At 40.9% G+C, this 144179-nt stretch overlaps 1 protein-coding gene and 2 pseudogenes across 3 annotated transcripts; 1 reads left to right on the top strand and 2 right to left on the bottom strand.

Moving 5' to 3' along the window:
* Nucleotides 1–28564: 28564 nt before the first annotated feature.
* On the bottom strand, nt 28565–29580 carry LOC139455813 (uncharacterized; annotated as a pseudogene).
* Nucleotides 29581–41629: 12049 nt separating this feature from the next.
* Nucleotides 41630–129151, top strand: LOC139478087 (5'-deoxynucleotidase HDDC2-like). Of its 3 annotated transcripts, XM_071260413.1 has the most exons (6): nt 41630–41786; nt 63765–63898; nt 66438–66540; nt 69350–69418; nt 107376–107514; nt 128852–129151. In XM_071260413.1, exons 1-6 carry the CDS (start codon nt 41730–41732, stop codon nt 128926–128928), a joined length of 579 nt encoding a protein of 192 aa, XP_071116514.1. In that variant the 5' UTR covers nt 41630–41729; the 3' UTR covers nt 128929–129151. The 3 variants fall into 3 exon arrangements, with proteins under 3 accessions (XP_071116514.1, XP_071116516.1, XP_071116521.1); XM_071260415.1 differs by lacking the exon at nt 69350–69418; XM_071260420.1 differs by lacking the exon at nt 107376–107514.
* Nucleotides 129152–137397: 8246 nt separating this feature from the next.
* On the bottom strand, nt 137398–137777 carry LOC139470538 (uncharacterized; annotated as a pseudogene).
* Between the last annotated feature and the right edge of the window lie 6402 nt (nt 137778–144179).

Raw genomic sequence — 144179 nt, 5'->3', positions numbered from 1 at the left:
TTGATGGAAATCAGTTAATTAGATTTCAGTTTCAGGCTGTGCTAACAAAATCTGTCTCACTCTTAGGTATTCATCACAAGAAGTATACTTCTCATTCATTTAGAATTGGCGCCGCAACTACAGCAGCCATGAACGGTGTAGACGCAGATACCATAAAACAATATGGCCGCTGGTCTTCAAACTGTTTCACTAATTAAGTTAGATACTAGGTAGGCCACCATTTCCGATTTCTGGCTTGTTTACACAATTTCAGGTGCCATCTGCGTCATCGGCGACAGTTATCTGTCCAGAACGAGGCGCCACCTGACAGCCCTGCTGTCTGCTGTTGGTCCGTTGCGTTGGAAAGTCCAGGTGGGGGTGGACTTGGGAGAAATTCAGACCGGCGCTGCAAGATCACCTCGTCGCCAGAAGCCCTCCCAAGTACCTTCTTATTCACCTCGGCTCCAACGACTTGGGTAAAATAAAAGGCCACATGCTCTATGGGGACGCTCTATGCAAGACTGGTACTGCCTGACACCACCCTAATCTGGTCCTGGGCCGAGGCAACTGGCGCCGAGTACGTAACGTAAAAAAGTTGGAGCTGTCCAGAAAAAACCTGAACAGGTGCGTTGCGAAGCGCGTCGCGGAACTACAGGGACTAGTTGTGCGACATGACCACGTGGACCCAAGCGTACCAGGGCATTACGAGGACGATGGAGTCCACTTGCGGGGCAATGCATGGCACCACTTCGTGCTTAACATTTTTTCAGTTTTCAGGTATTTTTAAACTTCGGTAGGAGCAGGGGAGAGGTACACACTACATCACAATCATTTAATAACATTAACTTCTTTGCCATATAGTTTATTTAATTTCATTCATTAGATCTTATTTCCTTGTTTCTTTCTCAGTTTGATTTGGGTAAGGTGTGGATGACGTAGCAGCTTTGGTGCTCGGTGGCAAGGTTTGGACGGGCGCTGGACCGATAAGGTTTTGCTCGTATGCTCGATTGCCTACTTGTACAGTGGGAGCCCATTTCAGCCCTCATGTTTCCGTGGGTGGACACAAATGCATATAGCTCGTCTGCTGTACAGTAGAGAGCACATGGTTTTGCTGCTCGGAGTTATCTCCCTTCGCTCGGTCTAGCGCCCGTCTCCGCCTTCCACACCTGGCCTTTTATTTCCAAACATTCTCTTCTGTTATTATTCAGTTCCATAGTCCATAAGAGGTCGGCCGATAACTTGTGTACGTACATAACGCCCGCAAGATGGAGCACAACTTCTTCACGTACAAAACGCATGTCGAGATTGAGCACAACTTGTGCACATCCACAAACCATGGATGTCGAGATGGAATAACTTGTGTATCTACATAACACATGTCAAGATGGAGCGGAACTTGTGTACGTACATAATGCATGTCGAGATGGAGCGCAAGTTTTGTACGTACATAATGCATTTTGAGATGGAGCGAAACTATTGTACATACAGAGTGCATGTTGAGATGGAGCACAACTTGTCTACGTACATAACATGTCGAGATGGAGCCCAACTTTCGTATGAATATAATGCATGTCGAGATGGAGCACAGCTTGTGCACATCCACAAACCATGGATGTCGAGATGGAATAACTTGTGTACGTACATAACGTATATCGAGATGGAGCGCAACTTGTGTATGTACATAATGCATGTCAAGATGGAGCACAACTTGTGCACGTACAAAACGCATATCAAGATGGAGCGCAACTTGTGTATGTACAAAACGCATGTCACGATGGAGCGCAACTTGTGTATGTACATAATGCATGTCGAGATGGAGCACAACTTGTGTATGTACATAATGCATGTCAAGATGGAGCGCAACTTGTGTATGGACATAATGCATGTCGAGATGGAGTACAACTTTTGTACGTACATAATGCATGTCAAGATGGAGCACAAGTTTTGCACGTACATAATGCATGTCGAGATGGAGCACAACTTTTGTACGTACATAACGCATTTTAAGATGGAGCACAACTTGTGCATGTACATAAGGCATGTCAAGATGGAGCACAACTTGTGTACGTACATTGTGCATGTTGAGATTGAGCTCAACTTGTGTACGTACAGAATGCATGTCGAGATGGAGCGAAACTATTGTGCGTACACAATGCATGTCGAGATGGAGCCAAACTTTTGTACATACATTATGCGTGTTGAGATGAAGCACAACTTGTGCATGAATATAATGCATGTTGAGATGGAGCACAGCTTGTGCACATCCACAAACCATGGATGTCGAGATGGAATAACTTGTGTATGTACATAACGTATATCGAGATGGAGCGCAACTTGTGTATCTACATAACGCATGTCAAGATGGAGCACAACTTGTGCACGTACAAAACGCATGTCGAGATGAAGCGCAACTTGTGCACATCCACAAACTATGGATTTCGAGATGGAATAACTTGTGTATGTACATAACGCATGTCAAGATGGAGCGCAACTTGTGTACATACAAAATGCAAGATGGAGCGCAACTTGTGTACGTACATAATGCATGTTGAGATGGAGCGCAACTTGTGTATGTACATAATGCATGTCAAGATGGAGCCAAACTTTTGTACATACATTATGCGTGTTGAGATGAAGCACAACTTGTGCATGAATATAATGCATGTTGAGATGGAGCGCAACTTGCGTATGTTCATATCGCAAGTTGAGATGAAGCACAACTTGTGTACATACACAAACCAAACATGGAGCACAACTTGTGTATGTACGCATGTCAAGATGGAGCACAACTTGTGCACGTACAAAACGCATGTCGAGATGAAGCGCAACTTGTGCACATCCACAAACCATGGATGTCGAGATGGAATAACTTGTGTATGTACATAACGCATGTCAAGATGGAGCGCAACTTGTGTATGTACATAATGCATGTTGAGATGGAGCGCAAGTATTGTACGTACATAGTGCATGTCGAGATGGAGCACAACTTGTGTACGTACATAATGCATGTTGAGATGGAGCGCAAGTATTGTACGTACATAATGCATGTAGAGATGGAGCACAACTTGTGTATGTACATAACGCATGTCAAGATGGAGCGCAACTTGTGTACGTACATAATGCATGTCGAGATGGAGCGCAACTTCTGTACGTACATAATGCATGTCGAGAAGGAGCTCATCTTGTGTACATACACAAACCATGCATGTTGAGATGGAATAACTTGTGTATGTACATATCGCATGTCAAGGTGGAGCACAACTTGTGCATGTACACAACGCATGTCGAGATGGAGCGCAACTTGTGTAAGTACATAACGCAGGTCAAGATGGAGCACAACTTGTGCATGTACATAATGCATGTCGAGATGGAGCGCAACTTCTGTACGTACATAATGCATGTCGAGATGGAGCACAACTTTTGTACGTACATAATGCATGTTGAGATGGAGCTCATCTTGTGTACATACACAAACCATGCATGTTGGGATGGAATAACTTGTGTATGTACATATCACATGTCAAGGTGGAGCACAACTTGTGCATGTACATAATGCATGTCAAGATGGAGCACAACTTGTGTACATACACAAACCATGCATGTTGAGATGGAATAACTTGTGTATGTACATATCGCATGTCAAGGTGGAGCACAACTTGTGCATGTAAATAACGCATGTCGAGATGGAGCGCAACTTGTGCATGTACATAACGTATGTCAAAACGGAGCTCAACTTGTGCATGTACATAATGCATGTCGAGATGGAGCGCAACTTCTGTACATACATAATCCATGTCGAGATGGAGCACAACTTTTGTACGTACATAATGCATGTTGAGATGGAGCACAACTTGTGTACGTACATAATGCATTTCGAGATGAGCACAACTTTTGTACGTACATAATGCATGTCGAGATGGAGCGCAACTTCTGTACGTACATAATGCATGTCGAGATGGAGCACAACTTGTGTATGTACATAACGCATGTCAAGATGGAGCGCAACTTGTGTACATACAAAATGCAAGATGGAGCGCAACTTGTGTACGTACATAATGCATGTTGAGATGGAGCGCAACTTGTGTATGTACATAATGCATGTCAAGATGGAGCCAAACTTTTGTACATACATTATGCGTGTTGAGATGAAGCACAACTTGTGCATGAATATAATGCATGTTGAGATGGAGCGCAACTTGCGTATGTTCATATCGCAAGTTGAGATGAAGCACAACTTGTGTACATACACAAACCAAACATGGAGCACAACTTGTGTATGTACACATGTCAAGATGGAGCACAACTTGTGCACGTACAAAACGCATGTCGAGATGAAGCGCAACTTGTGCACATCCACAAACCATGGATGTCGAGATGGAATAACTTGTGTATGTACATAACGCATGTCAAGATGGAGCGCAACTTGTGTACGTACATAATGCATGTTGAGATGGAGCGCAAGTATTGTACGTACATAGTGCATGTCGAGATGGAGCACAACTTGTGTATGTACATAACGCATGTCAAGATGGAGCACAACTTGTGTACGTACATAATGCATGTCGAGATGGAGCGCAACTTCTGTACGTACATAATGCATGTCGAGAAGGAGCTCATCTTGTATACATACACAAACCATGCATGTTGAGATGGAATAACTTGTGTATGTACATATCGCATGTCAAGGTGGAGCACAACTTGTGCATGTACATAACGCATGTCGAGATGGAGTGCAACTTGTGCATGTACATAACGTATGTCAAGACGGAGCGCAACTTGTGTACGTACATAACGCAGGTCAAGATGGAGCACAACTTGTGCATGTACATAATGCATGTCGAGATGGAGCGCAACTTCTGTATGTACATAATGCATGTCGAGATGGAGCACAACTTTTGTACGTACATAATGCATGTTGAGATGGAGCTCATCTTGTGTACATACACAAACCATGCATGTTGGGATGGAATAACTTGTGTATGTACATATCGCATGTCAAGGTGGAGCACAACTTGTGCATGTAAATAACGCATGTCGAGATGGAGCGCAACTTGTGCATGTACATAACGTATGTCAAAACGGAGCACAACTTGTGCATGTACATAATGCATGTCGAGATGGAGCGCAACTTCTGTACATACATAATCCATGTCGAGATGGAGCACAACTTTTGTACGTACATAATGCATGTTGAGATGGAGCACAACTTGTGTACGTACATAATGCATTTCGAGATGAGCACAACTTTTGTACGTACATAATGCATGTCGAGATGGAGCGCAACTTCTGTACGTACATAATGCATGTCAGGGTGGAGCACTACTTGTGTATGTACATAATGCATGTTGAGATTGAGCACATGTGTACGTACACCATGTATGAAGAGATTTGTTGGCGAATTTGTAGGTACATGCGTTTGAGTGTTCATTTATGTGCATTCATGCCTTTTGAGCATGCATCCTTTTGAATGTTGACTTCTGTTCGTTCATGCGTGTTTTTGCCTGTGCGCGTGCATGCATTTGTTAGTGAGTTTTGTTTGTGTACATTTATGTTCGAGCTTGCATACTTTTGTGCGTTTGTGTGTAAGTGCATGGTGCGTTTTCACTTGTGTACTTTTTTACACGAGTTTTTTTGTTTGTTCGTGTGTGCCTTTAGGTGTTTGTAGGTGAGTGCGAGGAATCATGTGTATACATATCGTGATGCTAGACGAACTAAAGCCATGAATAATTTCGCTTCGGTCTGTCTTCTGTGTGGTCAAATGGATAGAGTATCCAAATTTATGTATGTGAAACTCGAACCAAGTTCTCAGTACTCAAACCAAGTATCACTTTGAGCCTACCATTGGTGCTTGCAGCCATATTTATTATATTTTTTACTTTTTATAAAACAAACTCACTTGATAATAATCACATGACCCCCCAAAATTGGATAATAACACTTGTAAAATCCTAGATATTTTTTACATTTGTATACTTATCCTGCATTACTCCTTAATGAATATTACTTGCTTGTTCTTGACAGAGAAAAGAGCTGTGTGAGAGGTCTTTGCTTGAAGAAGTTGTTCCAAGCAGCTGAGAGGCCAACCCTATCACACAGCTCCCACGTGACCAAAGGAAGTGACATCACGGATCCTCACATTACTCTTGTCACTTGAGTGAAGACCTGTTTTTGCTGTAGCATAAACTGATTCAAACTCTAACGTGTTTGCTCTTTGAGTTAATGTTTATTGTCTTTGTGTTCCTTCGGTTTGTATTTTGTACATGCAGTTAATGAACTGGCTTGCATTCTATATTCTTTTTGCTTGGTGCCCGACGATTGGCATATCCTCGCAAGCATTGTTTGTTTTTGTTGTATGTTGTCTTACGTTTGTCGTAATATTTGTTTCATAATACCACAAGGTGGGATAAAAAAATTATAGCATACATATTCGGATGGGACGCATTGTGATTTTACACTGCTTCATTGTAGATGTCATGCCCTCCTGCTCAAAGTGCCGGCGTAATATACTAAACAACAAAAGTTCCTGTGACACTGAATAAGATTTAATGCAAAGTTATATTTTTTACCAAATCTGAAACAATTTCGGTTTGCAACAGATAAAAGACTCCTGTAAGTGTTCAAATGGTTTAATTTGCCATACTGACAAAATACTGCCATACTGCGTGATTTCATAAAAAACCCATGAACATGCCAAAATGTCAATTTACAAATCAATAGCGTGTGTGTCCACCTCTGGCTGGGATGCAAGCAACACATCTTCATCTATTGGAATGGACCAGGTGTCACACAAAGTGGGATATCTGTCCATATTTGCTGGAACATGTTTCGAAAGTTCCTTGAGTGTCTCTGGAATGTGTGGTTGATGGCGAAGGCGCCGATCCATCTCATCCCACATGTGCTCGATTGGTAAGAGATTACCTTGATGTCGGACCCCACGGTCGCAGTCTCCACCAAGAGCACTCTGACGACCACTACAGCGTCCATCTTTACGGTGGCCGGAATGGCGCTTACTTACCAGACGGCACATTTACTAACCCCCGGATAGACACTCAGTCTCCCACAGGCGCCCCTGTCTACCGCAGAGACTCCTACGGCACAGACGCCCATGATAGACACCTCTCTCCTTCAGTACATTCAGTTCTTACAGTCCAGACAGCCGTTGATGCCTGCGCCTTTACAGACGCCTCTACCAGCGCCTCCGCAGACGCCTCTTTGAAAGCGCTCTTTCAGGCAACGCCAATATACAGATACAGATGCCCGCGCCTCTGCCTCTGCCTCGTCAGTTGACCATACAGACTCCGTCTACCTCTCATCACTCCGTGGACTCGGCTTCCCCAAGTTTGTCTTCATGTCAGACTGACAGCAGATCTTATCATCAGGGTCATAGATCTAGGAGCCGCTCCCCAGTTTGCAGATGCTCAAATGGCTATCGGTACGACTCCTGAGGGAGCCTTCATCCCTTGTTATGACGACATCCCCATGGACGGCGAGTCCAACCTGGGTTTAGACCAAGTCGCAGACTGGCGGGCAGACAGATTGGAGGCAATCGCTCCCTCGCCTGGCCTAGAGGTCGATAGCAAGACAGACATACGTGTGGACCCCATCTCGATCCCTTCTGACCCACTGATCAGAGACATGATCTCAGCCTTGGACGAGGACTTCAGTAAACTGTCACTTCAGGCCCCCACGTTATAGACGAGATGGCTTCCCAGTCCACTCTCTTCATGTCGTGAACCGCGCTCATACCCTAGGGAGGACATGCACCGCATGAAGGGATCGAACCGCTCCACCTCTCTCACTTATGGCATAGTCCTCCAGAGCCATACTGCAGGACTTTTCGGAGGATAACCCCCACAGGATTAATGACAAGTGGAACAACAAGTGGAACAGATGCGCTCTCATATGCGTGCTGCTCTGATTGAGCTCACAACCAGACGTCTTGGGTACCTTGCCTTGTGGAATTGGGACCCAGAATTTGAAAGAGACCTTTTGCGCCAACCTTGGTCCGGCTCTGACCTCTTTAATGGACAGATATCCAGCCTTCGCCCATGATGAGATGGCTCTCAAGGCCCTGGCCAGGGTGTCACAGCCAGGCTTTGCTAAGGCGTCAGTCTGTCTCCTACCAGCCACGACGCAACTGGGGGCGGGGCTCCTCCTCAGCCTCTCGAGGCAGAGGCAAAGGGAAAGAAAAGTCCTTGTGCACATACCAGTCCCGCCGCGGCCACACCAGGGGAGGTAACGCCGACTGCAGGGACCTCAAGTGAATTGCCAGACAGGCACAACTGGGACCTTCCACCCCCAGCCGTCCAAGTTGTCGACACCCCAGTAGGTGGGAGTCGCTTCTGGCAGAATTGGGTGATCCTGGGGGACCCATACGTCATCAACATCATCTGACACGGGTACAAGCTGGCGCTTATAGACGACCCGCCCTTCACGTCGTCCCCGATAGTGGACACATAACAACCCCCTACTCTACAGCAACTACTGCGCCGGAACATCACGCAAGAAAGCCATAGAGATTGTACATGCCCCAGCCATAACACCGGGCTTGTCTTCCTGGTCCCCAAGAAGGACTCGGACAAACACAGGATGATCCACAACCTCGCCGCTTTCAACAAACGCTACCTGGCCCGTCCACCTTATTTCAGGATGACCCCACACATGCTACTGTGTTCCCCTATCCAGGCACAGGATGTGCTCATCAGCCTGGATATTGAGGATGCCAACCCACATGTCTCTATACACCGGAAATACCTCCGCTTCATCTTCATGGGAGTCCATTATCAATGGGCGGTCCTCCCATTTGGAATGTCTTTGGCCCTGTGGCTATTCACATGGCTTACCAAGCCGATAGCCTTGTACCTCCATCACGGGGACATTCAGTTTGAGGCGTACACAGACGCCTACTGAATCATGGGGTCACTCTTTTCCGCCACAGGGACTTTACATGCTTTGACACACTCAAATCGCCTTCAGTTCATCGGGGGCCTCTTCCAGAGACTCCAGAGACCGAATCGAATGTCTTAGACAGTGTCGCCTTGACAAGGCTTACAACCTCTCTGCGCCTTTTCGTAGACGGTTCCCTGCATGGATGGGGCGCCCAGCTGGAGGGACAGGTCGCCTCGGGGATGTGGTCTGCCGATCAGCACCTATGGCACATCAACAACCTTGAACTGGAGGCGCTCATCTTGGCCATCCCTCATGGGAAGCAGGCCCTCAAAAACCCGGCTCTCCATCTGGACGGACAACATAACCGTTGTATGGTGTTTACGGAACCATGGAACGACTCATTCGACCTTGCTCCTGCAGCAGACGTTCCAATTATTTCACCTGGTGGAACATCTGGGGATTCAGTTCCAGGTCCAACACATTCTGGGCTGCCCAAACATCCTAGCGGATGCTCCATCTCGGCCAGACAAAGTCGCTCCCACAATGTGGAAGCTTCACATAGACACCTTCACTTTTGTTTGTTGAGAACACGGTCTCCCTAACATAGACCTATTCGCCACCAGCCAGAACTACCAGATTCCGACCTACATATCACTGGTCCCGGATCCAATGGCTTGGGCAGTCGACACTTTCAGCGTCTCCTGGGAAGGAATAAAATCATATGCTTTTCCGCCACCTGGAGTCCTCCCCAAAGATGTCCAGAAGATCAGATTGACGCAGAACCTCGATCTGACTTTGGTCGCGCCATGGTGGCCAGCGAGGGCTTGGTTCGTCGACCTCAGAAAGCTGTCCGACGCCAACCCACTGCCAGATTGGCCAAATCTGCTGATCAACCCTCACAGCAGGCAGCCACACCCAGGACCTGACAAGCTGTGTCTTCACGTCTGGTTCATTTACAGAGAGCACTTAACGCCAAGGGCCAGAGCGGCTAGGGAAAATCCTGAAACTCCAGCCTCAACTCCGCTCTTTCAGGCTGGAAGACCAAAAGGCGAAATTCCATCCACCAGCTTGGGACTTGAACATGATTCTCACATCGCTGAAAGATGTGCCTTTCACTTTCAAGCCACTCGAAACGACATCATTCTATAATCTGAACAAAAGAACGGTCTTCCTACTGGCGCTTACCAGCCACGGGTCAGCTTTGAGTTTGGAGCACACGGAGCCGTGGATCTGGGCATGTGCTGGGACTTCATTGCAAAGAATCAGCTCCCAGGACAGCCCGGTACATCGTTTCTCATCACCCCCTGGCACAGAAGACGAACAAGAGCTCTGTCTATGTCCGGTTAGAGCGCTCCGTTGCTACATCAGATGATCCAAGGATCATTCTTCAGGCCTATGAGGCCGCGGCATTGGACCCTCCGTACCCCAACAACCCACACGAGATCCGGGCGGTCGCCTCCATGGCGCCACACAGCAACTGCTCTCTACACGCCATCATGGAGGGGTGTTTCGCCAGTCACTACATGCGAGACGTTGCATTTGAGGATGTGCAAGGCACGCACAGATTTGGTCCGTTAGTAGTGGCCGAACAGGTCACCACTACTACACGTCACTGACCTCGCCTTAAAGTCCAGGGCCGGCGTTTCGGCCTCCCCTGGCATATGCCCTGGACTAGAAGGTGCATATGACTCGGTGCTCTAGTCTCACCTAACCGAGAGTTACTGTCAGGCTACGTAATACCAGCACGTAACACATACCTGACTCTTCCCTTCCATGTAATGGTCATCCAGACCATACAGCCGAAGACAGGCTGAGGGAAACGGCGTTTTCCCATACATGGAGTGGTCACCTAAAGCTGACCACACAGCCAAGGCTGGTTAGGGAACTGAGTCTGGAAATAAAAGATGAAAGCCCACATCTGAAGGTATGCACTCCACGATTCCGTCCCATAAAGATGCATTAAGGAGTAAATGCAGGATAAGTAAAAAATCTAGTAAAATCCTAGATATTTTTTAATATTTGTATACTTATCATGCATTATTGCGTTTAAAGGGACCCACCCATCGTAGATCTACCTCCCCACGATGCCTTCCGATGTTTTCGACGCCAGAATAATGTGAAGATCCGTGACGTCACTTCCTTTGGTCCTTTTGGTTCCTTTGGGAGCTTGTGATAGGGTTGGCCTCTCAGCTGGTTGGAACAACTTCTTCAAGCAAAGACCTCTCACACAGCTCTTTTCTCTGTCAAGAACAAGCACCTAATATGCATTAAGGAGTAATGCAGGATAAGTTTACAAATATAAAATATATCTAGGATTTTACAAGTGTTATTACCAAATTTTGTGGGGTCATGTGATTATTATCAAGTGAGTTGGTTTTATGCTGCTTTTAGCAATATCATGGCGGGGACACCAGAAATGTCACACATTGTACCCATGTGGGGAATCGAAGCAAGGTCTTCGGAGGACAAGCGAACGCTTTAACCACTAGACTTCCCTGTTGCCCTGATTATTATTAAGACAGAGAGACACTAATAAGCATGCTTGTCCTCTCAACCATGGGGTCAGGTGTGTTACATTGGTATTTCGGGTATCTTTATCACCAGCTCTTATATTATGTGGAGGCCAAAGAAGGGTCTGAAGCATTTTAATGACAATTTACATTGAAATAAACAACATAAATTCAGTAGTGGTAGGTATAAGCCAGGCTACTGTTTTTAAAAAAAAATATGTTCAACTAAATAGTGATACTGTGTATACAGTTGTCATTGAATTGGGTCAGGTGATACAAGAAATAAACAAGATGTGGCTAAAGCATGAGAACACTTCATTGAAGAAATTTTATACACAATTTATTCCAACTGCTTACATATAACTGCCAATGCTAGTATATCACTATTACAGTAAAAGCTTTGACATCAAGATAAAGTTGTATTAGCATCTGTTCGCCGCAGCCCCTTCAGTACTGAATCTGCTTCCTGCAGAGTTAGGTGTTTGTCTGAGCCCAAGAAGGCAGATGTCATCTCCAGGTCCCTCAACTGCAGCTTGACTGCCACACCTCGATGGTACTTTCTGTAAATAAATAATCATGGTGTGGAAAAACTTTTTTTTAATTTCATAGTTTCATGACTAAAATGTATACTAGAGAATTTGAAACATTTTATTTTTGAATGGACTTCTGAGGGGAAACTGCTCAAATGTTCATAAATGAAGCCAATTGGCCCGCTTGTTAAAGAGACAAGCCCCTATGATGGACCCTTTTGTAACATTACCCCAAACTCCATTCCTTTTGCCCCTTAATCTAAATACCAAACTACGGTTGAATTCACTGTGAAAATGGAGACTTGTAGAGCTTTTGAGCACACACTGACAAAGAAACAAACCTATGGAACAACTAGCACCAAGGCAATGTAGCAATGTAACATTTCAGACGCATATGTGCACTACTTACAAAAACCATAAGCAGTCCAATGATTGAATTTTCTTTTCAGTTGGTTCTCTACTTGTACAAAATGCTTCTTGCACCTACTAAAGGCATGTTTGTCACATTCAAAATAAACTAGAAATGTGTTTGAAAGTACCTGCAAATACAGAAACTGCCCATTCACCACAAATTCTACCACACGGGCCCCAGAAATCTATACATGCAACCTTTGGTTTGGGGAAATACATGCCTACTACAACCTTAAATCAGACTAAAGTAGCATGCCTCCAGCTAAGACATAGAGTTACAGAGATGCATATACTGTAAATCTTGAAATTAATGTGAACGTGAATTAAATGCGAAAAATGCAAGTGGTCTTTGCTTGCATTATTAAAAAACGCATTTATATCAACAATAAGACATTTTGGATAGCAGAAATACCAACTTAGACATGCGCTGAAAACAAACAACTACGAGGGGTGTTCATTCAAGATTTTCCCTAAACCACTTAGGGTTATCATATGTGGTTGAAATTTCACGTGTAATGATACATGTATCTATGGGTTATGTCTGAATTTGCAGCACCGAACAGGTGTTATGATTGAGTAGGATGTGACAATGGAGCCAGTAGAATACCGAGCAGTGATTAGGTTTTTATATTTGAAAGGTTGCACATCAAAAGAAACTTTCGATGAAATGAAAACAACTTATGGGGAAGATGCCCCATCATATGACGTTGTTAAACACTGGCATCGCCAGTTCAAGTGTGGTTGGACATCTGTGGAAACAGCTGCCATTCCTGGTCGCCTCCTTTCAGCCATTGATGAGGACACTATCCATCAAGTGGAGACCGCCATTTTGGCAGACCGACATATAACTGTTCGCCAGTTAGCATAAGATGTCAAGAGGAGTGTAGGGTCTGTGGAAAAAATCATCCGATGCTAAACATCAAGCGATTGTTTGTTGACAATGTGCAGCTGGTTCATGACTATCGTATCTCCAGCTCATCGAAAGCTCTGGAGTTCATCCCGATTCCGACCCTGACTATCACATCAACAAAGTTTGTAGAGTGATGAGGTGTTTGCTGATCCACATTTCACTCTTGTAACTCCCCTTAACCTCTCAGTTTGTCAACCATTGCAGAGGTTACCAATCCCTATCCTAACTATATCTCCGCCGATCCTCAGATTCTATGATCTATAAGAAGTTTGCCGATCCAGATACTGGCTGTCGAACCTTCTCGATTTTTCCAATTTCATTGATCGATGCGGTGAATGTAGACTCTGTCACGATCCTGAGAATCATAACTATCCTCCTGGTTCGACACAAGAGACAATCAATGATTCCCTGTCCATCCATGGGTAAGTCTTACATAGAATGTGGGTCCTGTGAAGAAAGGTTCTCTTGCACTTATCACACACTTTCTGTTACTTGCAATCCATGTTAAAGGGCAAGTATCCTCAACATAGCAACTTAGCAGATTTTAAACCTTTAGGGCATACTTCACAAGTGTTTAACCAAAAGTAAATTTGAAAATCGAAAATAGTGTGAAAGAGACGATTAAAACACGACGCCCGAAATCGTCCCCCAAACAAAAAATATCATCAAGGACTGGTGCTTTATTAGGGGGTCTTCCTACTTGTGCTGCACCTATTTTTAAGGGTACAATTTCACCTGAGCGTGGTGATGGGCAAGACAATAGGGGATTAAGTGGGGCATGTCACATAAAAACAAGTAATTGGTGAATATTTCACAAAATATAAAGACTATTCATTCTACTGAATGAAATCGTTTAAAATATATAATAATGAGTGAATGAACATAAGCATTTGCTATAATTTGAGCTGTAAAAGGAATTACAGACAAGAAACAATATTCCATTGTGGCAAATGCGCAGGCTGATTTACAGTATATTCCCAATTCTAAGAGGGATCAGCACTTAGTTCTTGTCTGGTTCAAGTTCACAATTAAGACCAGACATCAAACTTCCATTCATTGGAAATGTTCCCAAAGATGATGCTCAGCCACCATTAACACCAAAGATGACCATGTCATGAAGCACAATTATATGTCTGAGCAGTGGGACGAGGCCACAAATCATTTCGAGGGGTGGCATGCAAATTTATTGAGATACTGCATAATACAGCAATCACATACCAAGTAGTTTGATGCCTCTCAAGAAGAGTGAGTGAGTTGGGTTTAACACCGCTTTTAACATTATTCCAGTCATGTCACGGCATGTCAGCTTAATGTGGAAGAGGTGCAAATCTCAGACGTTTACCACTTCGGTGAAACCCACGAGCACGGGTAGGGTGCTGACAAACCTAGAAACACATTCGAAATGAACCAGTTCGAATCCACAATCATAGGTTTCCAGCATTCCCAAGGGATGTAACTCTGCACAGTGAATTACGGCGCCTTAGACGACTGGGCTACCCGTGCCCCCAACTCAAGAAGAAGTATTGAAACCTAGACTATGCCCTTGAGAGGGAAAAGAGACAGCTTGCCAACTAGAAAACAGTGAATGATTATCATAATCCTGTTTCACACCTGGAAATATGTAAACGTTGAAAGTGAAAATTGACAAATAAGACAGCACTCACTCTTTTTATCAATTGTTTGTAATATATTTTGAAGGAAACAAATGCTAGATGTATATTGCTTGAACAAACACAACAGGGATAATGCCTTGGCCAGCTGTAGGACAAGTAGGAAGTCACTGTTTATGGTACCCAAACAGGATGTTAGTTGTAAAAAGCTTGTAACAGACATGAATTGTTATGTTAATTATTCCCAATGTCAAGATCAATGGTTGTTTCACACACTCAGCAATGTAGGCAATGTTATTTATGAAGGATAAACAGAAACACTAACACTTTTAGACTGACTGCTTCCTTACGTATCCATATGGCTGCCAAGCATCACAAGTCAGCCAACACTATCAGCGAATGAAAACCTTTGTCACGCATCGCTGCAGTTACATGTTAGCTTAAGGCCACACCCCAAATACTTTTGGTTTGGAATCCAACATTGGAGCGTGTGATTTCATTACTTTTACTTTGAAATTGAAATACTTTCTACAAATATTATATTTTTTCTCTTGGAAACTGACTTAATATATTTGACAATTATATATTCGCAACAAAATCAGTCATTCTTTTTCACTTTACTTGCCCTTTAAATCCACTTTTAGATGAATTTATTCAGAAAAAAATATTTTTATTTCTCCTCTCAACAAAAATGTCGCCATACCAGGAGCAATAAGAAAGAATGAGTAAGCTGGGTACGGCATGTGTTCATGTGTTTCTCAAACTACTTGGTTTTTATGGCTACGATTGGGATGTGTTTGGGTGAGGTGTTCTTTGAAGCTGGAAACATGTTCTTGGATCGTTTCCACACCAGATTTGAGTGAGTGAGTATGGTTTTACGCCGCTTTTAGCAATATTCCAGCAATATCACGGCGGGGGACACCAGAAATGGGCTTCACACATTGTTCCCATGTTGGGAATCGAACCCAGGTATTCGGCGTGACGAGCGAACGCTTTAACCACTAGGCTACCCGACCGCCCCCACCAGATTTGAAGGAGAAAGATGAAATGTATAGTGTGAGACAGGATAAGTTCTACGTTGGTAATATGGTAAACATCGAATTTTGAGTATTCCAGAAATATGGACCAAATGACAACAACTTAAAATAATATTAACACATTCAGTAGATTTGGTGGTGTTGGGGTGAAATGAGGTTTAACATTATGTTATATATATTTGTTCAACAAATTATGCAACTTACATCGCAACATGCATGATGTGTGTGTGCGTTTCAGCTTGTTCTACTCCAGTCTAATGCTGGTTTTATAGTGCTAGCCCCCTAATTAAACACAGTGCCATGGGACCTACCACAAATAAATAGGACTCATTTGCCTTGTGATCATCACATGTTTACCTTTCTGCACATGCATAGATTTACTTTAAATTGATCAGAGAGGGAATCCATAGACTAAAGGGTAACCTACCCTAACTCATTTGTGACTAACTCAGACAAGTCAAAGGGAGACTGGTGCCACTCCAAAACAATTCCATATCGGCGCATGTACAAGAAAACTAATTTAAACAAGTTTCTATAAAGATATGTCGGTGCTACTGCAGTTCTCGCTTATTCCTGTTGTAAAAGTTTTGAACCCCTATGTATGTATAGTTAACATGCAAGTCAACTCTTTTATTCTATTTTGTTTGTTTGAAAAACTAATTATTCTTTTAATAAAAATAATTCTGGATAACCTATGTTGACTTCCAAAGCTTGTCAAAATTTAAGGCATTAAATTAAAACAATATAAAATTACAATCTAATACAACACAAACCCACAACTAATGTAAGACATGTAACTGCATACAATCTATAAAATACTTCAGCTTTGGTAAAGACTATAGTTGGAATTAAACTGAATAAATTGTGTGGGATATAATAGCAAGCAAGAATAAAAAATTTGTCACTACAAGATAAATGATATATGTACAAACACAGTCACTCAGATTCTTCAGCAAAAAACCCTTATTATATAAATTTAGTAAAATCTAAATATTTTTTACATTTGTATACTTATCCTGCATTATTCCATATTGCATTTACTGCTGTCTTTGACAGAGAGATGAACTGTGTGAGATCCAGCTGCTGAAGAAAGTTGTCCCAACCAGTACAGGAAGCAGCGCCCTCTCACAGTCAGCATGTGACCCGGAAGTCATGACGTCACATCAAAACACATAACTGCTTTAAACATAACATCTGAAACTACGTGGGGAGGCAGCGTAGCGAAGGGAGGGAACTTAGACTTCGTAATGCAGGATAAGTAAACAAATGTAAAAAATATTAGATTTTACTAAATTTTATCTTATCCTGCATTACTCCGTACAGACGGCATAGCCAGTGGGCATACCTTTAGATGTGATCCATAATAAACCCTTGTCAAGGTTCGATGAATCCGCACCGCGACCGCGACCGGAACATCTTCAGGAAACAAGAGTCGATGCAAAAAGGAAACACCTGAACAGGTAACCCAAATAGAATGAGACGGGTAGCCAAATACTAGAACTTACCTAAGAGCGTAAGCGAAATGCAGTAGAGCCCTTTAATTTTAGGTGATAAAACACCAGAGAGTTCGACGTGCCCCCTCGAGGTATCGAAGAATCAGCGGCGTCGGTGGCAATATCTACGACCATTCCCAAAAGCGAATGCAGAACACAGGAGAACCCTCTTGCCTGGAGGTGAGGAACACCGGAGAGGTCGACGGGCACCGCTCGGGGTATCGGAGAATCAGCGGCGTTGGCATTGGCTTCAACATCTACTACCATTCCTGTCTTCAGGAAACGAGAATTGATGCAAAAAGTAAAATCCGGATAGGTGACAGAAATAGAATGAGGCGGGTAGCCAAAAACTAAAACTGACCTAAGAGCGAATGCGGAACGCAAGAGAGCCATCTTGTCTGGGGTGATAAACCCCAGAGAGTTCGACGGGCCCCGCTCAGGGTATTGGAGAATCAGTGACGTCGGTGATAGGTGACCCGTTGGGCTACAACCAGGGACCAAAACTTTGAACGCCGAGGCTACATCACAGAGGTAGTGGTTGGCAAAGGGGGTGTCCGATGGCCAAGAACAGGCTTACATGAGCGACTGAATGGAACAGTTATACTGTGAAGAGCCATGGTAAATGCAATTGCCCTGATTTCATGTGGAATGATAGCCTTAGGGGGAGGGTTCAATCCGGAGGGTTCAATCCGGCGGCTTTATAAACTTGAAGGATGACCGCCCGGAGCCGCAGGGAAAAGTATTCCAGCTGACCAATGACTGCGACTAAGGGCAGACCGGCAGAAAAAAGGTGTTTCCTATACTTGCGCCAGGCTTTAGATCGTCGTAGAAAACCTTCACTGGGCAAACTGGGCATAACGCTCCTCCTCATCCTTGGGAACCCACAATGGATGAAGGGGGAGGGATAATGAATGATCTATCAGGTTGTCCTGGGAGTTGATTCTTTAAGATGAAATCCCAGCACAGTCCATGATGAACGGCGCCCTGAGTACTGCGTTCGAACGGGACACGGGAGACGTCGAGGGCGTGGAGCTCGTTGACCCCGAGCGGCAGTAGCCGAAACCAGTAGAAACACTGTCTTCTTCCTTAGGTCGTAGAAGGAAGACGTGTGGAGTGGTTCGAAGGGAGCCGTCCGAAGAACGTTTAAGACCACATTCAGATCCAACGCAGCCGGTCTGAACTTGGCCTAACGGTTTTCAAGACTGAACGAGCGCAGCCAGGCCTGTAGATCAAGCTGGCAAGAATGGAGTTGATGGCTAGAGCCTTTCAACCGACAGGTGCTGCACAAGTACAGAAGGAACAGAGCCAGGAACTACGGTGATGCTGTCATCGGATCCTGATGTTTGTCTTGATAGAATACCTCGAATGAGGACCATTTATCATCACACCGTCCCAATTGTAGATGGATGGTGGGCTGAAGCAATAGCCTTGGACGCTTTGGCCGAATAGCCCTTGGCTCATGGGGCTTTCTGCAGATGTGCAAGGCGTGCAGACGAAACTGTTTGGGTTTTAGGGTGTGGCAACCGACTGTGTGGATGGAGCAGAAGGTTTGACCACACCGGAAGTTCCAGGGGTTGTTTCGGCGATGTTTTGGAGGTCGATAAACCAACTTCCGGCCACCAAGACACCACCAAAATCAGTGTCCGATGCCGAGTGGCTTGGATCTTTGAAGAACCATGGGAGAGTGAACCTGACGCAGAAAAGTGTACCTGTGTAATCCTGCCCAGGAAAAACTGAAGGCATCGACTGCCACAGCAGCGGGATTTCGTCACCGGTGAAATGTAAGGCGACAGCTGGCAGTTCAGAGATGTGGCGACCAGAACGATGATGGTGTCTCGATCGAAAGCGTACCTGTGTAATCCTTCCCAGGAAAAACTGAAGGCGTCGACTGCCACAGCAGCGGGATCCGGCACCACTGAAATGTAAGGCGACAGCTGGCAGTTCAGAGATGTGGCGACCAGAACGATGTTTGGTGTGTTGATCGTTTGACATAGTCTGGCGAAGACCTCTGGGTGGAGCTTCCATTCAGTTGGAGCCACCTAGTCAGGCCTGGACAGAACCTGTGCCAGAACAAGCTCCTGTGCCAAGCTCCTTTTTCGTAAAGTACAGGTCCAGGCTGACCACCAAGTCGAGGAAGCAGAGGGTCTGGTTTAGCAGGGATGGAGAGTGGAGAGCAAACACCACACTATGCTGATGTTGTCAATGGACATGATCAACAGGGCGTGACCAAGGAATTCTCTGCTAGCAAGTGACGTCCTGGATAAGCGCTTTTATCTCGAGGATGTTGCTGTGCCAATGGTGTTGATCTCCAGATCACAGTCGGTCATAACGTGGGCTGGTGTGGGCAATCCCAGAACACTAGCCACTGACAAGGTGGAAGTGGCAGTGGAAGAGCGGGAAGTCATGGTAAATGAGGTTGTCTACAAGACTGCAAAGTTGAAAAGTTAGCAACAGGGGTCTCCGATCGTGTACCATGGGGATGATATGTAGAGAGGTGTGTTCGCCTGTGAACTAAACCCCATGTAGACGATTAAACCAGCTCCACAATCGACCGCCGAGGCATCGACGTAACCGGGTAGTTGAGGCAAGATATAAGAGAATAAGGAAATCTGTAAAACTGGGGTTCGGGTAGATCGCACCCTATAGCACGAAGTAATGTGATCGTTTCCATCCACTGAGTGTCGTATTGCAAATCTGTAGAAATACATTGCACCGCACGCCATGGTCAGTTGACCTAATTCCGGTCAGAGTTGTTGACAGTCGGAGTACTTGACACGTGACATATAAATCACTGTGCGCAGTAGCCAAGAAAGCGCATTGGAGCCGGAAATGAGGTGCAATCTCCACACACAGACAATTTTCAATTAACTGTGTGGTAGACAAACAAGTGGTGTACCCAACTTTTGCGGAAAAAAACCCGGGAGCAGCAGGGGGCACCGTGGAAAACCCGGGGAGCGGCGAGGAAGAGTCTCTTTGAGGAACGCTGGCACTGAGGCAGGGTAGAGGAGCGTTGGTATCGGCGATGTTGACGAAGAAGACAGTGGATGTCGTCGTCAAATGGCAGGGCCGGTGCAGGGGGATATGATACACTGTGATATGCGAGACCAGTCAACTATGATCCCAGGAAGTGGGTACCCGGAAGCCTATGACGACCCTAAGGGTCAAACAAGCTTGATAAGCCTGAACAGTGATGATTTGCCAGTTCTGATACAGACGCTGTCCATCAGAAGTTCTGTTTCAATGGAAACTCACAGATCATCTCTCTGAAAGCACGGCGCTTTAAACGACGGGGTTAAGGAGAACATTGATGAATCAGACCAAATGTCTATTGGTTGAAAGATTCCTTCCAGGAAGTTGAACGATAGTCACGATCCCGAAGACGTACGGTAGAGTAGCAACAGGAGCAGCAACAATTGAAAGACGTGGTTTCACCTTGCTTGGCTGTGTGACGATTTATGAGATGTCAGTAATATAAGCTGATGTCAGTGGCGCCGGATAGGCAAATGCCAATGGCTCCCCTTATGCCGAAGCAGAAGATCGGTTGAGATACTCAGCTTGTTGAGCTGGGCTCCGTAGAGCTTGAGGTGCCGGGAGCACTGTTTGTGTTTGTAATGCCAGAGGCGCTTGGAAGCTGAGCTGAGATACTTGCCGGGAGCGCCGCCGCCACCGCCGCTGCTGTCAACGTAGATGGTCAACACACAGTAAGTCTGGAATTTAAGTTTTAGAAGCCAGCAAACCCGTCATCGGCAAAATGTCTGTTCGTTGCCGCCACAGTTGCAGATGGATGGTTCTGAAAATGTTGTTATATCATGCTAGTATAGACATGAGATGGAGTAGAAATAGTTCTTTGATAGTTTTTGCATTGAATACACTGTCGTTGATGCCTAAGTACAAAGTAATTTTATCAGAATGGTATTTTAGCGGGCTACGTAAGTGTTTTAGTGGAACGCAGAGTGAGTCTATGTAGGGAGTAATGTCCCTTGGCTGTCGGCCACAGCGGAAGTAAACAAACTCGATGTCCCGTTCAATGTAAGTTAACGGAAGGTTAAGATTTGATCAATAGCTACTACTAAGTGTAGAATCCCTACAATTTATGCCTAACTATGGTACAAGTGGTTTGATCAGGATATTTTTGTAGATTTATGCGTTTTGCATTATGAAGTGAATAAGAAAGTTTTCCCACGTTTCACGTTTTTATAAAAGTATTCATTTGTCCAATGTTGACAAATGTGTTTGTGCAGTAGTCTCTTTGTAAATACATGTATAAGGGTTACAGCATTGTTATAGAGTAATTGTGAGGTTAAGAAATAATTATCTTTGCAAAGGAATAACAGTTGCATTCCGAATAAGGGGTGATAATTCTGTGTTGTCTCTAAACAATCAGTTGTCAGTTGAGGATGTTCTTTCAGTTTGTGTTCAAACAAGCACAGGGTTCTGTATCTTGTGTATGATAGCGTTATTAGTATTTCTCTGAGATCAAGATTGATAAGTTTGATAAATTTGAAATCAAGTTTGATAAAACATTTTGAGAATTTGTATGCATTTTATCATGTAAACGGGGATAACTGATCAGTGATTATTGTCAGTTGTCAGACATGGAGTTTAGTCAAGGATTGCCATTATTGGTACAGTTTTATGGAAATGTAACAACTGTAGTTAAGCATTAACTTCAGAGTAATATGTGTCATAGAAATTATCATAGATGAGTTTATTCATAATGTCATTAATGTCGAAAGTAAGTCTGTTTCCATGTGTATTAAGGTTCATCTTATCTATTGGAACAGACAAATTCAGACAACACATTGGTCAGTCATCTTTGAATATGAAGAGGATTATCAGTCAGTACCAGTTAATGTTGTCGCAGCATTACATGCTACAAATGCTGATGTTACCCAAGACACATTGGTTGAAGTCACCTACAAAGGATTTGTCCAGATTTCATCCAAATCTTTGACTACAAAGAGGATGATGTCCTTCCACAAAATGAAAAGGATCGTCAAAAGATTCTTATAGAAGCCAATACTTTTGAAATTGATGAAGGCATCCTATACAGATTCGTTTCACAAAGACAGAAAGGCCATGCAGACAAGTTCATTAAACAGCTGGCAGTCCCAAGAACCCTCAGGAATCAAGTCCTCCAATCCTACCATGACTCAGAGTTTGGCGGTTGCCACCATGGGAAAGAAAGGATGCACAATACCATGAGACCAAAATACTACTGGCCCAAAATGTACAGCGATATTGCTACTTATGTCCGGACATGTGAGGTATGCCAACAGACCAAGAGGCACTACCATGGCAAGAAGGCACCACTTCGTCCACTACCTGTAGAAGAAGTCTTCACCCGATGGCACGTTGACATTCTCGGTACCCTGCCAACAACACCAGACAAGTACAAGTACATTTTGGTCATCACAGATGCATCATCCAGATGATGTGAAGCCTTACCACTTCGGACCCAAGAAGCCAAAGAAGTAGCAGATGTTCTCGTTAGACAAATATTTTGTCGGTATGGCGCTCCAAGGACCTTAATTTCAGACAGAGGTCAGAACTTCATGTCCAAACTCATCAAAGCAATTTGTGAACTTTTGGCAATTAAATTTACCCATACCAGCCCATACCATCCTCAGACAAACAGCTGTGTAGAAAGGCTCAATTCCTATATCAATCAGTCACTAAGAGCCTATTGTAACAATTCTCAAAGTGATTGGACCCGTTTTATTCCTGGCATCATGATGGCCTACCGAATGGCCCCAAATTCATCAACACAAAAATCCCCATACGTCATGCTTGTTGGCCGAGAAATGAGAGCTCCACAAGATGTAGCACTAATTTCAAAGAAAATTTAGGCCACAATAACAAAAGTTACCTTTCAGATTTGCTTGAGGAGCTTGAAATCACTAGAACAATTGCAGCTGAAAACACTGCTCGAGCTAAGGAGTTGTATTCAGAACAATATAATCGAAAGGCTAAAGAACCAGAATTCGCCCCAGGTCAAAGAGTTTGGCTTTACTGTCATAAAGTTGAAAAAGGCCTTTCCAACAAATTAACCAAAAAGTGGTATGGTAGCTATTATATCATCCATACAGGTCCAAATTATACCTACAAACTATGCCGAAGTTCTGACGACAAAATACACAAACCACTGGTCCATGCCAACCGTCTGAAGCCATATTTGGATCCTGCTGATCGTCCACAGTATCCTCCAGAACCATACCTCAATGACACAAGTAACATAGATTCAGGAGTCATGGATGACAACGAGGAACCAGTCAATGATACTCAGCTTGACAGCAACAATTCCCCATCAACAAGTTCAACTTACTAGGCTACTGATCAATCACCTCCACAACAGAAAGGTAAGAAGGTCAATTCAAAAACAAAGACAGGTACTTCCAGCAACAAGAGTCCAAAGCAAAAGACCCCAACAAAGAAGAAAAACCCTGCTCCAAATACAGCAGAAAAACCTGCCAGTCCCAGTACAACAATGACGAAGGAAAATCATGCTCCAACCAAGCTAAATGAAAAAGTAAACAAAGGGAAAAGAGGAGTGAATAGAGGAAACACATGGGAGTATGGCAGCAGCATTCCAGACTCCATTCGGAGAGAATTTCACCCCAAAAGAAGTATGTCAGGAAAACGACGAAAACGTCCACTGAAGAATCATAAGTTTTTCGACCAAAAGGAATCGGCACAAGACAATAAATCAGTCAATGTTCTGTCAGGGAATACAATGTCAGGGAATGTTGAGCAAGGGAACACCAAACCATGCATAGAATTAGATATCAAACCATATCCGTTTATTCCAAAACACCTACAAAAAGTACAGGGTCATTTAATAAAGAGAGTTATGGGCATTGAAATTATTCAAGGAGACTGCTATGTCAAGACCTCACATACCAGCAACAAAGATAATCATGATTACCAAACACACTATTTTGATCCAGATGAACTACCAATTTATAAATCCAAAAGGGTTATTTTTCTACATAAAGACTTGGGAAACATCAACACCTTTTACTACCGTGCTACAACCACATACCATAGGCCCCATCTACCATACCAGGATCAACTCGCCATATATACCTGTAGATGCCAAATGAAAATGTTCTTGACCAAAAGAAAAAATCTCCTGAATAAACGGTGCAAAACACAAAACAGCTATTAGCTGTATCTTGTTATGTCTATTTATGTCAAGTCTTTTCACTTTGGGTCACCAGTTTCTCCAGTTGGGAACAAATGGCATCAGCCTGATCATCTGAGTTATTTGTATCACAACAAATTTTGAGCATTGACCTGATCAACCAATCTCAAAAGCAAAGTGAAACAAACCAAACCAAAGAAAACCTTATCGCGAATCGAAATGAAAACTAAAAGCGAATCAAACCGAATTGAAACAAACCGTATCGCGAATTGAAATGAAATGAACCAAACCTAAGCAGCCCATACTGCCAATTGTACCGAAGCAAATCAAACTATATAGCAAACCAAATGAAACCGAGCCGTATCGCATTGAACCAAATTAAACCGAAAGAAAATCGAAGCGAAATGATGCAAACGAAACAAACCAAATTGAAATAAAGCAAACCTAACAACTGAGATGAACCAAAACAAAGAAAAGGCAAACCAAAAAGTTATGAAAACTAACAAATAATTCTAAAAAGGATATACATAACTTCTAACACTTTAGTAATTGTATACCTTATTAGTGTAATTAGTCACTGCACTTGTTATATGCACATGCACATATATGTATAAAGCATCTAATGATAGTATCCAAAAATAGGATATTTTTTCCATGATACACTTTTGTAATTTGCCGCCAATACATTCTTCCTGGTCATGACACCATTTAGTAATAATTATGTACTGATCTTTTACATCATAATTATCATATTTGTTTTATTTTCTAGTTATTTGAGACAAATGGAGGAAGTATTTATATATGACATATTATTTGAACATGCTAACTCTCTTTTCTTTGTTTCCATGTAAAACCTCTAATGGCCACAGCCAACTATCCTAAAAAATCCAGGATGTGGAACTCAAGGCCTCATACATTACCCATAAAACCACCAGTACAACGTGCCAGACAAGCCAGCTCCACATCTAGATTCCCTGATGACAGCAGAAAGAACTTTTACATTATGTTTCCTTATATCAAAGAGACTCTAAAATAATTGTTATTTACTATACTGCCAGTTTAACTTAAAACATTGTCCATCCATTATTTTAATTTTTACACGTTTGGGGTCCAAACTTTTTCAGATGGAGGGGAAGTTATCATGGTATAACATTTATACTAAGTTATCCTATAATAATGAGATCTACATCAAGTGCTTTTATGAGTTATCATGATGTAATATTTATACATCATTTCATATAATTATAGTTAAGCAAGTAATACTTATCATCAGGTAAAAATGCATATATAAAATATCAGTAGTTTCAGTTATAGCTTTTTAGATAGATGCTAGCCTAAGGTAATGGGAGCGCATCTACTAGACATACTATTCAATAAGACAAGTGTTACGTCTACATAGTTTAATAGATTTGAAGCTTTTAGATAAATGCTAGCCTAAGGTGTTAAGATCCCATCTCCCAGATAAAAGATTACCTTGAACTATTTTATTTAAGTAAATCTGTCATCACCTATATTAGAATAACATTCAGGAATAAGACTCATTAAGGATTAGCCCCCATACAAGCTCGTCTATAGTGCATTAAGGATTAGCCCCCATACAAGCTCGTTTATAGTGCATTAAGGATTAGCCCCAACACAAGCTCGTCTAGTGTCACCATAAACTCTTTCAAAGCATCCAGTAAATATGTCAACAAGATTAGTGCCAGTCCAACAGGATTAACAGGATTAAGTATTCCTCTCTGTCTAGCCATCCATTTAGCATAGGGCACAACCAATCGTGTATCAACCAATCCTATTCCTTTTTATTGTTCAAATTTTTGTTACATACATACTGTAGCCAGGTTTTAGGCAGAGAGAAGGGGTTTGACTCTCTTACCAAGCAGACCTCTCTCCCACAGCCCAGAGTGTTGTACCGACTCTCTGTGGCACCCTCAGTTATTTTCTAAGTATATTGTAAATTGTTAATTGTTCTTGTAAATAAAATTGTGATTAGTCTCCTGTGACTCCGGCTCTTTGCTGACTAATTCCTCAAGAAAACCAGCACGCCATTTGGAAGGTATTGTTCACCCAGAACAGTTCCATGATATTAGAAATCTAAACATCAGTTTGTGCAGTAACAACAAAACAATAGGATTCATGAAAATATTTATAATAACATTAGCAATATATTAGGGGCTACTCGGTTGCTACATAAAAAGACATTCCCTGCGAGTATGAATGAAAAAACCCTGCGGGTATGTATGAAGAGGTAAGGGCCGTGCCGACCTGATTGAACGAATGCTAGTTACCCGGCGGGTAATGAACAAGTCCTGAGACCGTGCCGGCCCTGGACTGTAAATTTGGAAGAAAGGTACTTTGGGGGCCACAACCATTCCTATATAGTATGCAGGGCATGGAATGACTTGTGAAGCCCTTACGAATAAATAAATATATGAAACCGAATAGCCCAAAGGTGGAGACAGGGGTTGGACGGAGGGTATCGCTGCAGCTGGTATAAACAATGACAGAAATAGGTAAACGATATCGAGGCTGTTGGGGTTAATATAAGAAAACATTGTGACATCATGTCCGTAGTTCTGGGCATGAGCAGAGATGAAAATGGTGCATTGTGGGATAGCTAAAATGTAACATGATACAGATTATGTTTAAAGTGAGGGGTGTTAGAAGTGAGCTGGGAATTACTATGGAGAATAAGTGATATGTATATGTAAGTGGATATTGAGCAAATATATTTATGGCAGGACATGGCAGGGGATGTTGTGAGGCTAGGAACATGGGGAAATGAAGAAAATATATGTATATCACTGCACAAACAAAAATATAGAATTTACATTTTGTGTAGTAACAACAAAACAATAGGATTCATGAAAATATTTATTAATAATATTGGCAATATATTAGGGGCCACTCTGTAGAGATAAGGGTCGTGACGACCTGATTGAACGAATGCTAGTTACCCTGTGGATAATGAACAAGTCCTGAGACCGTGCCGGCCCTGGACTGTAAATTAGGAAGAAAGGTACTTTGGGGGCCACACGCCATTCCTATACAATATGCAGGGCATGGAATGACTTGTGAAGCCCAAATGAGGTTGTGTGCAACCGAGAGCCCCCAAAGGATGAATTTGGAGAAGATTAAAATCTACACATGGAATGGAGAAAAAAAAATAAATAGGAAGAACTCATGTTCAAACACAAATAAAAGAAGAATTTAATAAGTCCCATGAATTTAATCAACAGTTATACGCTGATGATCGAGAGAAAAAATGACCAAATGGGTCTAAACACACCAGGGTAAGTCCCGCACAGTCCTAGGTGTGATGAAGGGTCTCAACGTACACAGTCTTGTAAAGACTGCACGAGGGATATAGGCCAAAGCCCGCACCTGATCATCACAGAGTTATAAACATAATGTCCAGCATAGAATAGACTACAGTCAAAGTATAAACACAAGAGAGTCACCATGGTACACAAACATAAGGCGTGACACATAGTCCTTAAAATTTGTGGAATGCTGACTCCTATACTTTAAGGGACAGTAGGCTATCAACGGATTGCATAATGTAACACAGTAACACAAGAGTCCGTAGTAACCACAAGTCTACATTCTATACAAAGATCTCTGGGCTTGGCTCAGAGTGGCTTCCGGAGTCCGTATACATCGAGTAAAACAATCTGAACTCCAACGGCCCATCGTCTTGTGAGGTGGTCTTCGATGTGCGCACTGGCAGCCGCAGTAGCTGCACCAATTCTGAAAGAATGTCCGGAGTACTCTTTAGAATCAAGACCTGTACTAGCTAAGGCTATGCTCAGCCAAAACAGGAAAGAAGCTCTGCTGATGGGTGCAAGGTTGCATTTGACCAACAATGGATCTGAAGGCTTGGTTTGCCACTGTGTGCGAATGTGATGAAGTCTCTTCAAGCAAGTATAAGGACAAATACCAGTACTGTTGCCAAACAGGGAAATGGGTCCTTCATTTCGGAAGGGATTGGTCTTAGAAGCTTTCAGCATTAGGACACATTTTCTCTTATAATGATCAAAATCAATGTCGCTCATACTAATTTGAACTCGGTGATCGAACATAGTAGAGCAGGTAGTTCTGCACATCGAAGAAAGACGAAGAAGGCTGTTACACACATGCATTCCATCACAAAGTCATCATAAGGTCCGAAGATACCTGCACAGAGTTGGTTCACGATCTTACTTAATAAAGGATAGGTGATAGGAAGGCGTTTCCTGGAAGAAGTTGTCTGCAGTTTCTTGTATCCCCTCATCAAGGCTTGTAGTCTGTTTAAGGCTCCAGAACTGGCCTCGTCGAATAGAGTTGTCACTCCAGCTTGCAGGTAACTGAAACGTATGCCTGCTAGATATGTTCTGACTGTATCATGTTGCAGTTGCAGCACACCAAAACAATGAGCAATGAAATACTGAAGATAGCTCTCGTTAACTGGGGGCAATATTGATCTTGATAGGGTGCAGAAAAGACCAAACTTCAGGAGGAAGTTCATGTTGCAGTTGAAGCCAGTATTGTAAGCAGACCTGGTACCTTGGCTGATGGCTGCTGACCACAGGTGATTGAGGTAGTAGTTTAAGTCCACATGACCTGAGAGCTGGGTGGGCACTGGGGTGGCGATACGTGGAACCAGGGCTTGAAATCACTTGAACTGCAACCGAGAGAGGGAATCTGCTATGTCATTATGAACACCCGGTACATGTTTAGCCAAGACAACAAAATTGTGAACTGCTGCTGTCCATGTAAGTGTCCGCATGAGAGACATGATCTTGGTGCACTTGGTAATAATTAACACTGTAGCCTGGTTGTCACAATTGAACATAACTCGCTTTCTAGACCAAAGATGACCCCAGAGGAGAGTAGACAACACTATGGGATAAAGTTCCATGAATGCCATAGATGCCAGTGGCTAAAAAGTCAATCACACTCTCAGGCCACTTCTCAGCAAACCAAGCACCTTGAAAGTAGCCTCCATGTCTAACTGTGGCTGCCGCATCTACCTTGTCATGGAAAAAGAGAAATACCATTCCAGCTTGTGGGATACTTGTTCCACATGGTGAGATTGGTCTGACATTCCTTTGATAAGCTGACATGCTGGTGGAACTTAGTCACTGTTGTGGAGAGGTGGATGAGGTATGACAAATGACCTCCCAGGCAGAATAACACGGCAGGCATAATTCAAATGTCCCAATAGCGACAACAGTTCTCTCTTGGTACTCTTTCTTCATCTGGAGAATGTTAGCAATATCTCGGCAATTCTAGTCACTTTCTTCTCTGGAAGGCATGCAGTCATAGTGTCAGAACCTAATATGATGCCCAAATATTCGACGATAGTAGCAGGTCCTTGGGTCTTATGAGCTGCTAGTGGAATATTTAATTTGTGGAACACCTTCAGGATGGTCTGCATAGTTTGATTAGCATCGTATCCCTGTGGGTCAAGAGTCAGGAAGTCGTCGAGCAGGTGTAGTACATGTTGGATCCCGTAGTTGTGCTCCAGTATCCAGCATAAGGCTTGCGACAAGGTGTCAAAAATCTTGGGGCTTGATCAACATCCGAATGGTGTAAAAATAATACTGTTCATTGGAGCAGAAACCGAAAAAGGGCCAATAGTCTGGGTTCAGTGGGATTTGCTTAAATGCGTCAGTAATGTCTGTTTTGCACATCTGGGTACCCCTATCAAGCTGTAAGATCAGTGAGATGGCATGATCTACTGTCACATAGGATAATGAACAGGACTCCTTATCTATAAGTCCATTAATACTAGAAATGTCTACATTGTCATGAGGGGCTGACAAGTCCAATATCAGGCGCTTCTTTTTCGAATACTTGCCCTCGGCAAGACCAAGAGGGCTGACCCTATAGATGGGGTAAGGTGATACATCAAAAGCGCTGACAACGTACCCCTGATCAACTTCCTTCTGAACAGCCTCGGACACGGATAAAGGTTCCTTCCTAGCACTGAGATTATTTCGGCACTCAACAGTCTCCTGCGGGATGATCCGATCATGGGATTGAAACTGTGCTTTAAACCTTGCGTCAGGTAGGTTGCAAATGACTGGTCAGGATGTAGTTGCAGTTCACGATTCAGCGCTTCAACATTGACAGGCGTAAGGTTTAATTGATAGGGGGAAATGATCCCATACTTCTTAACTCGTGGTCTGCCCCTGAAGTCCATGCCGCCATCAGCGGCCGCCTGTCGTATATGATAATCTGTTCCTGCTTTATGAGTGGTTTCCGATAGGAATTCTCGACAATGTTGGGACAGAGTTCTGTTCTATAAGTGATACTGTGACACACAGCTCATGCTCGAGAGCGCAGTCCTGAAGAACACAAACTGTACAGGCGTTGGTCACGCATATCCTTAAATATTCCAAGGGCCTGAATAAATTCTCCCAAAGTGAGTGATGTGTTAGTCCTGAGGTCATCTTTTAGTTGGTAAACATTCCCATCAAATTCCGACACCCTGGCTTCTACAGCATCTTGGGTAGGTAGAAGTAACTATGCTGAGTTGCAGTATTTACCTTCTTGAATCTTCTTCTTAACTGCTGGTGCCACTGTGTTGATATGTGGCAGGGAATCCGTGGGCACATCTATCCTGGGGGATTGGTGATAGGATTAATGCCTGTAAAGTTGCAACTTTCTGTCTGGTCGACTTGTGAATGACTTGTGGTTTGTTGACAGCGTCCATACACCTATGGCATAGGTTCTCAAAGCAACTGCAGCAAAAATCGTCTGTTCCATGATGCCGGCACATGAACTCCTTGTCTGGCCAATAACCCCTGTAAATCAGCAGTTATGCGATAAGGTTCACTTCGGTTGACACGATTCCGTATAGGTCGGCTGCCATCTTGATCGGGTTGAGAGGTCAAACCATTGTTGTTAACTCTATTGGGGGTTGCTGAACTTGATCTCGTGATCCGGCCTTTGTTGGATCGTTTATAAGCCATGATGAGGTGTCAAAGCCACATGCAAGCATGCGTAGCTGACGGATGGTGTCTGATAAGAATGGATTGCGTGGGATTGTCAAGGATTATCGCTGCAGCTCGTATAAACAATAACAGAAATAAGTAAACGATATCGAGGCTGTTGGGGTTAATATAAGAAAACATTGTGACATCATGTCCGTAGTTCTGGGCATGAGCAGAGATTAAAATGGTGCATTGTGGGATAGCTAAAATGTAACATGATACAGAGTAAAGTGAGGGGAGTTGGAAGTGAGCTGGGAATTACTATGGAGAATAAGTGATATGTATATGTAAGTGGATATTGAGCAAATATATTTATGGCAAGTAATGGCAGGGGACGTCGTGAAGCTAGGAACATGGGGAAATGTAAAAAATATATGTTATCACTGCGCAAACAAAAATATAGAATTTACATGTATTTAGTCGAATAGCATATTAGTGATCATGGGAATCTTGATTTCACCAAATCACCAATAATTCTATAACGTCGCTGATACACCTAGAATCATTTAAAATGTTTTGGAAAATATGCAAACATGAACGCTGAAGTGCACTTTCCGCCATATTGGATAGTGTTTACAAAGTCACGTTTCACATATGCCAGTTATGAGGTGCCTATCAGATCACATACATTTCAAACTGCGATACACACATCCCTGAATTCCTCATACATTTTAGAATCAAATGACAAATGGTTGTTGTCACCAATACAAATTATCTAGATGAAATCAAACCAAATAAATTAGGCGTGGAAGCCAAGGATGTGCTCGGAAAACTGTACTTGTTGAAGTGTAAACAAAGCAAACTTCAGATTTTAGGCCTTCACTAAAGTATTTTCTTCTATTTTGAGAGATCCATTCATTTAATTGTTGCACACATTGGCTGACACGTTTGAAAATATTCATGGGAACAGTCTCAGCATGAATTATGGAATTAAAAATATATACATTACAATGATCAGGTAAATTCAACAGAAATCATAAAAGTTTCCATCCTGTGTGACGCCATGACTGACGCAAAGTCAAGCAGAACGACGACTGTAGTTATCTGTATTCCTGACTAATTCTCTTGGTTACATTGGAAAACATCAAACAAATAACAGTACGCAATTGTTTCTGATTACTTATATTACAAATTTATCTATCAACAAAAATCCTCCTCTGAAAATTCCATGTACTGCTGTCAGTGAACATGCCATTTCGTAAATGTCGGTCACCGGTAGTGATGTCTTACGGAAGTAAACATTGATGTACATATTTGGTAATTTCTTTGAGGTGAACATTTTTAACTCGGAATCCAGCGGGTAATTTGCCCTGTTCACGTTTTCATTATCATCATCGCCTTGATAATCCACAGATATGGTGGAAACCTAGTAAAATCCTAGATATTTTTTAATATTTGTATACTTATCCTGCATTACTCCTTAATGCATATTACTGCTTGTTCTTGACAGAGAAAAGAGCTGTGTGAAGGTCTTTGCTTGAAGAAGTTGTTTCAACTAGCTGAGAGGCCAACCCTATCACACAGCTCCCACGTGACCAAAGGAAGTGACGTCACGGATACTCACATTACTCTGCAGTCCGGACATCGGAAGGCATCGTGGGGAGGCAGCTCTGTGATGGGTGGGTCCCTTTAGACACAGTCATGCAGGATAAGTATACAAATGTAAAACATATCTAGGATTTTACTCCTTAATGTATCTTTATCGGACGGAATCGCTGGAGGACATACCTTCAGATGTGGGCTTTCATCTTTTATTTCCAGACTCTGTTCCAGTCCTTGGCTGTGTGGTCCGCTTCAGGTGACCACTCCATGTATGTTTCCCTCAGCCAGTCTTCGGCCTGGATGACCATTACATGGAAGGGAAGGGTCAGGTATGTGTTGTGTCCTGGTACTGCGCAGCCTGACATTAACCCTCAGTTAGGTCGAGACTGGAGTACCGAGCCTTATGCAAGTGGGGCATGAACCTTCTAGTCCAGGGCATACACCAGGAGAGGTCGTAAGCCCTGTGAAGGTGACGCTGCCTAAGATATTTGATTCCACCGTCCACCACTGGAGATGCTGTTTGAGGTGATCCGGGGGGCGATGGATACTGAAGGGTCCTGGCGTCTGATGTAGGGAGCCAGGAACATCTGAACTGGGCGCAGTTGGAGCCTTCCTCTGTAGGTCAAGTCCTGCGCTGAGGTTAGGAGGCCCAGGTGGACTTGCCATAGGCGCAGAGTGGGTGGTGGGTTGAGAGCTGGAGGTGCGACTGCATGCGCTCCCACCGGCCCTGGGTACAGAGAGGAGATCGAGGTGCGTCTGGAAGAGGCCCTCCATGAAGTGAAGCTGATTTGAGGGCGCCAGCTCTGACCTCCTGAGCCAGGGGATGAAGTCCCTGTGGCGAAGTAGAGTGACGGTGTCCCAATGAGACAGTAAATGAGAAAGTAAATGAGACAGTAAATTAGACAGTCAATGAGACAGTCGTCTATGAATGCCTCGAACTGAATGTCCCTGAGATGGAGGTACGAGGCTATCGGCTTGGTAGCCACGTGTGAGTAGCCACAGGGCTGAGGAAAATCCAAATGGGGGAACCGCCCATGGCCCCAGTTGTTGGGATGTATAGGGACATGTCGATAGGCGTCCTCAATATCCAGGCTGATGAATACATCCTGTGACTGGATCCGGGATTGCAGAGCCAGAGCATGGTCGTCATCCTGAAATAAGGTGGACGTGCCAGGTAGCGTTTGTTGAAAGCAGAGATGTTGTGAGTGATCCTGTGTTTGTGCAAGTCCTTCTTGGGGACAAGGGAGACAGGTCAATAGATACTGGGGTGCGTATAACCTCGATCGCTTTCTTGTCCAGCAGCGCTGAGATGTTCAGCTGCTGTTGAGTCAGGGGAAAGGTGTCCGCTATGGGCGACAACGTGAGCGGCAGGTCATCTAAGCACCAGATTGTACCTGTGTCAGATAATGTTGGTGACATATGGGTCCCCCAGGAGCTCACAATTCTGCCAGAATCTACCCAGTCACCAACCTACTGGAGTGCCGACAACTTGGACGGCTGGTTATAAGAAGTCCCAGTCGTGCTTGTCTGGCTAGTCACTTGAAGTCCCTGCGGTCAGCGTTACCTCCCTTGGAGTGGCCGCAGTGGGACTGGTATACGCCCAATGACTTGCCTTTTCCTCTGCCCCGAGAGGTGGAGGTGGCGCCCTGCCCCTGGGACTGGAGTGTGTTGCATCGAGGCTGGTATGAACCAGACTGGAACGCCTTAGCGAAGGCTGGCTATGACACCCTAGCCAGGGCCTTGATGTACAGTGACAGGCGTCTGGTCGAGTGGTTGCAGTGTAACACAAAAGCGATCATGCAAGCCAGTCTGTACAAATACACTGCATGGATTCCATTACATCAGTTGACCGGATTACGGATTATGACATGTAATTCATCCTGCGCTGTAAACTGTAACCCCGGGTGCTGAGTCAACTAGTTCAAGCTCCACACACAGCCAATCCCCTGTGAACCCTGTGGTTGACAGACCAGTGGTGTGTCCGAATTCTGAGTAGGAACTGTGATGTGCCGGTCCACAGAACCATGACGATGAGGTTAGGCGCTTCCAGGATCTTTGGAAGTGCTGGAGTGCCGTTGTATGGACGCCAATCAAGTGTCCAGTGACCGCTCTGGTCTCAGTAGGTGGTTGACCCTAAGGGTCTGACGATCTAATTGGCCTGTAGAATGAGAGTACATAGCCACAAGGACATCGTGGTATGGCTAATCGTCTGTCTGTGCGGTTGTTCTGGGTGTGTGCCTGTATAGGCGCATTTAAGAGAGGCGCAAGGATAGGCGCAATCAGAGACGCTAGGATAGACGCCACTATGGACGCAGTAGACGTCGCCTGTAAAGTCGTCTGCAGAGGCCATGTGGGTGGTGCCTGTAGAGGCGTCTGTATAGGCGCTGGGGCAATAGGCGTCGGCGTCTGTTGCATGGCCTGCAATTACTGGATGTACTGGAGGAAAGGGGCGTCCATCATAGGCGTCTGGACCGTAGGCTGGGCACCTGCTGGGCACCTGCTGGGCGCCATGCGTCTGTCCGCTGGACTGGACAGGCGCTGTTAAGATAGACGCAGTAGTGGTCATCAGGGAGCTCTGGGTAGAGGCTGAAACCATGGCGCCCGACATCATGGAGGTGGGGGAGTTGTTGTCCGAGATAAGCAATCAAGTAGTGGGCAAATTCTCAAATAAGTCAGACATCTTGCGCCGGAGTTTCCTAGCCTGTTGCGTTCTCCGTTTCTTGGACACACGGAGGAACCATCTGAAAGCGGAGACAGTCTGTACATCTATGACCCTGGAGGCATTTAGATGTACAATTAAGGCACAGGGGGTGGGGATCCCATGCCGACATATTAACTCAAGAAGCAAAACACGTAAGGGTTTGAACAAGTTAATGCTACAGATCAAAAACAGGTCTTCACTCAGCAAGTGACAAGAGTAATGTGAGGATCTGTGATGTCAATTCCTTTGGTCAAGTGGGAGCTGCATGAGAGGGTTGGCCTCTGAGCTTGTTGGAACAACTTCTTCAAGCAAAGACCTTCACACAGCTCTTTTCTCTGTCAAGAACAAGCAGTAATATGCATTAAGGAGTAATGCGGGATAAATAAAAAATACATTATTTATTAGTACTAAGCAGTACGTCATAAAACAGCACTCATGACTGTTGTGTTTTGTATTAATGCGCCACCGGATCATGAGAACAGACAAAACACATCAATTTGACACTAAAAAGGTGAGATTTTAATTGGTGTAAGGAACAGAAACAAATTGTTTCAAAGCGTATCTAACTTGCTTATGCTCGATGGGTATGTTTTGAAACAACTTCTTGTAAGAGAAATTATGTTTGACAGGCACTTGTGTAGAAATCTCTATCATGTAGTTGACCTATTTTCTATCACGAAAAGTGAGACTACTTAATTTCATTTGTCCTCCATTCTCATTAATCTGACATAATCATATACAACCAACCATGTCAGATTAACGGGACTTGACTGTATATAATTATCGGACCCAAATCACTGTACACCTTGTAATCACCAAGCTCTCACAGCAATAGCCCGTTCGCAGAGCTCTCTTATACTATTGCTGCAACCAGTCAAAGCTCTCCGCTGTGATGGGAGGTGGGTGATTTTCCATTAATCTGCAATCTCGAACCAATCTGAATAAACACACAAAAAGGTAAATTCATCTGGGCAATCTTATCAGTGGCATTCCCCAAAACATAATCAAATGTTTAAACATTACTACATTTGGGGTTACAGGGCAAATTTCAAGATTCTTGTAATGGCTGTGACCACTCTGGTGGAAGCGATGTTACCGAGAGTGCAACGAAGGTGTCACGCGCTGGTATGAAGCTTGAGTAATCACAAGGCAAGGGAGATAACACACGGTGTATTTTCAAAATTGCGCTGATATTACAGCGCTAGAAAACTATCAGACATATTTTCTCTGTTAAATGCAATAAACTTTAAAGTGCAAAATGGAAAGTGTTCCACTTTCATCTCTTATATTATTTCATGCGTAAAAACTTCTCTAATTTAAAAAATTCATGGAACTTCAAAGTTTGAATATGGCACCTGTCGACCTGATTCACTTGAGAGGTAATGATTTGATTGGTTTATCTGAATTCTCTGATGACATGTTACAATGAATTGTAATCTAAGTTTGCTGAGAACAAAACTTTACAGAATTATGTGGCGTATTGTTCCAAGCCTATGGCAAACCGTAATGATACAGGAGAGTAGGGCTTCAACGAGTACTCGGGGCCGGGTCAGTTTTAGTGGGACTCGAGTCCGTTATCAAGGACTCGAGTACTCGATAAGGGGGGATCACTCTGTTTCAATGTTCAATTGGTCATCAATATATTGATTAAAGCTTAAAAAAATATTGTTTGAATAATGTCTTCTTTGTAGACAGTAGATGTACATTAGAACAATTGAGAATGTGACATAAAATAGACATAATTATTGTTTTTCCTTCCCGACTTTGAGAAATTGAATGTATCAAGGCGATTATTGCTTCTTTGCTCTGACTCAAATGCCAAGTGTATTCCCTTACACAGATTAACAACTGATTAGCTGGTATATATGTGCTATTTCAGTGCTTACAAATCAAGTGACAGGTCGACAGTTTGGTACAGTTTGAAAACGTGACCAACTCATGAATGAATGAACTTATAGTACTACATTTCCATATTTAGTGGCCTTAGTCTTGCAGCCCAGCAGCTGTGTAAACGTGTATGTCACGTGATGCACATTATCGATTTTCTTCCTGCGAATTATTGTTCGTGCTTGTTGACAGGTGTTGAATGAAACGCTGATCGTCAGAAAAAAACTTGGTTTGTGTTCAATATGTATTGCAGTATTTGTAGACGTGATGTAATGTTTTTGAAGGTCGTGATTAAGATTAGTGCAGTTACAAGCAAACATTAACACTGAACACTTCCATACACTTTGACAGATAAACAAGTTCCGTGGACGCTTTCTATTTACATTTCAGTGCAGTTTAATTATACTTATAACATGTTTTAATACTTTTAGATGGCAATTTTGATCTAATGAACCAATATTCTTAAAGGACGTCCTATTTTCGGGTACTCGAGTACGAGTCGAGTTTCATCCCTCTGGTACTCGAGTCCAAAAATTTGGACTCGTGGAAGCCCTACAGGAGAGTAGTGGTCAATATGACAAATTTACACTTTATGTAGTATTATATCTTATATCACGTGTTGACAATATCGGCCCATGTACCACCAAACATTGTGATAGTAGCTGACTCAGCTAATTTCTCGATAACAGGCCACAGAAAGTCTGGGCATACCACATACATGATCAGACCACTGGTCAGTTGTCACATGATACAGCATGTTAATGTTTTCTGACATTCTTCTCGCATGCAAGACATCGAAAGGCCATAGTGAATAATTGTGATCTGACATCACCATGTTAGGCCTCTAAATACAGTTTCAGCTTGACATCTAGTTAAACTGAGCAAAGGTACTTAACCCCCTGGATGCCACAGGGACATATATGTCCCTCCTCTACAACCTCCACTTTGAAGTCAAATAAAATTCAAAATACATCAGCCACACAAATACACTTCACAGTTTTGAATAAGGTGGGAAATTTCCTGTTCTGTGATATCATCCACTGGCATTTTAGGCCAAGCAAAAGTACTGAAAATGACCTCTGAAAATTAGGTACATGGTAAATGTCGCCATTTTTTACACATTGCTAAATCACCACTCACAGCGTTGTTTACAGCATGTTTTGAATTCTAAATTTCGGATATTTACTCGGAGAAATGAATTTCCAAAATAGAATATTAGTAATCACGGGTATCTGTCTTTTATGAAATCACCAATGATCATTCCAAAACGTCTCCGATAACCCTACAATCGTTTCGAATGTTTTAGAAAATATGCAAACATGAACGCCGATGTGAACTTTCCGCCATATTGCATAGTGTTTACAAAATCACGTTTCAGGTACACCGGTTTTGAGGCGCCTGTAACATCACGTATATTTCAAACTTAGCTGCGATACATACATCCTTAAATTCCTCATACATTTTCGAATCAAATGGCCGATGGTGTTTGTCACCAATACAAAGTGCCTAGATGAAATCAAGCAAAATAAATTAGGAGTGAAAATTAATGCTGTGCTCGAAAAACTGTACTTGTTTGAAATGTAAACAATGCAAAATTCAAATTTTACACAGTGTAGAATTTTCTCCTATTTTGAGCTATCCATTCGTCTATTCGTTCAAGATATTGGCTCAACATTTTCAGAATATGCATGGAAAGAGAATTGTAGGAAGATTTAGTTAAATTAAAAACAGATACATTGCAATGATATGATATTTTCAACAGAAATTGTCAAAGTTACCACCCTGTGCGACACCATGACTAACGCAAAAACACGCACAACGAGAACGTACATATTTCAAGGATATTTGGCAATTTCTTTGATGTGAAGGTCCTGGAATATAATCAATGGATTCATTCTTTTTTTCAATATTGTGATCACAGGATATTAAACTGTTTACTTTATTTTCCAGGAATTGTAAAAAGTATAAAAAATAAAACCCATGCCAGGTACCCCGTTGGTTCAACCTTATACGATTATCCTGATAATTCTGTACCAATAGGACTTTCTTCGCATCTTTTATTGTGTAATTCTGAGACGAGGTGAAGAGAAATAATAACTTAATAATGAACAAATATATGTCCAATATTGAATATAATTTTGGTTGTTTTGAAATTTTCTTTTGTGTATTTCATGTAGTAAATTGATGCCAAACAGGTGCGTGTCTTGTCTCATTAAGATACACAATAAACTATCTAATTGTTTACATATTCAAAACATTATTTACTTGGTCAAAGCTGTCATTTTATGTTGTGTCGAATTCCGTTTTAGACATCGAGATTTTCCATACCATGATCGAAATTTATTGGAGATATATATTAATCAAAATACCAGTGTTGTCTTTCTCCGACGTTATCAAAGACATAAAGCCAGCCATGACGTCAAAAGGAATGGTGTTATTTTTGGGGTATTTCATTACATTTGATGATAAGGCTAGTGCTCCATTAATAATGGTGCAACATTAGTGAAATTACGCTTACACAATCAGGAGAATGTTGGAATCTAAGGACTAAGTTTTAGGTTAGATAGGGCCATCCATTTCAATATTACCTCTTTTTTTATGAAGTACAATTTCATCATTTCTTATGGTTTTTTTAATAACTAAACGTATACAGTTTCAATATGGATATTTGTTTTGGAATAGATTGGTTCCTCGTGAACAAAACATCACAAAAATAAATTGTCCTTACCCACAGTTTATTCTCACCAATTGACCTGAGCTACAATAAACTAGTGCTAAGCATAGCGGAGTTATGCCCCCTTTTCTTTGTACGTGTGTAACCTCTCTGTCGCCTTTTGACGTCATAGTGAAAAATCAGTTTTCTCAATTACGGCATGCTATTTTTGGCATTGAATGTATGTTGTTATACATACGCATATAACTCCATTTGATGTATAGTTATGTTGTTCAGATATTAGGCAGTATTTTGTTTGCTCACAGTTTCCGTAAATATTCTAAATAAAAAAATCGCTGCACAGTACTTTTATCGGTGTACGATAAAAAGCGGTGTTAACTTTACACCATCACATAGGAAATTTAATATTCTCCGGTAATTTTATAGCCAGAATTAGATCCAGTGCCGCATGAGCTCAATTCTCGCAAAACCATCACTTTTCCGATCTTAGGAAAATGTGCGTCAGAAAAAAAACTTGGCATCCAGAGGGTTAAACTTCAAAGCGTATAGTGTTTTCACAATAAGTTAGCTGCGCCTCCCAATCAGAGTTGGCGAGTAAATTGGCGTAGGGGACTAATTTCTAAGGTAAACTTGTTTTAACATTTCACAATTATTTGTGTTTGTAAGAGACATTGTGAGTTTAATTTCATTTCTTTTACTTCAAAGAATGTTATGTTTTCGCTCGGTGCCGTTTTAGCTCTAACCCCAGGCAAGATCAATGATACGGCAGTCAATAGTAGCTGCAGGAAGGCAACTGCAGTTTCCCTAATAAAAACAAGTAACAATTTAACAAATATCTTCTTACCCTGGTTTCAACTTTGGCTTTTCGCACACGCAATGAAATTTGCATCCAAAGTCAATGTACAAATCATTCCCAACTGTCTCCATTATTGTTCCTGCAACAACACGAGTGAATGGATCCCCAATTTGCATCAACTTGGACCACCGTAGAATTGAAGCAAATGTTTTGTCTTGGATATTTATTTCATCATGTCGTTCATCATTAATTGAGACGGGTTCTTTTCTTAATATTTCCATAGCTCGTGCAAAACCATACAATGCTTTCTCCCCCGCCAATGGACCTTCAAAATCCATGGAAGTTGAACCAGACATTTTCCCCATTGAAGATTCATTATCACCATTATTGATTACTTCTTCAATCGTAATAGTTGTTTTTCTTTCACTCCCTGAACTGAAACGAGATTTCGTCAATGTCAACACCGATGTTTTGCGGAGAGCATGGACATACAACATGGAAGCGGCCATGTTTGATATGGTAACCAATGAAAATGTCGGTACTATAATAACTTCCGGGATGGATAATTGGTTCGGATGAAAACTTCCTCCGAACACATCGAATTGCCGACGAAAACTGTCCAGAATAATAGTGACCATGAGTGAAAACTTTACTAAGATGCTTGAATTTATGTCTTTGGTCGGACATTTAAAGGTTAGATCTATACGTGAAAAATTAACAGTAGTGTCTAGATCTATGTATATGACTAATGCTAGAACGCACTCAATATTTGGCGTTTGACTAGGCCCAAGATAGAGTACCGTATTTCACAATTATCGTGTGCCTTGAGTCATTTTGCGATATATAAGCAGTGCAGGGAAGAAAAGTAGATAATAAGTCAAATCATCAAAACTAGGTGTTCATTACTGTACAACATTTTACTGACACTTATAGCTGTAAGCTATAAATTACTGAAAGCATCGTATAACAAATAGGTAGCTTTGCACTCTAATTACATTATATTCTAATTGGTAACATTAGCAATGACTTATCACAATACACACTAACATATTAAGACTTCGAAGAATAAATAATATATTTACAACATTAATTGCATATCATGTGGATGATACTGCAAATTATACTCTATACCAGATATGCAATTAAAATGATTGAAGTATATTTAAAGGGGCACTGATCTAACGCCATTCCCCGGACTGGTTGTTGCCTTTGTTATTGTTTTTTCCCCCGTGAGTACCCGGATGATACGCAACGCAACTGAGCGTGACCAGAGACTGGGCTACCGTCTGCAAGTACAGCTAAATAAACTTGGAGGCAATATTTGTTTTACGCATTTTTGCATAAACACTGATTGGTTAACTGTGATCTATAAAGATTCGACAAAGGGCGCATGTTAAAAAATTTCTTCAGCCTAAACAAACAGACAAAAAGAACGGCGGAGCTCATCGGAAGTCGTCATTTGGAAAAAACCCAGATGGTTATAGTTTAATACTAAAAAAAGTATCCATGCAGTGAAAGCATTTTCGGATTTCGGATTGTGTAATACGATTACTACTCCCTTGTTGTCATCCACGTTTTCTCGTATAACCCTACACTTGTGTATTTGTCGTCATTCACTTGATGCTCAGTTAATGAATTTATTACAGGTACAATTAGTGGTAGCACCACTTAGATTACCTGACAAAGGTTCTCATTTGGCATTTATTGTGTCTGGGGTAATTATTCAATCTAAATCCAGGTTTGAAGTGAGGTTATGTAATATGCACGTGGCAGCCCAGCAAGGGATGAATGATCAGTTGATTTACTTTTTTTTGTAAATCAACGGATCGTTCCTAGTCATCAAAGGATTAACAGAAAATACGTTGATTGATTAATCACTGTTATCTTGCACAGTGGATATGTCAAAAGTGAGTGTTTACATGTCTAGGTTTACTAAAACAAAGGGAATACACTCATATCATGGCGTGAAGTGCCGATGTAAAAACAACATACAATTTGTTCAAAGGGTTAACTAATAATACGTTGATTGGTTGCTCATTGTTATCAAACTCAATGGATTTTTTAGGAACCGTGGACGTAATGAAAATAGTTGTCACGTGGCCTTTCTCAGCCGACCCTTGAGACTTGACACCCGAAACGATATATATCTTTTAGAATATTTGATAGTTACAAAGACACGTGACATTGAATAAGTTATTTTGTATAGCTGCAGACGAGTGGGATATTATTCTGTCCAGATTGATTAAGACGATCAAAAGGGCCTACAAACATCACAACAGATTATTATGTAGGATTAGAAGCCAAACAACATAGAAATGTACTTTCAACGTAACATTTTCAGTCTCTTGGTGATGACATTAAACATCAAAATGTTTGGAATTCGTTATCATAATAATACAGATGGAAATGTTTTTCAGTCACTTTGTAAAATAACTGAATATTTAGACGTTTAATAAATATGTTACACATTTTGACAGTAAAAAAATATACACTCTATAAAAAAAGCAATGCTCAGGTGAAATATTTACTTTGCGTTGCAAGTCAAAATAGTGTAAACGAAAATCGCAAAATTACCAAGCAAGTGACTTATCAAAACTTCGTCACGATTACCGATGCTACCCACTAAGATGCCTACATTTCCTTATTATCTCGAAAACTGTATTACATTTTGTTGATCAATGTGACCATACGCTCTTATTACTACCGGTATCCATAAAAGTGACTAATGCGCTTACGAATGGCGCAACAGAGGTCGCGAGCTAGTCTAGATTTCTGCTCTACATCCGGGTACTCACTGGGAAAAAACAATAACAAAGGCAACAACCAGTCCCGGGGAATTGCGTTAGATCAGTGCCCCTTTAACAAGTCTAAAATACCAGATCCTTACCTCCTCATGATAAATATAAATACTAAATAAGTCTAAGTTAACTTACCCCAATCAGTGCAGTGGTGTTAATCATGCTGTGACCTGAGAAGAGAAATATTGAAGTGTTTAAGTGTTTTAACAATAGAATAGGCAATCACTGGCCAAGCTGTGGCTTGACCATCTCACAAAAGACCTTGCATTACTACTTGACCTAAGGTTTAGTAGAGAGTACTCAGATGAGTTAAAAGAGCTACTACCATACTGTACTCAATTATTTACTAAAGTTTAAAATACGTAAGTTAAAATACACAATATTTACATGCTGATACATACACAATAAAACATAATAATAGTAAACAATGCAAAATATTCTTTCAAGACTATTTCATAGGTTCCCAGTCTCCCACTTAATTATCCTTTTCAAGACATTATTTTGTACTTCATAGTTCTCATTTGGAGTCAAACAGATAGAACATTCGTCAAATTAGGTGTGCTTTTCTTTACCTATGTGGGAGTGAGTGAGTATGGTTTTACGCCGCTTTTAGCAATATTCCAGCAATATCACGGCGGGGGACACCAGAAATGGGCTTCACACATTGTACCCATGTCGGGGAATCGAACCTGGGTCTTTGGCGTGACGAGCGAACTCTTTAACCACGAGGCTACCCAATCACCCCTTTACCTTTGAAATACATTTCACAACCAGTGCAGTCCTCGTTCAGACATGTGTATAATATATTCAACGTGGACAGTGTTTTATGATTATGGCAGATGTGTTACTTTTTTCCGTGATGTAAGATTTGTTTATGAAGATACAGTTACTAATAGATCAGGTATCTGGTAGCATAAATTTTTGAATGTAAATCATATTATTTATTTTATTTAAAAAAAATTTATCCTGCATTACTCCTTAATGCATTTACTGCTGTTTTTTTACAGAAAAACGAATTGTGTGAGCTCAAGCTGCTAAAGAATAGTTCCAACCAGTAACTGTGAGCACACTCACTCAGTCGGCACGTGACCCGGAAGCGATGACGTCACATAAGAACACATTACTGCTTTGTGGGTGCGAATCCTGATTATGTTTTTAGGTTTGTTAGCACCGTACCCATGCTCTTGGGTTTCACAGAAGTGGTAAACATCTGAGACCTGCATCACTTCAGGCTTTCCTCCCACATTAAAGGGGCACTGATCTAACGCCATTCCCCGGACTGGTTGTTGCCTTTGTTATTGTTTTTTCCCCCGTGAGTACCCGGAGGATACACAACGCAACTGAGCGTGACCAGAGACTGGGCTACCGTCTGCAAGGACAGCTAAATAAACTTGGAGGCTGGAGGCAATATTTGTTTTACGCATTTTTGCATAAACACTGATTGGTTAACTGTGATCTATAAAGATTCGACAAAGGGCGCATGTCAATTAATTTCTTCAGCCTAAACAAACACACAAAGAGAACGGCGGAGCTCATCGGAAGTCGTCATTTGGAAATACCCCAGATGGTTATAGTTTAATACTAAAAAAAGTATCCATGCAGTGAAAGCATTTTCTGATTTCGGATTGCGTCGATAATACGATTACTACTCCCTTGTTGTCATCCACGTTTTCTCGTATAACCCTACACTTGTGTATTTGTCGTCATTCACTTGATGCTCAGTTAATGAATTTATTACAGGTACAATTAGTGGTAGCGCCACTTAGATTACCTGACAAAGGTTCTCATTTGGCATTTATTGTGTCTGGGGCAATTATTCAATCTAAATCCAGGTTTGAAGTGAGGTGAAATGTGCGTTATGTAATATGCACGTGGCAGCCCAGCAAGAGATGAACGATCAGTTGATTTACTTTTTTTGGTAAATCAACGGATCGTTCCTAGTCATCAAATGATTAACAGAAAATACGTTGATTGATTAATCACTGTTATCTTGCACAGTTGATATGTCAAAAGTGAGTGTTTACATGTCTAGGTTTACTAAAACAAAGGGAATACACTCATATCATGGCGTGAAGTGCCGATGTAAAAACAACATACTTTGTTCAAAGGGTTAACTAATAATACGTTGATTGGTTGCTCATTGTTATCAAACTCAATGGATTTTTTAGGAACCGTGGACGTAATGAAAATAGTTGTCACGTGGCCTTTCTCAGCCAACCCTTGAGACTTGACACCTATGTGAAACACCTGAAACAATCCAAGTGATCAGTTGAGAAACGAACACTGGTTATAATATCCCGAAACGATATATATCTTTTAGAATATTTGATAGTTACAGAGACACGTGACATCGAATAAGTTATTTTGTATAGCTGCAGACGAGTGGGATATTATTCCTTTGTGTGGATATTCACGGATACATTCCTCGAACAAGGAAGCTGCCTATTTATACACATAAATTTGGTAAGTTGTAATTATGGTATTTGCATTTTGTTTTCCTTCATTTGAACCGATTCGTTCTTGTTTCTCTACGTCTTGGTTGGGAAATTCTTCAATGCGCGATAGACGTTGTTTTCACAGGTCATATCCTTTGTAAGCGTGTATAGATTACCGTCAATTTGTAAAATGTGATTCTCTCAGGCAATTTATAAAATGTGTAAATATTTCAGGCATTTTTACTAAAAAAATCTGTCCAGATTGATTAAGACGATCAAAAGGGCCTACAAACATCACAACAGATTGTTATGTAGGATTAGAAGCCAAACAACATAGAAATGTACTTTTCAACGTAACATTTTCAGTCTCTTGGTGATGACATTAAACATCAAAATGTTTGGAATTCGATATCATAATAATACAGATGGAAATGTGTTTCAGTCACTTTGTAAAATAACTGAATATTTAGACGTTTAATAAATATGTTACACATTTTGACAGTAAAAAAATATATACACACTATAAAAAAAGCAATGCTCAGGTGAAATATTTACTTTGTGTTGCAAGTCAAAATAGTGTAAACGAAAATCGCAAAATTACCAAGCAAGTGACTTATCAAAACTTCGTCACCATTACCGATGCTACCCACAAAGACACCTACATTTCCTTATTATCTCGAAAACTGTATTTCATTTTGTTGATCAATGTGACCATACGCTCTTATTACTACCGGTATCCATAAAAGTGACTAATGCGCTTACGAATGGCGCAACAGAGGTCGCGAGCTAGTCTAGATTTCTGCTCTACATCCGGGTACTCACTGGGAAAAAACAATAACAAAGGCAACAACCAGTCCCGGGGAATTGCGTTAGATCAGTGCCCCTTTAAGCTGACATGCCGTGATATAACTGGAATTCTGTTAAAAGCGGTGTTAAAACCAGTCGCTCACCCACTCACAACTGTGAAAATAAAGCTTATTGTTTGCTAGCATACATTGCTTGTTCTTTACGTCATCATTAACTCATATATTGTCTTCTGGTTAATGGTTTGTGCTCTTTATGGTCTTTCCATACATACTTTATAACATTTTATCGCTTGTTGTTCTATCCTCCATTTGAATACGCAATGTGGCCACTTTTTTTAGTCTTGCGTTCTGAATTCATTTATTTGACTTGGATAATCCAATTTTCTGTTTTACCTCATGTTTGTGAGTAATTGTTTGCTCGCATAAACTTTTAAAAAGGAAAAGTTTTTGAATTACATTATGCCTCCCGTTTCCTATTGTGTGTTTGCCACATCACTATGAAAGAAAATTACCGAATTTATGCATTGTTGTACCTTCTGCTGCATGAAGAAATCTGGTCAGGACCCAGTCCTCTCTGCCCTGATTGTTTGATACCCTGTTCTCTATCCTCGCAGTGACAACACAGAGACTCCCTTCCCCATCGAGACTGATGCTCTGTTGCGGTCTCCTACGCCATCCTTGCTGTCACATTTAGGGATGATCTCATCCCCACCTATGATGAAACCCTTTGCCCGGGCTTGCCACTACACCATCTCTGCCTTCTACGGCACTCCTCTACCCTGACTTGGAATCAGTAGTACCTCTGGCGCCTCCGATATCTTCAGCACCTGCATATCTCATCTCTTCCACGGCTCCTCCAGCGCCTGCCCTCCTCTCCTTGTCTGTGGCACCCCTGGTGCCTGGGTATCTCAACATTCCCTTGGCGTCCCCTTTGCCTCCACTCCTCTAATCATCTTTGGCTCTGTCGCCCCCTGCGTCTTTTTCAGGGTCCCTGATCATCATTAACTTTCTGATCGACGTCTCAACAGTACATTCTCCCATCCTTCCTTCCTGCAGTCCTTGTTTCAACAGACTGTGGCGCCTGCGGTGCCTCCCAAAACAGCACCTCTGGCACCAGCCACAGCGGTGCTGGCAGTGTCTCCTGCTATGCTGGCCCCACTAGAGGCCTCTGTGACTACTCACCTTACGGCTCCTCTCTTGTTGGTTCCGGTGCCTCTCCTACTCCGTCGTTCCCTTCCCGGGTACTGATGTCAACCCGAAATTCACGATTTGGTTCAACCCAACTTCTTTTCCACCCGACCACATGTTGACTGGCCTTCTTGCAGCTTTAGATGAGGACTTCGCAAAGCTCTCTCTCACTCTGTCATTCAAGGCACCTCGTTTTTGTCGAGATGACATACTAGTCCACTCTTTCAACATAGCTAATGGAGCTCACCTTGATGACCTGCATCGTCCAGATCTACCACAATTTGCATGCCAGATACCCGTCTTGCCTTTGTGGATTCGGAGCTCCGTTCATCACTCAAACCTCTCTTGACACTCACTTCCTCCTTCAGAGCTATCGACCAGTCCCAATGAATCAACCACCTGCAAACTGTAATGTCTTTCAAGCTCTGACAGATCAACCTTTTTGCAGAACCACTTCCAGGCCACTCTGGCGGGAATAACTGCTACCAGATGTCTTGGGTACTCTTGGGAATGGGATTCCTAATTCAAGAAATCTATCCTGCAACAATCATGGACCTCCCACCTCCGTCATTCCGTTCACCAGTACGCACAAAGGCGGGAAACTGGGCCGGTTTGGTCAAAACTGGATCATCCTAGAGGACCCGTTTGTTACCAACGTCTTCTGTCAGGAGTACTGTCTGCAGTTGTTACTACATTCACCTCTGACGTCTTCCCCACCGACAGTTGCATACTCCCCATATCAACATCAGTTTTTGTGTGATAGCGTCAACACCCAGTTTCGCAAGGAGGCTATAGAGGTTGTCCGCAAACCGGTCCAGACTCTACTCCCCCTTGTTTCTTGTCTCAAAGAAGGGCTCCAACAAATTAATGCATGATCCACAACCTCTCTATCTTCAATTGGCGATACCTGGAATGTCCTCCCTAGTCCCGGATGACAACACTGAGACTGCTCAAGGACAACAATCAACACAGACGATTCCCTGATCAGCCTTGACATACAGGATGCCTACCTGCATGTGCCCAGCGACAGGCGGTTCGTCAGGTTCTTTTTCAATGATATCCCATGACCATTATCGTTGGCTTTTCACACAGATCACCAAGCCTGTGGCCGCCTACCTGCACCTTGGGAACGCCAACTTCAAGTCCTACATAGACAACTGTCTCCCGAACCATTTGCCACAGGGATTTTGCCCTCCAACACTTCCATTAGCTGGGATGGATCGTCTACCAGATCAATTCGGAGCTGACTCTGTCCTTCTGTCTGCAGTTCATTGGCAGACTTTTTCTCACCCACCTGCGTCCTGCCCTGCATCAGCCTTGGAACTCTTTGCCAATGGCAGGTGCTCTGAGGTCTTCTCACCTCAGCTCCATACCCTGACTGCCAACTACTACTCCCACTGAGTGGCAGCTCCACCCTGACAAGTTCAGCATGATCTGCCAACACATGACTCCCCAACATTGAAAAGATTGACTCCCCCAACATCGATCTGTTCGCCACGTCCCAGAACTGCCAGCAGAACGACATCTCACCGGTGCCTGATCCGTTGGCAGTAGCAGTCGACGCCCTCAGTGTTCCCTGGGAAGGATTAAGCTCATAAGCTTTTCCGCCTCTAGGGTTCTTCAAAAGATCCATGCCACTCGGTACCTGACACTGACTTTGTTCATTGGCTGGAGAGAAGTTGGTTTGTCAACCTCCCAGACCTCACCAGAGACAACCCGGAAAGCTGCTTTTGGCGATCCGACATTGTCTCCACCAGCCACTACCTCCTTGACGTAGTCTTGAAAGAAATCACTAGCATCTACAGCTTTGGCCCCCTGGTGGTAGCCAAACAGGTCACCAATCCCCAACGCTGCTGATTCTCCGATACCCCAATCCAGGCCCATTGAACTCTCTGGTGTTTATCACCCCAGATAAGAGGGCTCTACTGTGTTCTGCATTCGCGGTTTTAGTTTTTGGCTACCTGACTCATTCTATTTCTGACACCTGTTCAGGTTCTCCTGTTGCATTTCTGCTCTCATATCCTTCTGACAGCAATGGTCTTGAATTTTCCGGTCATCACTTGGATGAGGTGCTGATTCATCATTGACCAGGGATTATTAAGGATCACATCTGAAGGTATGCCCATCTGCCATACCGTCGGATAAAGATGCATTAAGGAGTAATGCAGGATAAGTTAAAAAGTTTAGTAAAATATAAATATTTTTTTACATTTGTATATTTATCCTGCATAACTACATCTGAGGGCCCTCCCTTCGCTGCCTCCCCCCGAAGTTCAGGTTCAGCTGAAAATGAAGTTGTTCCAACCTGTTGTAAGGCAGACACATCACACAGCACCCACATGACCACGGCAGTGATGACGTCACATATCTGCACATCACTGCTTGTCACCTGGATGATAGCTAATTGTGTTTTTGGTTGTTCATTATTTGATGTGTTATTTGTGATTGTCTACCTTCTTCTGGTTGGTGTGTTCTCATTCTACTCATTTTGCGATAGCATTAATATTTTGCACATGTTAGTGTTTTTTTACCACAGTAATTTTACATGTGCTTTGTTGTTCCAATCTGCCATCTTGAATCTTTTACATGGTCATGTTCCTAGTTCATGTTCTTGGTAATTGTTTCTATTACCTTCTATCAACCAATTATTGGTTATGAAGGTGGATTTTTTAACTTTATTGTATAAAATATAATATCATAATCACAGTAAATGTTGGTTTTAAATCAGTATATTATCCCTTTGTTGGGTACATGTTGTGATTGCAACTTTAACATAAATACAGATTTATGCTCGCTCATTGCTCTGATTGTCAGGCAACTGTAGATGAAGGATCCACACCCCTGTAGTGTTTAGCCTTTTGTTTAGCGGTATGTTTACTAGCAGTATTACCGAGGTTATGTCCCTTGTACAATATTATGGGATAGCAAGTAAACGATCAAGCATGGTTACCGCTGTGTTGCGTTTTCTTCAACACGTTGTTCCATCTAACATCGAGTCCATCGACTCATATTAATTACATACAAGTTTACCAACTTGTAAACATCATATTGGCGACGAGCGATGGCAGATAATCAAGATGGTGAGGTTCGTCAACCGCCTGCGCCCGCGAGACCGGTGACTGTATCGTTACCAAGTTATCCTCCGTTTGACTGCAAGTCGGATGGGAAGTTAGTGAGGTGGAATAAGTGGCGCTCCCGATTGGAAAACAATGTGTTTGTCGGATATAACATCACAGATGACAGGCAAAAGAAAGCGTTGCTATTATCGTTTGCTGGGGACGATTTGAATGACATCCTTGATGCGATACCGGCAGGTGAATTAACCCCTATTGACAATGAGACACATTTTGGAAAGCTTGTCACGGCAATAACGAATCACTTCAATCCACAAGTTAATCTGGAATTCCAGAGATATTGCTTTCGTCAATTAAAACAGAATTCGGATTCAATTGATGAGTTTTATCATGAACTGAGACAGCATGCAAGCACATGTGATTTTGGTGATAGAATTGAAGAGGAGGTAAAATCTCAACTCATAGCTGGTTGCAAGTCGAACAAAGTTTGTGAGAAAGGCCTGAGTACCCCAGGCATGACATTGGCTGATTTGTTAACTCATGCCAGAACTCTAGAACTTACACATGAACACTCCAAACAAATTCAGTCATCCACTCAATCCCCAAATGTGAACACTCACCAGGCAAACGCCATGACCCATAAACACCATAAAAGAAAGCCACAGAAAACTTCTGATAACCATGATAACCATGAGAAGTCACAGAAACAGCAAACTTGTTTTAATTGTGGAAGTGCTTGGCCTCATAGTGGGGGTCAGAGAAACTGTCCTGCTTTTGGAAAAAAGTGTGTGAAATGTGGAAAATCAAATCATTTTGCCAATGCGTGTAAAGATGGACATACAAATGCACCACGTGGTCGAGGGCATTTGAAGAATGTTCGCATGGTTGATGACTGCGGGGAAGAGACTTCTGATGAAGATGAGTTTGTCTTTCTGTCACAAGGTGAGAAAACCAAATCTCCAAAGTTCACCATGAAGATTAATGGACAACCTGTTATCATGTTAGCAGATTCAGGTGCATCTATCAACACAATTTCAAAAACTGTGTACCAGTCCCTCCGACCTAAACCCAATCTACAAGAATGCAGAACAAAGGTGTTTCCTTATGGAAAGAAGGAACCAGTGCATGTGCTAGGACGTTTCACAGCCACAATTGCATCGAAGACCGCATCTGCTGAAGCGAAAATATGTGTCGTGTCTGACGTTGATGAGTGTTTGTTGAGTTGGCAAATGGCACAGGAACTTCATCTGCTAAAAATACATGAATCCGTGTATTCTTGCAAATCTGAAGATCTGATAACAGAATACAGTGATTTGTTCACGGGACTCGGCAAGCTGAAAGATGTGAAAGTACAGTTGCATATCGACAAAGATGTTCAACCAGTGGCTCAACAGTACAGACGTGTACCATTTCATGTCAGGAAGGACATAGAAACCCAGATCAAATCTGATTTGGAACGTGACGTCATTGAACGAGCTTCAGGTCCAACACCCTGGGTGTCTTCTTTAGTGGTAGTCCCTAAACCAAGTAGTCCTGGCAAGGTGAGAGTTTGTGTTGACATGAGATGTCCAAATACAGCCATAAAGCGAGAAAGACACAACTCACCAACACTGGAAGAACTCACAACTATTCTCACAGGGGCTAAAGTTTTTAGCAAACTTGACCTTAATCAGGGTTATAACCAGCTTGAATTGGTCGAAGAATCACCACTTTTGCCACACACCTTGGATTATTCAGGTACAAACGCTTGAATTTTGGAATCAACAGTGCTGCTGAAGTATTCCAAGAAACCATTAGACAAGCTGTCAGTGGTTTGAATGGTGTCATCAATATCAGTGACGACATTCTGGTCCATGGGGGTGATCAACAGTCACATGACACAAATCTTCATGCCTTGTTTGAACGTCTCCGTGAAATGGGACTAACTTTAAACAGTGACAAGTGTGTTTTCAACAAGCATTCCATTGAGTTTCTTGGACATGTGTTCGGTGCTGACGGCATAACACCAAGCCAGGCAAAACTGTCTGCAATACTAGATATGCCATCACCCAAGAATGTTTCGGAAGTGAGGAGCATGCTTGGAATGATGAACTTCTGTGGTGCTCGTCATGTTCCAAATTATGCGACACTCACATATGAACTCCGCCAGCTGACTCGCAAGGATGCTCAGTGGGACTGGACAGAGAAACACCAAACAGCCCTTGACAACCTGAAATCTGAACTGTGTAAAGCGACAACACTGAGTTTCTTTGATCCACAAAAACATACAGAGCTGTATGTTGACGCAAGCCCTGTTGGTTTGTGTGCAGTGCTTACTCAACCAGATTCAGATGGAAAACCCAAAGTGATTCAGTTTGCAAGCAGATCGCTCACACCCACAGAACAGAGGTACTCTCAAACTGAACGGGAAGCTTTGGCTGTCACTTGGTCTTGTGAACATTTTCACATATATGTGTTTGGATCAGTGTTTACCATATTCACCGATCATAAGCCATTAACTACACTGTTCGGGAACCCAAAGGCATTGTTACCTCCCAGAATTGAAAGATGGGTGATGAGGATTCAGCAATATCAATTCAAGATTGTCTACAGACCAGGAGCAGATAATCCGGCAGATTATCTAAGTAGACATCCAGTCCAGCAATCTGCAAGTCATAGAGAAGAGAAAATTGCTGAAGAATACATTAACTGTGTTGTTACCACAGCAATCCCTAAAACCATGACGACAGACCATGTTGCTAAGGCAACAAGGAATGACCCAGTATTACAAGCTGTTATTCAGGCCTTGAACACAGGCAACTGGAAGTCAAGCAATAATGTAGACAAGGTGTATGACTCTTTGTACAAGTGTCGTAATGAACTGTCTGTCGCCATGAACAATCAAATACTGTTGAAAGGTGCTCAAATTGTGTTGCCACCAAGCTTACACAGACAAGCTGTTGATCTAGCTCATGCTGGTCACCAGGGCATCGTGAAAACAGTTTCCCTGCTTCGTGAGAAGATATGGTTTCGTGGATTGCACAATATGGTGGAACATGTGGTTAAAAACTGCATGACATGTCAAATCAGAACTGATTTGCCAGCACGTGAACCCCTCAAAATGTCAGAATTGCCAGATGGACCATGGCAAGAGCTTAGTGCTGATTTCGGTCAGATATCAACTGGTGAATATCTGCTGGTGGTGCAAGATGAATATTCACGTTATGTCATTGTAGACATACTTAAGGGCATCTCTGGTCGCAATGTAATTCCAAGACTTGAGAAAATCTTTTCAGAGTTTGGGATACCACATCAGCTCAAGACGGACAACGGCCCACCATTTAATGGCTACGAGTTCAGTACATATGCAGAACACACTGGATTCAAACATCGGAAAATAACTCCATTATGGCCGCAAGCCAATGCAGAAACTGAACGCTTCGTGCGTACCATCAAAAAGTGCATTAAAGGTGCTATTGCACAAGGACAAAACTGGAAACAGGAATTGTGTCGATTCCTGTTGTCTTACCGGACAACACCACACATGTCAACAGGTGTTCCTCCAGCAACCGCCATGTTTAACAGAAATCTGCGAAATCGTCTGCCTAGTTTGTCCAAGTCATCAAAATCCAGAAACAGGAAAATGAGACAGAGAGACATGGCAGCTAAACATGCAATGAAGCAGTATGCTGACAGAAAGGCTTATGTCAAGCCACACAGTTTCAAGGAAGGGGATGCAGTTCTCCTGAAAGACACGTCAATGAGGAAGTCCAACACCCCATATGAGCCTGTGCCTTTAACAGTAACATCCACAAAAGGCTCGATGATCAGTGCAGAGTGTGGGGGGAGGAAGGTAACAAGAAACAGCAGTTTCTTTAAGAAGTCACCCCAACATCCTACTCACTCCAATATTCAGGACACAGTTGACACACCTGAATGTGATGGTCAACAAGTTCCAGTCAGTGACAATGAAGATCAAGCAGTGATTGATCCTATTGAACATGTTGAACCAAATGAACCTATGCGCAGATATCCAATAAGAGATCGAAGACCTCCGAGTAAATACAAGGACTTTTTCTTGTAAAGTGCAATGTGCAAATGTGTGCACATGTGAACTGAAGCCTGAACTGTGTTTGAAATTATGTGTTCAGTTAATTCATTAATTGAAAGCTGGATTATGTTTTAAGATCTAGTCAATAGTTATCAGTATTAGTACTTTCAGCAAAGAGACTATATTTGCAATAATGTGAAGATTTTCACAGGTATATTTTGTCTTGGCAATTTCATGTTGTCACAAGTTCTTGAAGTTAACTCATAGGTTAAACTAAGTCGTTTAGCCAGTCTAATTATTGATCCCTCAATAAGTATCCAAGGAGGGGAGAGGTTGTAGTGTTTAGCCTTTTGTTTAGTGGTATGTTTACTAGCAGTATTACCGAGGTTATGTCCCTTGTACAATATTATGGGATAGCAAGTAAACGATCAAGCATGGTTACCGCTGTGTTGCGTTTTCTTCAACACGTTGTTCCATCGAACATCGAGTCCATCGACTCATATTAATTACATACAAGTTTACCAACTTGTAAACATCATAACCCCTTGTGCTAAGACTGTACTAACTTGTGCTCAGCAGAGAGAAAGTGTTCTTTTTGCTCCCCCTTATCACTGCCGAGTTTCAACAAGTACCAGCAGGTGTCCTGAAAACATGTTGTCAGAATGTTGGGACTCTCAGGATTCCACTGAACTGAAGACCCCTGCTACCCACTAGAGATCCACCTTGGCTGGAAAGCCGATCACACTCACTCTACTGACTACTATGTCCCCTGTGCTGTCCTCAAGACCGAGATCCATAATGTCATGGATTCTCAGCACCTCCTGGTTTCCAGCAGATGCCTCTTCAGTCCCTGCCTACACCGTTTATGGAGCCTGCCTGGACACATGTTTTTATGCAGTCAATGCTTCAGCTGACATGGCTCCTCAGATCTACCCATAGTTTGCGCCTCAGATCTACCCGTAGGTTGCGCCTACACTTCAGCCAGCACCTACACTTCAGCCAGCGCCTACACTTCAGCCAGCGCCTACAGCTGTCCCAAAGGTCTGCTGTGCCTCCTGCACTTCTGATATATCCTCCAATACCTTAGCGAGGTCATGGGTCGGCGTCACATCAACATCCAGTTGTCCCAGAAGGCCATCGAGATTGTGCATGACCCGGGCATAACACCACGCTTCTACTCACCAATCTTCCTCGTCCTCAAGAAGGACACAGACAAGTTGACACAGAGGATGATACACAATCTTGCCATCTACACCGATCGATACCTAGAACGCCTGACATATTTCTGCATGACCATTTGAGACTGCTCAGGGCCAGAATCAATGCCAACCATTCCCTGATCAGTCTCAACCTGCAGGATGCGTACCTGTATGTACCGTATATGACCGCGTAGATAAGCCGAGGTGTTAACTTGACCATTGAAATACGAAAGAAAATTATATGACTCGCAGTTCAGCCGAACCAGGAAGTGAAAAGCAAAAAACACTGCTAAGTCGGACTGCAAGACATGAGCCGGTACTAGTAGATATTCAAAAATATAAGATGAAAAACGTAATTATATTGAAAAAGTCATTATTATTTCTAATAAAGATTTAACAAACCAGTCATCCACTTTCATAATGTGGGAAGCTGTTTCTCTTGTCTTTTTTTAATCTCATAATGATTGTTATATGTTGCCATCAACAACGAAGCGCCATTTTGTGAATCGGTGTATATAGAATTATGAACCCGTGATAAAATATATCAGCTAGAGCGAAGACTCGCAGTTTATGTTCAGCATCGAAAGCATGGAGTTTTCGTTTCAAACTCATGATGAGAATGTCAGTCAGTAAAAATATACCAACTTTTATACCCCCCTTTATACCACTATTATATGTTAATCCAATTGAATAAAATAAACTATGAACACATTGAATGGCCATCACTTACTCACAGGCTTCTCCAGTTTATTAAACCAATCTCTCGGAAACAAAGGAATTAAGCCCCTACTACCAACACGAACGCTATGCACCCACATCTTGAAAATGTTTGTGTAAACAACATGACAATATCAATTGGCCCGTTATTATCAGTATGTACTTATCCATCCCAGCAATTGCCGGTTCTTCAGATACAAATTCAGTGCTGTCCAACGTGGTCTAACGTGTAGTGCACATGGCACATAAACCACCTGGAGTTGGAGGTGCTCATCCTGTCAATATCACACTGGCAGGAGCACCTCTGGAACACCCAACTTGCCATCTCCACCGACAACATCATGGTGGTTTGGTGTCTACGAAACATGGTGAAAACACCCTCTCGCTCCTTGCTACGGAAGATGTTCCGATTTTTCTATCTGGTGGATCACGTGGGCCTGCAGTTCCTGGTTCAGCATATATCATGGTGTCAGAACATCTAAGCAGATGCTCTATCCAGGCAAGACACACCAGAACTTCCAGGTCCAGAACTTTCTACCTCCTGTACTTCTTCCCCCAGGGTGATACAGAAGATCAGGGCAACCAAGAGCGCCGCTCTGATTTTGATCGCGCCTTGCTGGCTGGACTGAAGATAGTTTGTGGACCTATAAATCTTGCAGAAAGAGATCCACTGAAACTACCAGAGTGTCTGAACCTCCTGATACATCCGCGCAGCCGGTTGCAACACACAGCACCAGGAAGGTTTTTGTGCATATCAAAAGAGCTTTAAGTGCTAAGGGTTATTCAGCAAGGGCAGCGGCAGTTTTGTGCCTAAGCATTGGCTTGGTAAGTCAGTTTTTAGACCTTAGCGTACACTTTTTCTATTGCTGGTCCTTTACCTTGGACTTAATAGGTTTTTGGGTTCCCAATCTTCGGTAATAGCTGTGCCTGCAGGGATATATTTGAGGGTTTTATGGATTACATCTTTAGGTATACCAACCTCCGTACCGTCCTATATGGATGCAGGATAATGCAGGATATCTAAATCTAAATATTTTTACATATGTATAATGATCCTGCATGACTGTCTAAAAGCCCACCCGTCGCAAAGCTGCCTCCCCACGATGTCTTCAGATGTTGCGGTCATCACTTCTGTGGTCATGTGGGTGCTGTGTTTTTCTTTTTCAGTTAGACCTCACACAGCTTCTGTTTTTCTTTCTAAAGATAGCAGTAAATGCATGGAGGAGTAATGCAGGATAAGTGTACAGACGTAAAAAATATACTGAACCAAATTAAAAACTTCACAATCCTAAAATTTTAACATTTTGACCAGTTATCATTGTGGGCCCGTATTGTGTATTTAGACAGTAATGGCCACGTATTGTCTTCCGATAACACCCGTTTTTGTGCAGGTGAATCGATCAAAATCATGTGCACAGCAGTGACAGCACTACAGTGGCAAAAGTGTTTTTTTACGTGCAACTGGTCATGTGGCCATAATACTGCACATGTTTTCAGCCATACTTGTTAGCACTCATTAACAAAAAAGAATAACACAAGAAAACAAAAGTCTTTACGGCCATTTGTCATGCCATGTCTTTCAAATGTGCAACATGAACGTGCCATTGGCTTGTTGCAGACGGGAACGTCCGTCCCTGAAGTTGCAGGGACGATGGGTTGTAGTTGACGGACTGTTTATGATTTACAGACACGTCTACAGCAAACGGGTACCACCACAGTAACTGATTTTTGACGGCTACATCAACCAGAAATGAACTGTTTAGGGGTAGACTGAGTGCGCAAACTGTTCGAAACCGCCTGAGAACTGCTCACCTTCAAGCACGACGGCCATACTGCGGGCCTATTCTGACGTCAAGGTCTCCCGACCTCAGTCCCATCGAACACGTCTGGGATGCTCTTGGCAGAAGTCTGCGCACTCTCCAGAACCAACCACAAAATTTGCAAGATCTTGGCACCATTTTGCAGCAACAATGGCGTTGTCTTCCTTATCATGTGTTCACAAGCATCACAAGGTCAATGCGGAAGCATTTTTGTGGCAGTTGTCAACGCACATGGTGGCCATACACATGGTTACCACTGTTAATTAAAATCCTTTTTGGGACATTAATGATTAAAAATTACCTTCTCTGATACATTTGTCCGTTGTATATCATATATGGGATTTCTTTTAAAAATGTGAAGTTTTTAATTTGACACAGTATATTTAGATTTTACTAATTCCTTGGGTGTTTTTTGGTCATATTCACTGTCACACTAGCTTGCTGCATACGACCATAAATTCTTCTATAACCTAAATCACAATGTCACAAATTTATCAGTAGTTGCTTCCAAAACCATGATAACAAGTCATTACATTATTTTGTTTACTTTTATCCAGTACTGGAAATAAAAATGTCAAAATGTAGACCCCACACTAATTTCGAACACTGAATTATCATTATTTTGGTTATATTGAACTGTGTCAGGAGTTATACGTTAATGTTTTATTGAACATGTCTCTTTCACTTGCCAGCAATGTCAATGAAAATTTACTTGCCTGAATGTTGGACACCATCTGTGAGTATGCTGAAGCTGCTGGCTGGAAGCCAGGCCAAGAAAGAAGACCACAACCCTGTTGAACAGCAGGGGCAGGCACAGAAGGAGGTGCCAACGCTGATATCAAAGATGTCAGAGGTGCCTGGGACAGCGGAGAAAGTGGAGGTGAAAGAAGGTGCTCAGCACCTTGGTAGGCAGAGGAGGCAGTGGAATACAGGCGAAGTTCCAAGTCCTCTAGATCCAAGCGCCTATCAAGGAGCCACTCACCTGTCCATTGTTCATACGGTTATCACTCATCAGTGGGACTGTGTATGTACCTCATTATGAGATGTCACCTGAGAGGGACAGACATCTGAGCTTCTCTCAGATACCTGACTGGATGGCCGACCAAATTGCTGCGGTAGTGCCTTCTTCAGGTGCGAGAGTTGACAAGAACGACACCATATGGTCACAGCCCACCTCCATTCCTCCAGATCCTATGCTCAAGGATACAGTCACTGCGCTGGCTCTGCTCTCACTCATTGCAGGTTCAAGAAGAAGGACTGCCCCATCCATGCCTTTGAGGTGGCAGACATTGCTCTTGATTTGGACAAGGACCTACTTTGAATGATGGGGTCCTCGAAGCTGACCACTCAGGTCAGATCACCGATACCCGGATGGCGTTCAGTGAGACAGAGACAGAGACAGTTCTGATCTTCCTTCCACAGATATATTATTATATATATATATATTATATAATATTGGTATGATATCATATTTTATGATTGTCTATGTTTGCAATATGTTTTGAATGTTTGATGTAAAAAGAGTGGATTTTGATTTGTATAATTGTTGAAATGTTACACATTGTATTTTATTTGAAATGTGAATACAGATTTAAATAATAAAAAAATAAATTTTCAACAATCATTATCCAGAGCCTCTGCCATTCTTCTGATTGAAAACCTTGAGACTGCTCAGGACCATAATCAATGCCAATGATTCCCTGATCAGTATTGAGCTGCAGGATGCGTACCTGCATGTACCTATCCATCCCAGCGATCACCGATTCCTCAGATTCCAATTCAGTGCTGTCCACTACCAATGGGTGATCCTCCCATTTGGCACTTCAGAGCGACCCTGTGGCTATTTACCCGCATTACCAAGCCAGTGGCCACCTGCCTCCACCTGAGGAACATTCGGTTCGAATCCTACATAGATGAGTGTCTTCTGAAAAAAACGGATTCATTAACCTTGCTCCTTTACTGGGATTTTACCAGGCACTTCTGTTGGAATGGATGGTCAACGAGTTGAAGTCACCCCATTATTCAGACTTCCAAGTCTTTTTGGGGCAGCAGGTCGCTGCTACTAAGCACCATTGATGCCTCCACATATTCAGAGCCGGCCTTGCGACCCCTCTGGTGTCACCTATGACAAGGAGGCTACATGCTACAGGCATAGTCTCGGTACGTCAGTTTTAGATTTTTATCTCTAAAATATCTCTATCTTCTATGACTGCATCGATACCTGGATTTCACGCATACCTAACTCCCTCTCTCCCTGTCAACAGGAACAGTCGTTGAACGCTGGACTTCGCCTTCACTGATTGGCTGAGGGTTTTTGGAGAGTTTTTTTTATTGAAGATCACTTCTGAAGATATGCCTTCCACCAATCCGTCGGATTCAGATGCAGGATAAGTTTAAAAATCTAGTAAACTCCTAGATATTTTTTATATTTGTATGCTTATCCTGCATCACATCTAAAGTGGCCCACTCTTAGCAGAGCTGCCTCTGGACAATGCCTTCACACAATGCCTTCAGATGTTCCGGTTTTAGCAGTAATGTGCTGATCCATGACATCATCACGTCCGTGGTCACTTTGGAGCTGTGTGATGGGGTTGGTCTCTCAGCTTGTTGAAACAACCTCTTCTTCAACAAGACCTCACACTCTCTTCCTCTCTGTCAGAGATGGCAGGTGCATTAAGGAGTAATACAGGATAAGTAGACAAATATTAAAATATCCAGAAAGTTCCAGTAAGTTCCAGTAATGAAAAAATTGGTGTTGGTCAATGGTAATGTAACACTGTTGCTCTATGAAACATGTACAGGAATGTTCTTTACTAGGTTATGCAGGTGTGTGGTTCTGGTGTACAGTATAGAGACCAAAAGATCAAACATCGCAAAGAAACATCAAGTCAGAAGTTGCTGAACTGCAAGATCAGAAACTTCTGACTTGACGTTGATCAGAAGTTGCCGAATTGCAAGGTCAGATACCTGTGAAGATTCAGGGTAGAATAGGTCTTCATGCTTGCCGTAAAAGGTGACTATGCTTGTTGTAATAGGCGACTAACAGGATCGGGTGGTCTGGCTCGCTGACTTTGTTGATGCATGTCATCGATCCAAATTGTGTGGATCGATGCTTATGATGTCATTCACTAGATTGTCTGGTCCAGACTCAATTATTTACAGACCGCCATCATGTAGCTGGAATATTGCTGAGTGTGGCATTAAACAAACAAACAGACAGGTGCAAGATGAGATGTAACACTAAATTATGGAAAGGATCACTCAATGACATTTTACTATGTTGTGCAAGACATGGAGAAACAGGCCAATAAATGACCTTAATTCATTCTGAGGGAAGAAATGAATGGTGTTATACATGACTGTGTATACTATATAATTGTCAAAAGACTGCAGACTGTGAATTTCGTCAATTCTGGACCAGAGACCCATTCCACAAAGCAATCATAAGGTGAAGACAATTGTTACTCCCATCCTTTAACAAAGATTTATGACAGCAGTTGTACAGCTGTGATCACGTTGTGGAACGGGGCCCATATGATGAGAAGTCAGGTTTATATTTGTGGCTGTGATGCTTAAAAAGATCCAAGTATTCTGAACCATTAATATGTTCAGCTTAATCATCATTCAGTGAAGATTGCTGAACATGATTTCTTACAAAGATATTGACTTGAATTAGAGTTAGAAACAATTACACCTATTTTTTATGATTTGTGTATTCCAAAATACCTGCCAATAAAGCCAAGGTAGATAAATGTGGTAAACCAACATTTCATATTTTACACTTGTCAGTTGGACCAAATCTGTTTTTAGATGACTGGTCCAGAATAATGTTTCTTGACTTCTGTCTTATGAACTAGTGTACTTACTGAACCGTCAGTTGGACCAAATCTGTTTTTAGATGACTGGTCCAGAATAATGTTTCTTGACTTCTGTCTTATGAACTAGTGTACTTACTGAACCCTGATAATTGATGCAAGCACAAGAAATGGGGATATTACAACAAGTAATTCAATTGATGTAGAAATAACTGCCCATGCCATTGATAAAGTTTATTTATTTGGTAAACATCTTTTTTGTCTAGACAATATTGACCTGTATGAAATCAAAATCTGGTATTATATCTTCATTATGCATTGTTATGATAAAGTGTCATGTGCATTGTCAGTTCATTATCCTTGCTGATACCAGAAATCTTCAAAAACATGTAAATTCTGCTTTTTTTTACCAACAAAAGCTTTAGATTTATTGAGTAATTTTATCCAAAGGTTGTGATTACTCAGAAAATAATAAAGATTCTTGGCATTATTTCCCAAATGCTGAGCTGCATGCGTAGTCATTTGTATCGGCATCAATCAACTGAATTCATTTGAAAGTGATCCTCATTGTACGTGTTTGATGATTAAATGTTGAGCATTGACCAAACAGCACTGATTCACAGCCTATGAACCTTTGAATAGAAACACAAAGATGAAAGTGGGTGGTAAGTGAAAACTTACCATGGCTTAAGAATGGGATATGGCAGGTTTGATCATGTAATTTCATGCTGTCAGGCACAGTATAATGGGTCTTCACCTTCATGCAAACGCATCTATATTTTTTTCCAGCATGTACGTCGTACTGGCTGGGTACAGAAAAAAGTTGCTGTTGGAGGGGGTCCTGAGAGTGTTGCTGACCACATGTACAGAATGGCTGTGCTGTCTTTCCTTGTAGACCCTGGGGCAGGATTAGATAAACACAGGTTACATCACTTTAATATCATTTGACAACAGTAAGAAGTTTATAATTATTTATCATCCTACAGTTTGAAATGATAAGCGTGTAACTAATCATGCTGATTAGGTCAGTGATCATGATCTGTACTTATGTGTTTTCAGATTTGCGGCTCTTACTGAGAATTTGATGCCCAGACATTTCATTTGTGATCATAAGCCGTACATTTTAAATGTTACTAGTTTCAATAACACATGTAAATATGAATACAAATTATGTTTATCAATTATACAATGGTAACCTGTCATTTACAGTAACACGCACATTCTTTCTCTGTGTCCTAAAACAGCTGTGAGACATGTTTGTCACACTTTGGAGTACAATGGATTTCATGTCAATTAAAACTGTCTGGTTAGCAGAATGCAGTAAAGCATAAACAAAAAGTGTTTTGGTGCAGAATAATTCAAACTTAATTTAAAAAAGAATATCATATTCATACTGGATGCCAAACTCCATGGTTTAGGCTCACCTGACTGAAAATAAAATAAACTTCTTTTAAGTCATGCGATGTCATTGATGACGTTAGAAACCACTGGAACAATGAAGTTGAAACTTCATGTGCATGTTCCCAACAATGCTGACTAACATGTTCCATTTTAGGCATTTTTCAAATTTTTCATTCCTTTGTTCTTTGTGCTGACCATGCACTTGAATTCTTTCAAAATGCATTTTCTTGTTAAGACGGGACTAACGGGATCGGGTGGTCAGGCCTGCTGACTTGGTTGATGCATGTCATCATATCTCAATTGTGTGGATCGATGCTCATGATGCCAGTCTGAGGATTGTGTGGTCTAGGCTCGATTATTTACAGACAGTCGTCATAATAGCTGGAATATTTATGAGTGTAGTATTTAACAACAAACAAAAAGCATTTCCTTGTTCTGTAAGCATCATCTACTCAAGAACCAATGAAGGTGGTACCTGAAATGATACCTGAATTTGTTGAAATTTGTTGAGTTCAATTATTTCATATTGCCTCCATGACAGCCACATTGCAAAACCTATTGAGGGGCATAACTAAGCAAATTTTGTTCAAAATGTACTGAAAATTGGTGTTTGAGACTCAACACAAGTGTTTGTCTTTTGACCATTCTTTCAAATTCACTCAAACACATTTTTGGCTCTATAAGCATTAACAGGAACTGTATTTTCTTCTTTTGATGGGCATCTTATTTTGTTCAAATCTATAGAATTTTGCAGAAAATACTTGACTGCTGACAGCAACATTTGTTAAGTGTTTTTCTTTGTTGACATTTATAACTACAGACTATTTATCCAGCTCTGTTTTTCATGATGTTTGAATCTAAGTTTTAATACTTAATCACCGTCAGCCATATTGAAAATATTTTCACCTTTGGATCAATTCCCTCACATTGTCTCATAAATGTACTTCCTTACATTGTAAACTTCATTTACTCAGAAACCAATGAAGCTGAAACTTCACATGCTTGTTCCCAACACTGATGACTCCTTAATTCTTTAAAGACGTTTGAATCTGATTTTCAGTGTGCACCATCATGACTCATATTTAAAATAGCTATTTTGAGATATTACTGCAATTTGGTACATATGTAGTTAGTACATATAAATTCCTTTTTTTACAATACTTTGCATTTTGACGTTTGCACTTTGATCATACTGAAAGCAAAACCTTCTTATGACCATTACTCAGCCATTTTCTATCAAAATGTAATTAAATTTGTGTGTATATGTGTGTTTGATAGTGGGGTTCAACAAATATGTTCTGTTTTGGTGATATTTTAAATATTGACCTTCAATGTATATTTGACCCATGCAGTTTGAATATGCTGCTAAATTGAGACTGAGGAATGGTTCTCCTTATGATGGCATCATATTTTGTTCTAATCATTAGGACTTTACTGCCTTTGTGAAACAGTTGTAATATGCTGCTATGGCACTATTTTGTTTAAATATAGCATAGTGATATAAATACAGTTTTTTGGCTGTTTTTGTCAACTTATATGTTTATCGCATTATGTGACGTGGCAAAGGTAATGTTTCCTTGAATGATGCGCCCATGAGTGTTTCTTTGACAGGTCAGGAGATATGTTAAGCGTGTTATTTGACAGGGAAAGCCAAATGCATTATTTACTAACTGTTCAAAGTCTGAAAACTAGTGTTTCATTGTGGCAAACTGAAAGTATTTCCAACTGTAAGTATTATGGGAAAATTATTTTACTGTAAATTGTATTTGACAAACACAGAGTTTGCCGCCGTCTTGATGCCTGGCATCAAATTTTTTTGTAATCCATTAAATGCAAGATTTTTGTACAAATCAGGCTCATTGCAACACACAATGGACACTTGTTTTGTAATTTCAATTTGTTCTGAGGAGGATACAGTGAATAGATTTGTTTCAGACATGGTTATGGATGTTAAGTAGTAGATAAAATATATGGTTGAAAAACAGATTTCATTTAATTCAGAATTTTCACACTTTGTTAATTTATTTACATAGATTTACATGATATTAACTTCTTATGTAGGTGTATGAAGATTGCTCTAGTTCACGACATGGCTGAGTGTATTGTGGGTGATATTACACCACAGGATGGCATCAGCAAGGAGAACAAACATCAGAAGGAGAAGGTAAGCTACAACATACAAATGACAGTTTGGGGGGGACTTTTCAGGGGGCATTATACAGCGGAGATGAAGAGATATACCATAAACGTGTTCGCAGACAGGAGAAGAAGGGGAATACAGTGAATATGGATGTCACGAACACGGATCGAGCAAACAAATGGATACAACGAACTGTTACAAAATCCCCAATTTATCTCCTCTATATTATCATATGAAATGTACATATATAATGAACTCTCAACAGTGAACTAACATATATGGCGAACTGATATCTGATCCCTGACAAGCCAAAATGCCACTAATTAGTAATGTGTATACGGAACTGAGAAATCTCACTCAGTATCAAGTGTCACTGACAATTGGCTATATGCAATCAGCACCATATCAACACAATCAGCGATGACAATTCAACCTCGTTAAACTTGCTTTATTTTAATCTTACCTGTAATTGGACCAATCTTGTCTGTAAAACAAATTTCACAAGATTATGTCAAAGTGTTAGTTCACTTGCACTTGCACACTTGTAACACTGTGTGGATCAACCGTTTTAAGCAGAGGCAGGGATCGTAGCCAAATCTGCGCATGACGATTGCGCAGCAGTTGACACAAACATTGTCAACAATTGATTGACCTCTCAAATTCCAGGTTTTCTTGAAACACATGAGCCAGAAAACGTTTTCAATGCTGATGAACCTGGCCTTTTCTATAAACTGACACCCTAGAGAACTCTTCATCTTAATTCTGAGAAATGTAGTGGGGGAAAAAATCTAAGGACAGAATACCTCTGTTAGTAGCAGCAAATATGACGGGCACATACAAACCGAAATTGCTTGTTGTTGGTAAATCTCAGAAACCTTGTTGTTTTAAGAATGTTAGAAGTATGCCAGTCATCTCCCATGCCAACACAAAAGCTTGGATGACGGGTGAAATATTCACTGATTGGATTCCATATCTATATGAGAGCATGGCCAAACACAAGCGTAAGATTGTTTTGTTTGTTGACAACTGCATACTGTGTCGAATATCATGAACATTAACTTGTTATTGCCACCCAACACAACATCAAAGATCCCACTGAAGGACCAGGGGGTTATCGCCAATCTCAAACAACATTAAAAACGTCAGACAACATTCCCTTATCAGACTTGAGGGATATTTGGACTGAGTTGAAGAAGGTGTCAGACATTCCAACTGAAGAGACTCTCCAAGAGCAGATAGACGCAGTTCAGTCAAGCAGATTCCGATGATGAAAACACGCAAGACGGGATCGACTGTGTGGAACCAGCAACACACTATTTTACGATGCCAGTAAGGCTCTTGAAACACTAAAGATTTTCCTGAGTGCACAAAAGTCAACTGAGATGAAATCATTTGAAACTTTGGCTGAACTCAACGAGGCAATTTCACAAATGAAACACACCAACTACACGTCTTCCCATATGTAAGTGAAATGCTTTACATATATGATGAACAATGTTCTATAAATGTTATGTATTTGATGGTATTAAAGGAATATTATGAAATGTTATTAATTGAATGCTATGAAGTGATCACTGCTAATACAAATCAGTGCTGCAATAACATATTTTGTGTTTTATTTTATCCAAGATGGCAGACGTTTCTGAGCAAAACTGTATATGACAAACAATGTACATAATGAACTGATTTCTCCAGTCCCTTGTAGTTCATTATATCCATGTTCTACTGTTCTCCAAAAAGGTGTCACATGGAGAATTTGGGTAAGAACTGGTCCATAGCAACCTTTGTCATACAGAGGCTCAGTGACTTGGTTGATGGTGAATAGTTGTTCATTATGAAGATCAATTAATGGATTGTCTTGTCCAGACTATTTCCATCATTAAGTTGGAATATTGCCCAGTTTCTTCTCATGCATCTCATACAGCAAATACTTCAGAACATCCCGGAGCTGCTGACAAGAAGCATTCTGTTGCAGCCCATCACAGGTCTACAGTTCTTCAACAGAAGACTACACTCCATCTATGAAGAGATCCTCCGGACTACAAATGATATTTTCCAGAATTCTACCATCAGCCTGGCCTCGACGATACAGAAACATTCAGCCATTGGCCCAATTATCAAGTTCAGCGAGATCCTCGCTCCGTTCGTGCCCCAGGCTGGAAAGACAGATCAGCATGTCCCAAGGCTAACATGACTTATATCAAGATCAGCATATTTCTCCAAATCCTGTTGACCTTGCTTTTCTGACGGACATTGTTTGCAGACGACTGGTTTTCAACACAACGCCAACCTCAAAGCCAGTAGGGGGCGTATGATTCTCTACGCTGAAAATTCATAGTCTATCACGGACTATGGCTGGCTGCTCAAAGTTGTAAAAAGAGGCTACAAGCTCCATTTACTTCAACGTCCATCCCGCAGAGCACCTTTTTTCCTTTTTTTAGTGATCGTGAAAATAATATATGACATTCAACAATCAAATAACAACAACTACATGTATGACTTTTTATGAGTCAAATATGCCATTCCCGAGGTATGTAATCATTCCCTTACAACTAAGGATCGTTAGGCATCACTAGTGGTTATCTGATCGTGGTTGCTTTAGATAAGGCTTAAAATAATAAAACAATTTGTTATTAGGCAATGACTTGAAAAAAAGTGCAGGCAGGCAGTGTTTTGTTTCTTTTGCTTGTTCAAACTAGTATGTAACCAAATAAACAGTTGTGTACCATCAACCTGGGAAAGGGCCTCCCTACTTAAACAAGCATATAAACTCTTTTTGCCGCCATAAACATAACCCTGGAGACCTTCGATTTACATTGTAATTGCATTTCAGACAGCCATGAAACACATATGCAGTCTGGTGGAAGAGAGTGTTGGGCAAGAGATCTACAGTCTGTGGCAGGTATTTTACAAGCCGGTGGGAGTGCATGCCATTCATGTCACCAATCATTACAATGGGAACAGTGGGGTAGCCAAGTGTGGCGAGTGGTGTGTAATCACACTCATTTATGTTGTTTTAAAATTGAATGCAAGGACATAATATTTCTTTATCAGAATGTTAAAATATTAAAATACATCAACAAAGAATGTCATTCTCTCCAATATAAATGTTTAACTTATCCTATCCCACACGATACAGTTCATCCTTCTTCAATCCTGGTCTGGAATCGATCCTAAAACAAGTTTCCAGCTTCATGAAAACACCAAACCCAACACCTTAAGCAATGGATTAAAACACTACCTGAATCCTGTGCAACCTGATCACATGGTGTCCCCAGCATACTCATTCTCTTTCTAATCACCTTGGTGTAGAGACAAGTTTGATTTGAAGAGAATTATATTTTTGTTTTTAGTCTGTCTCAACAAAGTCAGCTGCAAAGGTTATTATGGATAAGCAAGTATGTCCTACATGAGACAATGGTAAACTCACATTTTCTGCATATGACGTTCACTTGTTAGAAAATCACCAAGGGCTCGACATGGTTCTACCAATTGCCCTAAATACCCCTCTCGTAGGGATTGACATCGACAGGGATCGCCTGATCGACATGATTCCACCAATCAACATTGATACCCTCTCATGGGGATCAACCTATTGACAGGGTTCTACCATTTGACATCCATATTAGGGATCGATATCAACTTGGATTTAACATTCGACATCGATTCCCCTCTCCTAAAGATCGGCATCGACATGGATCGACTGATCAACCCCACAGACCTCGCAGAAAACGATTTACCCAAGGAGTCAACATTTTTTCAAGGAGGCAAATAGTTACATTTGCATTTGGAATGTGATATTTGGTTTCACAAAGTAATAAAACACTAGTATAAGTTGAGACAAAATTAATTTGTCAAAAGTCATCGGACTGCAGTTATATAAAAAAAACCAAAGAAATGTCAAGGTGAAGCATTTCTGCAAAGTAGCCAACTGGTAAAGGCATTCCTCAAGCCAATGTTTACGTTCTTATCAGCATCGTCAGCGGTCTTCTTTGCAGGATTGTAATTATTAGGATTATTATTATCTTCATCAAGTTGCTGCAATGTTGTCTTCTGTACCTTTGTGAAGATCAAAAATTCCCTTGGCTCCAATAAATTTGCTGCTGTTTTTTCCTGAAGACAACCTATACGCATATGTGGTAACTAACCTCTTTGCACCACTGAAACATGCACAGAAAATAGTGGACAAGTGCTTCCTTATATCCGTGTTTAGATACATGCACATTAACGGTAACTAGGAAGCGAAAAGTTACCATTCGCTAGCATAATACATGTATACATTTTAGCAAGATTTGTGTGATCTCAAATGTGCTTTGTTCTTAACTTAATTTAGGGTGGTCAGGTAGCCTCGTGGTTAAAGCGTTTGCTCGTCACTCCGAAGACCTGGGTTCGATTCCCAACATGGGTACAATGTGTGAAGCCCATTTGTGGTGTCCACCGCCGTGATATTGCTGGAATATTGCAGTTTTAAACAAAGCGCTGATAGGCGACTGACACAAATATATCTTTTGGAAAATACAAAATTGATTTCTCCATGGTGACCAAATTTGCCACTGCCCTATGAACCTGGGTGTGTTTTACTGATTTAGAAACTTGTCTTCCGGATTTCATTCAAACGCAGCTCCGAGGAGACGTCTTTTCTCCTTTTCCCAATATTACTATGATGACAGACTCACACAATATTTACGCTGACATAGTCCCAGTACTTGGAATCCGTATATGTGATGTCTGTTTCTGTAAATCCTTCTAAGTCGTCATATGCTTGTCATAAGAGGTGGTGATGAGTGTGATCGGGTGGTCAGGTTGCGTTTTATTAGTTCCGTTTTGATTAAGAATACGCCTAAGGCCTTGAAGTTTTCTAGTTTATTTTGTGGGTTTAGTATTGCTTCTAGAGTGAGAGCCTTGTTTAGATTGAGGGTGGTTTGTAATGCAGTTCGATGTGTTAGGTAGTGTGTGCAGTGGATGAGTGCGTGTTCTGGGGTTTCTAGTTGTTTGCAGTGTGGGCAGTTACCAGTAGTGTGTTTTTTAATTTTTTTAGGTTGTTATTTAGGTTGGTGTGTCCTGTTTGGAGTTTAGTGATTACTCTGTCAATTTTTTTTGATGGATGGAGAATTTTTGGTTTGGTTAGTGGTTTGCTGAGCACTTTATTTGATTTGTCTATTTGAGTTTAGATATAGGTTATGCCATTTTTTTGTTATTTTTTGCTTGTTTACACTTTTAATTTCTGATTTTGAGATGGGTAAGTTTAAGCTTATATCTGGGATTTTGAGGGACAGTTTAGCTGCTTTATCGGCGTTTTCATTACCGTATATTCCTACGTGGGCGGGTATCCACAACAAGGTTATTTGTTTGCCTGCCTTAGGTCGTTGGAGCTTTTAAGTATTTGATTTATTAATTTAGGTCGGTTTTTGGTATTTTTGTTTTGGAGGGCTTGTAGTCCACTTAGGGAGTCGGTAAGTATTAGGATTTTTTTGTGGTTTTTGGATTCTTTATTATGAAGGGCTGAGGCCATGCCCATTAGGATTGTGTGGTTTTAGTTGGTTGTGTGGTATGGACTCCAAAACCTGTGTGTTTGGAGGTCGGATCTGAGGATCCGCCTGTGTAAATGTGACACCAATTTGGCCAATTTTCGTGTATGTATGATAGTGTGGTAGTTTTAGCTATGTTTGGGTTTGTTTGTTTATTTATTTTGCTAGCTAGTGTTGTGTCTATTTTGGGTATTTCAAGTTTAGGGGTGAAGATATTTGGTTGTTTGCAGTTTTGTTTAAGATTTTTAATTTGGTGTTCATTTAGGTAGTTTGTTATTCTTTGGGATATTGGGGTAAGTAAGGGGTGTTTACGAGCTAGAGCTTGGTTTTTGGGTCTGATGTTTTGGTTTATTAAGTTTTGGATGAGAGGGTTTGATTGGGTTGCGGCCCAAAAATTTAAGCTTAGCTGTTCCCTGCGTAGACTTAGTGACATTTCTCCTGTTAAGGCCTGAAGTGAGGTGTAGGAGGTGCCATGTTGGGTGCGTGTAATTAGTTTGAGAGCCTGATGTTGTATTGAGTCAAGTTTTTTAGATAGAGAGTTGTTTAGGGTGTTGTATATGGCGCAGGCATAGTCTAGTTTCTATCTAATTAGTGATATGTAGAGAGAGAGGAGGGTATCTTTGGAGGCTCCCCAGTTAGAACCAGTTAGGCATCTTAGAGTGTTTAGGTCTTTACTGCATTTAGTTGTTAGGTTTTGGATGTGTGCATCCCAGGTGAGATGTTCATCGAAAATAAGTCCTAAGAATTTGGTTTGTTTTTGAAATTTGATTGTTTGATTGTTTAGCTGGAGGAAAAGGGGGTCGGGTTTCATGTTTTTATGTTTGAATACTATTCCAGTTGTTTTTTCTGAGTTAAGGGAGAAGCCCCATTTGTCAGCCCATTATTGTATTTTAATAAGAGATTTTTGGAGTAAATTTTGGGCCATTTTCATGCTTTTGGTGCGGATCCAGATGACTCCATCATCCGCGAATTTTGATGTGTTTACTTTAGGGGATAGGCCCTCGAATAGATCGTTTATCATTATATTGAAGAGGGTGGGACTTAGGATACTGCCCTGTGGAGTGCCATTTTCTAGGGGACATTGGTCCGATATAGTTTGGTCTATACCCACGGTTATTTTATGATTGTTTAGGAAGTCCTGGATGTAGTTTATTATCTGACCTTTGAGTCCTATTTTTTTAAGTTTTTGTATTAGCCCATCGTGCCATACCATGTTGAAAGCTTTAGAGAAGTCTAAGAAGATGCCTGTGGTATATTGTTTATTTAGTTGTCCTGTCTTAATATCTTGTTCTAGTCGGGCGAGGTTATCTAGGGTTGAGCAGCCAGGAGTGAAACCGCTTTGATCTGGGTTTATGATGTTATTTTGGGTTAAGTAATGTTGTAATCTATTTTTAGCCATTGATTCCATTACTTTACATAAGTTTGAAGTTAGGGATATTGGTCTATATGAGTTAGCTTGATTAGCTGGTTTATTAGGTTTAGGGATTGGAATGACTAGAGTCTGTTTCCAGGGAGTAGGAACCTGTCCGTTTAGGTAGATGAGATTGTATAGTTTGACTAGTGCCTGGAGTAGTTTTAGGGGGAGTTTTTTAATTATTTGGTAAGAAGTTAGGTCTAATCCTGGGGCTGTGCCCTTTTTCCTGTTTTGGATTACGTAGAGGAGCTCCTCCATTGTGTAGGGTTGATTTATTTCTAGATTGTTATTGTTTGGTTCTTTTGTGGGTTTGTTTTCTGTTTTAAGTTTATCTTGGAATTTTTGACTGAAGTTGGTGTTACTGCTAACGGCCGAAAAGTGGTTGGCGAGATTATTTGCTTTTTGGGCGGGGTTGGTTGAGTTGTCAATGTTAGGGGTTTTGTTATGTCGTTTTAAGCCTCTAATAACGTGCATTTTGCACCAGACCATTCTGGCATCTGTACGGTTATTTATACCTTCGCAGAATTTTTTCCAGTCTCTACTTTTGGCTATTTGGACTAGTTTTTGAACCTGGTGGTTTAGTTCGTGGGCTATGTTTAAATATTTGTAGTCGCGTTTTGCTTTATTGAAGGCTGATTTACGTTTTCGTCTAGTCTGTTCTATTTCCTCATTCCACCATGGTACCGTCGGTTTGCCTGTCTTAGATGTTTTGAAGGGGATGGAAGTTTTGGCTGCTTTTATTATATATAGTCTGTTAGGTTTTTACAATAGGTTTCTGGATCATTATTTTCTATTTCGTTTAAGTTAGCTTCGTTGCAGATATTTTGGAATTGGTCCCAGTTAGCTTTATTGTAATGGAATTTTGGTTCTTGGTTTTCTGTTTGGATTGGTACGTTTGTATTTCCTATGGTTATGTTTATGGGGAAGTGGTCACTACCTAGCGGGACGTCGTGCACTTCCCATTGAGTACTTTGGGCTAGATCTGCGGTGCATATGGTTAGGTCGATAGCCGACATTTTTTGGTTTATCTTATCGTACCTCGTTGGTTGGTTGCTATTAAGGAGGACTAGGTCGTTTGTTTCTATCCATTCGGAGATTAATTTGCCATGATTATCTATTTATTATCTATGCTCCATGTAGGATGGTGAGCGTTAAAGTCTCCTAGGAATATAGTAGATTAATCGCTTATTTGGAGTAGTTTGTTTTGATCCTCAGGTTGGACTTTTTGTTCCGCCCAGTGGTAAATATTTATGATGTTTATGTTTCGGTTATTTAGTGTGATTTTAATGCCGTTGGCTTCTAGGTTTGGCGTGTCTATTTTTATTTCTTCGTAATTCATATCTTCCCTGATAAATATCATTAGTCCTCCTGGAATTGACATAATACTTCCCTTTAAATACGGTACCCTATGTGAAGCTACATCTATTAGTTCTGAAGGTTATTTAATCCAATTCAAAAGGAAATGACCGCCATGTTGTGACACCAATATGCTGTGTGTATTCAGTTTGGCAGGTGAGTTTAACAGTCTTGCCTCTAATTGGATTATTTGTAATTAAGAACATGAGATTGGCTTGTGGTTCACGCATGTAGTGCATTTCACAGATCAAAGGATATTTAGTGTGACATGTTAACTCAATCAACAATCATATCACAATCATGTCACGGTTGTTTATTAGGACTCTATTCAGCAATAAACTGTAGATTATGCAATGAGAACCATTACATACAAATGAAAAGTGAACGATACAATCATGTTGTGTGTAAAACTTGAGTTTGATAAAAATGTACGTAAATATCTGAAGTCATACATTACCTCATGCTGTAACCGATAAGCACTATATTGATGGCGTAATAGCAAGGTAACAGTCTATCTGAGACTTGGGCTCATTTTAGGGGATAAAGAAAACATTTTGTTTGTTACGGGCATAAATTCAAGGACTGCAAATTGTTTATACACCAGTGTTTATAAAGAAGAAATGAATTCTACAGTGATACCAAGTCTCCATTATTCATATATGCGATAGCAGTAGTATAGGTAATAGGGGTTCTGGACCACTTCCACTGGAGCCGGATTTATTACCTATACTGCTACTACAGATGGCATTTTTTATGCCAAAATGACTATGCGATTCAACGATAGTCATGAGTTGTATTAAACGTAACATCAATATTAATTAATAATGAATAAAATTTACTATAGTCCACGAGGATATTGGAAAGGTATAGGAGCAATAAAAAAATTAGCCACCGCGGCTAAGGTATCTAAAGATGTGGCCAAGGATTGGTTAAAGAAACAAGCGTTGTGGCAAATATATTTACCCGCACCGCGTTATATACCGAGGAAGAAGTTTGATATTTTTACAACGAATGAAGTTCATCAGGCTGACCTCTTGTTTCTTCCCCACGATAAGGTAAAACGCAAAACGTATAAATACGCTTTAACAGTAGTGGATGTGGCTAGTCGATACAAAGAGGCTGAGCCATTAACCTCGAAAGATTCAACAGAAGTAGCTAATGCACTGAACCGCATATATAAACGCGGACCACAAAAATGGCCTAAGCTATTTCAAGTAGATCCCGGTCGCAAGTTTATGGGATCGATAACTAAACTGTTAACAAAGCACAATGTCGAAATCGTCCGTGGTGAAAGAGAGGCCCACCGCAGTCAAGCTATCGTCGAAAGATTTAACAGGACATTAGTGGAACGTTTGTTTGGCTATCAGTATGGGATAGAAATTAAATCTGAGCGATTGAGATCAACCGAATGGGTGACACGATTATCAGCCGTTGTATCAGCGCTGAATAATGAAGTGATGAGATTAATAGGGAAGAAACCATCTGATGCTATTAAAATGAAATCCGTGACTTCCGAATCTTCAGGACCGAGGAGAGGCAAAGAACGAAAACTTCCGGATAGAGTAAGGGTAAGAAATTTATACCAGGCCGGTGAACTCGAAGGAGGCCTACGTCGCGCAACCGATCCCATATGGTCCCTTAAGACGTATAACATTAGTCGATTGGTTACGAAAGAAGGAGAGCCTATTCTTTATTATCTTCAAGATGGACTGGGTAGGGCATTTGTACGAGAAGAGTTGTTCATAGTTCCTGACGGTACGGTATTACCACCATAACCATAAGCATAGGTAGTTACACCATCATTATCAATCCATCTCTTTGTATCTAAGGGGGATAATGATGTCTTGTTCATTCTTAATCCATATATCCTATGATTGTAACTTCTTAAAGAGTTCATCTCGTGTTTGAACGATCTACCATTGAATAATGATTCTTTATACTGTTCGTGTTTGATATGCTTTTTTACAACATACTTCTTAACGCCCTTGGCTTTTCTTATCTCTCCATTATCGGACTTTTTTATAGAATACATCTTAGGTCTTAATCCTACATACTCCGCTATAGGGGTCCCAGCACATTCATCCTTCATCTTACCTAATACCTTTTTATTTACTACGCTGTGCAGTGGATTATCTTTAGGGTAATCGCTCGTGTCGTACATATCTATTTTTTCTGCCATATCTTTATACACATCCTCGATTTGTATTTCCATCAACAAAGAATCTGTGTCGGTATATAACACCTCGCATCTATATCCGTATTGCTTCTTAAGTTCGTTGTAATGAAAGTCATACATTAAGTGTTTTGACAAGTCGAGAATACTCATACCGATGTACACTGGTCTGTTGAATTTTGTATTACTCTTCTCCATATGCAACGCGGCTAAGTCGTTATCGAATATCTTGCTTCTGTTAAAAGCCGGACTGGCTATAAGTTTCCTGAGTCTTTCTTCCTCATTAGATCTGACTAGTTTAACATCAACACGCTTCCTTAGATTCTCCATAGTTTTACCAAATACTGAGTTATTCATGAGCTTATACAGATTCTTTTCGAAATCGCTGGTAGCTATCTTTCATAAATCTGTGTTCAGCCTTATATAGGGCTCCATCCAAGGACTTTGATCAAACTTAAGAACTTTGTGTATTTTCTTAAGTTTCTTAAGTTGGTCTTTATGTAACGAACTTGGATATTCCAAGTCAACTTCTACTATGTACCCTTTATTCGCATCATTATTATGGATATTATGGATATCATTCACTTCGATATTATCGACCAACTCAAAACCACCCGTGGGTAAAGGTTGACTCATAGCCCATCCGTACAAATTGTTAGCGTCGAGATATAATATTTGCGTGTCAGGTTTACTCGGATCGTATCCTTCCACTAATTTATTATTAGCCTTAGAATACCTTTTCGCTGCCATCGATATACCACCTCTTAATCCTTTCTCAATAAACAAGTGCATATCCTAATCTGTGAGTAGTTTTAGTTCTACGCCGGTCTTCTTCAACAATGCATCCCACGATAGTCCAGGACTGGAATAGTACCATGCCGGGTCCAAGCCGTATTGTTTTAAACATGTCTTTCTAAATATCTCAAATATATCGGCGAGTAACAGTACATCGGTTTTCAAGTACAGATCGTGATAATCACCTAAATTCTTACAACGTAATTTATCCCAGACCGTCAGAGCGTGTTCATAATCGGCATCTGTTATTTTAGATTCTGTTAAGTTACTATAGAATGATTCGAGGGGTGGTAATTCAGTTTCTTCGAATCTAGACCAATCATCCATATATTCATAAGGATATACACCTTTTCTCAGCAACAAATGACGAGTTGTCTTATCGGTATATTGATTTGTTAGCGCAAAGTCATCGGGATTGTTTGCATTAGCTAAATTGTCCAGGGAAGATAACAGAAACTGTACGGAGTCTGTGAATCTAAGCCCATTACTTTGCTTTATTCTAGATTTCCCATCCTTGTCCCTATAATGTATAGGTTTAGTCAACGAGAACGATATGTATTTTTCCATATTGTTAGGAATGCACGTTAAACCGCCGTCGGTCTTTGAGATAGCTTGCATAATGAAATGTGAATCGTATCCCCGAAGGTTATGAAACACAACGGGGATGGGTATTGTTTGAGAATTCATTTTGAGTTTCAAGTTACACTTGTTATGAGCGTCTCCCTGATAATTACCCGTGACGTGGCAATGATCTCTTACGGAATCCCCATCCAGGCATTTATCACAAACGTGACAACTCTTTGACTTCTTATGGCCCTCCAATCATCCCTCGTCATACGTATGGGTTTCTTACACGATAATTTTTCCCTGATTATTCTCTCTTCGTTTTGTAGATATTCTAGGAACTTTCCCGCTGCATTGGGACCTCTGTAAATCACGGGCTGGTTTGTTTTCCCATCATACCTTACAACTACATATCCACAAGGAATATGTTCTTGAGTTTTGTACGTAAAACTACTATCAGTATTGCGTTCAGTATTTTCTATGGGCTTGATAAGCGCTTCGAAGTCGGCGTAAATTACGTACGGTACTGGCATTTGATTACAATAATGTTCAAATTTTAATATATTTTTTCCCTCTTTAGGCATATCGATCCTGATAGCGGTTTGTCCAACTCCTCTGCAGTCTCTTTATGTTATTCTAATAGATCTTGTCTGCTGTACCCATGTAGGCATCTTTCGCAGAAATATTTCTTTCCCTTATATTTAGTTTAATCGTATAATAGCCTGTTTAAACTCTTTATCCACGTATAATGATATTTTCCATCTTTTTCGATCAAAAATGAATTGATTCTGGGAATATGTTCCGGAGCGGAGCTTATCCTGTGTACAACAATTCCTTTAGAATGTCTGAAAACATTTATAGCTAAATTATTTTGCTTTTCCACCTTATCAATTTGTGATATTGGTGTAGGTTCGTCTATACCATCGAAGTTGAGTCCATCGTTTTGGGGATAGCTAGAAGGTCTATCCGGATGCTTGTCTACGGGGAACAATGCAGATCTTATCATCATTCTTAAACAGTCATCTGATTTATTTTTTACGTTAATTATGGCTTTTTTCTTCTTATAATACGGGGGTAAATCTATATAAGATCCACCTTTGAAAGGCATATAATTTGCTATATCTAAACATAAACTATCGATTACGAACCTCTATTAGTCCAGCGTTCTAAAGTTTCCTGTATCCTCTGAATTGATGTATCTAATGATGCGTTTATAGTATCGGATTCAGTTATAACTTCTTGATTGCTATGGAAATATGGTTCGGTATATTCGGTGCTATCGTCTGTGTTACTTTTACTCAATAACATTTTAATTGTCAGCTGGTATTTTATACTATGTAAATCATCTAACTCCTCGTTAATTTTACTCGATATGATGGGCTTAATATCGTTAACATCCATGTTGGAATTAATATCCATCTTCCAACCTCTTAGATATTTACAAACGCCGACGGATATGGGTACAAATATTAATTCTTGTTGTTTATCATCATCATTATCAATATCAACATTATTATCATCATCTTTATTATCTAGTAAAGCAATCAATTCAGCTCTTCTCATTCGAGAATAACCTCTCAGCCCACTGTTTCTCGCTCGAGCTTTGAGTTCTCTAACAGTCTGGGGGTTGTTGTATTCCAAACCTAGTAAGGTAATCAATTCAGCTTTTCTCATTCGAGAATATCCATGTAGACCACGTTGCTTTGCCATAGCTTTTAACTCTCTGACAAAAACCATTGTGGTTGAATGGTATATGCCAAATGAGTCAAATGTCTAATTGGTTGTTTTTCATATATTTAAATACGTATTCTCCCCAACCTATTCCTCTCATTGATGTAATCTCTCTTCCTAGCATAAATAATCTGGTTCCTGACCCTATCAGCACCGTGTTCCTTACATAAACAATAACGACCTTTGACCCCTATCCCGCATACAGAACACGTATAGTTTATGTTTCCGCGCCTGATGTAATAATGGTGTATGCCGCAGTAAATATCAACACAGGGTCGGTTACATAGAGTCTTCTTACCCATGAGTGTAAATTTGCAATTATTCATGGTTATACATCTATCATATCATTTGTCTAAATGCAAATCACATCTACACTGGTGAGATATTGATTAGGCTATTTATAGATTAGCTAACTAGGTCATGGTTTATGCATAGCCACAGCTGTGGTTATTTATGCGTAATTATATAGCTGAAAATCAATACAGCAGTCAATCCCATAATCACAAATGTGACCTCGCGGTTCTTTTGTTCCTCTGACGGTGTATAAAACTGACTCATTGTAGGTCACGGTATTGGGTCCAGTTTTTTCCCATAAACGAGGAAGTATTCGTGCATGGCAGATTCGACATCCTTAAACGTTTGAATTGAATGTCCTTCCTTAAGCAGTTTTTCATGAATAAAGTCTAATCTCTTCATTCTCCGCTGTGTATATTGTGACTGAGCTGCTTGGAGTTGTTCCATTGCTTCGTTATGTCATTTACGCTCCTCTTCAACTTCTTTAGCGTTTGATTCCCTCATACTAGAAAATAAATAATTACTCCCCGAAAAAGCTAGAGCATTAACAATAGCTCCACCGACCATCATCGCAATTGTTGCCATGGTTTATATGACTATAAGATATTCAAATGTTTAATTACTTCATTATGTCTTCCGGGTTAAGCCCTTGTTTGACGAGCATATCCTTCGTTGCCAGAGCCAATCCAATATCCAGAACCATCATACCGATGTCAAAACTATTAAAATCTAGCTTGGGAGGTGTGGCTTTAGTAATCATTTTAGCCATACGAGCATAGCCAATGGCCAAGCCGGTGACCACCGCTGAATGATATGTTGCGTTTACCAACATTTTACCGTCTGTAACTGGAGTAGTCATGCTTCTTATAGCATTATATGGGGGCTAACCTCTAATTGAACTTGTTGTATTGGGGGTGACGTTTTCTCTTCTCCGGTCTTATAAAAGAACCATACAGCCGCTATACCAGCAACTCCTACTAGTGTCCATGTTTTAATCGGATTAATATTTGAATTATTTATTAATTTCGCTTTGCGCGCCAGTCCTCCCTTCCTTCCTGCAGCTATTTTCAAATGATTCTTTGTCACTCTGGCTGGTTTTTGTGTTTGTGGTGCATTCACATGTTGTGTTTTCTCATTCACTGGTGGTGGTTCCTCATTCACTCGTTGTTCCGCAATCTGTTGTGGTTGTGCAGTTACTTCCTCGTTCACTTGTTGCGTTTTCACAATCTGTTGAGTCTCCATTTATATTATTAAGTGGGCACGTATGTTTAAATTGACAATACCTAGCCGTTATTAAAGCTGTGGTGAACGGAGCTAAAAACATTCCGTATCTATGATAAAACTCACAGCTCACTGCGCTTATAGCGTGTTCGATGAATGGGTCTTTCTCTAGAGATTCGCATAAATACATGCGATGCTCTGCCGGGATAGGAAGAAACGTACTAGCTACGACTGTGTATAGTTGTAACATAGCCGAACCTATCGTTTTTGTCATGGTAGCTCCCAGTCTAGACTCGTAACGCGCGTACAGTTTTTTAATCTCTTTGTCGGTCATGTTATCAATTTTTTCGATGGCATAATTTTCTCCCAAATATTGGGAACATTTTTCACCGGCTACCAAAGCGGCGAGTCTTTCTCTATGTTTATCTAAAGATTTATCTACATTTTGATCAGGCTCAGATTCTTTGAGCATTTGTTCGATGAGTTCGTCGCATTCCATAATGTAATACCTAAGGAGATATTTAAGTCTAACATAATATAATATGACATATCCAATACAACCCATAATAATGAACTGTTGCGAAAGAATGATGATTTCGAGCCACATTTTATGTCATATTAACCGCTAATGTTCAATTTGCCACATTTTGCTACATTTTGCTACATTTTGCTAAGCAATTGCATAAGCAGCTGGTTGATCGGTTTTTAATTCGAGTTTACAGTGCTTCGTTGCCGATAACAGTTCTCTGACTTTATCTCGTTCGAGCTTGGTATAAATGACATCATTTTCGCGTAAACATTCCTCGAAAGAATCTCGATCTTTGCAATGAAACAGTGCTACCCATTTGGTCTGCTCTCTGAGATCTTTCAGGACAGAGTTGTATTTTTGAGTAAGTACCCAAACGCTATGTTGAGTATGCCGACCGGAGAATGCTAAATACGAAAGCATATCTTTCTTTTTTGTGAGTTCTTTACTAGCGCAGCAGTCGTCGAGTTGATTCTCCTTTGTATTTTTCGTGACATACTCGGAGACAGTCTTGTAAACAATCGCCCGGATCGACTCTGTGTACCCCGGCGTCATTCATTACCCAATCTCTCGATAAGTATGTTTTATTAACGCTTATAGTCGGACACATAATAATAATATAATCGAAAACGTCTCGATAATGACTTTGTAAAATATCTAGAATAAAAGCTGTTTTTCCACAGCCCGTTTGCATATGATAGCGCAGTGCGGATCTTTTGGTAAAAGATTATTAATAGATTGCTTGCACGAATCTCCCATTCTGTATATTAAGTTGCGCATCCATAATCACGTACAAATATATGTTTAATTTACCAGCCGATTCCTGGAGCTTCGTTATCTGTATGGTGGCACCCTCGCTAGCATTTTCTACTCTCCTCCCACTGCCGTGTAGTTGGTCATCGTCCGTTGTTTGCATGTCGAGCCTTAGCACGTACTTCGTGGTGAGGTATTCACCCATCGATACACTCCCGAGAGACAGATCTTTCACGACCGCGTTAACTTCCGGAGAACGTTTTATAGAAGGAAGTTTTTTAATCTCATCCCACTGGTGATACGCTAGCATTCCTTGGCTATATAGTTGATTAGGAACGCCCTCGATAGTCAATTCTACTTATGTAATCTTGGGATTGTAGAACTTCTCGGTATTTCTTTTAAACACATCGGAGGGGTCCTCGAACAACATTAAAATACCCTTCAACGACCTCGTGGGGACGTTTAGATTGATATTCCACATCGTATCTTTTCTGTCCCTCGTGATCTTTCGGTGTCACAACACGCAATCGTACAAAATGGCTACACTTTCCGGTATAATGGTTACGAATTTGTCTGGCTAATTCGGGATCAGTTGTCATATCGTACTCGAGCGAGATATTGTCAATGGAATAGCTAGCATCTTCAGCAGCTCTGATTACTCTACCGAAGTCATTAAAAGTGATTTCGTATTCTAACCTATCGCCTAGGGATGCTTGATAAAAGGGCATGTGGGAATCTAGTAATTCTAAGTCTAGGGGAACATAGAATCGGTTACCTAATGCGTCGGCAACGGCCTTATCTTTTTCGTTGGTATCAACATCATTTTCAGCGCCCACGTCTCAATGTGTTCTTATTACAAATACCTTGGTACTGTAAGTTTTCCCGCTCTGTATCCGTTCTCCAGAGATCCATGTAACAATAGTATGCATCGCTATTGTTGATACTCAAAACCTCATTACCGCTAATTTTAATGGCGATTTTCTTAACGATAGCACAACCTATGTTCTGAACGGGCTCCCTGTTAACGTCGGCAGAAGTCAAATTAATTGTAAATGCTATTTGTACAGTTCCCGGAACTAACACATCGTGTGCGCCGAGATTAGCAAAGCGAACCAGAAGCGTTTGATTCTGATCGATGGTACTAGGGTTATTAGTTATAGTTACAGACTGACGAATTGCCTTGACCCCTTATGGATCTTGAAGTCTACGTTGTGGGTTTAACTTGCGTCCGTATTGCGAAGACATTGTTATATTGAAAACATGTACCCTATGTTTAATATAAAAATGACTGATTTTGATCTAGATACCTTTGATGACTTTGATAACCAGAATCCAATCGAAGATACTGATGAAACCAGCTTTATGAATTTTAACGATGAAATTTTGAACCCAACCGTAAATGATGAACTTGTGAAACCAGCCGTTGATGATTATTATGATAACTTTAAAGATACCCCTATTGGTCGTGACTATTCAAAGTTTACGATAGATAGTAAAGGAATATTGCGATTGCGTGGCGAACCGGATATTGATCTTATGCATTCTCGTACTCATAAGCCCCTAGCCTTGCCTACGATAGCCGGTAAACATGGTATCGGCACTTTTCGTGATGAATTAGGTTTTGTAGACTACTCACGACTTTCCCCGAAGACTACTAAGGTTCTTAGGACTGTGCAGGAAGAATTCAGTAACACAGATAATTTGGAGGCTTCCTCGATGGTGGCCTCGAACGGATCTTAGATACCTATTATGATAATTCCACGGCCAGTGTACCATTCTCGGAGTTTAGTATTAGGGAATTACGAGGTCTTGACAAGGCATTACGAACAATGCGGGGAGAACTGATAAATAATATAGCCAAGATATCCGAAATCGACAAGCATATAGCTCAAGAGAAAACAAAACTTGAACACGCGGACGATGAGTTCAGTAGACGCCGCGTAGCGGAAAGATTGCGTAACTTAGAAGACGAAAGATCGACCCGTCTCGATGAAGCTTCCAGTAATAGAAAGGCACTTCGTTCGCAAATCAGTCGAATTCGAAAAACTATCGATCAAGTCCTCAACGATGACACTACACTGGCCGATAAAATTAAAACATTGTTCAGAGAACAGGGAATAACAATTGCCAGTATTTTAACCGCGTTGGGATTTATCATATCGACTTTGACTCTCTCGTTAACCGGTGGCACAGGTGGTGGTACACCGCCCACACCCCCTAGTAATAGGGGTGGTATAAAAGAGTGGATAAAAAAGCATTAAAAAGCATTAGACTCAGCACTGGGAAAGCTCGCTGAGAAAGCAGCGGCCTCACTTCCCAGTATCATAGGGAGTGTTGTTTCCTAGCTATTGAATTTATTAGCTAAGACAACCACTTGGCTTAGTCAAAACTTGTGGGGGCTGATCGTAGCAATCGCAGGGCTGTTGTACGTATCCGCTAAGAACTATTTAACCAAATCATGAGTAAACCAGCCGCGACTCCACCTACTATAAGTGCTGTTTTTTCATCAATATGTTGTTGATTTTTAGCCGCAATATGCGGTGGTACTTGTGCGTCAGTAGATGTGTTTGTAGGAGCGTCAGTAGATATCTGTGGCTTGACTATTCCCGTTTCGCCCGTGATCGTTTGCGTTATTAATTTGACGTTAATATCTGAATTTATACCTGGTTTTTGTTGATCGGTAGCAATAACAATTTTACTATTATAGCCTATCACTTGACCGATCTTAAGTTCCATATTACTCGGAGATATGTATAGCCCCGGTGCATAAACGTAGTCCACTTTGGATTGAGCGTACTGTAATACATCTTGAAAACGTTTTATAGACGATGGTATGTCAACTGGTGAATTAATGGCATCCTCCACGTTTGCGACAAACTGTTTTTGTGCATCGAGCGCCGTCCCAGAATAATGGACGTTCGTGTTTGCGATTGTGCTCCGAGAATTGCCCATACATAAGTTCTTATCGATTCATTAACTCTTACAAATCCTGGGTTAGTAAAATTATTTTCCGTTTTATCATTAAGAAATTCATTCCAAGCGTTTGCGGTATCGTTCATTTGTATAAATTTTTGTAACAATATAAATTAAACCACTCTTAAAACTCATAATATCCCCTCTCCAATCGTTTCTATAAAGTTCCCAGCCTTTATAGTAATCACCGGTTTTTAGACGATGATCATATATTCTTGCGTAAAGTTTGCTGGTACTATACAACTTAACAAAATTAACTGGAAATTTATTAAGTACTTTATATACATAATCGCTTTCTTCTTTGACGGATATTTTTTCCTCTGTGTAAGGAACACCTAGACCATGGTTTGCTCGTTTACTCGTAGAAATATTTAATTCCTGACAAATACGCTCATACGCGGACCTATCATAATTATTATTTGTGGAATTCCACGCTCGATCCTGCGGTAATGGAGCACTAAGTTCTTTAAGTATACGTCTAATCTGATAGTACACGTGAAATGTTATAACAGACTTATATAGTTCAAATCCTGGAGCATAAAGAGATACGCCACATCCCGTTGTGGCACACCATACAGCAAAGTATAACTGATTCTGCCAAAATTGCATCGGATTGTGAAACCAATCGTGCACCATTTTATCGCTAGTTGCCGTGACCCTGTACTTTTCAAAGATATCGGGGAATTTAACGAAAAATTCAGCACCAGAGGCAGTTACTATAATCGATTGATTAGTAATGTAAGTCGATTTCATATTTAAGTTATGATATACTATCATTGTATATTTAATATGTATGTTACACTCCCGGGAATAACAAATGGCCAGTCTATTCAACTGCTTCGTACTATCGATAACTCGGATGGACAACTCGAAGTCGCTCTATGCGATGTAACGTATTACCCACAGTGGACCAATATAAATGCTGCGAGGGGTTATAATAATGAGACAGAAATAAATGGTAAAAAATACATTATACCTGATGGGTATTACAGCGTATGCTCACTCGATGAATTTTTTAAGCCTAATGGAATTAGTCTAACACAAAATGAGTTGAAGGGGTTACTGATTTTAAACGCTGGAAAAAAGGATGTAAAGCTTTACGAGAACTTAGCATACACACTTGAATGGAGAGGAGAAATAACAGTACTCAAGACATCAGATCAGGGACTCGATTTACCCGATTTAGTTCCCTATAAAGAAATGTGCATCCATCTTGATCAAATCAGTACGACGGATAATATTCAACAAGAAAGTCCTTCAACTCTAATCAGAAGTGTTCCAGTCAAAGATGAAAAATACAATAGCAGTAGAACGGAATCTTTCTCAACATTACAATATAAAAAATTAAAGCGGGGTATTATTTCAGACCTCAAAATTTCTGTATTAGATGTAAAACACCAACCTGTACAGGTTAAGGATACTTAAGTGTAACACTCCATATTATAAATAATGGTTGATTCCATATTTAAGTTATGATATAGTATCATTGTATATTTGATATGTATGTTACACTCCTGGGAATAACAAATAGTCAGTCTATTCAACTGCTTCGTACTATCGATAACTCGGATGGACAACTCGAAGTCGCTCTATGCGATGTAACGTATTACCCGAGGTGGACCAATATAAGTGCTGCAAAAGATAATAATAGGATAATGCTATTATATTCATTTGGTACTAGCAAATCCATTACTATACCTGATGGGTATTACAGCGTAAGCTCACTCAATGATGAAATTTTTAAGCCTAATGGAATTAGTCTTACACAAAATGAGGCGACTGGGACAGTGAAATTCGACAATGAAGAAACAAACATGCTTTTATTGGACCCATCAGCTACACTTGGATTTACAAGCTTAATTGGCACAATACACAAGTTACCAGATCAGGAGATTAAATTACCTGATTTAGTTCCCTATAAAGAGTTGTTCATCCATCTTGATCAAATAAGCACGATGGATAATATTCAACTAGAAAGTCCTTCAACTCTACTCAGAAGTGTTCCAGTGAAAGATGAAAAATACAATAGCGGTAGAACGGAATCTTTCTCAACATTACAATATAAAAAATTAAAGCGGGGTATTATTTCAGACCTTAAAATTTCTGTATTAGATGTAAAACACCAACCTGTACATATAGGATACTTAAGTGTAACACTCCATATTATAAATAATGGTTGATGCATCAGGCCCTGGAACGATAAGACAATGTAATACAATTGCGCTTTCCGATCTCAGAGACACAGAAGGATTCGGTAAACCCGGTAACAATGGTAAGTTATACTCTTTACATTTACACGATAATGTATACAAGCGGAAAGAAGTTACATTTCCGGAAAATCTAGGAGATTTAAGCGATGTCGATGTTAGTAGACTCCTTAAAAACACTTCGTACAATATTATTCTCAACGGTGAGAATAAATGGACTATGGTCGAAGCAAACATCGAGTGGCTACTGAATATCGTCATAACTCCACCTTATGTGATGATGGGTAAGGGACATAATTTAACTAAGATAATAAATAGTGGTATCGTACTCGCGGCTTATATCCCGTCAAAACGAAAAAGTGTGTTAGTCACTCCCTTGCCAGAAAAACCAGGTCATATGTTATATAGTCGTCCGGCAGTCAAAAATGTTAGTTTAAATTTGGTTGCTGAATTCGATGATATTAAAGTTAACTTGAGTGCAATACCTAATATTTCTACGCTTATTATTGAAGTCTTGTTCGGAGATGTACCGGTAGATGCCTTGGAAATATTACCAGGTCTATCAATTAAATGGCTCAAGAAACACAAGCGTCAACGTTGCAGTATTATTCATATCGGAGCATCGCCCGTTGCAACCCTCGAGGGGGTTCAAATTATTAAAAGTGGTAGTATTTCTCTTACTAAGATATTCTTGCCATATAATATACATTTGATAAGGTTGATGTATACTCTCAAAACATTTAAGCAAGACCAATTAAAGACTATTATATATTCGTAATATACACTATGAGTTTATATCCAGTGCTCGATGAAGTAATTGAAAAGATGGAAACTGTTGATGGATTTCGATTACATCAAATAAGCGACATAAAACATCGAATAGAGAAGGATAGGGAGTTGAGACTTGGATTGTATAAAAAGTATCGCAGAGCCGTGAATGCTCTAGACGGAGTTGACACCGCTCTTGTAGCAGCTGGCATGGGACTCGGTGTAGCTGGTGTCGGTTTACTATCAACTATAATCGCCGCGCCTATCGTGCTCGGCATGGAAATAGCCGCCGGAGTCTCGGGACTGGCAGGAATAGCGATAAAATTCATTTCTCATAGGTTACAAAAGAAAGCATTAAAACACGATAGTAACAGCATTGAGGATCATATTTCGACAGCAATGGTTGATTGTAAGATATCCGAAGATGAGTTTCGTTTAGTGTTGTCAGAACTCACCAAATACAACGAAATGAAGCAGGAGATTCGATCAAAATCTCATAAGACCAGTGGTATTAGCGAGGATGAGAAAAAAAAAATTCATAGAACAGGGGAGGCAACAAGCGCGTCAATTATTCCGTGCCAAAACCAAAGAACTGGTTGGAGATTAAAAATAGATTGCTTACTATCGTTTGATTACATTTAGACAAATGCTTACATAAATATATATAATAATGGAGATCAAAAAAGCTATTAAATGGAGAGAATTACCACAAGGTTTTTATTATATCAGTGATGTCAAACCAACCAAATACGGTTATCAATTGTTTCTTATCAATTTACAAGAAGAGTGTAGTTATATAGTCTGGTCTCCTAGTAAAATGAATGAAGAACTTAACTCTTTCAACACCGCAGGCCGGTTATCCGGCCAAGAAGCATCAAGTCCCCAGACACCGTAGGCCGGTTATCCGGCCAAGCCGTAGTCACGTCAAAACAGAATATATTGTTATGGACCTACCTGTGATATCATTCATTTATTAAATCTATCACATTTCACAATGTCTGTAATATGTATTCCATTTCAATTTATCATTTTTTATCGATAAATTAAAAAATTATTCACTATTTCCCGCGATGTTATTGAAAATAAAATTCTCGGACACACATTTCGACAACGGGTCCACATCGAACATGTCAAAGAGCAAAATAAAGACGTTTTAAACAAATCTTTAAATATATTATACAAAGTAATAAATGAAATCAACAAAAATATATCTAAAAGTAATCAAACTTACATCTAAGTTATTATTTCCATCTTTTCGTGAGATCGCGTGTAATGTAAGTCAAATGACATCTCGGCTTTCGTCTCCTCGAATTCTCGGCTCGGACACGATGTTTAATGCAAAAATATATGCATGAAAAATCTTTGTCACAGCTCGTAACCTAGCACGATACATTCACGAAGTTCCATATTTTTAATATATATCGTGATTTCCTGCTTAAAACGTTCAGAATAACACGATTTAACAAAAATCTTTCGCCAACTTGTGAAATTTATCAAACACGAGCTTGGTATCACAGCTGTAATTTGATTGGCTGCCTTAGGTCACGTGCTCAAAATAGACCAATCACGAAACTTGTTGCAGATTTCAGCAAGAAAGCGTCATTAGAAACCAATTTTAATCCAATGAAATCGCTTGTTATAACTACGAAAAAAAACAGGCAATGTTACGAGCATGTAGATGAAGGAATAAGCTTTCCAGCGATGTGTCACATGCCATTCTTCGACGAACGTGCTTTTCATACGAAGCCTCGAAAACGGGGGTATTTCTTCATGTTACTGAGCGGACAGCCGCTGTTATCGGGAAATGGGTGATGATATAGATACTTTTAACAATTGTTTTTAAAATGATTTTCAATCACATAAACAATGAAAATAAAACAGAAATAGGTAAGTGGATTTTATGAAATCTTATATTTGCCGAAAATAGTCAAGTTTTTGCTTCCTTGGTCCCTAATCTGGACGTTAACAATGTGTTAGCTTACATTTTTTATTTACAACAAACTTAAATAAGTTCTAAATGCATTATTTTAGATAATGTGAAAAACATAACTTTCATATTTATAAACCATAGGATCAGACCTTTCAAATGGTGTATAACATGTAGTAGCAAATATATTTTACAAGCAGATATTTTCTTTGATTAATGTTGGCTTCATCTATCACACAAGAGTCTCTGGGAACTCGGTGTCCCAGCAGTAAACACTTCTGGTTGACTGGTGTTGAAAGAGTTAATAAAAATGTTGAATATCGCTTTATCGATAAAAATAATGAAGAATATTTTTATTATCATTTAGGCTCATCTAAAGCAATGATTGGCCCCAGGTATTGGTGAGCTAGAGCCAATTTAACTTGATCTCATGACTATCGTTGAATCGCATAGTCATTTTGGCATAAAAAATGCCATCTGTAGTAGCAGTATAGGTAATAAATCCGGCTCCAGTGGAAGTGGTCCAGAACCCCTATTACCTATACTACTATAGCTGATTATTTGTTATGCCTAGAGCAAAAAATGCACTGGTTCGTATTGCTGAATTTTCTCAAACAAGAAATATGGGTCAAGTCTACTGACATTTCAGATGGAAGCAGTACGGAAACTTCACACTCCAGTCTATGATATTGCTGTTACTAGTTTTCTAGCAACTGCGAACATGAATTGCAGCGCTGTTCATAAGATTTGATGACATCCAAATAGTGCATCTGTATGGATCTATCAATCTTCTTTTTGTCCAATTGGGACAGCTTATGCCAAACAGGACTTTTCTGATTCAACTACTATATCATTTTGCAGACAACCAAATCAGAAATCTAGCCGGTACAAGACATTCATTTTAATGCCAGGGGATTGTTGTCGCAACAAGCTCAAAACATTATGGATGGTTACCCATGTGAGATTGGCTCATCTACCATGATGGATAGTTTCCTCGGGAGGGATGACATGGCACAAAGTAATGGTATAAAGTAGAAGTGTTTGGCTGGCCTGTCATAGGTAACTGACATTGGTAACAGAGCATGGTTGTTCGTATAAACTTCAAAGATGGCACATGGATACTGATACTGTCACATGAGATGACATACGAGACTTGGGAAAAATGAGCTTGAAATATGCAGGCATATGTCTGAGTTTCAGAGAGAAAACGAGCTCTCACAGTGATACTAAATAGACAAGCCAGGGAAAAAATAATTGGCAATTGTTGTGAAGGATTTGAATTTGAAAACAGGTGTAGCTACTCTTGTTAAGGCACTTGATGAACTGTATAAATGTGACACTTTTGGTTTAGCGTATGCAGTCATACTGGGAATTTGACATTTACAAGAATGCAGAAATGACTGTGGCAGAGTTCATTATTGAATAAGAAAGAAAATATTCACAATGCAAGAAGTATAACATACCAGATTCTGTGCTTTCATTCAAATTTCTGGATTATTCAGGATTGACCAAGAACCAAAAACGACTAGTAATAACTGCTCTGACTCTATGAAGTCTGCTCTTAAAGAATATTTGGAGATATCAGAACACAACTGGATGTGAAGGAATTACTTTCTCACAAAAATGTGTATATTATACAAGGAACTATGGATACAGAGGTAGATCACAAGAATGAAGATACTCTAGTTTAAGATACAGGTCAAGTTCAAGACAAATTTTCGTTGGTCAAGAGAAAATGTCCTCAACAGGATAAGCAAGATGAAATTAACCGAAGAAATCTAACAGTGCAATTTAACATTATTCATCAAGTATCCTCACTTTTAACAATTTTGTCCACTGTAATCAACTGCATGCTATGTACAATTAACACAGATATTCCTCTGCTACTTGGAAAGCTGTCACTGAAGAAAGCAGAAACAATATTGTACTTGCCTAATAATAAGAATACCATCTCTAAGAAAACATTGAACCTGGATTTGACATCAACTGGTCACAACTGCATTGACTTGACTGATGGTTTTAGATGGGACAAGTAGTGCAATACTTCTGAATTCCGACCTTTATAAGATGAACTTGATGTGACACAGTAGAGTCAGAAGACAACCTTAGTAAAAATGAGCTGAGAAAAGCATGTTGCATAAACACTTTGGACATGCTACTCTAGAGAGACTAAAGTTGATTACACTCAAATGCAGTAGTATAGGCAATTGTGATTCTGGACCACTGACGCTGGAGCCAGATTTATACCCCTGCACTACTACTACAGAGGTAATTTTTTATGCAAAACCGCAATGCGATTCAATAATCGTCATGAGACTAAGCTAAATGTAATGAAAAGGGCTCTGGATCACCACCACTTGAGCCATTACCAAACCCTGTCAATGCTTCTATGTTGTAAATGATAGAAATTTTTTGGTATAGGTAATGGTGATTCTGGACCACTGCCACTGGAGCCAGATTTATACCCCAATTCTATTACTACAGAGTTCATTCTTTATGTAAAACCGCAATGCGATCCAACGATCGTCATGCGTCATATTAAAATCACTATAAATTAATAATGGATAAAATTTACTATAGCCAGCAAGGATATTGGAAAGGTATAGGAGCAATACAAAAATTAGCCATTACGGCTAAGGTATCTAAAGATGTGGCCAAGGATTGGTTAAAGAAACAAGCAATGTGGCAAATATACTTACCGGCCCAGCGTTATATAGGGAGGAAAAAGTTTGATATTTTTGCAATGAATGAAGCTCATCAGGCTGACCTCTTGTTTCTTCCTCATGTTAAGGTAAGACACAAAACATATAAATACGCCGTATTAAATAGCCATGTAACCATAGTAGATGTGGATAGTCGGTTCAAAGAGGCTGAACCATTAACCACAAAAGATTCAACAGAAGTAGCTAATGCACTGAGCCGCATATATAAACATGAAGTAACAAGATTAATCGGGAAGAAACCATCCGATGCGATTAATATGAAATCTGTGACTTCTGAATTTCAGCACCACGGAGAGGCAAAGAACAAAAACTTCTGGATAGAGTTAGCGTAAGATATTTATACCTGCCCGGTGAACTCAAAGGAGGCCAATGTCGTGCAACTGACCCAGTTTGGTCTCTTAAGATATATAACATCAACCAGTTGGTTATGAAAGAAGGCGAGCCTATTCTATATAATCTTAAAGATGGACTAGGCACAGTATTTGTACGAGAAGAGTTGCTTATAGTTCCCAGCGATACAGTATTACCGCCCTAAGTAACCATAGCCATAGGTAGTTACACCATCCTTATCAATCCATCTCTTTGTATATAAGGGGGATAATGAGGTCTTGTTCATTCTTAATCCATATATCCTGTGATTGACACATCTTGAAGTGTTCATCTCGTGTTTGAATGTTCTACCATTGAATAATGCTTCTTTATACTGTTTGTGTTTGATATGCTTTTTTACCACATACTTCTTTACGCCTTAAGCTTTTCTTATCTCCCCATTATCAGACTTCTTTATAGAATACATCTTAGGTCTTAATCCAACATACTCCGCAATAGGAGCTCCAGCACATTCATCCTTCATCTTACCTAATACTTTTATTTTACCATGCTGTGTAAAGGATTAGGTTATTGTACATGTCTATTTTATCTGTCATATCTTTATACACATCCTCAGTTTGTATTTCCATTAACAAAGAATCTGTGTTGGTATATAACACCTCGCATCTATCAATGTATTGCTTCTTAAGTTCGTTGTAATAAAAGTCACACATTAAGTGTTTTGACAAGTCAAGAATACTCATACCAACGTACACCTGTCTGTTGAATTTTATATTTCTCTTCAGCATATGTAGTGCCACTAAGTCGTTATCAAATATCTTACTTCTGTTAAAAGCCGGACTGGCTATAAGTTTCCTGAGTCTTTCTTCCTCATTAGATCTGACCAATTTAACATCAACATGCTTCCTTAGCTTCTCCATAGTTTTACCAAATACTGAGTTATTCATGAGCTAAATTAGGTTCTTTTCGAAATCACTAGTAGCCATCTTTCTTAAATCTGTGTTCAGCCTTATATTGGGCTCCATCCAAGGTCTTTGATCAGACTGTAGAACTCTGTGTATTTTCTTTAGTTTGATACCTAGTGATAGATATGGAGATTCCTAAAGTGGACTATATATTTTGTCTTATTACTTGCCTGTGAAGAGATCACCCGTTTAATAAACATACAGCTGTATTACACATTGTGTAATACCAAAACGCGTGCTTATGTACTCTCTGAACATGTTTCACGAACAAATATTGAAAGCTCTCAACATCCCTTGGCTTATTCAACGACATTGCGTGTGGAGTTGATAGATCACTGAGAGGAGCTTATGCACACTCGATGACCCCAGCAACCTTGTTGCTAGGCTGACATCACATGGCACTGTTTCGCTGCTGGATCTTGCAACAAAATTCCACAAACTACGTCATCGGGTATTGTGACGTTATTGTAAACTTTGAGGTGCAAGACCCGTTCCACAAGGCGATCGTAGTGTAGCGCAACGACAGTCGTTAGTCTGTTAAAGTATGTGAGATAATTTTGTGAATTCTAAAAGTGGACCGTTGTATGGTATTAAATTCATACGTTTCAATTTTTGACATGTTTGAAGTATTATTCTGTTAAACTCAATTGGACTATGCCGTGGATTGTGTAGATGTCAGCCTATTCATACTCAACAGTATAATTCTAAAAACGTTATAAATGGCAAGTAATAAATAAAATACTAAACTCGCTCCCATGTAAAACCAATTTTATGAAACTCGTGAATAGTTGTGGTATCTGACTCGCTTTTGCTCGTCAAATACCGAAACGATTCACTCGTTTCATAAAATTGGCATTACACGGGAGCTCGTTAAGTATTCTATATTTATCCATTAAATTTGGTACGAGTTTTTCTCATTAGCTAACCTAGTATTGCCCATCAAGGAATGTTGATATTATGACATCCAATCTCTATTACCGTTAATCTTTTGGGAGCTGGCGGATAACTGTTACAGTCTTTGTGTAACTCTGTTGTATATTCTAAGTTAAACTTCTGGTTTTGTAACCTTTATCGAAATCTGTGGGAATATCATTCACATCGATATTTTTTACTCACTCAAAACCACTGTTAGGTAAATGTTGACTCATAGCCCATCCGTACAAATTATTGGCGTCGAAATATTATATGTGTGTAGTGTGATCACAAGAATCATATCCTTCTACTAATTTATTATTGGCCTTAGAAAACAATTTCACCATCATTAAATTATGTAAGGTACTTGCATTTGATTTCAATAATGCTCAAATTTTAATATATTGTTACCCGCTTTAGGTATATCGATCCTGATAGCAGTCTGCCCAACACCTCTGCACTCTTCTTTATTCGCTTTTAACAGATCTTGTCTGCTGTACCCATGCAGACATCTTTCGCAGAAATATTTCTTTCCCGCATGTTTTGTTTGATCGCATAATAGCCTGTTTAAACTCTTTACTCATGTATAATGATATTTCCCATCTTTTTCGATAAGAAATGAATTGATTCTGGGAATATGTTCTGGGGAGGAGCTTATCCTATGTACAACAATTCCTTTAGAATAATGTCTGAAAACATTTATAGCAAAATTATTTTGCTTTTCCACCTTATCAGTTTGTGAGGTTCGTGTATGTTCGTCTATACCATCGAGGTTTAGATTGATGTTGATGTCTTTGGGATAGCTCGAAGGCCTATCTGCATGTTTGTTGAATATTCATCACTTTTATATTTTACATTAATTATGGCTTTTTTCTTCTTATAATATGAGGGTAAATCTATATAAGATCCACCTTTCAAAGGAATATAATTTGCTATATCTAAATAATAAAGTATCAAGTTTATCCACACCCCAACCCCAATCTCATTAAAATCAGATCTTAGTTCTCGCTATCGCTAAACAAAGATCTGAGGACATGCCATTACGGGTCATGTCAGAACGTCCTTTCATCCAACCAGTCAGAGCGTCGCTTACCAGATCATGAAAGTGACTGTCGGAATGTACTTTCTAATCATGCAACCATGAAATATTTAACAAGGGGTATTCCGAACGACAGTTATGGTATCCATACAATCTTGGCCATCTATAAGCCATTCCAGAATGTTCTTATCATTTAATTTTTTTAATTGAAAATACGTCAAAATATGTTTCGAAGCGTAGTTGCCAGTTTGAAACTAATGTCCTAAAGCTTGAGAAAGCTGCTTTCTGATTGGCTAATGTCGATTTCTTGTCAGTCATTTAACTGGTCGGTCAAAATTCGCAAAAGGTCGCTCTGACGTGACCTATATGGGATGTGCTCAGATCTTTGTTTAATGGTAGCGAAAACTAAGATCTGATTTTAATGAGATTGACCCCAACCCAAACTTCTGTTAGTCCAGCATTCTTAAGTTTCTTGTATCTGCTGAATTGAAGCATTTGATGATGTGCTTATAGATTCAGATTCAGGTATAACTTCTTGGTTGCCCCTGAGATAAGGTTTGGTATATTCAGCTCTATCGTCTGCGTTATTTTTACTCGATGACATTTTAACCCTTAGCTCATATTTTTTACTATTTTAATCATCTAACTCCTCATTAATTTTGCTCGATATGATGGGTTTAACATCATTAACATCCATTTTGGAATTAATATCCATCTTCCAACCTCTTAGACATTTACCAACGCTGGCTGTGGGTACAAATCTTAACTCAACAACAGGTTGATTATTATCCAGTAAATCAATTAATTCATCTTTTCTCATTTGAGAATAACTGCTCAGCCCACTCTTTTTCGGTTGAGCTTTGAGATTTCTATAACAGTCTAGGGTTTGTTTACCAAACCGAGTGAGGTGAACAATTCAGCTTTTCTCATTCGAGAACAACCACGTAGACCACATTGTTTTGCCTAAGCCTTCAACTCAAAAAATCATTGTGATGTAATGGTATATGCAAAATAACCAGATATCTAAATGGTTATTTATTCATATATATCTAAACATGTATTCTACCCAACCTAGTCCTCTCATTGATGTAATCCCTCTTCCTTGTGTAAATATTCTGGTTCCTTATCTTATCAGCCCTGTGTTTCTTGCATAAGCAGTAACGACCTTTGACCCCTATCCTGCATACAGAACATGTATAGTTAATATTATCCTGCCTAATGTAATAAGCATGAATTCCACAAAACATTTTCACACACCACTTGCCACAGATTAGGGTCTTTCCCATGAGTGTAAATCTTCACCGATTCATGGTTGTTATGGGCCTATCATATCATTTGTCTAAATGCAGATCAGCCCAGCCTATGGCCGGCGTGTTGCCAGCTCATAGCTGAAAAGACTCAGCGCTATTAATAGCTCATGGCTTATGCGTAATAGCGTAAATATAGCCACGTGGACAACCCCAGAACAATAAAGCTTATCTCGTGACCTTTCTGACCTTCTGACGGTGTGTTATACTGTGAGTGTGTTGGCTTTGTGCCAAATGGGTCAAATGTCTTCCTGTTTAAAAGGAAGTAAACGTGCATGGCAGATTCAACATCCTTAAAGGTTTGAATTGAATGGATTTGTTTACGAAGTTCATCCTTAATATCATCTAGCCTCTGCATTCTTTTAGGGGACCATTGTGACTGGGCTGTTTAGAGTTGTTCTAATGCTTTATTGTGCCGTTTCCGCTCCTCTTCAATTTCTTTTGTGTTTGATTCTCTCATAGTAGAAAATAAAAAATTACTCCCTGAAAAAGCCAGAGCATTAACAAAAGCTCCACCGACTATCATTGCAATTGATTCCATTTTGTTTTTTAACTATGTTCATAAATGTTCAAATGTTTAATTACTTCATTATGTCTTCTGGGATAAGTCTTTGTTTGATTAGCATATCTTTAGTAGCCATAGATAGGCCTACATCTGTGACCATCATACCAATATCATAACCATTAAAATCTAGCTTGGGTGATGTGGCTTTAGTAATCATTTTACCTTTACAGGCATATCCTATAGCTAGGCTGCTTACCACAGCTGAATGATACGCTGCGTTTACCAACATTTTACCGTTTGTAACTGGAGTAGTGATGCTTTTATAACATTACATGAAGGCTTAACTCTAACCTTGTCCAATTTTTGAAATGGTGGTGTTTTCTCTTCTCCAGTGTTAAAAAACAACCATACCACTGTTGTAACACCTAGGGCATAGGGAGCCCAAGTTTTAATCGTGTGTGTACTATGTTCAGTTTGGGCTTTTGCCTTCCTCGCCAGCGCTCCCCTTTTACCGGCTGCGACTTTTTAGTCAATCTCACTTGCGATGTTTCCCCGTTCACTTGCGGTGTTTCAGCAATTGGCGTTTCCGCAATCACTTGTGGCGTTTCCACCTCCATATATATTATTAGGATTGGCACATATGTTTAAATTGACAGTAGTTAGCTGTTATTAAAGCGGTGGTAAGTGGCGCTAAGAACATTCAGTTTCTGTGGTAAAACTCACAGCTTACTGCGCTTAAAGCGTGTTCGATAAATGGGTCTATCTCGAGGGATTCACATAAATACAGGTGATTTTCTGGTGGGATAGGAAGAAACGTACTAGCTTCAGCTGTGTATAGTTGTACCATAGCCTTAGGGCCCCTTGGTGTCAATTAAATGGGCCTTTAAATTTTGAAGGGCCTCTTCCTTATTAAAGCCAAATTGATGATGATTTTTAAATGCTATGTACTGTCCTTTAATTTTATGGTCTTAATTCAATAAAATATGGTATAAAGTGCAATAAAAACTTTTAATTCAAAAGAAATGTTTAATGTTTATATGATTAATCTGTATGTAGTTTCAAATAACGGATTGTCTTCTCTTTTGGATTTAACAATTTCAACCTTGAATATTTGCATGTTTACAACACATTGCGTCATTCGAAGCATAACCAGTTGTACTTTCGCAGCCATTCATGTTGGAAAGCATGTGGTTTAACTGACTGAGACCGAGTCACACTGTCTGAAGCGGTCGATCTATCAACCGACGACACATTAGCATCGCAAACTTTATCTTCAAAATAAGAACTGACTGAATCATCAGAAATGTCTTTTGAACTATTTATGGGATTGTCTTTGTCATCATTCTTTTGGTTTTTTACCCAATGATGACACAAAAAATGTTTCCATGCGCATTTGTCACTTCTTCGGTTAAGCAGACGCCATGCTTATTACTGCCGGCTATGACAGTATCTATTTAGAAACAATAAATCTCATTGGAAGGAAAATAATATTCAGTGCAGTCCTGCTGTCATTAATTGTAAGCTTGCCTATGATTGGTAAAAATATCACTATAGTAATTCTCAAACATGATGGACACATTTGGTTAAGAAACACGCTGATGTTTGACTGCAATGTTACTTATTATACACAAACTTTCGGATTAAAATTACATTGAGGTAAGTGAAGGTGAAAAGCTTTGTGCGCCCAGCCGGACGCGTTGTTGTTTTTTAATTGCGTCATGCACAGAAATGTTGCAGGAATCCCGCAAGGCCACAGTCACGGAACAACACTGCTTGCGGGATCCGGTGGTCGGGCTCTCTGATTTGGTTGATGCATGTCATCGTATCCCTATTGCGTGGATCGATGCTCATGTTATCAATCACTGGAATATCACCATCCAACCAACCAACCTAATGGATTTAACTTGCATCCGTATTGCGAAGACATTGTTTATATTGAAATTATGTAACCTTCTGTTTAATGTAAAAATTGGATGATATTAATCTAGATAACCTCATTGATACTATTGCAGTCGAAGGGGGTAGTGATGAAAACAGCTTTATGAATCTTAATGAGGAACTTTTGCAATCAACCATTAATGATTATTACGATGTCTTAAAAGAAGACAAAAATTATGTTACTCCTATTGGCCATGACTATTCCAAGTTTGCAAGAGGTAGTAAAGGAATATTGGGATTGCACGGCTCTCCAGATATTGATCTTATGCATACACTTACTCGTAAGCCCCTAGCATTGTCTACAATCGGCATCAACATTATTCTTAATGAATTAGGTCTTTGACTCACAAGCAAAACATTCTGCAAAGACTACTAAGGTTCTTCAGACTGTGGGGACTGAACTCAGTGCAACGCCGGCTGCCATAGATAAAGATAATTTGGAAGATGTGAAGCAGGCCTCTGATGGACTCTAAGAAATCTTGGCAACCTAAGATAATTCCACATTAGAGGCACCACCCTTGGAGTGCAATATCAGAGAATTACGAGGTCTTGACAAGGCAATGCAAACAATGCGGGGATCACTCATCAATAATATAGCCCAGCTAGATGAACATGACAAGCATATATCGTATGAGAAAACTAAACTTACACGGCAGATGATGAATTCCGTAGACGCCGTGTTGCGGAAAGATTGCGTAACTTAGAAGACGAAAGATCAGCCCGCTTGGGAGCAGCTTCCACTAATAGAGAAGCACTTCGTTCACAAATCAGTCGAATTCGAGAAGCTATTGATGAAGTCCTCAATGTTGATACTACACTGGCCAAAAAATTATAACCTTTACCAGTACACCTCCTAGGTCGAATGGTGTAAAAGAGTGGATAAAAAATCATTTAAAGGCATTAAGGGGAGGCACTAGGAAAGCTGGCTGGGAAAGCAGCATCCCGGTATAATAGGGAGTATTGTATCCTGGCTCTTGAATTTATTAGCGAAGACCGCCACTTGGCTTAGTCCAAACTTGTCTTGTGCTGATTCCTTTTGGTAAAAAAACTTATGATTCTTCAGTGGACGTTTTCGTCGTTTTCACTTCTTTTGAGGTGAAATTCTCTCCGAATGGAGTCTGGAATGCTGCTGCCATACTCCCATGTGTTTCCCCTTTCTGGATCCTTCCATTTCACTCTGTAGTAGATTTTGCCATTTGCTCTCTTAGAACTTCCAATTGAGTGGATGTCCTTTGGATTGAAAATAGGAGAGATATCCTTGGTATGATTACCTGATGTTGGACTCTGACTTGGAGGTTGTGCCTGGCCGTCCTCAATTTGTTTTCTGGATTTTGGCTGGTGATACTTACTATTCACTCCTCTTTTCCCTTTGTTTACTTTTTCATTTAGCTTAGTTGGAGCATGATTTTCCTTCGTCATTGTTGTACTGGGACTGGCAGGTTGTTCTGTTGTACTTGAAGCAGGGTTTTTCTTCTTTGTTGGGGTCTTTTGCTTCGGACTCTTGTTGCTGGAAGTACCTGCCTTTGTTTTGGAATTGACCTTCTTACCTTTCTGTTGTGGAGGTGATTGATCAGTAGCCTGGTAAGTTGAACTTGTTGATGGGGAATTGTTGCTGTCAAGCTGAGTATCATTGACTGGTTCCTCGTTGTCATCCATGACTCCTGAATCTATGTTACTTGTGTCATTGAGGTATGGTTCTGAGGATACTGTGGACGATCAGCAGGATCAAAATATGGCTTCAGACGGTTGGCATGGACCAGTGGTGTGTGTATTTTGTCGTCAGAACTTCGGCGTAGTTTGTAGGTATAATTTGGACCTGTGTGGATGATATAATAGCTACCATTCCACTTTTTGGTTAATTTGTTGGAAAGGCCTTTTTCAACTTTTTGACAATAAAACCAAACTCTTTGACCTGGGGCGAATTCAGCCCGAGCAGTGTTTTCAGCTGCAATTGTTCTAGTGATTTCCAGCTCCTCAAGCAAACTTGAAAGATAACTTTTGTTATTGTGGCCTAAATTTTCTTTTGGAATTAGTGCTACATCTTGTGGAGCTCTCATTTCTCGGCCAAAAAGTATAACGTATGGGGATTTTTGTGTTGATGAATTTGGGGCCTTCCGATAGGCCATCATGATGCCAGGAATAAAACGGGGCCTATCATTTTGAGACTTGTAACAATAGGCTCTTAGTGACTGATTGATATAGGAATTGAGCCTTTCTACACAGCTGTTTGTTTGAGGATGGTATGGGCTGGTATGGGTAAATTTAATTGCCAAAAGTTCACAAATTGCTTTGATGAGTTTGGACATGAAGTTCTGACCTCTGTCTGAAATTAAGGTCCTTGGAGCACCATACCAACAAAATATTTCTCTAACAAGAACATCTGCTACTTCTTTGGCTTCTTGGGTCTGAAGTGGAAAGACTTCACACCATCTGGATGATGCATCTGTGATGACCAAAATGTACCTGTACTTGTCTGGTGTTGTTGGCAGGGGACCGAGAATGTCAACGTGCCATCGGGTGAAGGCCCTTCTACAGGTAGTGGACGAAGTGGTGCCTTCTTGCCATGGTAGTGCCTCTTGGTCTGTTGACATACCTCACATGTCTGGACATAAGTAACAATATCGCTGTACATTTTGGGCCAGTAGTACTTAGGTCTCATGGTGTTGTGCATCCTTTCTTTCCCATGGTGGCAACCGCCAAACTCTGAGTCATGGTAGGATTGGAGGACTTGATTCCTGAGGGCTCTTGGGACTGCCAGCTGTTTAATGAACTTGTCTGCATGTCCTTTCTGTCTTTGTGGAACGAATCTGTATAGGATGCCTTCATCAATTTCAAAAGTATTGGCTTCGATAAGAATCTTTTGACGATCCTTTTCATTTTGTGGTAGGACATCATCCTCTTTGTAGTCAAAGATTTGGATGAAATCTGGACAAATCCTTTGTAGGTGACGTAAATTTGGATGTTCTTTTATACTTACTTCAACCAATGTGTCTTGAGTAACATCAGCATTTGTAGCATGTAATGCTGCGACAACATTAAGTGATTGACAATAGGTGTGCAAATATCCTCAGTCTGAGTTGTCTGTGTGACCTGTGTGGATGAATGGGTGTTTGGCAAGATTGTGGTACTGCTAGTTGATTTGCTTTGCTGAGTTGAAGTTACTGAGAAGACTGTTTTCTCAGCATCGTCTTCTGTCTGATCATTACAGTTAATATTTTCCTCATATTCCCTACGTGAGAGAGCATCGGCATTCCCATTGGCTTTGCCGCTGCGGTGAACAATCAAAAGTGTAGGTAGAAAGTTCCAAAGACCATCGCCCTAACCTACCTGTGGCATCCTTGATGGATTTCAGCCATTTCAATGCTATATGGTCAGTGTAGACTGTGAATTTGGAATTTGCAAGGTATGGATGAAAGGATATAATGGCTTCAACTAGAGCTAAGCCTTCCTTTTCTGTAATGCTCCAGTTCTTTTCGCTGCCATGAAGAGCTCTTCCACCAAAAGCTATTGGATGTTCATTATTTTTCTCATCTTTTTGACTCATAACAAAACCTATGCTCATATCACTAGCATCAGTTGCGAGATGAAATTCTTTGTCAAAATTTGGATAAGCCAGAACAGGTGTATTACTCATAGCATGGTTGAGTGTGTTGAAAGCCAGATCACACTCAAGTGACCATTTGAATTTTGGTTTCTTTCCTACTTCTAACTCTGAATGCTTCTTTAGCAAAGCATTCAGTGGAAGCGCTATGTGGGCATAATTTTTCACAAACTTCCTGTAGAAGTTTGTGAGGCCTAAGAAGGAGCGAATCTGCTTTTGTGATTTGGGCATTGGAAAGGTTCTAATTGCTTCAATCTTTTTGTCATCAACTTGAACACCTCTACATGATAAAACATGACCCAGAAAAGAAACTTTGTCTGTTGCAAAATTGCATTTGGATGGCTTTAGTGTTAATATTGCCTGTTTCAGATAGTAAAATACTTGCTCCAAATGTTGGGAGATGCTCTTCAAAGTTTTTGCTGTAAATTATCAAATCATCAATGTAAATTAGCGCAACCTTAAAAAGCAATTTTCTTAGCACTTTGCTCATGAGCTGTTGAAAACAAAGTGGAGAATTTGTCAAACCTTGAATTGATAAAGGCCTTAATGGGTGACGAAAGCAGTTTTATGCTTGGCGATGTGATCAACAACATCATCAAAAACAGGAAGAGGCCATGACATTGGTAAAGTGACGGAATTCAACTTTCTGTAGTCACAAACAAATCTATATGAGCCATCACGTTTCTTGACTAGGATAATAGGAGCTGAAAACATAGAAGTAGACTCCTCGATCAAATCATACTTCAGAAAATCATCTATAAGTTCTTTGGTGACTTTTTGGAGATGAGGAGATTGGCGATATGGTCTACACTTAACGGGTGGGTGGTCGCCAGTGTCAATGATATGTTGGTGCATGTCAGTCTTTCCTAAATCTGCAAACTCATTGAAAACATGTCTCTATTTTGTCCCAAAAATCTAAGTAGTCTGTGTCGTTGGTCTGGAGTCAGTTGTGTATTGGTCAAATCAAATCCTAATTCTTGTGCAATTTTAACATAATCCCTGGTGTCATTGTCTCTCTTCTCATTGTCAGTGTTAACGGTACTTATAAATGGTTGGTCAGAGCCGATTTCAAAAACAGAGTCTTTGTCAATGTAACTAAATTTGCCTACAACTGTACCCTTGTCAAGAACTTTTTCTTCTTGGGAGGGATTCATAAGCCTAAATGTAGCAGTTTTGCCTTTCACTTTGGAAAGAGTTCTACCACCTGCTACTTCAGAATGAGCAGTGAGGGAAGCAATGGGTTCAATGAGGATGAGGGAATCCTCTTTGACCTCTGATAGTCTAGCCTTGAAATGAATTTCACTCTGAGGGGGGATGTAAATCTGATCTATTGCTTTTGCTAATCCACTAATCTCTTCCACTGAATTGGCTATGAAATTCATATATTGCCTATCTGAGGTGTTGTTAAGTATCAAGGAATGACAGCTATAATCTAAGACTGCATCAGTCATCAATGAAGTTCTCACCTAGTATCACTGCCTCTGGTAGTGTAGGCAGAACATGGAATCTTTGAGAAAATTCCTGATCCTCAATGACAAAATCTAACACAACTGAACCTAACACTTTATGCAATTCGCCGCCAACACCTTTAACCTGTGGAAAGGGTGAGTTTCCAAGAGTAAGGTTTTCAAAAGCTGTGCTAAGAAGAGCAGACGAAATACAACAAATGGATGCCCCTGTATCTACTAAACAATTTGTTGTTTTTGTGCCAAATTTTGCCTGAATTACACTTTTGGCAAGGGGCGTAACTAAAGACACTGTTGAAATTTCACTTTCAGTTACTTTCCATACCAGACTCCATATTTGCCATGACACCTATTAGTATGTGCCATACTAAATTAAAGAAAGACAAGTATTCAACAATGTAATGCTCTACTTACAATATTTGAAGACTTTTTCTTCCTTTGTTGGTGTCTTTGGAGGAGTTGGTTGTCTTTAATCCAGTGTTGAGGTCAGAGGTAGATGCAGCTTGCTTGTTAATCTATCAGATGATCAGGGTTGGACATGTCCTCCAATGGGTTCTTGTAGCTGGTCGTAGTTAGTTCCTGGACTCTGTGGTTCCGAAAACGATGATTCTGTGCCAAATTATCATGGTACTGTTCTGTGAGAACAATACCTTCCAAATGGCGTGCTGGTTTTCTTGGGGAATTAGTCAGCAAAGAGCCGGAGTCACAGGAGACTAATCACAATTTTATTTACAAGAACAATTAACAATATACTTAGAAAAATAGCTGAGGGTGCCACAGAGAGTCGGTACAACCCTCTGGGCTGTGGGAGAGAGGTCTGCTTGGTAAGAGAGTCAAACCCCTTCTCTGCTAAAACTTAGCTACAGTATGTATTTAACAAAAATTTGAACAATAAAAAGGAATGTGATTGGTTGATACACGATTGGTTGTGCCCTATGCTAAATGGATGGCTAGACAGAGAGGAATACTTAATCCTGTTAATCCTGTTGGACTGGCACTGATCTTGTTGACATATTTACTGGATGCTTTGGAAAGAGATTATGGTGTCACTATAGACAAGGTTGTGTTGGGGCTAATCCTTAATGCACTATAAACGAGCTTGTATGGGGGCTAATCCTTAATGCGCTATAGACAAGCTTGTATGGGGGCTAATCCTTAATGAGTCTAAATTGCTGAATGTTATTCTAATATAGGTGATGACAGATTTACCTAAATAAAATAGTTCAAGGTAATCTATAAGACTATATAGACATATCTTTTGTCTGGGAGATGGGATCTTTATACCTTAGGCTACCATTTATCTAAAAGCTTCAATTCAGTTAAACTATGTAGACGTAACACTTGTTTTATTGAAAAGTATGTCTAGGAGATGCGCTCCCATTACCTTAGGCTAGTATCTGTCTAAAAAGCTATAGACTGAAACTACTGATATCTTATATATGCATTTTACCTGATGATACTACTGATATTTTATATGCATTTTACCTGATGATAAGTTTTACTTGCTAAACTATTATATGAAATGATGTATAGATATTACACCATGGTAACTCGTAACACTTGATGTGGATCTAATTATTATAGGATAACTTATTATAAGTGTTGACCATGATAGTAGTATAGGGGTATAATGGTATCGAGGTTTGATGCACAGATGGCTCTGCCTTGTTTATTGACTGTAGTGTGATCTCCTTTCTGGTTCTGACACAGATTGTGCTGCTTTGGTCAATGAATATGTTTCAAACTCAATTCTCGTTCTAATGCACAGATTAGGCTGCTTTTGTAATTCACTTGGTCCAGACACTTTTCTGGTTCTAATGCTTACCTTTTGATTTCATTTAAGGAATATGAAGATCAGAGTAGTAAAGAAGCAGAGTTTATAAAAGATATAGACAGGTTTGAAATGATCCTACAAGCATTTGAGTATGAACAGATGGACATGAAACCGAGATACCTTCAAGATTTCTTCGACAGCACAAAAGGTAAGATTCCATGAGAGATTTGAGTTTGGTGTACAATTGACACTAAGACAGTGTGAAGACCCTGTCATGTAATTTGCAAAACATCAAAGTCTCTTATTGCACAACCCAAGATCCAAGAAATTAGCAAGCCTCAATCCACCCGAACAATCACAGGGGACGTAAAATATACGTACATACATATGTCCCGGAAATTTTGTTTGAATTTACATCATATTTACTTCACGCATAACTTATTGTTGCTTTGTTTTGAGTTTCTGTCACGTCGCAAAATCAAAGTGACAGTCATGTATCTGATCACATTATCATATTGGAAGAATCATACAATTCTTGTGGATTTAAATTATTGAAATTGTTTTGAATGAACTACACAATTTCTTATGATGTCAACACCTGTAGATTGCTGGACAATTTAACCTATAATCATTGGAGATAACTAACTGTTTAATATGAAAATGGTTTTAACACACAAGACATGCATGTAATAATATGTAATAATAAGTAATGATATCTCAAACTGTTATAAAATTCAATACGGACCAGCGAACGTGGGTGAAAACCAAAGGACTCAATTGTTTACAACCGAGGATGAGTGTGTCATCATAATGATAGTAACTTGTTTGCATTGTTAAAATACATGTTCACACAAAAGAAATTAGTGTGTTGTATCTGACCATATCTGTTAGGAAAAGTGAAAAATTAATAGATGAAGAATGTGGTTATGAGTTTCAAAAATACACATAAGTGCATGCATTAACTTAAAGATTTAAACCCCAGACAATTTATTTGTGCACTGAGTGGCTTAAAATACACCGTTTTAGGTGAAGATTTTAAAAAGAATCTTGTTGGAGGCATGCTTTGCACCCCCTCCAACACCCACCCACACTTTGTGTCTTTGGCACTCACAGCAACCCCGTCCAATGAAGCTTACACACATGAAGCTGACACACTGAAATAACTGAATTTCTGTTCAAAGCAGCCTCAAAACTAACTCACTCACTTTCTCACTCACTCACTCACTCTCTCAAAGTGATGAGTTAACTGTGCAGAGTTGCATCCTCTTGGGGTGCAGGAAAACTATGATTGTGATTTTGAATTCCTAATTCATCCTGATTATGACTCACTCACTTTTGATATCCTTTTTGATGAAACGATGCTCAGTGAGCTTGGTAAATTAAGAACATATTTCAAAATAATGTTTTTGCAATGTCTCTATTTTTATCAAATATAGTTAATACATCATACATCAAATAACCGACAACCCTTTAACTGTCAGACTTAGCTCCTTCTTTTGGGACCTATGTATGCACATATGTAATTGTTGTGTTGTGACTGGGTTTTATCCATTTATAACCAAACGTTGACAATGTGCAAGAATAATTATAAGCATGACAACGCAATATTTTGATGAAATGACATGTTATTGCACTGTCGTATTGTCACACATTTATAAAATGAAGCAAGTTTTGGTATTTCTCTTCTCTTGTGTGGGATATATTATTTGATTTAATTTGGCCTGGATCTATAATCAGTGTTTTTGTGTATTCTGTAGTATATGCATAAGTATATAGAGGTTATCACGCGAGTGTGTTTGGGGATTGTAAATATCCTGCATTAGGAATAAACATTGTATTTAGCGAGCACATTTAGTGATGTGGTCGCACTGGGTATGTCCGAAAGGTAATGCAACTTGGAGGGGCTTTATGGTCACTTAATTAATTTTGGTGGAAATTTTGAATTTTGAAATAGACCATGCTAATAAGATAGAGGAACTAAAGGAGTTTGTGAGGTTGTATGTTTTTATAGATTTATGATTTATGTTTTATTGGTAGCTTGTTTGTTTTGTTTTGTTTTGTTTTGGGGGGTGGGGTGGGGTGGGGTGGGGTGGGTTGGGGTGTGTGTGTTTTTTTTGTTTTTTTTTAATGCAGCCAAGTAGGCCTGTTTTGATTAGATCAAAGCCAAGTGCTTTAAAGGGGTTTAGTAGAGATAATAGTGTCATTTGGTTTCTACCTGGTTGCATTTACCGTTTTGATGTTTTTTCAATTTGGTGTAGGTGTGAGTTTAGTTTTGTGTGGCCTGTTTGTAATTTGGTTATTGCCCTGTCAATTTTTTAAATTTTTTATCCCCCGCCCGTAGTGGAAAGGGGATATAGGAATGGATATCTTGAAAACCGTACCATATTTCTTCACCAAACTTGGCACATAGATAGATCTAGTGGTGAACTGGTGCCTTTTGATAGTTTGGGATTTTAAAAAAATTATTTTTCGATTTTCCATGGCAGCGACTTTGATTTAGACTGAAAATGCTGGTAGTCCTCGTTTCCGGAGCAGATCTTGAAAACCGTACCATATTTCTTCACCAAACTTGACACATAGATAGATCTAGTGGTGAACTGGTGCCTTTTGATAGTTTGGGATTTAAAAAAAAATTATTTTCGATTTTCCAAGACAACGACTTTCAATTAGACTGAAAATGGCGGTTTCCGGAGCAGATCTTGAAAACCGTACAATATTTCTTCATCAAACTTGGCACATACCCGGTAATGTCATCTCACAGTATTGAATACATTTCCTTTCTTGTTGGTAAGTTCTGCATTGCTTGAGTGTATGTTCCTCCAAAAGTGTCATGGACACAGTTGTTGCATTCACTGGCTAACTTCATGCAGAAACACAACTCATTACAAATACTTCAGATCCAGTTGAAGGAATTGAGTGACCTAGTCTACACCATGACACACATGGCACACCCAGATTGGGCATATGCTAGCTATGTTATCCAATGATTTACTTTCGGCTTTGATCCCATGATTTCCAAAGTGCCCACTGATATGTTGGAATGTGAGAACAATGCTGAGGAAAATCCAGAAGCAGTAGGTAAAGCAGTGCAGCTGGAGGTCATTAACAAGTATGTGTTACCTACCTCCTTTCCAAGTCTGTCGCATTAACCCTCTCGGTCTGGCAGTGGGAAAGTACTCAGGCAAACAGAGTTTGATTCTCGATCTGTCTGCCCCGCACGGTGACTTCATCCCTAGCATCAATGAATTAATTGACATGGACTCGTGTTCTTTGTCTTATGTGACCATAGACAATGCTGTCCTCATTATCATGCAATTAGGACCAAATGCACTCATGTGTAAGGCCGATGTTAGAGAAGCATTCAAACAGGATCTATTCAGAGAGACTTTTGGCCTTACTTTGGTTTTAAATGGTGTGGTAGATACTATTTCTACAAGCATTTGACGTTTGGAAGCCCCAAAATTTTTGATCACCTGTCACAAGCCCTCTGCTGGATCCTACAACACAACTATAATGTGCAGAATATTCTCCACCTCCATGTGCCGCTCGTAGGAAATGCCCTGAGGTGAGCTGGAGCTCCCCTCTCAGGGCGTTTCTTACAAGCGGCACATCCTGCTCGAGGTCGTCCCTACGCCAGCACTCGGAATACCAAGCCTGTAATGGTAACACATATATAGTAATGAACAACAATTGACAGATAAAGAGACAATGAAGTTGCTCTGGACATGGGACTTCTGGGGGTGACACAGCTTAGGGGATGAACAATTAAGGCAATAAATGTCATACTATAAATAACTGTAATGAACGGGAAGTGAAAAGGTAGCCCAGGTTGGCTGTCAGTCAATATACAATGAAATGTTGGTGAGGATTAACAATGGGGATTAGCGCCTAAAACTTAATGACAATTAAGTTAAAGAGACATGGCTTCAGGGTAATTTGCCTTTGGAGTCAAATGTACTTCAACAATGGTAGTCGTAAATCAGTCGCTATGACAACTTCCCTCCGTTCCCTGAAGCTTGGACCCCAAGCTTACATGAGTCCAAATTGATATGTGTGACACGTTTTCACCAACGAAATCAACAGTGCAAAATGTTAACATAATCAGTTAGATGAGTTCAGGATATTGTTGAAATACGTGTGCACATATACCTATCCAATGACGGTATGAAAGTGATCATCTAGCCAGTTTGACTTAGTGCCAGTTTGAAAACTAACCAAGTATTGAACGGAATGGAGGGGAGTTGTCAACGCGCATGTTGACGGGAATAAGGTCTTGGGGGAATAAAGGACAAAATCGACATCACTGTCCCGGAACGCTTTTTGCACAACATTTAAACAATAAACAACAACTGCACAATGAGCGGAATACCTGCTCTGACAACACAAACACAGCAATGAGCGGACCTTCCAGCTCAGGCGTACAAGAGGTGAGCGGAGCTCCAGCTCACCTCAGGCCGTTTCCTATGAGCGGCACATCCTACTCGAGATCGTCCCTACGCCAGCACTCGGAATACCAAGCCTGACTAAAACCTTGGATTGGTAACACATATATAGTAATGAACAACAATTGACAGATAAAGAGACAATGACGTTGCTCTGGACATGGGACTTCTGGGGGTGACACAGCTTAGGGGATGAACAATTAAGGAATATATGTCATACTATAAATAACTGTAATGAACGGGAAGTGAAAAAGTAGCCCAGGTTGGCTGTCAGTCAATATACAATGAAATGTTGGTGAGGATTAACAATGGGGATTAGCGCCTAAAACTTAATGACAATTAAGTTATGGAGACATGGCTTCAGGGTAATTTGCCTTTGGAGTCAAATGTACTTCAACAATGGTAGTCGTAAATCAGTCGCTATGACAATTTTTTAACCATCGATCTTGCCGGTTACCCAGCAGAGAAAACTTATCTTCGTCGGGTGTTCCAACATTCCTTTATCAACCAAGAAGACGGTGGGTCCTACCACACGTTTAGAGTATCTAGGCATCATATTGGACTCTACTTCCATGTCTGCTTACCTACCCCAAGACAAAGTTCAGCGGATTATCAGTGCCACTGAATCATTTATGCACAAGAAGAAATGTACTGAACGAGAACTGCTATCTCTGCTTGGTCATCTCAATTATGCCTGCAGAGGGAGATCTTTTGTTTCCTACCTAATCAGCTTATCTATGACAGTCAGCAAACTACATTACCACGTTTCACTGTCTAAGGAATGTCGTATAGACTTGTGCATGTGGAGAGAGTTTCTACTTCAGTGGAACGGAGTGTCTTTTTTTCATGATCCCCGCATCACAGAGTCCAATGACATTGAATTATTCACCGATGCAGCTACTTCTACAGGCTTTGGTGGAGAGTGGGTTGCCGAGAGTTGGCCCCCAGAGATCAGATCCAATTCTACTTTGATTAAGAGTACTGCCTTCTTGGAACTCTATGCCATTGTGGTAGCAGCTTTGGTGTGGGGGAAACAATTGTGTAAACGAAAGATCATGTTTCGGTGTGACAATCTTGCAGTCGTTCAGATCATTAAGAAAGGCAGAGCACGTTGTAAACATGTCATGGCATTAATCCGTAAACTAACTTGGTTGTCTGCTACTCATAACTATGTCATTTTAGCTAAACATGTACCTGGAGTGCACAACGAACTTGCTGACGCCCTCTCACGCTTCCAGTTTCATAGGTTCCGCCAGCTAGCCCCCCATGCAGCCCCCAGCGCCATGCCGTGCCCAGACAGCTCAGTTTTTACATGGTACTGAACCAGAAGCTAGTTAACATGTGGACCGCTTCCCTCACTCCTCGAACTGTGACTACCTACTCTACTGGTTATCAGTGCTACCTTAACTTCCTCATCAGATATCAACTGTGTCATCCTCTCCGCTATCAACACAAGCTGCCAGTCGTAAGTGAGTTTTTGCTGCAGTATTTCATTGCTTACTGCTTCACTTTCCTGCATCTCCAGTGTACTACGGTCAAGAATTATTTAGCACGAATCCGTTTCGTCTCCCTGCGCGCAGGCATCGATACCTGCCTCGATCACCCTAATTCACCTTGCATGAGTAGATTACAGACCTTACTGTGAGGATACAAGAAGCTGCATGTTTCAAGTACCAAGAAACGCCTACCTATCACTTACAACATCTTGTCACTCATCGTATCTGCATTGAGAAATGGTGTGTTCGGTGCCCATGATGAACTTGTCATCGAAGCTATGTGTTCCCTAGCCTTCTTTGGCTTTCTGGTGTGTGGGGAGTTCACCTGTGCAAAGACTTTCGACCCGGAGGTCAATGTGTGTATTCAGGAAGTAGTTATTCATCCTAATCAAGCAAAGTGCTCAGTTACCCTCAAAACATCTAAAACAGACCCGTTTCGCCAAGGAGTGACTGTGAATGTATTTGCTACTTCAGGATCATGTTGCCCTTTCTCAAGTATGAGGTTACTCATGTATGTGCGGCTTCAGTGTGGAGCTAAGCCTTGTGATGCTATGTTTACGGATAGAGCAGGTCTTCCTGTGTCTAGATCTGCTTTTCTTTCCTGGTTAAACATAGCGTTGTGCAGAATTGGCCTGAACTCCTCTTTGTACTCTGGTCATTCGTTTCGAATCGGAGCTACTACCACAGCAGCCCACGTCAATATTCAAGACCACATGATTAAGACCCTCGGCCGTTGGTCTTCCGACTGCTTCACCAGGTATATCCGTACCCCTGAAAATGACTCATCCATGGCTCGATCTTGACCTTAGTATACTCCCCATGGGCATATAGTGTCCTACAGTGACTCTGTTTTACAGTGACTCTCTGCCATTATTTATCGTAGCAACCACGTCTTATTTACTCTAGCGTATCCTGGCATTTGGTATTCATTACCCTTACCTAACATATCATGTATCATATAGCATTTAGTGCATTCTCATTCTTTGTATTCATTACCCTTATCTACCATCTTCTAACATATCTTGTATTATGTATTTCCATCTACATACATTTATATATATTCATTGGGGGCTCTCGGTTGTTACCTCACTTTGGGCATTTTATTTCATAATCCCCCAATTCATATTCAGATTCCAACATATTTTCAAATCCCTTCTTCGCATGCCTGCTACTGCCCCTGCACTCACAGCTTTGTCAGGCCGGCTTGCCCCTACAATCAGCTGCTTCCCCACGGTTGTCCAGGCCGGCTTGCCCCTACAATAGGCTGCTTCCCCACGGTTGTCCAGGCCGGCTTGCCCCTGCAACCTACGGTTGTCCAGGCCGGCTTGCCCCTGCAACCAATCTCATAAAACATTAATCATTCTTAAGCAACAACCGAGCATGCTCCTAATTTTGTGCCAAATTATAATAAATAATTTTAGTCTACTTGTTGTTTTGTTATTTTTGCACAAACTGTGTATTGTTGGTTTAGTTTGCCAGTTTTGATGTCTTGTTCTAAGCAGGTAAGATTGTCTAAGGGTGAGCGGCCTTGGGTGATTCCACTTTGATCCTGGTTTATTGTATTGTTTTGGTCTAGATAGTGTCAGAGTCTATTTTTGACCATTGCCGCCATGTTTTTAGATAAGTTTGAGGTTAGGGAGATTGGTCTGTGAGTTTGCCGTTTTTTTTCAGCTTTGTTATAGGGATGACCAATGCCTCTTTCCATGAAGTAGGAACCTGTTTTGAAGATGAGATTGTATAGTTTTAGTAGTGATTCCAGAAGATTTTTGGGTAGCTGGTACATGCTGTGTTCTTGCGGGCAGATGACCACGGAGTATGCTGATCACTATGTCGGATTAACGAGAGTGATTTTGGTAATTCGTTGCAAATTAGGTCTGTCAGAGTCAGAGTGAGAGACTGTTGGAGTAACGGGTCTAAATAGAACTAATCGGTTCCCATCATGAGTGTCGAATAAAGCCAATTGTCAGATTAACTGGACTTCACTGTATTTCTTTATGGTTTATGTCCTCCCTGACATATATTATTAGGCTACTGTCGCTCTACCTGAGCGAGATTTGACTCTGTCGAGTCTTACCAAGTTATAATTAGGTAGGGTGAATTTTGATTTTGGGGAGAAGTGGGTTTCCTTAACGCATATGATATGAGGACCAAGGTTTTTCCCAAACCTAGTTTTTAATTTGTGGCTGTTGGCGGCCAGTCCATTGGCATTCCACTGTAATATGTGTAGTCCTTCCATTATTTAGAGGGTTTAGAGTTTGGGGATTAAGTTTTATTCAGGCGTAGGTTGTTTTGGTTTCTATTTTGAGATTTCTTTTAAGTTGTTATTGAAGTTTTCGAAGGAGAGACTGGTAAGATTTAGATGTAAAACAACACAGTACAGGGTTATAAACATCTAATAAGGATTAACAAAAACAAAATGAGAATATAAATGAAAGGCATCCTCTTGATTGTTACTTTTTTCAGCGTTTATTGTGAATTATAAAAGTCCTGTAGCCTGTGTTTTCACTTCTTTCGATATATGTTTGCCGTCGCATTAACATTTTGCACATGATGGTGGCTACAAGCTGATGTAAAATCATGTGCTTTGTTGTTCCAATAAGCCTCGTGTTTCATGTTCTTTATTCTTTATTACAGCTTGGTAATTCTTTTATATTGTCTTGCCTAAAGCTTCTCGTTTGGCAAAGTAAGAGGGTTTTAACTTTTCTATTGCATAATTTTACACTTTAACCTCTGTATATTCTGGGTTCAAAATTGCTGTAATTTCTTGTAATTTTTGTACAACTTGTGATTATGGCTTCTGCTTAATTGTATATTAATGCTCGGCTGTTGTTCTGAGTACCTGCAGGTTTCTTGGAAGTGCTGATGTCCATTCAAACGCTTACGCCTCCCCAGGTGCCGATGACTTCTCAGACGCCTCCGACCTCTGTGATGCCTGCACTTGACCAGGCTCCTGCACTTGCACCTCCGAGCCTTTGCACCACAGCAGCTCCTCATAGTTGGGCAGATAACAGCAATTTTGTAGTAGAATCATGCATGGGATGCAACAAGCACCAAATTTGGTATGGTGACTCCCAAGGGTATACTTAATTAATTTGTCCGATTAGCCACTCAGAAATCTAAGATGGCGGCCAAATGGAACTCCAGATTACGATTTTTCTCATAAATAGGTATCTACTTGACCGATTTGAGTGATCTTGGTGTCGAATTAAATGTTTTTTGGCATGCTGAATTCAATTTTTTTTATTTCAACACCCTCAAGTGTATATTTTGTCAGGGAATAGCCAATTAAGGAGTCTTTTTCTGATATGTTGCTCAATAGTTGGAGTTCTTCTGAGATGATGAGCCAGGCCTTAAAGCCATTTTCTGAAGACTGATTGTCCGGCACTACCAGGGCACACTGATGACAGTAACTGCTGTGGAACTCAGCTAGGTGTAGGGCAAATACATGAAGCTCGTTGTATCCCATAATGGAAAGTGGCCATGATACAGGGTGGTAAAAGGATAAACCCTAGACTCTGAACATAACAATGGCTTCAAATACAAGATCTTGGACACCGACTGGGACAAATGTTGCCTTTGTCAAACAGACAAGACGGAAGATCTTACTTCTCCACTTGCAAATCCTACCAAAAGGGTAGATGATGGGTACAGCCAGTTGGGCAGAAGTTTACCTGGATTCCTTTCAATCAATGAACTACCAGTCAAACTGGACCCAGCAAGACTTGATGATGGCAGTGGGATCAAGGAAACAACCAGAGAATGAAAACACAAGCTCATTCCCATCAAGAAGAACAAGATTGCTTTCTTCAAGCATGAGATGGCTGCCACCAGTTCCAAGGAGAAAGTGCTCAAAGATGACTGCCAGTGGTTCTCAAGACTATTCATCTCCAGCCAGGTCAGACAGTGTGATTTGCAAGACTTCCTGAGAACCAGTCAGCTCCTGCCTCTCCCAGTGACAGTGGCAAGCTCCATACATGCCAGAAGTCACAGCTGACTGAAATTCTCCAAACACGAGTGACTCTGCCAGACAAAGAACCAGAAAGAGATGTCATCATCATTGATGGCCCTCATCCCTCATCAATGCCATACCTCCGCGAAGCTCAAAGTCATTTGATGACTACGCCACAGAAGACATCCTTCCAAAGGTGGGATGGTACTGCATCAAATACAAGCAAGTGGACATAGTATTTGATGTCTACAAGAAGTCGAGTCTGAAGTCTGAAACCAGATGGAAAAGAGGACAAGGGATCAGGAGGAGAGTGACAGGAACAAGCAAGACCCCAACAAACTGGAGCTTTCTACGAGATGACAGCAACAAGACCGAGCTGTTTCATTTCCTCGCAGAGAAAATTTGTGAAGCTGACACAACAAGCACAGTCATCGTGACAAGAGGAAACAATGCCATCAGCAACAGAATGAAGTCCCTGGATGCTGTGGCCCCATGCTCTCATGAGGAAGCTGACACTAGGGTGTTGCCAGAATGCATGCCAGGGACGCAACTCTATAGGAAGCAAATCCATCATCATCATCAAAGCAAATGACAACAACGTGGTCGTCATAGCAGTATTGAAACTGCCATCCCTAAAAGATCTTGGTCTTGAAAGCATGTGGATTGCTTTTGGCCAAGGAGCCAGTGCTTGATAGATTCCAGTTCACAAGGTAGTGTCTGTGAAAGAAACAAAACAAAATGTCCTGCTCACAAAATATGAACCAGAAGTGAACAATGTGGAAATTATAACATAAGATGCATCAAAGAAATAATTGTTCTTTGTTAAAGTCATAATCTGCAAAAGAAACAGCCATGTAACTTACATGACATGTTGCATAGAAATGGACATGATGTGGAACGATACATGCCATCTGTTTTTTAATTGTAATGGTGCCACACACCATCATCAACGACTTTCAACAGAGTGAATGAGGATTCAGCTCTTTTTGTCAGACAATTTACAGGCTGTTGCTTTCTCCCAGACCATAGGATGCGCCTGATTTGTTTATGTTCAATGAGTTCTTTTATACTGCTAATCTCCATTCTAAGCCTTTTATCATTCACAAACTTTGTGGATTTCACAGCATGGAAAAGTGAATGACAATCTGTAACACAGGTGATTGGCAGTACATCTGGTTGTGCATGCCCTGTTGTCAACTCAGAATACAATGTAGCAAGAAATATACAACTGTCAATGCCATCAGCTATGGCCAATGTTTCCCCTGCTAAGGTACTCCTCACTACACGCCTTGATTGCCAACTAAGGGGTGAGAAAGAACCGTTTTCTCCAGCAAGCCATATGAGATGACCTCCTTGAATGCCACCATCAGGTAAGTTGCCAAGCGAGGCATCACTGAACACAAGTAGTTCTAGCGTATTCTCATCACCCAAGAATTGGAATCGAAGGATAGCCTTTTCAGACTTCAACTTCTTGAAACCTTATTGGCCACAATAATATCTTGCACAGTAGCCTTCTTTATGGAGGCTGCCAAACTGCTGGCATCGAACATGATGTCTGGTCTACTCAGTCTACCAACCCAAAGTATCTGTCAAACTTTTGATTGATAAATATTAAGCTCTGTTGCTGTCAGTGGGGAATCACGCTGAGATGCTCTTTCTTTATCAAGAGAGATCTGATTGAGATTTTCAACATAATTGTCTTGTTTCATCAAAATAGCATTCTGCTCACTGACAAGTTCAATGCCCACATAAGAGAAGTTATCACTTTCTTCCCGTCATTGAATGCTGACCTAATTTGTGGGACAACAGATTCTTCATTTGCTGCTGATCCACACAAGATAAAGTCGTCAACATGGCTTGCAAGTACACCCTCAATGCCATTTGTTTCATTCCACCAGTAGAACACGACAGGATCTACAACTGATATTTTAGCACCACATTTTCGCATTACTTCACATACTTTGTTGTACCAATAAAATGAGGCATCTGATAGCCCATACACACACTTTTGAAGATGCCAGATAATGCCCTTTTGTCTGACCTCTTTTGGGGGACGAAGGTGTATGTCTCTTGATAGCTTGCTTCCTTGTGAAAAGGCAGTTTTAATGTCCATGGAATGAACTTTCCAATTGTTTTGAGCAAACAAAGCCAAAATTAATCTCAGCAACTCAGAAAAACATGTGGGGGAATCGCTTGGTAGATCTTTATTATCCACCTCCTCGAACCCACAAGCAACTAATCTTGCCTTAGGAACTATTCCATCCGTTGACTCTTTGATGGTACATATGCACCTAGTGGAAATACACTTCTGCCCATGATCAATGACTTCTGTATACACAGCATTTTTCTTCCAACTATCCAATTCTTTGGATTTTGCTGCTTCAAAACACACATTTTCAAAAACCATGACATTATCATCTTGAACACTATTATTTTCACGCAACCTTTCAGTTGATGTAGATTCTTTGTGTTGGCCATCTCCAGCATTACTAACAGCTGGTAAGTCAACACAGGTGAGGTCAACAGACGCTGTTGTTCCTTTAAGGTTCTCTGGCTCACAAAACTCTAAGTCATACCAGTTTTTGTATTTTCCAGTTATCTTTCCTGCCCTTCCAAGTACTTGTGCAAGATGAATAGTTCCAGACTGTTTGTCTTTGTACCTGACCAGTTGTCCAGTTTTCATCTGGATAGTTTCATTTCCTAACGTGCTCAAATCTGACGTTTCCATTGATTCTAACGATCTGCTTTCACAATCTTCTTTAATATGATTTTCATCTCTTTGTTGTTGATGAATATGATTAGCGGCGACTGTCACATTCTTCAATGTGTGATCATTCTCATTACATTGATCAATACCTTGTTCATTTGACATATTCTCAGGTATCACATTTTCACGACCACTTTCTCCTAGTTAAACCACCATGTCTAACAAAAACAAGCACCCTGTCTTGACCTCACAGTTGCTGGCCCTTTCCATTCTCTGCAATCAGGGTGTTTATAATAAACCTTTTCTCCAGAGGTATACTTATCTCCAGTAGGCCGTACTTGTTTTCGAAGTGTACGACAAATTCTTTTGGAACTTTCTGACTCCATGAATGCCTTTCTAGTGGAGTGAAGTGCTGTGATATGATTGCCCACAACTTCGCTGATAGTAGTGCCTTCCAATGCAGGAGCTTTTGTCTGATGATGACCTGCAGAGGCAAGAGAACTTCGTTGTCCTCATGCACGACAGATCCAGAGCAGGTACTGGTGTAGACGAGGCAAGGCTGGATCTGTTTGCCCAGAGGCCGTATGATGCAATTCCACCAACCAGAGGTGCCCTCATGGAGGAATGCAAAGCGTGCTGCCTACCAGAGTGGGATCATCTTGGGTCAGGCAACTCTCCCCAACCCTGAAACCAGCGGTCTTGCCGACTGGGGTTGGACTCAAACAGGGGAGACATGGCAGATATACTGGACGGCCCTTCCACCAGTTGCGAAAAGCTGTCAAGAACTGACCAAGTGCTCCTGCAAGAAAGGTTGCACCCAGAGATGCAAATGCTTTCGCTCAGGGCTCTCTTGCACTGCTCTGTGTTGCTGCGTGTGTGAGTAGTAGCGATGTACTGAACTTTAGTGCAGGAACACTCAGCTAAACCCACTTCGTAGATTGGTAACAAAGAGCCATTCTACAGTCCGTTTGACTCCAAATGAGAACAATGAATTGCAAAATAACTCAAAATCCAGAAAAGTGTATGAAACATCAATACGGTACTTGACCATGAATACCATGTACCCAACAAAATCTGAATTTTGTTTATTTAAAGACCAATGACGGATAAAGTTCTTTAAGAATCTATCATGTAATTTTGTATAGAAATGTGTACATGACACGTAGGGGGGACAAACCGTGGAAGGCACAGCACAAGCACGCATGCACTGCTTGTTCTGTGGTAGGGGAAATGACAGAGCGTTAGAGGGGCCGTCTCATGATAATTTCAGTCGCAATCTGACTCGCTCAAGCCATAGATCTCGTCGTCGGAACTGCTGGTGCCTGAACCGACTGCCACTATTACAGGTGGGACTGTTGCTGGCCATAGTCCATCTCGTGACAAATAACGTGGCTCTATCTCGTCAACGACTGTGGCCACACAACGCCTCCTTGTTTCTACTGTTACCCGACCAAGGGATTCCTTTACGAGTTGTTCAACGTCTCATAATTTGAACGTTGTGTTCGATCGTCCAACGTCACCCTTGACGATGCCCCATACCAACACAATTGGATACAGGTCACAGTGATAAGGTGGCAGTCGTAAGACAGCGTGACCCTGACCCTTGATGTAACTGTCAACTTTATACACGGGGTCAGGTTTCATAGTTTTGATGATTTCATAGAGCTGTGGTTTCGTCACTTGAGAAGGAAAGGTAATGTTCCTCCGTTGCAGCCAAGTAACCATGTCTCCTTTATGGTTATTAGAGGTTGGAGTCTTGCTTTCTGGATCCTGCACACTATGATACGGTGCATTGTCCATGACAATGAGAGACTTGGTAGGCAAAGCAGGGACTTATATATCTTTCACCCACTCCAGAAATACATTGCCGTTCATTTCTGTGAGGTAGTCCCTGTTGTCTTTGGCCTTGGCTCTAAAGACGAGGTCACAGTCTGGGAGAAAACCCTGACCAGCAGAACCAGCATGGAGAACTATGAGTCTTTCACCCTTTCCCATTGGTAACTTTCTACCAGACTCCTTACAGTCACCACTGGGTACCCACTGACTGCTGGCTGTGTGTGACTCATTTACCCATGTCTCATCTAGGAAGACGGGCTCATATCCTTCTTCACGTTTCTGCTTGATGGTACGAAGGTAATGATTTCGGAGACGAACAATGTCAGACCGTTCACACAACACAGCCCTATTTTCTCCAGTTAACTTTTTGTATTTGTAACCAAACGTATGCAACAGCTGCCATAGTTTGTACTTTGTAACACGTAAATCATGGTCAGTTTCAAGGTGTTTCATCAAAGTTCTTAGGGACAGGTACTTATTTTCTGAGTGCAGTTTAACAATTGCACGTCTGACTTGATCCCTCTGAAAACTGTCTAATTTATCAACCTTGCGTGGTTTTGACATGTTCCCTACCCCCTTGGCCTAAAATGTTGTATCTTGTGGACTAACAACATTTTTAAGTTTCTGAGGGGACATACAAAGAGCTTTTGAAGCTCGTTTCAAGAATTTATTAATTGCATAAAAAGGCTTTGCTCTTTTTGCTTCACTTCTAAAGAAATCATACACATTCAACATCAACTGTTTAACATCTGCTGAGTAGCGCATCTTGTCATTGAATGAACACGGTCACTGTGTAGCACGTGCAGACCGTGCTTGCACTGTTCCTTCCACGGTTTGTCCCCTTAGGTGTCATGTACACATTTCTATACAAAATTACATGATAGTTTCTTAAAGAACTTCATCCGTCATGGATCTTAAAATAAACAAAATTCAGATTTTGTTGGGTACAGGGTATTCATGGTCAAGTACCGTATTGATGTTTCATACACTTTTCTGGATTTTGAGTTATTTTGCAATTCATCGTTCTCATTTGGAGTCAAACGGACTGTAACTGTTTTGATGTATTATTATTTTCAGTCTTGTCTCATTTTTTATGTCAATTTGTATAACATAATCTGTCCGTCCACTTATTTGTAAATGCAAATGTTCAATGCTATAAGTGCTTGATTGAAACTGTTATTAAAAGTGTTTTATCATTTGAATTGTTGTGTTTTATTAATATTTTTCATTTAAATTTTCCTTTAAATTAACTAAGGTGACTAAGAAGCTTCCGAAACTAGAAAAATGAATTCAGTGTGCCAAAAAAACATAAAACTCGATCAAGATCACTCAAATCAGCCAAGTAGATCTCTGTTTATGAAAGAAATCGTTATCAGGAGGTCCATTTGGTAGCCATCTTGAAAAATGGCAAACATCTTGGATTTCCCGGTGGCTAATCAGACAGATTTGTTACGTATACCCTTGGGAGTCACCATGCCAATTTTGGTGCTTGTATCACCATATGCATGATTTTCCTCTTGTCTGACCCACTTTCAGGCGCCTGTGTCTGTCGCGCCTCCAGGATTTGTTCTGCCAACAGCTCTATTCGGCTTCCTGCCAGCGCAGATGCCGTTCCAGCAGTTGTCACCTCAGTCATTGCAAGTGCTGTTCAAGTGCTCCAAGTCATATCTATTCATGAGCGATTCTCCTGTGCACAGATCATTTGGATTCCAGTTGGACTCGTCTGAAGGTTCTTTGGAGTCAGTAATTGAATGTTCCCCTGAGAAGGAAACTCCTCTCAGCCATTACCAAGTCCCTTACTGGATGGTTTTCTGCTTGGACACCGATACTTCATCACCTGGCACAGGTGATAGAGGTGAGGTATTCACAAGAATTATCAAACAATAGTTATCATTGTGAATAATTCTAAGAATACCACCTCTATCACATCAGGAATTAATCCCTCCCACCTCCCCAAATATCTGCATCTAGTTGATGAGAGTAATGGGTTGAAAGAAGTGACTAGATTCCCGCCTTGCGCATGCGTGGTGGCGCCCCTGGCAAGGGATAGGGTTTCCCTCACAACTATGGATATGTTGGCAGTGTGGTGGACGTCTGTTGAAAATTTATAAAAAATTTATAGTGTGGTTCTCAGCATAAACAAGAATTTATGGCACTGATGTGATGGAGGTGGTATTCTTAGAATTATTCACAATGATAACTATTGTTTGATTTCTGTTACATGGATCTCATGAGAACGGATAAGGAGCGGGAAAACTTACAGTACCAAGGTATTTGTAATCGGAACACATTGAAACTGCGTGTGGGTGCTGATAATGGTGATAATACCGTTGTAAAAGATCTCGCTGTTGCCATCGCATTAGGTAACTGATTCTATATTCCGCTAGATTTTGAATTACTAGATAGTCACATGCCCTTTTATCAAGCATCCCTAGGTGATAGGTTAGAATACAAACTCACTTTTAATGACTATGGTAGAGTAATCAGAGCTACTGAAGATGCTAGCTATTCCATTGACAATATCTCACAGGAGTATAATATGATAACAGATCCCGAATTAGCCAGACAAATTCGTAACCAGTATACCGGAAGTTTAGCTATTTTGTACGATCGTGTACTTCGACACCGAAAGATCATAAGGAGCAAAAAAGATACGACGCGGAATATCAATCTAAACGTCTCCACGAGATCGTTGAAGGGTATTTTAATGTTGTTCGTGGACCCCTCCGATTTATTTAAAAGAAATACCGAGGCGTTCTACAATCCCAAGATTACAAAAGTAGAATTGACTATCGAAGGCGTGCCTAATCAACTATATAGTCAAGGAATGCTAGCGTATCAACAATGGGATGAGATTAAAAAACTCCCTTCTATAAAACGAAGCCCAGAAGTTAACGCAGTCGTGAAAGATCTGTCTCTCGGGGATGCATCGATGGGTGAATACCTCACCACGAAGTATGCGCTATGGCTTGGCATGCGAACCACGGACGATGACCAACTACACGGTAGTGGGCGGAGAATAGAAAATGCTAGCGAGGGTGTTACTATACAGATAACGAAGGTCCAGGAATCGGCTGGTAAATTAAACATATATTTGTACGTGATGCGCAACTTAATATACAGAATGGAAGATTTGTGCAAGCGATCTATTAACAATCTTTTACCTAAAGAACCGCACTGTGCTATAATCTGCGGGCAAACGGGTTGTGGAAAAACAGCTTTAATTCTAGATATTTTAGAAAGTCATTATCGGGACGTTTTCGACCATATTATTATTCTGTGCCCGACTATAAGCGATAATAAAACATACCTATCGAGAGATTGGGTAATGAATGACGATGGGGTGTACAAAGTTGATCCAGGCGATCGTTTACAAGACTGTTTACGAGTATGTCATGAAAAATACAAAGGAGAATCAACCCTTTTCATAATAGACGACTGCAGTGTGAGTAAAGAACTAACCAAAAAGAAAGATATGCTTTCACATTTATTATGCTTTCGGTTTATATGTAATAATGTGGCTTGAAATCCTCATTCTTTCGTAACAGTTTATTATTTATTTAAGAACCTGATCAAAATGCAGATCAACATGTAGATAAATCTTTAGATAAACATAGAGAAAGACTCGCGGCTTTGGTAGCTGGTGGAAAATGTTCCCAATATTTTGGGGAAAATTATACAACTGAAAAAATTGATAACCTGACCGACGAAGAAATTAAAAAAACATACGCGTGTTACAAGTCTAGACTGGGAGCTACCATGACTAAAACAATAGGGTCGGCTATGTAACAACTATACACAGTCGTAGCTAGCATGTATTTATGCGAATCTCTCGAGAAAGACCCATTCATCGAACACACTATAAGCGCAGTAAGCTGTGAGTTTTATCAAAGATATGGAATGTTCTTTGCTCCACTCACCACAGCTTTAATAATGGCTAGGTATTGTCAACTTAATAATAATGGAGACTCAAGTGACACCACAGATTGTGGAGACACAATCACAACAAGTGAACAAGGAAATACCAGCGATTGCACAATCACAACAGATTGTGGAAACACAATCACAACAAATGAATGAGGAAATACCAGCAATTACGAAATCACAAGCCAGAGTTACTAAGAACCCCAGAAAAATTGCCGTTGGTAAAAAGGGTGCGTTAGCGAGGAAGGCGAAACTAATGCATAATTCAAATATTGGACACAGTCGTCCGATTAAAACTTGGGCTCCCTATGCACTAGGAGTTGTTGCTATAGCGGTGGTATGGTTGTTTTATAAGACCGGAGAAGAGAAAACGTCACCCCCGATTACACAACAAGAAGTTCAATTAGAGGTTAGCCCCCATATAATGCTATAAAAAGCATGACTACTCCAGTTACAGACGGTAAAATGTTGGTAAACGCAACATATCATTCAGCGGTGGTCAGTGGCTTGGCCATTGGTTATGCCCGTCTAGCTAAAATGATTACTAAAGCCACACCACCCAAGCTAGATTTTAATGGTTATGATATCAGTATGATCATTCTTGATATTGGAATAGCAATGGCTACAAAAGATATGCTCATCAAACAAGGGCTTATCCAGGAAGACATAATGAAGTAATTAAACATTTGAATATTTTATATTCATATAAATATGGCAACAATTGTGATGATGGTTGGTGGGGCTATTGTTAATGCTCTAGCTTTTTAGGGGAGTAATTATTTATTTTCTACTCTGAGGGAATCAAACGCTAAAGAAGAGGAGCGTAAACGACATAATAAAGCATTAGAACAACTCGAAGCAGCCCAGTCACAATGGACCAGACAGAGGATATTAAGATTAGATTTTATTAATGAAGAACTGCGTAAGCAAGGACATTCAATTGAAATGTTTAAGGATATTGAATCTGCCATGCACGAATACTTCCACGTTTATGGAAAAAAACTTGACCCAATACAGAGACCAACAAAAAGTTAGTTTTATACAACATCAGAGGAACAAAAAAAACAGAGAGATAGCATTTATAGCTTTGGGATTGACAGTCATTGTAATTTTCAGTTATACAATAACTACGCATAAACCATGACCTAGTCAGAGTGAGTCTTATGAACCATGTCATCCTGACTGTTAATCTATAAATAGCGCTGACTGGCTGTTAAGTTATGTCTGGTTGACTGTTGTCTATTTTTAGCTACACATAAGCTATGATCTATTACGTGTCAACTAATCTATAAAGAGCTATGACAACTATGACTCACCAGTGGAGATGTGATTTGCATTTAGACAAATGCTATATGATAGATGTATAACCATGAATCTGTGCAGATTTACACTCATGGGGAAGCCGATTCAATGCAACCGACGTTGTGTGGGTATTTACTGTGGTATCCACTCTTATTACATCAGACAGGGAAACATAAATTACGTTTGTTCTGTACGTGGGATAGGGGTCAAAGTTCTTTATTGTTTATGTAAGAAACACGGTGCTGATAGGGTCAGCAACCAGATTATTTACGCTAGGAAGAGAGATTACATCAATGAGAGGAATAGGTTGGGGAGAATACGTACCATTTAGAGATTTGACTCATTTTGCATAAACCATTAAACCACAATGGTTTTTGTGAGAGAGTTGAAGGCTTTGGCAAAACAATGTGGTCTACATGGATATTCTCGAATGAGAAAAGCTGAATTGATTGATTTACTCGGTTTGGAATACAACAAACCCCAGACTGTTAGAGAACTCAAAGCTCAAGCAAAAAACAGTGGGCTGAGAGGTTATTCCCGAATGAGAAAAGCTGAATTGATCGCTTTACTAGATAATAATAAATCAGTTGAAAAAATTAAACCCACTGTTGTTGATAATAATGAGTTAAAATACAAGAATCTTTAGAAGCTGGACTAATAAAGGTTCGGGTTGGGGTGTGGATAAAATCAATAGTTTATATTTAGATATAGCAAATTATATGCCTTAGATGAATATCCTATCTGAAAGTAATTCAAAGCAGCATTAAACCAAATTCATTCAAACTATAGTCAAGTCCCATTAATCCGACATACAATGCAGTTGGTAGCATATGATTATGTCCGAGTATGTCGGATAAACAAAATTAAGTAGTTTCAACATTTGTGATTGAAAATCGAACAACTACACAATAGATAACAATACAAACACATTGTAATAAAAAGAAAAATAATCACATTGTTATGTTTCATTGTTAGCGGAATATGTTTTCTAATCATGCAACCTCTAAAGCTTAACACAAAACAACTGTTACGGACTGTATGACTGATTCAAAATATTTTAAAAAGCATAGTCTGGAATGGAAATCTCCAGTTTGAAACTGGTACTGCAAAGATAAAGAAATCTGCTTTCTTAGTGGCTAATGACGACTTCCTGTTAGTCATTTCATTGGTCGGTCATAGTTCGTAAGACCCGAGAAGATCCGGGGTAGAATAGGTCTTCACCAACTCATGTTTGCCGTAAAAGGCGACTATGCTTGTCGTAAGAGGTGACTAACGGGATCGGGTGGTCAGGCTGGCTGACTTGGTTGATGCATGTCATCGATCCCAATTGCGTGGATTGATGCTCATGATATCAATCACTGGATTGTCTGGTCGAGACTCGATTATTTACAGACCGCCGTCATATAACTGGAATACTGCTGAGTGCGGTGTTAAACAACAAACAAACAAACAAACAAACATAGTTCATGAAAGGTTGTTCTGACGTGACCTGTAATGGGATGTCCTCTGTGGTAGCGAGAACTTGTATCTGATTTTAATGAGATACAGGTAATCTAAACATGTGATTAATCCTGTTTTGTTTCTTTAAAGCATTAATTGTTTATTGTTAAGCAAGTTTATCTCTGCAGCCATTGTAATATGCAGCAACCAGCCGACTCATCGCATCAAAACAAGGGGCTGTGTACTCGCGGGAGTATGACCATGGAGTACGCTGATCACTGTGTCTGATAAACAAGACTGATTAATGAGTGATTTCGGTAACTTGGTGCAAATTAGCTGTGTTAGAGTCGGAGTGTTCCCATCATTAGTATCGGATAAAGCCGAGTGTTGGATTAACAAGACTTGACTGTATTTTCCTCATAGATCTATATTTGTGTTTGTATTTCCAGGAAAATTCAAAACTGAACAAGTTAAGGCGTGGGTGCAGTCGCTCGAGGCCACTCGGAATACCACACCAAATATGTAGCCTACCTGGACGATGCCATGTGTGAGACAGAGTGAGACATTCTTGCACAGATTCCACTAACAGTCATTGAAGGCTTCCACCTGGGGTGTTCTGTTCTGTCAGTGTATTGCATTATCCATGGCTCAATGCAATACAGCTGTAACATGTTAATTATGCACAAGTCCACAATACACTATTCATGTGTAAGAAATGATAGATTTAATAAATAGAAGAGAATCATTTACTTATATTGTTTTGTTCAAAATATCTATTTCTTGAATTGACAGTAATAGTGTGCTGTAAGAATACATTCCAAAGTGAGACATATTTGAGCCCCCAAAGACCATAATTGTGCAAAACGGGATACCAACATGAGAGATGGCTTAGACATAGAGTAGCACATTCAGCCTAAGTTCAGATATAGACCCAAGCTGAGGTTTTGAAGTTATATGCGACTAAATCCTTCTGAAATTGATGAAAATTTAATGAAATTCTTCAACATGTGTCATGTATGTTTTACAAAGTTACATTTGCATTGGGATTGTTTTTTTTACTTCACAATGTAATAAAACACAACAAGTATAAGTTGAGACAAAATTCTTTTGTCATAAGTCATTGAGCTCAATTTATATTATAACGACAGAGAATTGTTGAGATGAATCATTTCTGCAAAGTAGCCAACAGGCAAAGGCATTCCTTAAGTTAATTTTTCAGTTCTTATCAGCATCACCATCGTTTGGGGGTTGGAAAAAAATAAATTGTCCCTGAAAATTTGTGAAAAAATAATTCAAGCGTGCTTCAGACTGTTGAAAAAAATAAAGAAATTGCCTGTCACAAAAACTACATTGTTGCAAGGTTGTTTTTTTATATAAAAATCAGGTTCAGAGTTTTATATGAAAACATATCTGGTTTTGTAGATGTAGCTGAAAAAATATCTAATCTTGATACAAAATTCCAGATTATCAAATGGTTGGTCCCTTACATTTAACAGTAACAAGGAAGCGAAAAGTTAGGATTTGCTAGCATAATACTAGTATATATTTTGGTGAGATTGGCGAGATCTAAAACATGTTATTTTTTTAACTTGATTTCTGTGTGTTTTTATACTATCACAATTTTATTCTTACTATTCTTAACCCAACTATATATTCAGCAACACTGATCATAATCCATCACCAAGAATCTCAAATGACCCTTTCATGGAACAAGATCATCAATCATTCTATATAATCATGATCACACTGAGTACCATGAAGAACAGAGACAGGTTCTGAAGGGATCAATGAAACTCACTGTTCTTTTGCCAGTGTGGTACACACATCTGCCAATCATACCTTCCAGAAAAGCAGATGTTCATATAACTGTCAGTATTCAGAACATGAACAATGAAATTAATTCGAAAGAAGAATATTTACATGGGTGAACAATATGGAAACAATTGTATATCAGATGAGAAGTTACTGTGGTTAGCACACCATGTCTCTAAACAAACAAAGCCAATGATGCCGAAGTTTTCTTCAACACTGCTCCCTTTATTTAAAGGTTCAGTCTCTTGCCATGGTGTGTCATACTAGTGGATATCTTAAACAAATATGAAACATCAATGCAGAACAACCAGCCTCCATTATCCTCCGAAACAGGTTCTATTATGGCGTAAAGGGCAAAACACCTGATAAAATTATACAAATGGACCACAGTGATGACACCAGGTGTTCGCAAAAGGGGTAAGCATGTCCTGCATTGTCAGTATCAACTGCCATTCACACAATTTGCATAAAAGTAAAGTACATATTTATTGCCTGATGCCAGACATCAGTACACCTGCCGTGCAGCCTCTAACAAACCAAACTTGTGATGGATGGCCCAGAAAATCCAGAGACTTAATAGTCCATGAACTGATTTCATTGAAACTAATAAAAATGACATGTTTTTATTATGTGTACCAGTGCAGAGATTCTGTTGCCTTTAAGTAAAGAAAAGGGTGAAAAGGCAATCTAAAGACTTGACATTCGGGAAACCAGTTATCATTATTAAAAAGCAGCTGTAGTGGATGTTACCTGACCTGTTGGGAGAAGACCAAGTGATCTTTATGATTGGTCTCCACATTGAGACATTAAAACTAATTGGCAAATGATTGGAAGGAAATGGTTCAGTTGATGCTGTCAGAGCTGAAGTAGCTTCTCCCTGGAGGGCAGAATCATACCTTTGTGGATCGCATGTGAAACAAGCATGGAAGAATTATGTTACAGACTGAGTCTTAGCAACAAGGAAAAAATAAATTGGTACATTTTGATTACTGGTACACAACCAGCATGCAAGAGAGTCTACTTTTCCTGTTAATGTGAAGTATCAGGGAAACCAATTTTAGTATGTAGGTTGATGCATTAAACCAGATATATCCATGTTTATTTTTTACAATGGATGCCAGAATTCATGAGGACAATACAGGATCTAGATTGTCATCATCCAATTGTGAAAAAGAAGTTGGTAGACATTTGTGACACAGCAGACAGCTAAAGCCTTTTCATGTTTGTCACATGAGAAGGTTCATGAGCAAACCAACAGAGATATGCAGACACATGGTGGAACAATTGGACTTCTTGCAAATGATAGTGCCCTACTGAAGTGGATGTCTAGGATTTTGAATGAGTTTGAGACTCGTTTGGTCTTTTGAAAGGTGGGATAAATGAGAGTCATCATGAAGAGCAGAACCGATACTGCAGCTTGAAGACAGGTACAAGAGAAAAATATGGACCAGTACAACGGTTGGCAGAGAAATCATCTACACCATTACCAAAAGACAGGATCAGGTGGGGATGAGGTGATGTGAAATGGGTAATAACGTTGCATCCAAGATTACTGCACTTATTTTGCGACATGTAGGCGTGTGCGTGTGTATTCTTTTGTTTGTTTGTTGTTTAACGCCGCACAGATCAATAGTCCAGATAGATGGCGGCAGTCTGTAAATATTCAAATCTAGACCAGACAATCCAGTGATTGACATGAGCATCAATCGACGCAATTGGAATATGATGATATGCATCAACCAAGTCACCGAGTCTGATCATCCGATCCCATTAGGCTCTTATGACCTATTCTAACCCTGATCTTTACGGGTTGTGTATTCTTTTACTAGTTCTGACTGGTGCCTGACTGGTGTTGGTTTTATGGTCCTAGTCCACTGAAATGAGATGTCAAATTTTTAAAATGGCTGCCAAACTCAGTCACTCTATACTGACTCTGAGTCAGTCCTTGTTTTATCCCCTTAATGCCAAGCACAAGGAGGGGAAACAAAAAGTACTATAATTTAACTTCTTTTGGTATGATGTGGCCAGGGATCGAATTTTTTAAATTCAGCTCTCCGGGCAGACACTCTATAAAAAAGGCTATGGAGGCAGTCTGATAGCGGAGAAAGTTTGCAAAACGGATGGGATTGCCTTATAAGTCGGTCCAGCGGGTAATACTAAAAATGGATTGAGGAATAATCGAACGAAACGGGCATATCTAGGCATATCTCAGTTGTCCAGAAACGTATAGTTTTGCTCATTTAATTGAGTTTGAATCAAAATGCATCTTCAGCAATGTAATAAACTGATAATTATAGCTACATACCGAGAGTCCATACCGAAAAGTCAGTGTCTTGACTGTGTCTTTTCTTTGATGAGAAGGTTGGTTGGTTGGTTTATTGGAGATTTAACGTGCGCTTTCCGTGTGTAATGATAACACTTTAGCGTATCTCGCACCCAGGGTTGCACTTATACTATTGGGGAAAAAGAGCATAATGAATAAAATAAAGAAGTACAACCCCCAAAAATTCTAAAAACCTAATCTAAGAAGCTAAGGGGGGCGGGGGTTTGGCTTGGTGGGGATAAGAGAATAAACAATAATATGGAAAAATATGAAGACACAATGCCATTTAGAAAGTGGTCAAATGTAACTAATGTTATATTTGGGATAACACTTTCTTAGTAAAGTACAGATTCTAGTACTAGAATCTGTACTTTACTAAGAAAGTGTTATCCCAAATATAACATTAGTTAAATATGGAAAAAGTTGGGCTTGGGTTGGAGGGGAGGGGAGGGGATGGAGCGTGTTAAGGCACGGCGTAGGCGGGCGAGCGTGTGTGGCAATTTGGCGTCTGCTGCCGTCTAGTGGAGCTGCCCATCGAGTAGCCTGTTGGCTAGGGCAGCTTCCTCAGGGCTGAGAGTCTGGAAGAGGGCTCTTGTCAGCTTTGCGGCGCATTGGGCGGTGAAGGGAGGAGTCGACTTGAGATCACAGTCAGCCTCAGAGACTTGGCCCGGGCGGTCAAATTCGACTTTAAACACACAGATGTATCTTCAAATGTGTTTACATCTATAGATTAGTGTTAAATCTACCTATACACCACTTTATGATGGCAGAGTGTATCGCATTTAAATCAAACTGGTCCCTTAAAGTCAAGCATTTTTACTGAATTTTCTTAAGAAAATCTATGTCAGAAGAGTTCGGTCCGACTTGGCCCGGGCTTTCAAAATCAACTTAAACCTCACAGATGTATCATCAAATGGATTCACATCTATAGATTAGTATTATATCTACCTATATACCACTTTATAGTGTCTCAGATCGCTGTCCTTAAAGAAAACTAGGGGCTGAAGTTGAAGCCCTTTTCCCTCTACATTCTCAACATAGTTTCTATCAGAAGTGCTTGACTTTAACGGCCCAGTTTTCTTTAAATTTGATATACTGTGACATTATAAAGTGGTGTATAGGTAGATATAACACCAATCTATAGATATAAACACATTTGATGATACATCTGTGTGTTTAAAGTAGATTTTGACAGCCCGGGTCAAGTCGGACCCAACACATGCCGAACACTTCTGATAGAGACTATGTTGAGCATGTAAAGGGAAAAGGGCTTCACTTTGAGCCCCTTGTTTTCTTTAAATCTGATGTACTATCATAGCGACTGATTTACGACACCCATTGTCTGAAGAAAATTTAATTGCAAAGGCTCATTACCCTGGAGCCATGACATCTTTATGCCTTGAAACACTTAATTGCTGTTATTTATAAGATGCTAATCCTATTTGTTAATCCCCTTTTTTGTGTACATCGACCGTCTGCCATCCTGAACAGGATGTGCAAGTATGTCACTGATGATTTACTGTTTACATTTATATTTATTACTAACTAAATGTCAGGTGACCTTGGCTATATAAGCCTTGGTCCAGAGAGATTGAGAGAAGGAGAAAGAAAGGTCTTACCCTTAGCCTAGCTAGGGTTAGGCTGGGTGCTCCGGGGCACCAAGACAACAACCACAACCACTATGTGCTGACCTGGTACAAAGTGTCTTTTGTATGTATATATCTACATGTGTAAAGTAAAACTGTATATACCGCAAGCCATCGTCTCCAAGGGGAGGGCGGCGGAGGGGGGAAGGAGAGGGCAGCGGCGGAGGGGAGGAGAAGGAGGAGGCGGGTTCTTTGTTTGGGTTTGAGGGTCGTCAAAGCATGAGGATGAAAAGCGTTCTTTCGGGAGAGATGGGTGGCCCTGAAAAGGGCCGTTGGAAAACAAACTGGAAACTGGAAACGGTGGGAACACTGGAACACTGGAAAAACTGGAAACGATTGGAAACTGGAAAAAACAGTGGAGCAGCATGTCCCATGCGTTAGTCACTTTGCTCAGATGATCTATCTTCTTCATACTTGACCTCCATCTCATCCTCGGACTGAAGGCGTCGTCCGTGCTTTGAGGAGTGTTTTCTTGAGGGGCTTCTGTCCCGTTTTCTTTTCCCTAGACGTGTTGTGATGCCCGCATGGAGTTTTGTGATGTATTCTTTTAGATTGAGAACATCGACATGCATGGCTTCTATGAGATGAAGCACTTGTGTCACTTGTGTCACTGGTGTCGACGTGGACGGTGCTGCTGACGTTTTCTTTCCACTGGGTTCTGGGCAATCTGCAGAGAAATGACCTACGACTTGGCAGTTGTAACAGGGGCCCTGGGGAGTCTTCTTTCGACTGGGTTCTGGGCAATCTGCAGAGAAATGACCCACAACTTGACAGTTGTAACGTGGGCCCTGGGGAGTCTTCTGCTTATCTTGACTGCTTATCTTCGGACAGACATATGGACGGTAGCACTCGATACATGTCACTTCAGGGCAGAGCAGGTAACTGTGACTGTCGGTCTGGCACTTCATACAACTGTATCGAGGTAGCATGGTTGGTTTGATAGTATGCAGTGTGTGTGTGTGTGTGTGTGTGTGTGTGGCTTCGTTCTTGTTTTATAGGAGAGGCACTGGCACCCTGCTTCCTTGTTGGTTTGTCACGCAGCGCCCCGGATTGGTTCGTTCCGGTGTCTGGCCTGCACCTCAGTTTTCCAAAACGGACCGACCCCCGTTCGACCAATCAGAGCCCACCATGGTTCGAGTGCAGTCTCTGATTGGTCGACAACCCAGGATTCTGATTGGTCAGATTTCGATCTGGTTTTTTTCTGGGTGTGCATTTCGATCCTGTTTTGTTTTTCTTCATCTTACAGACAACATAACACTTACGTTTGTTCAACTTTTTTCTTTTTTTTTAATCCCCCACTCACTTGAACAAACACAACAAAACAAAAGTCCTAGGATTAGGGGCTTCCCTGTGATTTTTGTGAACACGAGGGTGACCACGAGGGCATGAATGTCTGTACACTTTGAAAAAACCCCAAAGAAACTTTGTCACTTGGGGTGAACAAGACCCTCAACTCTTCTCTTCCGTGCTTCTTTGGACACCAAACGTCTGTATTTTTCGTTCACTTCTCCATCAGGACAAAACACACACAAGTATTCGCAGGGGACTTTGGCATGCTTCAGATGTTCTTTCCAGGGTTTGTCTGTGGCTTCCCATTGGCAGAGTGTCACACCACAGCAATAACAGATAACATGGTCACCTCGTCCTTGATAGAAATAGCCAGCCATGGCCATGTCATAAGGGGTCTGGGTCATCTGTTTAGGCCACGTTTGAAATGACCTCAGACGTTCTTGAAATGAATCATAGTGAGGATGAGAAGGATGACACAAGGTGTAAGAAGGAAAAGGTCCCTCCAGAATGTCACTGAGTTGCCATGTGTCGTCCATAAAGAGTGTGTCGTCCATAAAGTCTGTGCGTTTTCTCGCTTGTTCTCTCGCCTTTTCAGGCACCCACCCGGTATCGGGGACATCTCGGGAGGATGGCATGGCATTCATAGACCGTCTTTGTCCCATGATGACTGAGACTCACTGAAGGAAGGTCTGGGAGTTCGCATGCTTTTATGAAAGTCTCCTCCCCCTTAAACGGAAGGTCATGACATCATCATCATCATCATCATCATCACGTGACGTCATCCTGTGTTTGGACTGACTGACACACTGCATGACACACAGTGGTAGTGGTGGTGTGTACTGGAATGACTGACACCAGGCAGCTGATCTTTCAAGCATGGCCTTTTTCTTTTATCTTATATATTATATGTTATTCTTTACTTTTTTCTTTACTTTGGTGTGCACTGACATGACAGACAGACAACGTAGACGACATCTGAACTCAGCCTCTACCCTCGGTTCGGCACCCTATTGGAGTTGAGATCAATCAAGACACAAAGAGTCAGTTCAATCAATCACTGTCTAATAATGAACAACAACAGATACATAGGAAATACGAAAAGACAATGGAGGAGGGAGTGCTTTGCATGTCCCTACAACAACGCGAAAAACATTTCCTCTTCAATCTTCAAACTCTTCCATCTTCAAGCTCTTCGAGTGAAGATGAGGGTCACCATAAGATGTGGTCTTCCATCATACTGTCCCAAACAGGTCCCAAACATGTGAGAGGTCCATCAGTAAAACAAGTACAGTCTATGGCCTCCCTGAAACAGACATGACACATCACTTCACCACTGTTGCAGCTTATGTTTCTTAACATGTTGTGTCGGCAGACACTACATTCACGTTGTAGGGGAGTGAGTTGAGCTTCTCCATAAGGATCCTGGTCAACGTTGTCATCGTCGTTGCAAACCATGGGCATACCTGATGAGAAGACATTAACATCTTCCGGTGATGCTGGTGACCAAGAAGCATCAAGCAGGGTGGGTGTGTCCAGATCCATGGAAGGGAGGGTTGTCAGCTTGAGCGCTTCATGATCATCACTGTCACCGGTCGTCATAATCACAGGCGCATTCGGTGAATAGGTTGGCTCCTGAGGGATTTGTTCCCACCACTGTTCTAACACGGACTGCGCTGAACTGGCATCAGGGGAAGGAAGGATGGGTGTCCTGTCAATCCAACAAGAAAAGAACCTTTCAGTATACTCACGATTATCGTCATGCATTCGTAATATTCATCATCATCATCATCATCATCATCATCATCATCATTATCATCCTGGCATACACATCCCAAAGAATAGCATGGTACTTACAGCTGTTCTTGATGAGAGATCTTCAGAGACAATTTCTTCCGTGGTCGTCTTTTTGCAGGTGTTGCAGGTTTCAAAAAGGATGTCCCTTTCGTTTGGGTGTCTCCTGCTGCTGCTGCTGCTGTAGTGGTGACTGGTGACTGGTGCTGTTGTGATGGTGGTGGTGGTGGCAACTGCTGCTGTGGTTGTTGTTGCTGCTCCTGCTGCTGCTGGTTTGCTTGTTTTTTTCTTCTGGGTCTTCTTTATCGTCTTCTTCGGTGCTACTTTCTTGGGTTCAGTCAGTTTCCTCATCTTTGAACGTATCTTGGCGTACGCATCGTCGGCCTTTATCTCTGCACACAACATGTCGTACACTTCACCCCACAGTTCAGCAGTCATGTCACCGTTTCCATCTCCACTGCTTCCTTTACCACACATGTTGCTCCGTGTCTTGGCATTCATCCGTTTCGACATGATGTTGTCCGGATTTTCTGTTTCTTTCCAAGTCTTCACGGATGTGTGTCAACACTTGATGGTACTCTCTCCGGACACGTGTTTCTTCCAGATAAAACGCCAACAGCCAACACACCGTGAGGAACATCAATCAGAGGGATGATGTTGTTGCTTGGTCCGTTCAGTGAAAGTGATGACCGGAGAGCGTTGGTCGTATTAAAAGGCACTGATGTCCTGCTTTCTGATTGGTCCGTTCCAGTGCCTGGTCTGAGTCTCAATTTTTCCAAACTGGACTGACCTTTGTGTTTCCATAGGGTCAGGCATGTAGCGTAAGAGAGAAAGCACAACCTCGTTTCGACCAATCAGAGGGCTGCCCAAGGCAAAGGCAGTCCTCTGATGGGTCGAAAACCCAAGCTTCTGATTGGTCAGATTTCGATCCGTTTTTTCTGTAGGTGTCCATGTCGATTCAGTTTCGATCCGTTGTGATGAAATAAAATAAAAAATTGATCTAGTCGTCTCTGTACCCAAAGGGGAGCGTGTCTACAGGCAGCCCTGTGGTTTCGTTTATGAATGATTTGATGAAGATAATCCAAGCTGATTTTCTCCCCCTCCTTCCCAGGCCATTGTCCGAGTATCAGTCTTTTCATAGTGTCAAAGTTGAGTTGTTGTTGGTTTCTGTAATTCAAAGTGAACCCTCGCACTTTGCAGGTAGTACGCGTTCCATCCGTTCTGGGGTTCATTAACTCTATAGTTTTTGGGGCCTCCTGACACAACCGTCTTGATGGTGTTTTTGTCCAGTTCATCTGTAAACTCACCCAATGAATGGCCCAGCTCTGGATTTGTGTCGTGGGGTCGATGAATGTAAATGATGCTGTCCGTGTCAAAGTACAAGACCCTGCGACCCACCAGGGCAAGGGTCTCGTACATCTTGAGACGTGCTTGGGCGGTGACCCAAGCAGTGATGGCGACATTGAAATGAGAATGAGGGGTTTGGAATTCTTCCTTGTGGGTATAGGTCACTTCAACCATGTGTTCGTTGACAACGGTGACATCCTTGATGGTATTGCGTTCTTCCCTCCACAAGGCAAAGTACTGTTTAGGATCGTTCATATAGATGTTCTGACTGTAGTCTAATCGTTATCCAAACTTGCCCCAGAGCGAATTCAGTTGCATCTTGGCAATCGTGCGAAGTCCTGTTTTTTTTTCGATGCGGTCCTTGTCCAACCCAATGCCTTCTTTGTCATAGATCTCCTGGATGTAAGCGTCATGATCCGTACATGCCTCGGGGTATCTGCTGGCTTCGAACTTCTCCTTGAAATGACGATCAATATAAGTGTCAAAGAGTCCTACTTGCTGGGTGTCGGTGTCATGCTGTGCAAAGGTGTCAAAATGCCAAACGTCGTAGCACCTGCTAGTCATACTTCTTCACGGCTTCATGGAGTTCTATGGTGGCGTACGTACCCACCCATGACCTCTCTTTGTCCGTGTGCTTGCAGGGGGAGTCTGACCGGGTATCGGCACAAAGGACAGAGCAGTTTGCCACCCGATCTGTAGGGCAGTAGCGGATAATAGAGTCGTTTCGGGGGTAGGTTGTTTCAGCTCAAACAACGTGTCCACAGGTGGTTGATGGAGAAGGGTGGGGTGTCCCGTGGGAAATGCTCCGGTCTTACAAATGTAAGGATAAAGGGAACAAATATCGATGTACTTGATGGTTTCAACTTCTTGGGCTTCATAGCATAATCGCGTGGCATTGGTGCGCCCTCCATAGAAGGCATCGCGAGGGTTGAGCGGTCCAGGGATGTCGATACAGTGGGGTCCCTGCAAGAAAGCACACAGAGCGGAGTTCTGTTGCATTTTTGTAAACTCGTGCTCCCACAGGGTGACGATCTGTTTCACCTCAGGGTGTTGACTCAAGAGACTCAGGCTGTAGCGGGTGTCGGTATAACGTGCTCCCAACGACGTGCCCACGACGGGATGAGGTTCCCCACATTGGGTGTCACCCATTCAGAAACACCCCAGGAATTCGTAGATGGTGGCTGTCGCTGGATCGTAGCCATCCACACTGTACCGATGTTGACCCTCTCCACACGTAAACTCTTTTTCACCTCCATTCCTGGCGTGCTGGAGGTGCAGATTGGGGTCCGTCTCCATCAGATAATTTAACCAGTGCATACAGGCCTGGGAATAGTTTCTCTTGGGTTGGTAGCTTTGAGGTGGAAGAATGGCAATGGTATTGGGTTTCAGATCGTGTTTTCGGAAGGATTTCATGGTGAACGCAGCAGCTGTCATCACCTCTACAAAGGGATCCATGCGAACCGACCTGATGGCGTTCTGTCAGAAGTCAGCACATCCCCGTCTCAAAATGTCCACATCGCTCTGGCAGTAGGCTAAAAGTTCTCCTTGCAAGTCAAACAAGGCTCCTTCTTGCACTTTTTGGGTATACCACTGGAGGAAGGCTGTGCGTTCCGCGGGAGACATGCCATTGGGATCGTACATGACGGCTGTTGGATAGGGACCTCTGTAGGTCTGGTTGGCTTCGGTATTGAAAAAGTGTGGAAAATACCCTTTCTTCAATTCTTTCAGCCCAAAGCTCTTTGGAAATGCTTTCAGTGGGTAGGGTACGAAATTTAAACTGTCTTCGAAACAAAAGCGTCCTAGGGTCACCTGCAAAATCTGTTGTCCATTTCGAATCTTGGTGGGGAGTTTCACCAGAAGGGGGTACAGGCCCTTCAGGATCAATTGCAGATCATAGGATCGTGCATTATGTGCCATCACATAAATGCGGTCCTCCTTCTGGACTGTAGTGGTGGTGGTGTTCTTGTTCTTTGTCTTCTCCTTCCCCTTCCCCTTTTCCTCCTCCTCCAATGGGGTGAGCGCGTCCACTTCCAAGGCATTCTCCCCTTCCACCTTCGCCTCCTCCTCCTGGTGTGATGAATGTCGTTGACGTTTTGAAGAGTGCTTTCTTGAGGGGGTTCCATCCGGTTTTCTTTTCCCAAGGCATGCTGTTGCCCCCTTGCGTGTGCTGTCCTCCTCTTCCGCTTGGTTCTTCTTCTTGGGTTTTTCAGCCAGTGTTGTCAACCACACTTACACATCATGTCGTGTGGTGGGGCCTCGAAAAACATCACCTTCTTCTCTCCATGGACAGTGTTCGCACAAGTCCTTGCTCACTTCACTGATGCATCGTCCACATCCTAACTGCACCACCCACAAATTTGGAATGTGTTCCCCAGTGTCTTGCATGCATTCAAAATCATTGAAGACGTATTTGATGTTATCTCGTATGTGATGTTGTTCCTCTTCCCCCTCCTCCTCTTCCTCCCCCTCCTCTTCCTCATGGGCTTCACGGAGGGGTGTCATGTAACAGCGATGGTCTGGGGTCATGGGTTCTCGACACACTAAGCAGGGATGTTCTTCATCTGAGCACTCGTGGTGAGTCATGGGGGTCTCCAAGACTCGAACCAGCTGAAAACAGGTTGGGCACCTGTGAATCGATTGACAGGCGCTGGGTTTTCCCTCTGACGGTGACTGAAGATGTTGGGTGCAACACTGTTGATTTTGGAACCAGCGTTGACATGTCAAGCAAGGGATACCATGCTCTTCCTTGGGCCCGCAATAGCTAGAGTGGAGTCAGCGGTGGCAGCGGTACTGCTTGGTGCAGGGATGGTTTTCGGGATGGTCGTAACGGTGGTCGCAGCTTTCGCAGTAATGTGTAGACGCATAAAAAGCTGGCATGGAAGTGATCACATCGTAGTGCTGGTCATGGTGACATAAATGCAGCACGGTGGCATTGGGTGGAGCTCATCACACTTGTACATCAGTCTCTGGTCCACCTCTTGACTGTAGACTTTCAGTTGATATTTCAGGGGGGCCAAGGCGTGTCCCACACGTGCTAGTTCGTCCAGGCCCTGACAGGGACCTTCAGGCAGGCCAAGACGTCGAAACAAGTCCCGTGCCCGTATGCCTTGAACGTCGACTCGATCCGTTCTCGTCACTCTCATTTGCTGGTTGGTCCATTCTGGGGTCAGAGGGTTAGGCATAATGCTGTGCCACCACCAGGGCCCGTGCCAAACAGGATTGATCTTCGTTCTTGATCCGTACAATACCTTGTTTGCGTGTTAAAAAGGCTTCAAGTCCAATCACGTTTTTCACACGGCCACTGCCGGGATCTGCTACGTGTACTAAAGTCACAACCATGGTGGCATTGATGTTCAGGTCTTTGTTGGACTGTTGAACTTTTTCCACGGCATGCAAAATATCTAGCCCATGGAGATCTTCAAAGTGACGAAAGGGAATCCGTATGGGGGAGTTCAAAGCGGAATGATCGATACCTAGACCAATACGATCTCCCTTCTGGCCTGACATCTGTTGATAAAAGTCATCGATCACCCTGTCAAATAAACCCGGCAGTTCAATGGGAATGTGGTCCGGTGGTACCGTGTCCAAGTAGTCTGGGTTGAAAGTCAAACAATAGATATGGTTAGCAGTTCTTAATCGTCTGGAGCGTGTGGTGTCGTTCCTCTCCAAACGATAAGGCGTACTCTGGTTGCTCGTCATGATAGCGATTCGTGTCTGATGAACGTCTGTACTATAAACAGGATCGAAACCTGACCAATCAGAGGCTTGGGTTGTCGACCAATCAGAAGACAGCACCGGAGCCGAGTTTCTCTCTCATGGAAAAAAACATTTCCTATGGAAAAGAAACACAAGGGTCGGGTCGGGTCGTTTTAGAAAACTGAGGTGCAGGCCAGGCACCGGAATGGACCAATAGGCGCAGTGTGTTTTGGACCCATCAGGAAGCAGCGATTTTCGATCCCGTTCTTTTCCTACAAAACAAGAGAACAACCATTCGAGTGGATCAGTGTCACTTGTGGAAAAAGAAAATCATCATCAGCAACAGCAGCATGCAAAATAACGCAGAAAACTGGGACTTTGAGGTGACTCCAGTTGCACACCCTTTGCCACTGTGCAAAGGGTGTCGCTCGGAGTTGGAGACAGAAGCATTGCCACCCCTTGCGTGCGCAGTCACGTGACCAAACCGAATGCGGAAGTGACGTCACGTGACCCCACCGACTAATCAGAAGCCAGGATCGGTCCCAGAGTGGGGCTACCAACTACTAGTGGTATTTACTTAGACTTACTTATATTGGAGATTTCCGACTGCAGGCGTATGTCGCACACGGCCCGGCCAGGCCATTTAATGTGTTTCCGAAAAGGGGAAAAGTGAGTTTGTGCAACCCAGGAAATTTGAGATTTGGAATGAATGCCAAGAGTGGGTGGAGGACGAACTTATGGAGCTGTGTGTGTTGGGTGGTTGTTAGATTAGGTAGTTTTTTTTTTTTATTTGGGATTAAATGCGACTAATTAGTCCTGTTTTAATTAGGTTATATGCTTAAGGCTTTGAATTTTTCTAATTTATTTTGTGGATTTAGGATTGATTCTAGTGTAAGTGCGGTTTTAAGATTTAGAGTGGTCTGTAGTATTGTTCGGTGTGTTTGGTAGTGTGTGCAGTGAATGACTAGGTGTTCTTGTGTTTCTTGTTGTTTGCAATGTGGGCAGTTTCCTGTTATGTGTAGATTAGCTATTTTACGGTGATTATTTAGTTTGGTCTGTTTGTAGTTTAGTAATTATTCTGTCGATTTTTTTGGATGGGTGTAGTATTTTTGGTTTAGTTAGTTTTTTTTTAGTACTTTCCTGATTTGGCTATTTGAGTTTGGGTATATATTTTGCCATTTTTTGTTGATTTCTGATTTTGAGCTGGGTAAGTTTAAGCTTATTTCTGGGAGTTTAAGTGATAATTTTGCAGCTTTATCTGCGTTTTCATTTCCAAAGATTCCTACTTGGGCGGGGATCCAAATGAACTCAATTTGTTTACCTGCCTTAGTTAAGTTGTTTGAGCTTTTGAGTATTTGATTTATTAGTTTGGGGCGGTTTTTAGTGTTTTTATTTTTGAGGGCTTGTAGTCCACTGAGGGAGTCGGTTAGGATGAGGATTTTTTGGTGTTTTTTAGATTGCTGATTGTGTAGCGCTGAGGCCATGACCATGAATTCGGCCGTGAATATGAATTGGTTGTTTGGGAGTCGGTAAGATTTGGTGTTTTTGGTTGGTGGTGCGATGTGGGCTCCGAACCCGGTGTGTTTTGAAATCGGATCTGAGGATCCGTCTGTGTATATGTAACACCAATTTGGCCAATTTTCGTGTATGTATGCTAGTGTGGTGGTTTTAGCGATGTTAGGATCGGTCTGTTTATTTAGTGTATCGGCTAGTGTTGTGTCTATTTTTGGTATTTTAAGTTTTGGAGTGAAGATATTGGATGATTTATTGTTTTGTTTGAGATTATTTATTTTGTGTTCATTTAGGTAATTGGTTATTCTTTGGGAAATTGGAGTAAGTAGTGGATTTTTCCGGGCTAGGGCTTGGTTTCTA

This window comes from Haliotis cracherodii, unplaced genomic scaffold, assembly GCF_022045235.1.
Source record: "Haliotis cracherodii isolate W230 unplaced genomic scaffold, xgHalCrac1.p SCAF_1, whole genome shotgun sequence".
Classification (NCBI taxonomy): Eukaryota; Metazoa; Mollusca; class Gastropoda; order Lepetellida; family Haliotidae; genus Haliotis; species Haliotis cracherodii.
Note: the sequence above shows the minus strand (reverse complement) of the source record. Positions and strands in the feature narration are given on the sequence as shown.

Coding starts and splice junctions, on each gene's coding strand:
- LOC139478087 (XM_071260413.1), top strand. CDS start 41,730: ATGAGTGAAAACTTTACTAAGATGCTTGAATTTATGTCTTTGGTCGGA. Junction 63,899..66,437: donor GCAGGATTAGATAAACACAG/GTTACATCACTT, acceptor CTTCTTATGTAG/GTGTATGAAGATTGCTCTAG. Junction 66,541..69,349: donor ACAAACATCAGAAGGAGAAG/GTAAGCTACAAC, acceptor ATTGCATTTCAG/ACAGCCATGAAACACATATG.